The sequence below is a fragment of the Mesoplodon mirus genome (genome assembly GCF_964341445.2).
Source record: "Mesoplodon mirus genome assembly, chromosome: 3".
Classification (NCBI taxonomy): Eukaryota; Metazoa; Chordata; class Mammalia; order Artiodactyla; family Ziphiidae; genus Mesoplodon; species Mesoplodon mirus.
In genome coordinates this window covers 24,018,189-24,138,586 of record NC_138978.1, presented here as the reverse complement: position 1 = coordinate 24,138,586, position 120,398 = coordinate 24,018,189, and the positions used below count along the sequence as shown (strand labels likewise).

At 46.1% G+C, this 120,398-nt stretch overlaps 2 protein-coding genes across 12 annotated transcripts; both read right to left on the bottom strand.

Moving 5' to 3' along the window:
* Positions 1-7,844: 7,844 nt before the first annotated feature.
* Positions 7,845-21,701, bottom strand: PIGV (phosphatidylinositol glycan anchor biosynthesis class V). Of its 10 annotated transcripts, none has more exons than XM_082615653.1 (5): positions 21,678-21,701; positions 19,906-19,990; positions 17,642-17,776; positions 13,316-14,455; positions 10,998-11,822 (listed from the first exon to the last, which is right to left on the bottom strand). In XM_082615653.1, the coding sequence occupies exons 3-5, from the start codon at positions 17,717-17,719 to the stop codon at positions 11,541-11,543; spliced, it is 1,500 nt and encodes a 499-aa protein (XP_082471779.1). In that variant the 5' UTR covers positions 17,720-17,776; positions 19,906-19,990; positions 21,678-21,701; the 3' UTR covers positions 10,998-11,540. The 10 variants fall into 10 exon arrangements, with proteins under 10 accessions (XP_082471772.1, XP_082471779.1, XP_082471771.1 ...); XM_082615645.1 differs by lacking the exon at positions 21,678-21,701 and adding an exon at positions 20,999-21,050 and having other exon boundaries at positions 19,906-19,995; XM_082615648.1 differs by lacking the exon at positions 21,678-21,701 and adding an exon at positions 20,513-20,943 and having other exon boundaries at positions 19,906-19,995.
* A 5,983-nt stretch (positions 21,702-27,684) lies between these two features.
* On the bottom strand, positions 27,685-99,513 carry ARID1A (AT-rich interaction domain 1A). Of its 2 annotated transcripts, none has more exons than XM_082613304.1 (20): positions 97,643-99,513; positions 72,276-72,488; positions 70,525-70,977; positions 69,174-69,290; positions 45,637-45,877; positions 45,282-45,371; positions 44,568-44,735; positions 43,538-43,850; positions 41,722-41,867; positions 41,525-41,634; positions 40,131-40,340; positions 37,291-37,498; positions 35,676-35,808; positions 35,326-35,501; positions 34,860-35,010; positions 34,626-34,772; positions 34,445-34,541; positions 33,083-33,968; positions 32,585-32,715; positions 27,685-30,835 (listed from the first exon to the last, which is right to left on the bottom strand). In XM_082613304.1, exons 1-20 carry the CDS (start codon positions 98,777-98,779, stop codon positions 29,105-29,107), a joined length of 6,858 nt encoding a protein of 2,285 aa, XP_082469430.1. In that variant the 5' UTR covers positions 98,780-99,513; the 3' UTR covers positions 27,685-29,104. The 2 variants fall into 2 exon arrangements, with proteins under 2 accessions (XP_082469430.1, XP_082469429.1); XM_082613303.1 differs by having other exon boundaries at positions 35,326-35,498; positions 97,643-99,453.
* Positions 99,514-120,398: the final 20,885 nt, after the last annotated feature.

Here is a 120,398-nt window from a genome sequence, read left to right as displayed (position 1 = left end):
CACAGGGCCCCAGTGTTCTTGTTTGTTTGTTTGTTTTTTAATTTATTTTATTGATTTCTTTTTGGCTGTGTTGGGTCTTCTTTGCTGCGCGTGGGCTTTTTCTGGTTGCAGCGAGCGGGGGCTACTCTTTGTTGCGGTGCGCGGGCTTCTCATTGCGGTGGCTTCTCTTGTTGCGGAGCCTGGGCTGTAGGCGCTCTGGCTCAGTAGTTGTGGCACACGGGCTTAGTTGCTCCACAGCATGTGGGATCTTCCCAGACCAGGGATCGAACCTGTCTCCTGCATTGGCAGGCGGATTCTTAACCACTGAGCCACCAGGGAAGCCCCAGCCCCAGTGTTTTTCAGGAATTCTGGGTGTATTATTTTTCTATTGCTGTGTAACAAATCACCACAAATTAAGTGACTTAAAACAACACACGTTATATCTCACAGGTTCCAGGTCAGGAGCACTGGGACTGCTTAGCTGAGCCCTTTGCTTAGTCTCAGAAGGCTGCATGCTCATGTGGGGACTCAACTGGGGAAGAAAATATCTGCAAACCCACTCAGGCTTTGTGGGCAGAACTTATTTCCTTGTGACTGTCTGACTGAGGGCCTGGCTGTCACCCAGAGGCCTCCCTGAGGTTTCAGAGGCCATCTGCAGTTCCTTGAGGTTACCACAGTTCCTTGCCACGTGGGCTTCTACAACATGGCCTCTTACTTCATCAAGCCCACAAGGAGAATCTCTAGCCCCAGTCTGCTAACACAGGGTTTTACATAATGTAACATATATGTAATGGGAGTGGCAGCCCAACACCTTCACCATATTTTATAGGTTAGAAGCAAATCACAGGTCCCACTTGAATTCAAGAGGATCACACAAAAGTGTGAATACCAGCAGGCAGGAATCACTGAGGTTCACCTTAGGGTCTGTCCACCGCACTGGGGTTACTGGAAAACCTAAGGAAAAGTATAGGAAAAGAGAGAGCTGGAGACTAGGATAGGAGAGAGTAAGAAGTCAGAATACACGATGCAGAGGGGTAGAAAGACAGCAACAATGACCTCAAGGTTCTGTAAATTTTACACATGACAAAGGCCACAGAACCATGCCCTTGGTGCCAAAGATTCTGGATTTGATGAGCCCCACCTTGGAATGAACCATATTGTGGACTTCCTCCCCTCTTGCTCTTTGGCTGTGCAACAAATCCACAAAACTGGACATACTGGTTCAAATACAGATTCCTGTCCCACCTCAACTGGATCTTCTTGCAACCCTAATTCTTGCTCCTTGTCACTTTATAGAAACCAAAACTATCCTGCTTGACTGTTAGCTACCCTCCTCTCGACCTCATAATTTCTCTCTATTTGTATCAATCCTTTCCTCTCATCTTAAAGATTTTGTCCATGGCCAACCCTCCACTCATGTCCTATCTCTCTTCCTGTTCTCTGAGACTACAAATGCATCTCAATTCTCCTCTATCAATTAAAATGCAAAACTAAACTAAAAAACCAACAACAGAAACTGCTTTCCGTGTTTGGCTACCTCCTCACTCTAGCTTCAGGTTTATCTTTTTCTCTCTCATTAGCCACTCATATTAAAAAGTAGCTACCACTTCCCTGTCACTTAATCATTTCTTAACTTTTTACAACTTGGCCTCTGTCTACGTCACTCCCCTAAGAATTCTATCTTAAATGTTACTAGTGACCCATTTAGTGTGGCATACACTACCCATTCTCACCAAAATCCACAGTTCCCAGCCTCTCTTACAGAGAGGTACTGAATCCTGGCTAATGGAATGTGAGTGGAAGTGACAGACTGTCCCATAAAACTCTCAAGTGCTGATCTCCGCTCTCCTTTCCATCTGCTGGCGGAATGGAGGAGACTCTGAGAACCTAGAAGAGAGTCAAACCACATGTCTCCATTCCAAGTTTTAGGGTCCCACTTCTTCTCAATCACAGGAAAGGCTTAGTCAGACTGAATTCAACTGATGAAATTCTACAACATGCACCATATTTTTGTTTTATTTTTAGCAAATAAGGCTGGTGGCTACAAGAAGTAAGAGATTCTTTTATGACTATCATAGAAGCTCTGTGACTCTCTGACCATGTCTTGAGCCGAGAGTTTAAAGACCCAAGCTTGGGACTTCCGTGGCAGCCCAGTGGTTAAGACTTCGCCTTCCAATGCAAGGGGTGTGGGTTTGATCCCTGGTCAGGGAGCTAAGATCCCACATGCCTCGCAGCCAAAAAAACCCGAAACATAAAACAGAAGCAATATTGTAACAAATTCAATAAAGACTTTAAAAAAATTGTCCACATCAAAAAAATCTAAAGGCCCAAGCTTGTCATTTTCTTTCTGCAAGGACTCTGATGCACTCAGAAGAATTCTTCCCATACAAAGTCCCTGTAGTCATCATCACTGCCATAACAGTCAAGTGCAACAACCACTTGGGCCCCCAAGGCACTTGCTTTAGTTGGCACTTCATCACAAATAACCACAGGTGATAATTTAATTAATCATGTTGCCACGGCATGCTGTGGATTAGCAGCATCACGTTTCTCATTGACAAGCAGCTTTAGCACATTCAAACCCAGTGACACAACCGGACAAGTTCCCTAATCCCATCTTTTGAGGTCTGTTTCCTAGGACCCCTCCTAGCACCAATTTCTGTCTCAGTCAGTGTCCCGCCAATGAGACAGAAACCACACCAGTCATTGGAGAAAATTTAACATAAAGAATGATTAGAATGGTTAACTAGGTATAAAGTTGTTAACTAGACAACTGAAAGGATGAAAAGAAAACTGAGATACCATGGAGGCAGCAACAGCAGGAAGCATCTATAACTCCTAGGGCTAGGAGAACAAAGGAAGGAGTTTGGAATTACTAAAACTTAGAAACTTAGAAGACGGGCCCGGGACTTCCCTGGCAGTCCAGTGGTTAAGACTCTGCTTCCACTGCAGGGATTGCAGGTTTGATTCCTGGTTGGGGAACTAAGATCCCGCATGCTGTGTGGCGCGGCCAAAAAAAAAAAAAAAAAAAAAGAAGAGGGGCCCTACAGAGCTGAAACTCAGACCTCTAAGTCTAGTGCTGGCGTCTGGTGTCTCTGAACTTAGAGGAGGGACCAACACTTCTGAGAAAGAGGTGCTATCCAGATGGTGCTGCTGTCTCTGACTGGGACACCATGAAGCTGGGTTTGTAGCTTTTGGAAAAAACTGCAAAGTGGATTCAGCTGTTGTTATAGGAAGGCACTGCAGCTGCTGGGGTGAAGGAGCATTGCTAGGGTGACCTCACACGAACAGGAAGCAGAAGAAAGGAGTCCTGTCTTCCTCCTGTGACCTCACTATCTCCCTCTAGTGGCCCTTATTGGCAGAGCCAAAAGTAGAGTCAGCTGACAGCGGAAAAGTGATTTGCAGAGTCCCAGCTCCACTATCCCATAGTAGAAAGTAGAAGGGTGGATTTGGAGCTGAGACAGTAACTTAATAACTAGCACAAATGTCTTTATAAAGTATTAGAAGAAAGAGGTGAAATTAGGTGAAAATTAGCTGATTTTCAAGCAGAGGTGAAAGGGAAATGGAGAAAGTCCAAAAATGATGGGCCTTTCAGGGTCAGAAAAGATGACTGCTTCTGACTACAAATTGTATAAGATCGAAAAAGGTCTTGAACAACATGAGGTGAAAGATGTGATCACCTCTAAGGCAAATATCAGGTGAAGAGTGTGGCCTTTCCACTTACTTCATATGACTTCAATATAGCCACCATTACGCTGAGAGTGAGGCAAGGGGGTGATGAGGATATAAATATATCAGCTTGAGAATTCTATCTAGGAAAGAACTTGAGTGTGATTAGTGTCACATGGATCTGACTAGAAGCAAATAGAGCAGAAATCTGTTGTGTTAATTTTGTGTGTCAACTTAGCTAGGCCATAGTACACAGATATTTGGTCAAATAATCTAGATGTTTCTGTGAAGGTTTTTCTTCAGATGAGAGTAACATATAAAACAGTAGACTTGAGTAAAAGCAGATTATCCTCCATAAATTGAGTGGGTCTCATGCAATCAGTTGAAGGTCTTAATAGAAAAAAGACTGACTTTCCCTGAGAAAGAGGTAATTCTGCAAGTAGACCTCCTTCAGACTCAAATTATAACATCAGCTCTTCCATTGGGTCTCCAGCTGCTGGCCTACCCAGCAGATTGTGGACTTGCCAGCCTCCACAATCATATGAGCCAATTCATTAAAAATCTCTCTCCCTTTGTATGTATATAGATACATATACATATAGATACAGATACACACACACATACATCCTATTGGTTATGTTTCTCTGGAGAATTCTGACTTATATACCAAAAATATATATATATTTTTAAAGCTTGTGTCTCATTACTTCTTTTTTTAAAAAATGTAATGTTTATTTTTTATAAATTTATTTATTTATTTTTGGCTGCATTGGGTCTCTGTTGCTGCACATGGGCTTTCTCTAGTTGCGGCGAGCAGGGGCTACTCTTTGTTGCAGTGTGTGGGCTTCTCATTGTGGCGGCTTCTCTTGTTGCGGAGCTCGGACTCTAGGTGCGTGGGCTTCAGTAGATGTGGCACTCAGGCTCAGTAGTTGTGGCTCACGGGCTCTAGAGCACAGGCTCAGTAGTTGTGGCGCATGGGCTTAGTTGCTCCGTGGCATGTGGGATCTTCCTGGTTCAGGGCTTGAATCCGTATCCCCTGCACTGGCAGGCGGATTCTTAACCACTGCACCACCAGGGAAGTCCCTAATGTTTATTTTTTATTGGAGTAAAGTTCATTTACAATGTTGTCTCTTTTTAAAAAATATTTTTATTATTTATTTATTTATTTGGTTGTGCCGGGTCTTAGTTGCAGCAGGGGAGCTCCTTAGTTGTGGCTCAAGGGTTCCTTAGTTGCAGCTTGACAGCTCCCTAGTTGCGGCATGTGGGCTCCTTAGTTGCAGCACGTGGGCTCCTTAGTTGTGGCATGCGAACTCTTAGTTGTGGCACGCCTGTGGGATCTAGTGCCCTGACCAGGGATCGAACCCGAGCCCTCTGCATTGGGAGTGCAGAGTCTGAACCACTGCGCCACCAGGCAAGTTCCTCTAAAAATATTTTTTGTTGTTTTTTGTTTGTTTGTTTGTTTGTTTGTGGTACGCGGGCCTCTCACTGTTGTGGCCTCTCCTGTTGTGGAGCACAGGCTCCGAATGCGCAGGCTCAGCGGCCATGGCTCATGGGCCCAGCCGCTCCGCGGCATGTGGGATCTTCCCGGACCGGGGCACGAACCCGTGTCCCCTGCATCGGCAGGCGGACTCTCAACCACTGCGCCACCAGGGAAGCCCCCAAAATATTTTGAGGCAATTGTATGGCCAAAGAAATTATGAGCCCAAGATAAAAAAGAAAAAAGCTTTGACTACCTAAATTTAATATGAAATCTCAAGGGACCCTGAATAGCCAAAACAGTTTTGTACAAGAAGAATCAAATTGGAGGTCTCATACCTCCTGTTTTCAAAACTTACTACAAATCTACAGTAATCAAAACAGTGTGGTACTGGCATAAAGAAAGACATATAGATCAATGGAATAGAATAGAGAGCCTAGAAATAAACCCTTGCATATACAGTCAAAAGATTCTGACAAGACCTCCAAGACCTTTCAATGGGAAAGGACAGTCTTTTCAATAAATGGTGCTGGGAAAACTGGATATTCACATGTGTAAGAATGTTAGACCTGGGCTTCCCTGGTGGCACAGTGGTTAAGAATCCACCTGCCAATGCGGGGGACATGGGTTCGAGCCCTGGTCCAGGAAGATCCCACATGCTGCAGAGCAACTAAGCCTGTGTGCCACAACTACTGAGCCTGTGTTCTAGGGCCCGCGAGCCACAACTGCTGAGCCCGTGTGCCACAACTACTGAAGCCCGGGCACCTAGAGCCATGCTCCGCAACAAGAGAAGCCACCGCAATGAGAAGCCCGTGCACAGCAACAAAGACCCAGTGCAGCCAAAAATAGATAAATAAAATAAATAAATTTTTTAAAATAAAAAAATAAATAATAATAAAGAATGTTAGACCTTTACCTTACACCACATAGAAAATTTACCCCAAATGGATAAAAGACATGAACATAAGAGCTAAAACTATAAAACTCTTGGAAGAAAACATAAGGCAAAATCTTCATGATTGGATTTGGTGATGATTTCTTGCATATGACACCAAAAGTATAGGCAACAAGAGAAAAATAGATAAATTGGACTTCAAAATTAAAAACTTTTGTGCGTTGAAGGGCACTATCAACAGAGTGAAAAGGCAACACATGAAATGGGAGAAAATACCTGTAAAATATCTGATTAATATCCAAAATACATAAAGAACTCCAACAATTCAACAACAAACAAACAACCCAATTTAAAAATGGGCAGGAAGTTTCCCTGGTGGTGCAGTGGTTGAGAGTCTGCCTGCCGATGCAGGGGACACGGGTTCGTGCCCCAGTCCGGGAAGATCCCACATGCCGCGGAGTGGCTGGGCCCGTGAGCCATGGCCGCTGAGCCTGTGCATCTGGAGCCTGTGCCCCGCAACAGGAGAGGCCACAACAGTGAGAGGCCCGCGTACCGCAAAAAAGTAAATAAATAAATAAATAAAATAAAAATGGGCAGGGACTTCCCTGGTGGCACAGTGGTTAAGAATCCACCTGCCAGTGCAGGGGACACGGGTTCGAGCCCTGGTCTGGGAAGATCACACATGCCACAGAGCAACTAAGCCCGTGCACCACAACTACTGAGCCTGCGCCCTAGAGCCCTCGAGCCCCAACTACTGAGCCCATGAGCCACAACTACTGAGCCCGCATGCCACAATTACTGAAGCCCAAGTGCCTAGAGCCCACACTCCGCAACAGGAGAAGCCCGCGCACCGCAGTGAAGAGTAGCCCCTGCATACCACAACTAGAGAAAGCCTGCGTGCAGCAATGAAGACCCAAAGCAGCCAAAAAAACCAAAAAGGGCAAAGGGGGACTTCCCTGGCAATCCAGTGGTTAAGATTCTGCGCTTCCACTGCAGGGAGCGCAGGTTCATCCCCGGCCAGGGAACTAAGATCCTGCATGCCACGTGGTGCAGCCAAAATAAATAAATAAATAAAGGGCAAAGGATCTGAATAGACATTTCTCCAAAGGTATACAAATGGCCAATAAGCACATAAAAAGATGCTCAACAGGGCTTCCCTGGTGGCGCAGTGGTTGAGAGTCCGCCTGCCGATGCGGGGGACACGGGTTCGTGCCCCGGTCCGGGAAGATCCCACATGCCGCAGAGCGGCTGGGCCCGTGAGCCACAGCTGCTGAGCCTGCGCGTCTGGAGCCTGTGCTCCACAGCGGGAGAGGCCACAACAGTGAGAGGCCCGTGCAATAAAAAAAAAAAAAAAAAAAAGATGCTCAACATCACTAATCATTAGGGAAATGCAAATCAAAACCACAGTGAGATACAACTTCACACCCACTAGTATTTAAAAAAAAGAGAAGGAAAAAAAAAGGAAAATAAGTGTTGGTGAGGATGTAGAGAAATTTGGATCCTTGTGCATTGCTACTGGGAATACAAAATGATGCAAATGCTGTGGAAAACAATATAGCAGTTCCTAAAAAACAACAACAACATAGAATTAACATATGATCCAACAATATATACTTCTGGGTATATACCCCAAAGAATTGAAAACAGGGACTTGAACGGGTATTTGTACACCAATGTTCATAGCAGCATTATTCGCAATAGCCAAAAGGTGGAGCTATCCAAGTATATCCCTCAACAGATGAAGGGATAAACAAAATGTGGTATATACCTACAGTGGAATATTATTCAGCCTTAGAAAGAAAGGCAATTAAACAAAAATTTTTTTAATTGAAGTATAGTTGATTTACAATGTTGTGTACAGCAGATAATATTTGTTTCTGGTTTTTTAATGACAACGACGATAACAATGATGACGATGATGATGATAAAAAATAGCTACCATTCACTAAGTTCTTACTATGTGCTACGTGCTATGCTAGTGCTTTATCTCATTTAATCTTCGTAACTACTCTGTGTGGTAAGTGATGTCACCCCCATTTCAGAGATGAGAAAACAGGTTTAGAGAAGTTGAGTCACTTGCCCAAGGTTTTACAGGCCCTCCTTCTCTCTCTACATTTTTTTCTTTTTGACAATCTCATCCAGTATCATGGCTGCTATAATTATCATGTCTGTGTGGATGGCTCCCTGACCCCTCTCCTTGTCTCCTCGTCCACATTTCCTGGCATATGAATGTGCCGATGGCATTGTAAACTCAACATGTCCAAAATGCAGCTATTCTTTTGTTAGTACTGTTCTAAACATTTTTCATTTAACTCACATAACTGAGATAGATAATATTATTATTCATATCTATAAGGTAGGTAGTATTATCCATGTTTTACAGATGAGTAAACAGAGGTCTAGAGATTCAGCGTCTGGCTCACCTTCACACAGCTAGGACACAGTGGAGCTGGGCTTGGGGCTGACTTCAATGCTTAGACCACAATAATGACAATACCTCAGTTCCACTCAAACTGAGCTCTCCCTGTCCTGTTCTGTTTCCTGCTTCCTATATTCATTCTCTGCCCTTAACTTCAAATCCTACTGTCCTTCAAAGTCCAACTCAAAGGCCATTCCCTACAAAGTCTTTTCAAGTATTCCAAGCTGGGAGGGATCTCCATCTTGTGTGAATTTACACAGAACTTACTCTGTACCACACTTACCTTTTCCCAAGCATACAAGAAAAATTTTAACTCATCCTCACCATAAAAAGTTCAAGTAGAGAATATTGAGCAAGAAGTTTAAGTATCTCTTCATTCCCCAGAATTTATTAGGTTTTTCCTTGATTAATGTTCCTGTGTTTCTGCTAGAAACTCTATCAGGCAGCTATTTGAGGACAGGAGGCAGGGCGAGTCTTCTTTACTCCCCTAAAACAGGCAATAATAAACATTGCTGAAAGAATCAATCAGTTGCAAATCCCATGAGCCTGCACACAATACATTTTTTGGATGAGGGTGAGAGGGTCTGTTCAAGAAAAGTGATGTTTTTTTTCAGGGGGACTGGTAAAGCCATGTCAAACGCTCCCTCTCCTCCCACCTTCATTAAAGAACAAAAAAAGCATCTACTTCTAGGTACATAAAGCGTCTGGTTTCTGTTTTAGCTGGGTCTCAGAAGGAAATGACTTTTCTCTGAAATTGTAGACGCCCAACCCAGCTGCAGCATTGTTAGACCTCAGGGTAAACAGGAAGCTTCCTGCCTTGGGCCCTTCATATCCCTCTCGCAGGCTATTAAAGACTGTTAATAGGATAGTAAAAGGACAGCTGCTGGCCATAAAATCAGCCCATTCCTTAGATCCTTAGAGAACTAGATCCCTCCAAGGTCAGAGAGAAAACCGTGTCCATCTCCAGGTCACACCAGGTACGTCCACCTAGCTGGGGTCCTCACTTAACTCCTCTATGATCGGCTGTAACCAGAATGGTCTTTGCAAAATACCACAGTGATTTAGTTCCTTGGTATTAGTTGAGAAATGAGAGGTTCGCATTTATAGGGTTTCTGGTCCTTGAAATCACTTGTTTCTGGGGGTGACGAGGTCTAGTGTGAACGTTAAGCTGAGACTGCCAAAGCAGTGAAATCACCCCCTACCCTGCGGAGTTTGAGTCACCTCTTCCAGTAGGGAAACAATCATTTCTGATTATCCCCCCAAAAGAGGCAAAGAGGTCAATCCATGCGAGCAAACAATCTAGTACTCCTACCTCTACAATAAAGAGCTGAATCAGGCCCTCAACTCTTCCTGCACACAGGGTGGAAGTCCCCAGATTTGCAGCTGTGGGTGAGGAGGGAGGGAACAGTTTCTGCCAGCTGGAGGGACACTAGGGCAGGGGTGATCATCTTTTGCCAAGAAGGGCACTCGGGTGTCTTGGCAGAAGGCAGAGGGCTGTCCCGATCTGTGTGTACATTTTCAGAAGCATTTGACTCTGGACCAAATTCTCTCAGCTGTGCTAAAGCTGGGGCGATGGATGGGAAATGCTTATTGGCCAGGCTGACTAGGAGCTCCAACAGAGGGACGCTGGGGCTCAGCCAGGAGCTTCCCTTCAGCTGGCAAGTTTAGCTTTCAGTCATGGTCAGAGGGAGCGTGTCAATCCATCTATTTCGAAGTTTCTGCTTGTTGGAATTTTTGGCTCAAACAGGGAAAGAGTGGTGATGATGCAGAGCCTCTGCAGGGGTCAAGATTTTACTACAATTATAGAATCAAGCCCATTACCAAATGGGGGCCAGGAAGATACCATTTCATTCAACCCTGGACTTACCTACAATTTATCAATTCCTGCTGCTGTGTTGGCTCATCTGACCCTTACCTACCAGTCAGGAAAGCACAGGCACTCGGGCAGGGCAGGAAAACCAGTCGCTGCTCACACATTGAACATTTAGTTGCCCCTGGGCAGGCTTACTTACACAGGACAGGGAGCCTTATTTGCCAAGTGTCACTGCTCTCCCTCCTTCAAAGGAAACATCACTGAAATTACTCCTCAGAGTGCTGAAAAGAGGAGAACTGGATATTTTTTCCAGTAGGATAATGTAATTTTCCCCTAGTTTCAGAAGAGGTAACTAAGGCTCTGAAAACTCTCCCAAAGTCACACAGTTGGTAAGTGGGGCTTTACTGAGAGGACCAGAATCCAGGGCTCCTGCCTCCTCATGCAATGTTCTTCTTACCATGACTTTTTTCCCCCAAGTAACTTGTATTAATTTTTTTTGCATCAACTGACCTTTAATATCCAAATGAAGTGTGGATGCAGAGTACGTGGCAGGGTCTCAGCCCTTAATTTGTATTATTTTTTTAAAAAGGTAATTTATGGGAATTCACTGGTGGTCCAGCTCGGTGCTTTCACTGCTGTGGACTGGGTTTAATCCCTGGTCAGGGAACTAAGCTCCCGCAAGCCGTGCAGCCAATAAAATAAAATAAAATAATTAAAAAAATAAAAAGGTAATTAATTGCAGATATAATCAAAAGTTGTTTAATTTGCGTATCTTTGTATGGTTTTTCATATAAATAAGTGAACAAATCATGAAAAAAATCATCAGAAACAATGTCCCATTTAGAAAAGATGGTCCCATTTTACTTAGGCTACACTGTCCAGGCCTCCACCATCACTGTGTGGACTATGACCAGCTTGTCAGCTAGAGCCTTTGATGAAATTCACATTTAAATAATTTACATTTAAATTTACGTGTGGGTAGGTGGTAAGTTTAAGACTGTCTCTGCTATGGTTGATTGACAAGACAGATCCAGGTATGCTTCAGACCTGGAATAAGATTTCTTCATTTACAGAGAAAATAGTTACCACCCTAAAATCTGCCACAGCCAGGACCAGAGGTGCTCTCTGGAGGCTCACACTTCTCCCATTCCTAACCAACCTTCAAGGAGAGAGAGGTTCTAACGGAGAGAGTAAGGGTTCCAGGGCAGCACAGGCAGCCCCAGCATGTATTTGTACTTTCAGACCTTGGTTAAGTCTGCTTCAAGCCTGTCCCCTAAAAGTCTCCAGGTCATGTCCAAGGTAGAAAGTTGCAATGCAGGAGTAGTCCCAGGAGCCAGTAAGTCAGGAAGTAGCCTAGAATGCATCGTGTGACCAGAGAACAAGTTTTCCAGTTGTACAAGAGTCCCATGATAGAGTTTCTGGGGACCTTTTGTCCTGGTGGGGAGTCCCCTGAAAGAGGCTTCCAAGGCACAGTCTCTAGGGACCTCAGCAGCGGTTCTTGATCCTGAAGCAAGTGAGCTGAGAACCAGTACACAATAGGAGTGGAGGAGCATAACAGCCTGGTGAGAACCTGGAAATCATAAGAGGGGGGAAACCCACACATTTACCGGAGTGCCACTGCCTCCAACTGGATGAGCCTGGGACCTCCCTGCTGCTGGGTGAGCTATAGCTCTAGGACTAGAAATGTATTACACTGGAAAAGGTATTCATTCAGCAGAGCTTAGGATCTGCCTCATAAAGCTGTGCGTGACACCAGCCAGGTGACTGCAATGTCACAAATAAACATGGCTACACACTAATTACCACAATAATGGGCCAACTGATACTAAAAATTCTATGGGGGGGTTGGTCAGGGGACTTCCCTGGCAGTCCAGTGGTTAAGATTCCGCGCTTCCAACGCAGGGGGCGTGGATTCGATCCCTGGTTGGGGAACTAAGATCCCACGTGCCACGTGGCATGGCCAAAAAAAAAAAAAAAAAGTCTGTGGGGTCCACTTTTAGCCCAGGGCCAGGACTCTGATCCCCTGCCCCCTGAAACGGTTCCCTCATCCCACGGGGATGGCAAAGCAGAGAGAAAGGGGGCAGGGGATCCTGTGGTTCAACACTGTCCCTCTAGGGAAGTTCAGAGCCAGGTCTCCAAATGGCCTCCCTCATCTATCCTTGAAACTCTAAGCTTCGCTGGCATTCACTCTAGTAACTCATCCAGCTACAAACACAGAGTGCTCCTTTCTATTTCCCCTGTGCCTCTTAGTCTCATAGCTCAGAGAACTTTACAAACAGCCAATGTGCGCCTCCAAGAGGCAGAAACTGCTGAGGAGTGGCCAGCATGGAGACAAAAAGACATCCTCAGGGTTTATGGTGGACCTGGAGCCACAACCAGGAACCAAAAAAAATCGAATGTATGATCAAACCCTTCCCATCCCTCTCTATCCTCCCCACCAACCGAACAGTGCACAAGATAGCTTCTCTGAAAACAGAGCGCCTGCCAGAGCTCAGAGTGCCTCAGGAAGTTGACACTCAAGCAGATATTCTGGGTACAGTTGTATGTTAGGGGAAGGTCCCAGAGATACCCTCTGTGCTATTCCTATAACTCAGTCAGATCAGGTCCTTTCACAACTCTCGTTGTCTTCGCACATGCCCTTCCATTTGTCCAAAATGTTCTTCCTCTGCTTCTTAAATGGAATTTCTTCTTACTCTTCAGGACCCAGCCTAAATATGATGCCCTCCTCACCTCCTTCAGCCAGTTAGCTACTTTTTCCTCTGTGCTTCCACAATACTTTACCTCAAAAATATCTCCAATTCCATCCCACTATACTATGAGTTGTTAAATGTCTGTCTCTCCATTTTGACCACAAGACCTACTAGGGCAGCAATCTTAACTTATTTATGTTCTAACCTCAGTGATCTGACCCAGGGACTCACACTAAAAACACCCCCACATAGTTGTTGAATGAATAAATTAGGTACAGGTCACTCAAATGGGAGAAGTTAAAAGTCCTCCCTGTCCCTGACTAAGGGGTTTGGCCTGTGTCCCCACCTTTTCCCAGCCAGGAGTCCAGCTCACCTGAACATGCATGCACAGACTGCCGGACAGCAGCAGCACTGCAGCATGGACGAGGTACACAAACACCCGAGGACTGAGGAATCCAGGATCAGGCTTCTCTGGGGTCTCTTTGTTCTTGCTCCTTTGCATCCCAAGTGTAAGGCAGAGCCAAGGATGGGTGGTCACATATGTCCAAGTTGCCCAGGCAACCAGTATAGTCACTGGTGCAGCCAGTAGAAAATTGGGCACCTGCTTGAGTTCATAGTATCTCAAAAAGCCAACATTCCAATAGATATCCTGGATGTAGCTGTATATTAGGGGAAGTTCCCAGGAGCACCAAGGTGGCTCATTTCCCTCTACGATTCGGTAGCCCTTGTCCACAGCTAACTGCAGCAAGGGCTTAGGAATGGGGTAGGCTGAGCCTGGCAGACAGAACTGGGTATAGGCGTAATATTGAAAGAGGGCAAAGGGAAGGCTAAGTGTGAGCAGTGACAGGAACACAGAGCCCATCAGCTTCAAAAGCCGTCTCAGAGGATTCCGCACCATGAGAGAAGAGAAAAAGCCTCGGCACTGAGAATGCACGAGGAAGCCAACGTTGACCAGCCCGTTGGAGCGCACACCAGTGGCAAGGGCAAAGAGGAGTCCACTAGTCCAGCTTCGGCCCCTTTCCAGCTGCCCCAGGGCGCTGAATGTCAGGAGGGCAAACAAAGCTTCTGAGTAGCCAGCCGCCAGGAAGACATTGGCGGGGCTGAGGCAGAAGAGCAGCGCTCCATAAAAAGCCTGGCGGGGACAGTGCAAAACCAGACAGCCCAGGTCATGAAGCGCAAGTGCGGCCAGCACGGAGAACAAGGAATTGAGCAATGCCACTGAGATTAGCAGGCAACTCCGTAGGCTCAGTAACCCCCACAGGGGTCTCAGCAATTCAGTCCCCACCAACAGGACCAGGGGGAAACCGGGGAAGAAGGCGAAGTTGTGCTCATACAGGTAGCCATGCTCAGCAATGAACAGGAAGTGTTCAGCATCCCAGTGAGATAGGCCGCCCAGGAGACTTTCCACAAGTCGGTCCACAGAGCCGGAGGGGGCGAGGCGAGGAGGAGAGAAGGCTTCTGCGTGATGGTCTGGGATGATGGCATTGAAGAGAGCCTGTGGGATGAAGGAGAACTAGGATTTTGGTTGAGCCAGTGGAAGAATTACCATTTAATAAAATGAGGAGGAACAGACATGTTGGGGAAGAATCACAAGTTAAGTGTGAGATGGACATTCCAGTGCAGAGGTCAACGAGACAGTGAGATATATGAGTCTGAGGGTCAGGAGAGCAATCAGGGCTAGAGATATAAATTTGGGAGTCATAAGTGTATGGATGATATTAAAAGGTGTGAGACTGAATGAGATCACCCTGGGAAGAAGTGCAGATAGAGAAAAGAAGAGATCTGAGGACTGGGCCTCAGACATGTCAACATTTAGAGGCTCGAAAGAGAGTGAGGATCTAGCAATAAAGGTAAAGAAGGAAGGTCAGTGAGGTAGGGAGGAAACCAGGAGAGCATGGTGTCATAGAACCAAGTAAAGCAAAGGAGTGATCGGCTCTTAAATGCTGCTGATAGGTCAAGTAAGATGGGGACTGAAAACTGACCACTGGCTTTAGCAATGGGAATGTCACTGGTGACTTTGACAAGAGCTACTTCAGTGGAGTGGAGGAGAGAGAAGACTGCTTGGACTGGGTTCAGCAGATAAAGGGGAGAAGTCAGACAGCAGATACAGACAACTGTTTGGAGGAGTTTCCCTGTAAAGGGAAGCAGAGAAATGGGGTAGTAGGTGAATGACATTGTAGGGTCAAGAGAAATCTTGTTGTTTTTTTTCCAAACGTGGGAGGTAAGTATTTGTTTGCCAATGGGAATATCCAGTGGAAAGGAAACCACTGAGTATGCAGGCGAGAGAGGGAAGAATTGCTGGAGCAGGCAAAAGGGGATGGAATCTGCTATGGAGGTGGAACTGGCCTTAGAGAGGAGACAGACAGTTCATCCACCCTTCAGTAGTGAAGGCACAGAGGTGCAGATGTAGGTATGCTGATGGCTGTGGTGGAAGTATTCAGAAGGTTACTTCTTATTGCTTCTACTTTTCTGAATTTTCACTCAGGAAAACAAGCTGGGGAAAAGGTGCTAGAGACTTGAGAAAAGAGGAAAATGTGTAAAATAAGTCACCTATGACCCTAGTTCTCAAAATAGGCTGTGCACTGGAATCGCCCAAGGAGTTTCAAAAATACTGATGCCTGGGTTTCCCTCCTGCCACTACATTGATGACTTAACCAATATGGGGTACAGCCTGGGTGTTTAGATTGTTTTTAGCTCTCCCAGCTGATTCTGATGTGCAGAAAAATTTGAGAGAATGGGTGAGCGACTGGACCAGGGAAATACACTAAGATTGCCAGGTAGCACTAAGGACTCACTTGGGTTAATGATATTGCATACAAAGAGACTAGTTAACACAGTTGTATGCTTTTCTCTGGGCAGATGCATGCGTGGAGTAGGCACAGAATTGAATTTAACCAAGGCTGGGCTTTTGTCTTGTGATTAAGACATAGGGAGAAGGGAGCGAGTGAGTTGTACGTGTATGCATGGTGGACCATGGAATCTAAGCTGGGTAAGAAGTGGAGCTGAAGCCATGAGGTAGATGAGGGACAGTGAAACCGTGGTAGAATCAATGGATAAGTCCTGAGGGAGTGGAAGAATCGTTAGAACTGGGGTAGTGGAGGGAGTGAACTGGAAAGATAGGAGATAGTGGTTAGATGTATCAGCTTTATTAATGTTGAAATCACCAAGAAATATACAGTAGTGCTGGAAAGAGCAACAGTGAATCAGGAGCTAAAACCTTCAAGGAATGAGGAGGAATGAGTTGTCGCTAACAGAGATGACAGCAACAACAAAGGGTAACTGGGGTATAACTTGATGGTGTGAGCTTTAAAGCTGGAAGGGGCGGAGGGGAGGATAATGAAATAGCATTATTATTAAATGTCTTTTTGCCCCGTTAGATTTGGTCAGCTACTTAAGGGAAAAGAGATTGTGACTTTTTATACTCCCACCTAGCATAGTTCTTTGACCAGGGCAGGAACTTAATAAAATTTGGTGGTTGAGCGAACAGTATAGAGGAAACATACTTGTTTCCAAATCACCATCTGAATTAGAACCCAGCTGTCCTGGTACCCTATCCCAGATGCCGAGTCGCAGTATTGCTCCCTTAGTTCTGTCAATCATTCAGCTGATGCTGGTTCAAAGCCATCATCAAGTCAGTTTTCCAGCCTAGCAACAGGAGTATAACCTCATTTTTAAGGCTCTTTCCTTTTTCGGTCAGTTTCTTTATCAGGCCACTTCAAACAGTGAAAACAAGTGGGACAGGAGTGACAGTCACAGGTAACAGCCCTAGTCTCCAAGTTGAAGACACGTCTAACTAAACCTGGGACCCAGCAGAGGCTGTTATGCCTCATATAGTGGGGGAGGAGAGAAAAAAGGAGTTTTCCACAAAGGAACCACCGATGAGCCTCAGAGAGAATGTGCTTGTGATGAAAGGCACATATAACATGCTAATAGAACATCCCTAGGGTGTTGACATACATTCAACAATAACAGATACTGAAGACCTACTAAGCACTGGGCACTGTGCTAGGCACCATACATAGTTCATATATACCTGAAATTTGATTAAAATATGTATCAAGAGCAGCCTTGGAGGGGAAAGGGAATTGCAAAATGCATTCTGGGGGTTGTGTGTGGGTGAGACAGCAAGGGGACACAGCTGGGGGAAGAGTAGGAGACACTGCTGACTAAACAAATATACACAGAGGGTCTCAGGACAGTGCCACCTCTCTCCCACTCAACTGACTGATGCAACGCTCAGTCTCCTGGTCAGGGGACCCAGGGCAACGCTTTGAGCTGTCACACCCTAAACCAGAACACACCTGCTCTGGTTACAGAACATCATGGTCTGCTGGAAAGACCACTAGCCCAAGAGTAAGGAAACCTGGGGTCTGATTCTGGTCCTTCTCTAACTTGCCTTGTGACTTTAAGGAAGCCATTTATCCTTTCTGGGCCTCAGCTACTTCATGTGTAAAATAAGAAATTAATAGATCAAAATAAATAAATAAATAAATAAATAAATAAATAAATATAAAATAAGAGATTAATAGGTCATATCTAAGAGTCCTGCCCACTTTTCAGCTATGTGGTCTAGGTCTCTACAGTTCTAACCACATGGTCGGGGGGGCGCATCTGGGAAAGGGAAAGATGAGGCCTATTCTTAACGTCTAGCCCAGTCATGTGGCAATGGCATGTTCAGGACAAAAGATCAGAGACTGACCTGCAGCACCAGAGTCAGGACACGGCAGCTGACTGCAAACCCCAGGACCTCTTTCCGGGATGTGTCCAGGGGCCACATCCTCTCACCACCAGGAATTCAGGGGGGCTGCTGCCAGGGCTGAACTCCCTCAGGCTTCTAAACTCCAAAACCCAAGGAGGAAATGTCACACATGGGCAGAAAGTAAATTCTTGAAAGCATTCTTCATGAAAACATCACCCCTGCTTCATTCAGGACTACTATGGCAAACTTAACCACCTTACTTTCCAGATGAGGGAAAAGCATCTTAAAGGCAGATGGAACCTCTTGGTGTACTCTGAAGCACTGTATTCTTGTAGGGGAAGTTCCACACCGGTAGGCATGAGGCTGGAAAGCTAAGCTCACAGAAAACCTTTAAAAGCCTGTTGAGTGCCCCCTATCCAGGAACTAAAGACCTGGGTTCAAGTCCTGACTTTGTCATTCATAAGTTCTCATTTTGTTCTTCTAAGCCTCAGTTCTCTGTGTATAAAATGAGATCGGGGGACTTTCCTGGTGCCACAGTGGTTAAGAATCCGCCTGCCAAGGACACGGGTTCGAGCCCTGGTCCAGGAAGATCCCACATGCCGCAGAGCAACTAAGCCCACGCGCCCTAACTACTGAGCCTGCGCTCTAGAGCCCGTGAGCCACAGCTACTGAGCCCACGTGCCACAACTACTGAAGCCTGCGTGCCACAACTACTGAAGCCCATGAGCCTAGAGCCCGTGCTCTGCAACATGAGAAGCCACCGCAATGAGAAGCCAGCGCACCGCAAAGAAGAGTAGCCCCTGCTCACAGCAACTAAAGCCCGCGCACAGCAACTAAAGCCCGCGCGCAGCAACAAAGACCAGTGCAGCCAAAGATAAAGAAATTTATAATAAATAAATAAATAAATTGTAAAAAAATGAGATCGGACTATTTTGCCTGTCTCATGAAATTGTCACGATGGTGAAATGGACTGAAGTGTGAAGAAGCAGTACCAAATCTATACTGTGGTCGCTGTTATTTAGTGTGTGCCCTTTCTCTGTTGCCCAGAATAATAAACTAGGTCCCAAACCAGAGTCCCAAAAGTGGGGCATAGAACTGAACTGGAAGACCATAATGACTACACACTCTAGTTAAGCTCTCTGATGTGTGTTCAGCTGGTCTGTTAAATTAAGTGGAGAAGGAAAAGAAAACCACCACTCAGCAGGACTTCAGCCAGCCTACATTGCTAAAACAAACTTAGGGGGACGACAGAGTCGACTACTAGGGATGGGGAAAACTGTTATTTCCCATCTCTTTGTTGGAATGGCAGCAATGTATAAACAACTGCAAAGCCATTCTGAGGGAAGGAATGCACTTTAAGGCTTTTTTTTTTTTTTTTTTTTCTTTAACAATTCCTTGTGCTAAAAGAAGTAGCAATGGCTCCTATGGAACCAGTCGGAAATCAGAAGGAAGGGCAAGAGCATCAGCGGCAGCTCATCAACTTGGGGTGAAGAACTAACCCTAAAGGAAAAAATACTAGAACTGAGAAATTAACAGGGAGGCCTGGAAGACTTTTCTTTCTTCTCCAATCTGGCTAACACCTATCAAACCTTTAGGTTATCACTTGTTTCTGGAATTCTCTGACTCTCACTAGACTATGTGATATGCTCTCATTACACTCTGCCTTGTCGTCTTTATTGCTATTGCTTATTTAGGTTGTTTATGAGGGCAGGGGCTTTGTCTATCTTGCTCCCAACTATATCCCCAGGGCCTAGCACTACAAACAGGCCTTTTAAGCCTGTGTTCTAATTGAGTGTAAGTAGTAAGCACTGGATATGGCTTCACCAGTTCATTGGCTCTGGATATAAAATCCCTGCTCCAAGTACTCCTCCCACCATATCTCATGTTGAGAGCAAAACGACCAAGTCACAGAAGCCACAGGAAAATACAATTTCTCCAGAAAACTGGCCATAAGCAACAGTTCTCTTTCCTCTCAGCACAAGGGGGCGCCTGTTGCTTACTCCATCACCAGGAGGCCTGGAGGAAGGGAGGGGCCACAAACGCCACACCGGTTTGCTCATCAAAATTCAGTTCAAAGGCAAGCTTTTGAAATCCCCCCAACACTGCCAACATCTGACTCGCCGAGTCGAGTGGAATCGTAGAAACAAGCACAGCCAACCTTACACGGCCGCTGGTTCTCCATCCTAGGGTGAATTCACTTTTCCCCTTCCTTCATTTCCCACCCACATGCAGAAGAGTTGGGAAAAGAAAAGCACGGAACCCACCTCTGCCTCTTCACCAGGCTTCCATTCTTCCTTTCCTTTCTCCAGAGTCAAGCTCTAGACCCAGCGATCACAGATGACTTGTAGCCTACACTTAGTTCACAGGTAAACCATGTGAAAACAAAAATAAAGCCAGTGAGCTCTCCCTCTCAGCTAATTGCGGGCTTCACTTCCCAACAACCCGTTTACGAAATCACAGACCCTCTGAACTGGCAGGACACTTACAGAGCAACTTGTTTTACTCTGTTTTCCCGTGAGATGAATATGCCCCAGAGAGGTGAGTACTAAAACTCTCCAGAGTTTTTACATCAGAGATCTCATTAGACCCTGTGTAATTACCATCGCCATTTTATGGATGTGGAAACTGAGGCTCACTGGGGTCAAGTGGCACTCCCAAGGCTATATTTAAGGAGAATGTCGGGGTTTTTTTTGTCTGAAACATCAATCTTTCCACCAGACGTCACTCCTGCCAAAGGGGATGCGCTCTTTCAGAGCCAGAATTACAACCAGGGTCTCCCAACTCCCAGCCCAGGACTTGTCCAGTAACAGCGCATGCTCTTGCTGGCTATGCTTAGGGCAGGGAGGGCCCTATCTGAGCAGATAGGAAAACCTGTTGAATCGGAGCCCAGGACTCATATCCTGGGCTGTAAGACTAACATCCTCGGGGGCGGCGGGGGATGGGTGGTGGTGTTCGGACCCAGGGTCCTCAGGACCAGAGGCCTTGCTGGCCGCCGCGAGGCAGGGGCCGCCTTCTGCCAGCCTAGCCGGGTCCGAAGCCCGTTCTAGCCCTTGCCTTTCGGACACAGTCCCAAGCGGGGATTGGGCATCTCCTCTCCCCAAAGGGGCCACGGCTCAGAGGTTACTCCCGAGGGGGCCGGCGAGGCCCGGCCCGGCCTGGGGCCGGAAGGCAGGGGAGGGCGGGAGGCTGTAACGGAAGAGGCGGCCCTGGGAGGCCGCTATGGCGGAGGGGCGGGGCTCCTCGCTTCTCGGCGGCCTCCGCCTCATTTCCCTCGGCCTCCGTTTGACAACTTCCCTCCCCCCAGAACTCCTAGGCTCCCAAGCTGGCGCCGCATCCCCAGCGCCCGCCGGTCTCTACCTCCCAGGCGGGGCCCGAACCATAGCTCCTCCATCCGGGGCCCCGAGCGGCCGCGCCTGCGTACTGGCTCCGCTGATGGCGGCCCCGCCCCGCTCCTGCCGGGACTCGGAGCTGCCCCGCCCCCGGCCGCGGCGGCCATGTTGAGTCCCGGCGAGCCGGGTATGGATGGCGTAACCCGGAGCCTCCGCGCCCCTCCGCCTTGGCACTTTCCCGCTTTGGTGACACCAGGGGTTCCTCAGCCCCTTCCCCCCGCCTTCACTTAGTCCGCCGTGGCTGCTGTCTCCGAGTCGGTGCTCTTGCCCCAGTTGCACCCCACAAACATCCACTGAGTTCCCGTGTGGGCCAAGGCCCTCGGAGTTGGGGGCTGCCCCGCGGCCTCTAAACGGAAGGCAGAGCCGCACTTTCCCTGCTGTCAGGCAACAACAGCTCAATACAGGGCCTGGAACACAATAGCTGTTCTCTGAAGGGAAAGAAAAGCCTGCTTGGGGTTTCTGTGGCCAGGAGCGGACCCCTGCGTCCTGGGCGTGAAGAAAGTGGGGGTTCCCCCCGACTTTCCCCTCCTCCGGCTGCTCGGGACCTTCGCTCCCGTTGCACCCCGCAGCCCCACCTCCCGTGACTGACGAGGGCGGTGAAGGGAACTTCAGAGAACGCCCCCCAGGACTCCTTTCTCCTTCCTTACTCAAGCAGTTTCTCTCGTAGAAAGTGGGCCCAAAAAAGCAGAAGAAAGAAAGAAGCTAACTCAACAGAACTGTCTGTTCGGGAGGAGCGGCCGGTTGGGAACCCTGTAACGGAAACTGTTAGAACAACTTTGCACCCTCCTTAAAGGAAATAGATAATAAATCCTTCTCCGTTGGTGGATTTCTCGTTTCTCAGGATTCCAAAGCCGCCTGTGGTTTCAGTTATCTGCCCTCCAAACGAAGCTAGGGTCTGGGTTAGCCTCTGGCCACAGCCCTGGCGGAGGGAGGGCTTTATCTTCCGCAACAGCTACTACTGTGGGTGGGAACAAAAGAGGTGGTTGCTCTCGCTCCAGGCGAAGACAGCGAGCCCACAGCAGTTCTCTGGGGGCCAGGGTGTGTGCCTTTTGATTCTTTATAGCTCCTTTCAGGCCCTGGGACCTGAACTGCCCTCAGGTATTTGTTGTGTGTAAGGTGGATAAATCACGTTTTAGTTGTGGTGTGTTGAAGGAGAAGGGGAAAAATGGAGTTTAGAACCCCAGGGTTTTCGGTGACACACCCTTGTTCTCAGCTCCGGAGGGATGTGAGTGAATCGGCAGAGCCGTGGGGCACACTCGTGCCTGGGGCCTAAGGTTGTGGCTTGAATCTCTAGAAGTCTGTGAGGCTCCAAGCAGTACTGCGTTTGCAGAGACAAAACTGAGAAATGAACTATCCTTCCTTTGTGAATTCACAAGGGAAAAAGACATGCATTCTTTAGGTTCCCTCTGTTCACACCAAATTCCCTCAAAAATCTGTTCGTAAAAACGACAGGGGTCTCTTTTGACACATCAGAATGTTTTTTTAAAAGCTCGACTGTCACCCTTTAGAGGTAGAACTTTGTCCATCTCTTCAGCTCTACTTTCTTGCAATCTCTCCTTCCTTTCCTTCTCTACTACCCACCCCCCTTCTCTTCCGCTCTGTTTCCTGTTTCATTTTCTGGCTGCTGCTCCAACTGGAAAACAAGGAAGCTGAATCTTGTGCTCTCAAAGCTCTGGCTTGTCAGAATGGAAGAGGACTAGGTGGGGTGGGAGGGGTTCTGGGCCTTCAAGGCTGTGAGTAAGTAGTGGAGGAGGCAGCTCTCTCCACTCTGCTTTTAGAGTCTGCAGCTAAAATGGAGCCTGCATCTACACAGGGAGCCAGCTGAGCGGCCAGCCCTGTGGGAGAGCTGGAGAGACAGGGACGTATCCCAGGGCTCCCAAAAGATTCTACACCGCCCAGCCACTTCCATAAAGAAGCAAATATGCCACACCACCAAGAAACGGTTTCATAATACAAATCCCGGACTAAATTAAACAATGTAAGCGGTGCATCGCTGTTTCTAGACTCCTAGAATGTAAGAGACAGCATTTCTGTTTCTGAACTTGCCTGGCTCTGCTCTTGCTGTTTCCCCTGTTTGAAATGCTTCACTGCCGACGCCTCTTTGGCCAACGCACTATACTCAGGTCTCAGCTGAAATGTCACTTCCTTGGAGACGCTTTCTCTGTCTACCCAGCCACAACTGCCACTCTGTACTATCCCACCACCCTGTTCTGCTTTCATCATAGCACTTATTATCACCTGGTTGTCCTGTCCATGAATTTTACTCATTTCATTGTCTGTTTTCCTCTTAGGGAATGTAAGCTCTATGAGAGCAGGGGCCTTGTTCACCAAAGTGTTACCAGCACTTAGAACAATGCTTTGCACATTGTATGTACTCAGTAAGGAACTAGTGAATAAATCCGTTTGTTTAACCTGATACCTGCATTTTATGGATGAGGGAACTAAGGCTCGGAAAGAAGTGGCTGGCCTGAAGTTACACAGCTAGGGGCAGAGGTGGGATTTGAATTCAGGTCTTCAGCCTCCCTGGCTGTTTTGTTGTGTTTTGTTTTTTACCACCCCACAGTATTTGAATCTTTCTCAGGTTTACCTCTTTCCCTCTCTTCCTTTTTTTTCCACACAACTAAGAGTCTTTACGGGCTATGCCGAGAAAAGTCTTAACAGCTCCTACCTACTCTTTCCTTCATTAAATTACAGTTTTATCTTTTTGATTTCTTCAGTGAAATAGGAGTGCCTACTATGTGACGGGGATGAGGCTGTAACACTAAGCAAGACAGACACAGTCCTTGTCCTCATGGAGATGATAATATCATCTACCCTATGGATTTTATAGTGCTTGGCACAAAGCTTGATAAACATGAGCTGTTAGGGACTTCCCTGGTGGTCCAGTGGTTAAGAATCCGCCTTCCAATGCAGGGGACACGGGTTGAATCCGTGATTGGGGAACTAAGATCCCACATGCCGTGGGGTAACTAAGCCCGCGCACCGCAACTAGAGAGCCTGAGTGCCGCAACTACAGAGCCCACATGCTCTGGAGCACGCACGCCACAACTAGAGAGAAGCCCGTGCGCCGCAATGAAACATCCGGCGTGCCACAACGAAGACCTGATGCAGCCAAAAATAAATAAATAAATATTTTATTTTTAAAAAAGATGGGCTGCTCCAACTCCCTGAACAAAAAGGGGAGCAAGTGATTTTCCCACTGAAGATGTGAAGGACGTTTGGGAGTTCTCACGGAGCACTCACTTCCCTGGAGCAACCTGACGACTCATTTTTCTCTGTAGCTGCCTTGCTTTGCTGCCACATCTGGAGATGGCCTTGGCTATCTCTCAGTAACTCAGTTTCCAGACACCAAACTTTCCGTGGTCCTAATCTTAGGGGAATGACAGAGTAGCTGATCCTGACCTTGGCTTTGAGGCCAGGCCATTATGGGACAAAAGTGAGCACACTGGCCTCTGATTCTGTCACTGCCAGCTGTTAGCAGGCAGGGCTAATGCCTGTGATGACAGGCAGCTGTACCTTACCCAAACTTTATGCTACTTCTTTCTTCTCGTGGGCATTCGTTGGCAGTTTCCAAGGATGCTGGATGACACTTAAATCCATGCTGAAACTAGGGGTGGCACCAATCAGGTCTTGGACATTTACCAGAAGCATCCTTTTTGGCTCTGGCCATACATATCACTTGAGGATGCCCATCCACCCTGGGACAAGGACCCCACCCTTCCTCCCAATTTCAGGAGCCAAATGCTGATCATTTAAAGGCCACGGATACTAGGTGTTTTTCACCCTTTCTTCGGTGTTTGCCTTTCAGTAGTTAGAAAACCTTGACCCCACCGAGAGGCCCAGTGGGAAGGGCCTTAGCCACTTGGGGGTGGTAGTGGCCGCAAGGCAAAAGAGCCAATGAGGTTGAGAGTATTGTTTAGGCTGGACTTGGCTGCTCTCCAGCCTTGAAAGAAGGTTACGGTCACTTGCGGGGCTGGGGAGGGAGGAGCCTGGGAAAAGAACTACTTACTGGCCACACCCCTGGGTTCTCTACTGGCGAGGTTCTATTTACTTCTCAAAAGCAAATTACTCACAGCTCAGTGGCTAGCAGCTCTTTCGGCCTGCGGTAACTCCAGTCAGAAACTGGACACCAGGCTAGGCTCCTCCTGCATTGCAGGAGAGCAGATGAAAAGAACCCAGGAAACCAAACTCCTAGGCAATGCTCCACACACAGCCCAGAAATGCAGTTTCTTGACTAGAAATTGGAGTTTCAGAAGCCCAGAGCAAAAATAGCCAATAGCAGTATTACTCACCAAAATATAGATATGAAAAGCTTGCCATTTAGTTTTTTCCAGAAGGGTCCTAGGAAAGCATCTTAGTTGACAAAGGTTAGCCAATTGTCTCTATTTCCCCCTCTCTCAATGGAGAAGTATGAATTATTCATTCCTGTCCCTGACCCAAATATTAACAACCACACTTAGTTTGATGAACACTTGACTGAAATTCCTGGGACAATTTTACCTCATGCTAAACACAACAAAAAACGAATCTTGCCTGCTGTGCTCCGCAGCTGGGTCCAGTTACTCCTGGTTGTCCTCCAACCCAGGAAGGAGGTGGAGTGTGGTGTATTAGGAAGAACACGGGCCTTGGAGTCAGGGGGACCTTTGTGTGAGAGCTCAAACAAGCTGCTTTCCTCAGCTGTAAAATGGGAGCCAGAATACTGACCTCACAGGCATGGGACTGTTGTGGAATTATTTGATGTACTATGTCTGGTACACAAGTAGGTACTCAATAGAAACCTTTTGTTTTGTTTTGCTTCTAAGTGTCCACAATAATAGCATTTTCTCTGTTACTGCTTCTGGTTTCTCCATTGTCTCCCTAAGGAAGGAGATGAATAGAGAAGCTACATATTGCAACATTAGCCTTATAAATGTAACTGCATCTGGCCAGCATCTACCATTTCATTCAGCAGCTACTTAGTAAGTGGCTACTATGTGCCAGGCTGTTCTGTAGGACAGGGATATAGCAATGAACCAAATAAACCCCCTGCCCTCAGAGAACTTACATTAATTACAGTGGAAGACAGTAGGTAAGTACAATATACAGTAAGCCAGATGGTAAAAAGTGCTATAAAGAAAAATCAAGCAGAGAAGGGAAATGAGGCAGGGGAACAGATTGCTATTTTATTTTATTTTTTTTGGCTGCACCACGCGGCATGCAGAGCTTCCCCAACCAGGGATCGGACCTGTGCCCCCTGCAGTGGAAGCGGAGTCTCAACCACTGGACCACCAGGGAAGTCCCAGATTGCTATTTTAAATAAGGTGGCCAGGGAAAGATTCACTGAGCTGATATTTGAGCAAAGACCTGAAGGAGATGAGGACTTGAGCCATGCCGTTGTCTGGTGAAAGACTATTCTGGACAGAGGGAACAATAAGTGCAAAGGTCTCAAGGTGGAAACAGCTCTGTATGGTGGAACAAGCAATGGGGAAGAGAGAAGACCAAAGAGGTAACAGTAAGATAGATAACTGAGGGACATGTAGGTCATTACAAAGATCTGGACTTTTACTCAGAGTAAGGCTGAAGCACTGAAGGATTCTGATCTTAGGTTTTAAAGGGAGCATTCTGGTTGCTATGTTGAAAATAGGTTCAAACACCAGGAAAAGCAGAAGCAGGGAGGCCAGTTTGGAGGATATTTTGAGTTCAAGAAAGATATGATGGTGTCTTGAACTACAGTGGTAGTAGCTGGACTGAGGATTATTTTTTGAAGAGAGCTAACAGACTGGATGTGGAAATGAAAGGAGTCAAGGATGTTTTTGGCCAAGCGATGGAGTTGCCATTTCCTGAGAAAACTATGGGAGAAGCAGGTTTCTAGGGGAAGACAGGGCATCTTAGGCATATTCAAATTAAACTTTCAAGCAAAGATGTCAAGAAGGCATCTGAGGGCTACCCTGGTGGCACAGTGGTTAGGAATCCGCCTGCCAATGCAGGGGACACGAATTCGAGGCCTAGTCCGGGAAGATCCCACGTGCCATGGAGCAACTCGGCCCACACGCCACAACTACTGGGCCTGTGCTCTAGAGCCCATGAGCCATAACTACTGAAGCCCGTGCACCTACAGCCCATGCTTTGCAACAAGAGAAGTCACCGCAATGAGAAGCCCGCGCACCACAATGAATAGTGGCCCCTGCTCGCCGCAACTAGGGAAAGCCCACGCGCAGCAACAGACCCAACGCAGCCATAAATAAACAGATAGATAGATTAAAGATTTTTTTTTAAAAGGCAGCTGAATGCTCTGATCTGGAATCAGGGAAGAGAGCTGGTCTGGCGAAATAAATGGTTAAGTTGGAGGCTGACTCCAGATAATGGTCTTTTTAAATATCTCTAAGAAAAACGGAGATCCTCCCTTTGCCAACTATTTCCAAAAGTTTTTTCCTAGAGTATCATCAATTTCTTTGGCTACTTAAACCCACTTTACTTCAAGAGGCTAACAAGCTTTTTATGCCTAGAACTTCTTCTGCAGGTAAAATCATCTCTAGAGCTTCCTTAAAGTCAGACTTAGACTGTGGAAGGTCAAGTGAATATGGTGCAGAAATGACAGGGTCCAGGATGCCACCGTTTAGGGAGAGAGTATACCAAGGGGGACTCGCAAGAACAGGACTAGCTCCCCAACACTCCCAAAAGGGTCAAGATTTTAAACAGTTTAAAAATAAAAAGCTTCACAAACGTCTTACCAAGATTTAATGTACATTTATTCTTAACACGTGGAACATATAGTATAAAGATTTCATACTGAATAAATGATATTCATTAAGCCAAAAAAGGAAAAAAGGAGGAATTTACATCAAGTTTTAGCTACATTGTTTGAAATACAAATATGCAGATTTTATCACTGAAAAAATCTCAATTGTGTTTCTTCATCAGGAACTTCAACTGAACCTAGAACTTTTTCACACCTCGATTAGAAAGAAAACAAAACAAAACAAAAACCCAGAAAAAAATAAACTATAAGTTGATTGGCTGCTGAGACAGCAAGGACTTTTTACAGAGACCTGTACAGCATCGCACCAAGAGGTGCGATGTCTGGCAAGAGATTAAATAGCTGTGTCTCGCTTTGTGCAGGTCACCAACTTGTTAACTCGTCATACTATAAAGGGGTAGCTGGGAGGGGGACCAAACTGTGGGGATCCAAGGGTATGTGCAATGTACAACGTCATATATATACACACGTGGCAGCGCAGCCGCTGCAGCTAAAGGTTAAAACCAGTTCTAAGAGGTGATCTCAGGGTTATTCATACAATCAAGGAGGAGAGAAAGAGGTCAGGGTGTTGTAGGTTCACACATGATACTTTGGGGGAAAAGCCTTTTTTTTTTTTTTCTCCTCAACGTTTAACTAAAAACATTTTTAAAAACTACAGCTTGCTGCTGACCCAGCGTTTTCTCTTGTTTCCATGTGAGACATTATTATTACAGTATGTTTACAGTATCAGGTGTACAGTACAGTACATGAAAGGGTCTACACTCTACTGCACAGGCCTCTCCAGTGAACAGGGTTTGTCCACAACTGCGAACTTCTCGGTTCCTGCAAGATTGTGAATGTACAACAATAAACCATACACAGTTCAGCAGTCACCATTTTTGTCCTTCAGGGTTTTTTTTGTTTTTTTTTTTCCTTTTTTTTTTTGTTTTTTTTTGTTTTTTTAACCATTAAAAACATTATGAAATGTGGCATCCCCTTGATGCAAGGACTGGGAAAGCCATTTTTATTTTTATTTTTTTTTCCCCAAACTCACTGTAAACGACAGTAACTTTGGTTAAAATAAAAAAAGTCTTCTATGTAGGCAGAGCTTTGTCTTTTCAAATAGGGCAGGGTCCTGAGGGGAGTAAAGTGAGGACAGGGAATAGAAAGATCGGGAGGAAGAAGGGGCGAGAAGGAAGAGGAAAGAGAAATAGGAGAGACTTTTTTTCCAAGGGAGAAGCTGGACAGCACAGGGTAAACTGGATTCTGAGGTGGTTTTGCATAAATAAAGGGCAACAGTCAGTTTCTAAGTTCTCCACACACGCACACGCACACAGGGAGGGAGGTGTCCCACGGCTGTCATGACTGGCCAATCAAAAACAGTACATCGCAAATGACTTGTGAAACCAATGAGTTCATCAACGGTGATACCGAGATGTCCAACAGCCGTGACTCATACAGCGTGAACTCCGAGTGGTTCTCGTCCACCTTGGCCAGGGCCAGCAGCGCACGGGCCGCCCGTCGCATCATGTCCACACTAGTTGGCTCAAAGGGCGGGTTCTGCATGTGGAGCAGGCTGGCCTGGCTCTGCTGGAACTGTGTGGCCGCAAGGCTATCCTCCAGGAAGCCCAGGAGGTTGCCGATGCTGCCTTTCTGCACTGCAATGGCACGGGCTGCCAGGCTGTCCCCCTGTGCCAGGTTGGCTAGCAGTACTACAGCCATCTCCCGGCACACCGGGTTCTTTCGGTCACTGAGGAAGCGCACCATGGTGCTGTACAACTTCTCCAGGCGGCTGAAGGGGGGTGTGGCCAGGATCAGGTCCACATTGTTGTCCTGGATGCTGAGTTTGCTGAGGGTTTCCAAGACCAGTCTCTGCGGGGAGAGGACGGCGTTGGGGCCCAGGGTGGAGAAGGGGTCCTGGGCTTCAGCTGAAGGGCAGACTGCCCAGTGTAGGAGTCCATCCAGGACAGGCAGGCAAATGCTTTCGGGGTATGGGGAGAGGTCCAACTGCCCCGAAATGTTGGCGAGTGTGACCAAGGTGTTTTCCCGAAGCATCTCCAAGCAGTCCCACCACCACTCCACTTTGTTGCAGCTCACCCCTTGGTCCTGCTCCTCCTCCTTCTCGTAAGTCAGTGGCGCCTGCTTCCGTTCCGGGTGCTTGTGGTGCAGAAGGATCAGCTTGCCCAGGATCAGCAGCAGCCCCGGGTGCTTGGACATCTCAAAGTCGTTGCCTGGCACAAATGACAGACTTCGGATGGTATTGGAGACACAGACGCAGCGTTTGGCAAGGGAATCCTGCCAGTCCAGAAGGGTACACAGTGGGGTCTCATCTTTACTGTGGGGTTCATCCTCTAGGATCTTGATGTTCCGATGGCTCTGTGCTGGGCTGATGCCAAATGGAAACTTGCTGCTTTCCTTGGTGGCCTCTACACTCTTAGCTCCCTCCTCGGTCAGTGTGCTAGACCGGGTGGACAACATGTCATCCATAGTGGCTGTGATCCGTTTTTCTGGAGGGCCATCAGTCGGGGGGCCCTCCTGCTCTGTTGTCCCTGGTGTACCCTCTACTGCTGTGACATACTTCCGAGTGACTGGTGGGCAGGGTACATGAGGCCGGGAAGGCAGCAGCTCTGTTTTGCTCTCAAAGTGGGTCTGGATATGTTCAGTGGTGTCCCCCCCACCAATCCGCCAGTGCAGCAAGCCACTGTCAAACTCCTGCACGCGCCCAAGCTTATCTGAGCAGTCCACCACAAACGGGTCATTCTTTTGCACGATCTTTACTGGAAGCCTGTCAAACTTACTAATCAGTTTCTCCTCACTATTCTCTGAGGCGGCTTTGTCCTTGCCCGCAAAGGCCATCTCCTCATCATTTTCAATTACTTCCTCCTCTTCTTCCTCCTCTAGTTTAGGACCTAGAAGATCTTCCTCCTCCTCCCCCTCCACAGGAGCTGGACTAGACGCTTTGCTGAATCTCCCAGGGTCCAGTAGTGTTCTCTGTCCTGGGTCACCCACCTCATACTCCTTTAAAATGCCAAAGATCTCAATCAGGCAACGTCGGAAATATTCCACAAGGAGCTCTAGCAACCCTGGGAGCTAGAAGAGAAAGAAAAGGAAATAAATTAAGGGAGAAAGGTGGGCTAAGAAGAGAATCCTTGACTTGAGAGGCCTGCCAAGGTCTTCTATCTAATCTCCCCTCTTCCCTTCTAGGTCAGGTGTCTTTATCACTGGGAGAGTCAGAGTTCTCCTTTCCCAAAGGCTCTCCACAAAGCAAGTCATTTGAACTCTCCTCTGCTTAGCACAAAATTCTCCCTTCTGCCCAAACAATCTTCACACAAGCCTGCCTCAGCAGATGAATCACTGACGAGCAACTCTGCACCTCACCTACCAGTGCCACCCACCTCTCACCCTCACCTTTCTCAACCAATTTCTGCTTCTCTTCACCAGGCCCAGTTTCCTACCCGTTGGTCACTGCCATTGTCCCTCTTAGGACACTCTCTACATTCCACTGCCAAGTGGAGCCCAAGGCTAGGCATGGTGGGATAACACCTTCCAACGCAACGCAGGGTGGACAGATGTTCATTCGCTCTCTTCCCCAAGCTCCCCAACTTTTCCAGGAGGCTGGACCTCTGTGCATCATGTAACATAATGAGTGGGATGACGCTTATATTCTCTAAACACTGTTCCAAGCTGGTGCTAGACAGACCCAAATGTCAGCTTAGATCCTGTACAGGCCATTTACTACTCCTAGCAGAAAACATTAATCTCCAATCAGATTAATCTCTGGCTAAAGAGTATAGCAGAAAGGAAAAAAATAGGGCTTTAGACTTAAAAAAAGATCCAGGTTTGCATTCTGGCTTTTCCAGGAACTATCTGTATGATTTAAACTCTCTGAGCTGTAGCTTTCCTATCTTTCCACTGAAAATGATGCACATTCCTGAACTTTACAGGGTTGTTCTAACGTCTAAATGGAATATGTCAAGTGCCTGGCTTATGGAAATTGCTCAATCAATATTTGTTCCTTTTCCTTCTCATGGGAAGCAGGCTTTGGATTCAGAAAGACTGCTAACAGCTGTGTGAACCTGGGCAAAGATAAGACTCTGAGCCTATTTACTCATCTCTAAGAGGCCACATCTGCCTCAGAAGGCTGCAGTGAGGATGACACAAAAGAAAATATGAAGTACCTAGCACAAAGTGAGGGCACAGTAAATGGGAACTATTAATAACAATGCCCCCCTAGTCAACTCCTTAACAGATGGGCTCGTAGGTGCTGAGGATGATCAAAAGAAAGAGTAGGACAGTGCAGCAGAAACTCTTCCCAGCTGAGAAAACTCCAGGTGCATGTCTATGGAGAAAAGGTCTGGAAAACCACCTCTGCATTAACTGCGCCCCCAGCCCCCGCCCAGCAGCGTGCACTTCTTTACACTTTCCATTCTACACCTTAGGAAAAATGGGATCAAGAAAGACCTCTTCTATTCGGAGTGGATGAAGAAAGAAAGGGAAAATAAAGAAACTGCTCTACTCACTGACAGAGGCCACAGGTTCTTCTTGGTAGTCTAAAAAATATGGTGTCCTCACTGACATCAACAGAATCTGCACTTCTTACCAACACCAACAAGTTTCCCCCTTTGAAGTCAATCCTGATTGACTAAATTACACAATTATTGTTCTCAGTATTCTAGGCCCATGGCTGGTGGCAAAGTACTGGCATAGAAGGTATCAGACAGCAAGTGAGAGAAAGGAGACCATGTTGGCCAGGGATGGCTTAATTCCCTGGTCACTTAGCATCATCTACTTCAAGAAGATCCCAGGCCCTCCCAATCTTCCCCAGGCACCTGTACTCACCTGACTGAGGTTGAAAGTCATGATGCTGTTGTCATCATACAGCAGGATGTTAATGGTGTCTAATGCCCACGTGCTCTCTGCCAGCAGCCCAGACTTGAGGGACATCATTACCCGCCATGCCTCCGGTGTTCCTGAAATAAACCTCCACGTCGTCCATCCACCAAGCCCAGGTTGGCAGGAGGCGCCCCCCACCCCAGAGCTGGCTCATCAGTCAGGCTACTCTGAAGAGAACACATGGTGAGAGGCAGTTCCAATCTAGGAGATGACACACATCTGCCCCTCACGGCTTCTAGGCTCTCTTAGGACATCACTGTGTGGCAATTCCTTTAGTAAAGCCTGACATCAGCTGATTTCTTCCTTACCCAAAGTTCTTTGGTTCTACTTTATAGTCAACACTGGACCAGATTTTAATTCATCCAGAGCATCAGGATGGAGAGAGAACAATGAGCAAGATGTAAAGAGGCAGATTAAGCAACCCAATCAAGGAGGTCTCCTTACCGATGTCTTTCATCGTGAGCCGCCTCCTCTGCTTCAACACAGGCTGTGTGGCTTCAACAGAGCCAGGTGGGAAGGTGATGTCCCGCCGGATCATAGGGGGCTGCACAGGGGCAGGTGCTATGTGTGAGGCAGGTACTGGGGGACCTGCCTTCTGCATCTTCATCCCGGAGTGCAGGAATGGAGACTTGCTAGGAGAGGTGCGGTTCTCCATTGGCCGGGGCAGGGGAGCAGGGCTGGATACCTGAGGAATGTGATTCTGCATGCTTGGTGGGGGCTGGTAGTTGGATGGAGGGGGCCTTGTCATGGGGGGCACGGGGGCAGAAGGACCATATGGGGGCTGGCGTGTGCCATGGGAAGGCCATGGGCCTTCATGGTTGGCTCTCTGATCCGTGTGCAGCATTTCATCTGTTCGGTTCACGCCATGATAGGCAGCGCCTTGCGGGGCAGAGCCCGTGCTCTGCCTGTTGGCGTAACTGTAGGTCATATCATTACGCCCCTGCCACATGGTGCCTTGCTGAGCAACCTCAGCCGATGCCTGTATGGGGCCGCCCATCATCTGCGGTGGCATGTTCTGCTGGGCACTGGAGCCAGGGGGTGCTGAGACACGGTCTCGGCCAAACTGGAATGGAAACTGGTTCTGGGGGCCGCCTGCTGGTCGGCGCTCAGTAGCAGCAGAGGCAGGATAGGCATTGCCATACTGGTTGTACACATCTTGCTGAGGGGAAGGCTGAGCAGCTTGTTGCTGGCTGGCAGGCTGGGGTTGGGCTGGGGGCAGCTGCTGCTGCTGGGGCTGCCCCTGCCCCGTGCTGTAGGGCACACTGTACATCTCCCCTTCGTGCCGCTTGGCAGGAGGGCCGTATGTGCCATCCATCGGCCGCTTGTAATTCTAAGACGGGGACAAGCAGAGGAAAGGTTAATACTCTGCACTCAGGGACACAAGCCCCACAGCTGCCCAGATGCTACACCAGACACCTGCTGGGCTTACTTCTGCCCCTCTGGAAGGGAGGACACAGACTCCAAGGGAACAAAGGAATCACCTTTATGAGTTATCTTTTGAAGTTGTTTCTGAAAGCAAGAATCATTCTCTATTCCCTCTGGCTCTCCCTTACTCTAAGTAGAAAAATGTGGAAAAGTTCAAAAATCAAAATAAGGCCTGTTTCTAACCCTTTTGGAGAACTAGAGACGGGACTAGACTCCAAACAGGGAAGAGACTGAGGGCCTGGCTCTTCAGACAGAATGCGGCCATCGGGGTGGGAGAGGAACACCAAAGAATCTAAAGTGGGCTTCACAGACTGCACGACTTAGCCTTCTAACTGGCTCTCGGGGGAACCTGTGTGTCAGCTCACCCGCTACCCTCCTCACCTGCTGCTGCTGCTGATACATCGTGGTCTGCTGGCTGGGGAAGGGGCTGCTGGAAGGGGTGCCTTGAGCGGAGAACTGATTGCCATAGGAATCATGTCTGCAGGAAGGAGAGAAACAGAGGATCAGGGTGGGAAGCGGGGAAGCCTGAGCCACCGTGGCACTGAGACCAGGCTTTACTTACCGTTGCTGCTGCGGCTGCGGCTGCGGCTGCGGCTGCGCGGGGTAACGGCTAGGAGAATACATCCCCGAGTCTGGGTTGGAAGGCATGAGATTCGGCTGTGGGGCTGCAGTGCCCATGTTTCCCTCGGGTCCTATTCCGGGCTCCGTCCTAAACAATATTGGAGAAGCAGGTTGAGTCCGTGACAGCTGTGGGGTGCTGGTGTGGGACGGCGGGTGGGAGGTGGGGCGTGCTTACCTCACTCTGTCATAAGGACCTCCATAGGGATAGTGCTGTCGCGGTCCCATTGCCACATTTCCCAGCCCAGGGCCGGCAGCTCGACTGTAGGGGTCCCCCATCCCGCCGTTAGGGCCCTGACCTGAGGACATGAAGGGATCACTCCCCGGAGCTAAGAGCAAAAGGGAAGACGGTGATCAAACTGGTTGGTCAGGAGGCCTAGCAGCCTACACCTTGCCTGCCCCAAAGACCCAGGCCCTCTTCAGAGCTCAGGTTTGTTCCAACTAACAGGTCTTTAACAGAGATCTAAAATGGCCCCAACCAGCAAAGAAGACATACTTATAAAGGGATGACAAGGTGAGGCCAGGGAGAGGGAGACAAGAAGGGAGGATGGCTTGACAAGAAACCTTCAATCACTCTCAAGACTATCCCCCGCCCCTGCAATTCCCCTGTCTTCAAGGACGTAAGGCCAACAGCAGTTGGTCACCTTTCCTCATGCTGCCATAAGGATCCTTATTTGGCTCGTAGGACATGCGCCCCATCATGTCAGAGGTATTCATACTGGGCTGGTACCCAGGGTTTGGAGTCATGGAATTCCGCTTTTGGAATGTGGGGTCACTTCCATCAGGAAAGGCATCCTGGATCCCGACCGAATTGCTCCTGCTCCAGAGTGAGGAAAGCCAATTAGACCCCAAATAAAGAAATTCCTCCGATAATGCAAGGCACATGGGAGTCACTGGTTGGACAGGCAGAGCAGGGACCGCCCTGGGCTGCATAGGAGCTCATGCACTTCTGTCCAGGATCCCCCAAACCACCTGTCCCTGCTCCAGGCCTTACCTCATGCCTGGCAAGGGGGGGATCTGGCTGTGTGGTGTGGATGCTGGAGTTGGTGGCTTCAGGTCTCCCCCTTCTGCCATGGAACTGCTGGTTGACTGAGGTGTCTGTGGCCCCTGCATTGACCCTGATCCCGCTGTGGACAGAGATGCAGGGTGAGCAGGAAAGTGTTTAACTCTCACAGCAACACACAAATGCCCTAGGATCTCTTTGAAGCAGATCGTTATAAGGCTAGAACTAGGATTCTTTAAGACCTAAATAACCCTTCTCAAGAGAGGATCTGCAAGGCCAGTAATAAAGAAGGAAATCTGAGAGCGCTATCGCTTTTTGCTGCTGTTCACATTTGGAGACCAGGAGTGGTGTGGCAATGCCATCAACATGCTGGTGATTCCTTGAGTCTGTCCGCTTCCCTGACTACTTTTCTTTACTTCCCCCAAGGACCCTACCTAACCTATTACACCTTGTAACGCTGGTACAGAAGCTCCCAGTAAGAGGCCCTGGAATGCTGGGTGGGGAGGTTCCATCTTGCCCCAAACCTGGAGAACACTGCAGGAGCCTAGGAACTCCTATTCTCAAGCATCTAACCAGTGTCACTGTGCAGTTTCAAATGTTCCCTTAAGCTGATGAGCACAGAACTTCCCATAATTAATGTTTCCATTAGCTACCATTCCCAGCAGCAGATATCCCACGGATTAGGCCTCCCCAGCTGATGAGTCATCTCAGGCACTCACTATACCCTCAGAGGTCAACACCAGGGCGCATGTGTTTACACCCACCTTCTGGGAGCCCTGGCCTTCTTCCCTCCCCATGCTTGTCCAGGCCCGGTCCTCCTCTCAGAAAGGAGGGTGGGCAGAGGCACTCCCAGCAGAGAGCTCCATTCATGTTCCCTCCCCACCCCCTCCTTCCCATTCATTACCATCTCAGCTCCCCGGGGAATTCAGGGCTCTAGTCTGAGCTGCATTCTAAGGCGCTGACATCAGTGAGCCAAAGCTCCCAGATGGCCCTGCCTCACTGCTAGTTGTCAGATTTCCCGACTCCTCTGGTGTCCCTCCCACTCACTAGTTTACAAACACTTGGCAAGATGCCAGGTGCACAATGAAAATTAAAACTTAAGGGCTGCTGCAAACTATCTCCCAAGGGAGTCGCCACTGCCCGCTCTTTAGTCTGCCAACCTGTTAAGCTCTGTGGTAGGACAGGGCAAAGCACATCCTTGGTGGCAGGCACTGGTGAATAAGGAACCTGGACCCTTGAATGCTACCCTTTCATTTTTTCCGTTTTTTTTTTAAACATCTTTATTGGAGTATAATTGCTTTACCATGTTGTGTTAGTTGCTGCTGTATAACAAAGTGAATCAGCTATACATATACATATATGCCCATATCTCTTCCCTCCCACCCTCCCTCTCCCACCCCTCTAGGGAGACACAAAGCCCCGAGCTGATCTCCCTGAGCCATGCGGCTGCTTCCCACCAGCCATCTATCTTACACTTGGTGGTGTATATATGTCCGTGCCTCTCTCTCACTTCGTCCCAGCTTACCCTTCCCCCTCCCCGTGTCAAGTCCATTGAATGCTACCCCTGAAGGGTGAGCCTTGGTGAGGCTGCTCACCCAATCCTTACCAGGAGAGGGAGGCTGGATCTTGGGCTGGGACTTCTTGGAATCAGCAGCTGCAAAGATGTCTGGGGGCGGGTCTTCCCCCCGTTCGATCTTGCACTCAAAGGCATAGAGACACTGGATGTACTGCTTTTTCAAGGAGCTGGCGGCACTGCTGGAGGTGCCGACGTTGAGGTTGGTCGCAAGCTCCCGCCACTTTTTGTTCTTGTTGACCTGCACAACCAACCACAAGAGTTGGGGGTACATCTTCCATCTGGTCTTCCTGCCCACATACCCCAAACCCCATCAGGCTACCAGGTACTCATCTTGTGATATCACAGTTCTCAGTTAACCACAAAAGTTAACCTTGCTTGGTGGAGAGTCCACAGTAAACATTAAATCCATGGCTTCCCTCTGCCCTCAGCAGGTTTTATCCACACATCACTGCAACTGTCAGACAGTGCTTATTCAAAATAGGGCAAACTTTACACCACTATTAGAGAGAATGGAATTCAGAAGGTATGGGCTTTGCTTTACACAGCTGTACTGCTGAGAAATGATGTGCCAATCACCATCAGATCCAAATCATATTTTAAATGCACCGATAAAAACTAACATTTTATAAAATGAAGACGTGTGGCAATATCAACGACCACCCTGCTTGACTTTTACTTTGTCAAACTGGGGGTTTTCATATCTGATTTTTTTTTCTCAGTGTGGGGCTCCTTCCAAACTTGATATTCTGCGTCACTGCTCCCTGCATCTCAATGACATATAACTACAAGCCCCTTTCCCTCAGCAGTTACTGTCTTGATTGTCCAGGAGATGCTTCAGACCCTATGACTTCTTTGCCCCTTCCCAGCAGCCGGCCTACAGTTCTGCCTCCTCTCCTCAGCCTCAGCACACACTGATCAAGACCAGTCCCCCAGTCCCTACACTTGGTCTGTCTGCTTTAGCCAGGCAGGTCTCCTTCTTCACGTATTCCTTGTTTTGGCTGCGCTGCGTGGCACGCGGGATCTTAGTTCCCCAACCAGGGATGGATCCCATGACCCCTGCAGTGGAAGCGCAGAGTCTTAACCACTGGACCGCCAGGGAAGTCCCCTTCTTGTATTCTTATGTTTATTCATCCACCATGTGATAAGCCTGACTCTCAAGGCTAGAAACACTGGCTTTCCAGTCCCAATCCACAAGGAGTTCAATATGTTTTGATACCTGCTGGTCTGGTACCTGTGACACCAGAGAAGAGTGATAAGGAAGCAAAGAAAGGAACAACCTCGATGAACACTTCCTAGAGCAGGGGGTATCTGAGCAGATTCTTGAAGGCTGGAGGTGGCACTGGTAAGGTATACTCCAGACTCTTTCCCATCGGCATGCCATCTGGGCCAGTCAACTGGAATGCCCCCCCCCACCGCCCTCTACCCTAAACCCTACTAATCCTTCAGAAAAGCTCAGGACTCATCTTTTTCCTTCTTGGAGCCTTCACAAACTAACTTGTAACAGCACTCTTTCTCCTCTGAACTCTGTCTTTAGAGTTCAATCACATCACTGCATCTAAAAGGTTGGCAACCTTTTGCAAACTAGAAGACAGACCCAGGCTTTGGGATTCCCTCTATACCTCATCTTAGGTCCAGTGAGTCCCAATCAACAGTTTGCCAAACCTAACCCAATGCCCCCTTTCCCTACAGGTACAAGAGCCCTGACTACGAGAGCTCAATACCAGGGAGAATGGCAGGAATGAACCCAGGGTCACCTCAGAAGCCTGCTGTGGCTCGGCTTCCCACGCTCGTTATGTGGTGGTGTGCACGTGTCTTGTTTTATTTTGTTTTCCTTTTGTGGGGGAGGGGAACAAAGCCTGAGGGAGAAGGAATTCATAACTGACTGTTGGTTGGCTTCATTCCAATCATTTTCTTTTCTGCTGGTGACAGCTGTTTTCTCTTCTGATTTAGAAGGTTTGGAATACACCCCTCCCCACGACGCCTCCCCCTGGGCTCAGCCACACACTCAGATCCAATAGCAGGTTCCTGGTATGATGACTACATCATAGGAGGGAAGTTTGCAAGGCACAGTGGGCTGTCTGCCAGCGTTGCCTCACCTGTTTGACTCCTGGGCTGAGTGTAAAACAAAGATATAACTTATTAGGGCAGGCGCAAGGCTCAGGGTGGTGCTCAGTTCAGAGGTTTCCAGTGGAGATTAACCCAATCACTTAAGTCTCCCATACAGAGTGACTAAACACAATTTCCCACCTACTTCTTCCTTCATAAACTATTTCTATTTAATAGCTCCTGAAATCTCATCTCCATTGGGAAGCTTCCTAGAATGAAAGGATCAACAACTACTCTGGCTTCCTTTGTACCACCTTGTAGACCAATTTATGTGGCAGAAATCTTGCTGAAAGCTTTGTTTATCCCCAGCTTTCGATAGTCTTAACAGGATACACACTGTCCCTACATTACAAATGAGCAAAACGAGGGCTCAGAGTAGTTATACACCTTGATTAAGGTCACATATATCGTAAGTGGCTAAGAAAGAATTCAAAACCAGACCCATCTCTGAACCTTGCCCTTGTCTACTACTCCAATGCCATGGAATCAGAATGCCCACAGACTTGCCCGATTTTTGCAACCCAGGGGGACTCTGGACACATGGTAAGTTAATGCTAATACTTTACACTACCCACGGAGGTCTCAGCCTCCTCCCTTTGCCTTATCTTCTGGAAGGCCCGAGCTCCCTGGTCTGTCAGTATGTGACTCAGAGAGCAGCAGGAGAGGGTGATGTGCCTGTGGGATGCATGGCACCAGTGATGCCACTGAGTACCTAGAGAGAGGCTTGTTGAAACCACAGGGGAAGCCAAGTGCCAGGCACTCACCTGAGTCAATCCACCAATTTCCTTCACAGACACATAGAGGCGGTACAGGTCCAGAGGTTTCCTACCCACAGCAGGCAGATTTGTCATGCCCATGGCCTTCTCCTCCGTGAAGGCCAGATAACGGTCTACCCACATCTTCCTCTCAGGCTCACCACCCAGCTCATACAACTTGGTGATCTTCTCATTGGTTGTAGTAGAAGAACTGGATTTCTGAAAGGGGCAGGTCAAGATTCTTAGGAACTGGTCAGATTCAAAGCCTATGCTAGGGGTCTTAGAAACCCCTTTGATTAGGGCAGTGGTAAAGCTTCTCATTCTGGGGTGGTCACTAACATCTGCACTGCCTTCACAAAACACAAAAGGGAGCTAGACGTTCCTGTAAAGAAAGAAAGCTAACACTGCCTATGTGTTATGTATTGAGTGCTGTGCTAGAGGCCTTTGCACATTAAGTATCATAAATTATCCTTCTCTTAAAAGATAAGGTAGCAGGCACAAGGAGGCCATGCCTAAGATCTCACAGCTTTTAAGCAGCAGGACTGAGAGTCAAACCCTGTCCACCTGACATCAATGTCACTACTCCCATACTACTGCCCAGGAGCCTGGACACACTTTTACAGACTGTTTCAGAGAACTCAAGAAACACAAAACATGACCTTGAGACAACTGACTAAAATGAAAACCAACTCTTCCTCCTCTCAAGAAAGGAAGGGTCCTGCCTGAATGGCTTTGGATATCCTATCCAAGACATGAGGATGACTAAAAGGGTCTGGAAGCCAGAGGTGAACGTCCACAAGAGGTGGCAGCTATGATTTTTATTTCCCCTACTTTATAAGATAGGGAAAATGAGGTATGACAAAGGGCCGAAGTATTTTAAATGACTTGAATACTGAGCAGGTCCCCAGAATGCCACACAGCCCAACCAATAGCACACTCAGGACCAAGCTAAGAGAGGCCAAGGACCCAAAACCCCACCTGCCTCGTCTCCCACTTTATAGAACGTAGGGCACCAACCATTCCTGCTGTTCTGAGTAAGGTCCAGGAAGAGAAGAACTAGTCCCCCATGGCATACACCATCTATCAATGCATAAGGACAGGGGTCCCAGTTTCAGAGAGAGCAGTGCAGAGAATTCTACTCTGCAGGTCTGGCATTTCCTCCATATTAGACAGCTGTGAGAACACGTTACTTACGTTAGGACCCCTTAGGCTAACTCAAACCCAATTCAGTGATGAACTATTATCCTGGGACCCTTCATGGTAAGAAGAGGCGACAGCACCCTTTTCCAAGATTATCTAGTTGGTGTCATTAAAGGCTGGAATCTAATCACCCTCTCTTCTTTTTCTTCCTATCACTGAAAGGATGGGACAGAAAGTTGAGGGGTCAAGATATAAATCATTACCTTGGATTTAGATTCCGTCTTGGGTGTCCCATCTGCCTTGTTGTTCATTTTGGTGGCTGGAGTTAACTTGACATCCCCAAGACCCATCATCTCTGGGCTGGCTGCCATCCCTATAAAAGAGAAAAAAGTCCAATAGGTTTGCGACATGAAGATCACTTTGGAAGAAATCCCTGGGCTGAACAATGACTAGGACTTACCTGCTGAATTGTTAGCCATGGTTCCACCCATGGGATATGGGGGTCCCTGAGGGTTGATCATGCCAGCCATACTATTAATCCCTTGCCCATAGGGAGGTCCAGTTCCCATTATGCCCCCTTGATTCATATTGGGGTAGCCTGGTGGCCTGAGGAAGAAGGTGCAAAGTGTGAGAGAGAGACAAGAGTTAGAGACACTAAGCTTTCAGATTGGGACTTGAGCTAAATAGGGCTGTGTGAGCCAAGATCATCTAGTTAGGCTTACAAGGAAAAAGTTTATGGCTCCTGCAAACCACAACCATGCACAGAGATATTCTTATCTTCTACCACCCACAAACGGTTCTAAGAGGGTGCAAGCTCCCAAAAGGAAATCATAGCTCAACTTTAAAGGATACACTCCTTGAAGAATGGAGTCTTACGGTGTCTCTTAAATACTGCCTCCTTTTAAGGCATCTCCAAAGTCAAGCTGTGTTTCCATTTAAGGGCCCTCACTATGGCAAAAGGCCTAGATTAAATGCTCAATTTTATTACTCTAGCATGGCACCTGGAGGGGCTTTGCATTCTTTTTATTTTATTTTATTTTTAAAATTATACCCCCAAAAACACTTATTTATTTATTTTTTGGCTGCATTGCACGGCTCGCAGGATCTCAGTTCCCTGACCAGGGACTGAACCACGGCCATGGCGGTGAAAGCCCAGAATCCTAAACACTAGGCCACCAGGGAACTCCCCTTTGCATTCTTTCTTGATGGGTCTACTGCAAACTTTGTGCTTCCCTCATTCTGAAGTACTACCAAATCCACCTCTTTATAGTCATCAATCACCCTATTCTACCGTGGTTCATCAACATCCCAGTAAGAGTCACTTTAAGAACTGTAGGCACCAACAATGGGGTACACAGACAGTCTTCAAAAACAGTAGAATCACAGTCACTGAAGTCAGTGGCCAAGGAAGAAGAGATGAATCTTGAAGTCATTAAACCAAATCACATGAGCCTTCTGCACTTTTGCACCAGAGTCAAATACACAGGACCACACAGTAGAGTAGGAGAAATGGCAAACCATAACCTCACCACCCTCCATTTCTTACATCATAGATCCAAATCATGTGAATCATTAAAAATCCTTTTGGAGGGCTTCCCTGGTGGCGCAGTGGTTAAGAATCCGCCTGCCAGTGCAAGGGGCACGGGTTCGAGCCCTGGTCTGGGAAGATCCCACGTGCTGCGGAGCAACTAAGCCCGTGTACCACAACTACTGAGCCTGAACTCTAGAGCCCGCAAGCCACAACTACTGAGCCCACGTGCCACAACTACTGAAGCCCGTGTGCCTAGAGCCCATGCTCTGCAACAAGAGAAGTCACTACAGTGAGAAGCCCGGGCACTGCAACGAAGAGTAGCCCCCATTTGTCACAATTAGAGAAAGCCCACGGGCAGCAACAAAGACCCAATGCAGCCAAAAATAAATAAACAAATAAATAAAATTGCATTAAAAAAAATCCTTTTGGAAACCAAGAAGCTAGACTGGCAGAAGAAATAAACTCTGAAGACTTATTTTACTAATCAAAATAATGTATACTTTATAAGTTCTTTACATATGATATCTGGTCATGTGAAATTTGATACCAATCTCAGATGCTTACAAACCAGCATTTCTGCCGTATTTTTCACTGTAAAGAAACCTGGTTTTCTAAAGAGCTCTCAATAAAATGCATATTTACCAAGATAACATGATTTAGGTCCAGAAGTATCTCAACGGCCGAAATGACTCTACAACGAGTTTCCTAGCACTGATACCCTCCCTCTCCACTTCCCAGGCCTTACCTGTTCTGGATAGAGTTGGCAGCAACGTGCATGGCGACAGCAGTTTCTTGAGTTTTCCGGTTCATGCCCCCTGGTGGGGGACACATCCCTGACCCAACCTGAGGCGGCATATTGGCCATGTTAGGGCCATAAGGCCGGTTGCCCATGGAGGCATGACTCATTCTCCCTGGAGGGAGTGTGCCATAAGGTGGGATGCCAGGCTGCCCATGCATCTGACCTCCAGCACCCATAGGGTTCATGCTTCCAGCCATGCCTGCACTGGGGTAGTTAGCATTGGGCAAGGCATTATAGTTTGGCTGCCTGGGGTAGCCTCCTGGGAGGGGAAGGAGAGAAGATGCAGAGACTTGGTTAGTGACTCACTAGCAACTCACTAATAACACTCAACTCTAGAACTCCAAAGACAACAAACAATGGGAATCGTTCAATATTTGGTCTGGAAAGAGACCAATTTCATGGCCTCTTTAAACAACAACAACAAAACTTCATGATCCATTTAAAAACAAAAAAGTGGGGGGGTGGGGGGTGGGGCCAGGAGTATTTAAAGGCAGGCCTCAGTCGTCCCCTCATCTTAAGGAGAGCACAGCACAGAGCAAGGCTGTCTGGCAGGCAAGGCTGGCTATGCTGCCATCCAGGCCCTTAAACTCCCAGAATTCTTTCCTTTCTACATACTCATCTTCCATGCTCTGTTTAAGAAATTCAGCTTTAGATCCATCTAGGGCTGATTTTGAGCAAAGATCTACTCTAGTAGGACTAATTTACTCAAAAAAGTTTAATAACCAATAATTACCATTTACTAAGTGTCTGTGCTCAGTCTTGGGCTAAATACCTTATCCCCATTTTAGAGATGAAACAGAGGCTCAGAGATATTCAAGGACTTTCCCATGATGGCAGTTCTGCCCTACTTTAGGGCCTGGCCTTGGTGGACTTAAGGCAAAGGACAGTTCTACTCTAATAACCCAGAGAGCAGCATATCAAACAAGGAACTCTTATCTCGTCTCACCTCCATGTACTCCTACGGTAGTATACTCACCCTGTGGGCCGTACTGACTTCCCTGGGGACCATAGCTCCCCATGGAGTTCTGCTGGTAGGAGCCCATGCCTGTATGCATCTGTCCTCCAGAAGGCTGACGTGGAGATAAGGCCGACCCGGGCTGGGGGGAACTGTACTGGGGCATCTGGGGGTTCCTCTGCATGTAACCTATTTGTGGGTAGTGTCCACACAGTTAGTACCTCAATACAATGGGAACAAATGCTCTCCCTTACCCTAGGACTTCACTATCTACGTTTTCTTTAGCAAATACTTGCACGGGGGCTCTTATTTGCTGTGTAATTATGTGCTCTTTTAGGCACACTCAAAAGTGACACAGCCATTAACCAGGGCATGCCAACTGTTTCTACTAAATGGAGGTTTGAAAAAACAAACAGCAATGACCCCCCTCTCCCGCCAAAAAGAGGTAGGATTTAAAGGGCAAAGATTCAATGCTGAGTTTTTAGTATTTGCTGACCAAATTAGGCACAATGTAGGGGGGAAATCCATCAAAACACATGACCAACAAAGAATGACTGTGGGGGAACATAATTCTGGAGACACCAAGGTGGCCAAGCCCATCCTAACTTCACAACCTGCTGCTGAGATTGTCCTAAGCTTCATGGTCATATAGCTCTCCAAAAGCTGTTGCACAGATAATCAATCAAAGGTCTGCCTCGGCCCTGCTCCCCTCTCCCTTGAAGCCCAGCCTCTCACCTCGATCTTGGGCAATGCTTGATTGGTTCATAGAAGGATGCATGATGCTGTCCGACTGGCCACTGGGTGGCCGAGGTGGCATCTGGTTGCCTGCTCCAGACAGAGAAAGAAGTAAGCCAACTATGGCTAAGCCTGGAAATTCTAGCCAGAAGGTCAAGTTAGAACTGGAAATGACTTCTGAGAAGGCCAAGAACCTCCCAGTATCCCATTCACAAAAGGATCCAGCAAAGGGGCTCCCATCTCCCTTCTTCAAATGCTGAAGGGAAACTCTCTGCCAGTGGAAGGCTGGGGCTCCCTAATATTGCTGGGGGCCAGTCCTCTTTCCCTTTCCCCAAAGGTCAGCACTCGAGGGTACCTGGCACTGCAGCAGGCGAGAGTGGTCCTGAGCGAGACTGAGCAACACTGGCAGGAGAGCCAACTGGGGACGGGGAGGGGCCTCGGATGCCAGGCAGGTGAGGGGAGGTATGGGGAGAAAAAGGAGACTGAGCTGGATTACTCTGCTCCCCTTGGCTGCTTGAAATCCCTGATGTGCTCACTCCAGGGCTCAGAGCTCCTTCTGTCCCCATGGGGAGATCGTCTATTGAACCAGACAGATCCTGGAACATACACACAAGGACACGCATTAGCAGTATTAGGCAGAAAGATTCTTTTTTCAACAGTCCTACTATATGATCAACATTCTTCTTAAACAACCCAAAGTAAATATACTGCACACATTTATGCAGTCGTGATACTATAGCTTACATACAGCAAACTCTCTATTAAGGGCCAGAGAGAAAATACTTTAGCCTCTAAAGGCCACACAGTCTTTGTCACAACTATTCAACTCTGCCACCAGAGTGCAGAAGCAGTCACAAACAACACATAAACAAATGGATGTGACTGTGTTCTAACAAAATGTTATTTATAAAAACAAGTAACTAGGGACTTCCCTGGTGGCGCAGTGGTTAAGAATCCGCCCACCAATGCAGGGGACACGGGTTCGAGCCCTGGTCTGGGAAGATCCCACATGCCGCGGAGCAACTGAGCCCGTGCGCCACAACTACTGAGCCTGCGCTCTAGAGCCCGCTCGCCACAACTGCTGAGCCCGTGAGTCACAACTACTGAAGCCTGCGCGCCTAGAGCCCGTGCTCCGCAACAAGAGAAGCCACCGCAGTGAGAAGCCCGCACACCGCAACGCGAGTAGACCCCGCTCGCCACAACTAGAGAAAGCCCACGCGCAGCAACAAAGACCCAACGCAGCCATTAATTAATTGATTTTTAAAAATAACTAGCCCACAAGCTATAGTTTGCTGACCCCTGGTCTATCTACCAGAAGCACATCTAGTATTTTCCTCTTCTTTCCCAGCCCCAACTTCTACAGTCGTAAGAGAGCAGCTCTTTCAGTGAGCCTTTAGTTCTTTTCCAACGGGGAAACTTAACAAAACACTGCCAGGACAGCATCAGGAGCTATAAGAAAATGTTAACAAGTTTGGGCAACGTTCACAGATCCCCTCTCCATCAAATTATTATAACCTACATTTACCAAGAACTCACTCCAAGTTACCATACTTTAAAACATAAGGGGTAGGAGGTAAGAAAGGGATATATTGCACAGACAATTCTTTAACTGCCAAGAGGGTCTGGGACTACATTCCTAACACCTGGCCAACAACAGGGATGAACAAACGTTTGCCAACTGAACAAACCCAGTTTTTTTCCCTAGTTTTAAGTTTTTCAATAAGAATTTGCTATTTATTTGGAGGTTGTGCTTATCTTGAATTAATCGGTAAAGAGTTCACTCTAGGTCAGTAAACCCCAAGATTAGCAATCAGGAGCTCAATACGAAAAATATTTAAGAAAAGAAAAAGGGACTTCCCTGACAGTCCAGTGGTTAAGATTCCGCAGCACTTCCACTGCAGGGGGCGTGGGTTCGATCCCTGGTAGGGAACTAAGATCCCCCATGCCACGTGGCACGGCAAAAAAATAAAAAGAAAAATATTCACCCCAGGAAATGCACCCCCAACCCAACCCACCCCCAGCCCCAAGTTCACTCTCTAGCAATACCATGGGCTCAACATCACACATTAACTTCAGGCTGGGAACTAACTGTACCTTGAAGAAAGAATGAAAGCTTTGGGTACGGGCTCAGGTCTGTGAAAACCCTAATACTCAAATAGTTAAGAAAAGAGTTCTCTTAAAGAGACACAGCTGAAGAGGAAGGAAATCCAAAATGGCCTGATTTGAGTCTATTCCTATTCCCACAACAAGCTCACCTTGGAGAGATCAGTTCGAGGTGATTCTGACCCTGGAGTTGGACAGTAACATTGGAGGTCAAAGAGCACATCTTAGGCTTTCCCCTAAGTATCCAGGTTGGTTGGACCTTTGCAAACCAGTTGGTTACTTCACTAGGCTGGGAGTATTTCTGCTGAGTTCTGTGGGAACAAAGCTTGCCTTGAAGGCAAGGCAGGTAGGTAGGTGTGCATTTGTGTCTGTCTTCAGCTCTCAGTGTTAGCTGAGAAGTCAGAAAATGCTAGCTTTCCTACAAGAAGCAGACCCAGTACACCATAGCATGCTTTCAAACTGCAACTAGAATTAGTCCCAGCATGGAAGAGAACTCAAGAAGCCCTCCTCTAGGTAACACCAAAGGGCCTCTTTCCTCTCAAAGGACTAAAGTACCTGGAGCTATGAAGAGCCCTAGGTTCATCCCAAGAGAGGAGGATTCCTTCCCCACGTTGAGGGCTAAGCTGTACCAGGAACACCTAGCTTCTGAACCAAGGAGAGTAAACTCAAAGAGGCAGCAAGATGACAAGAGGAGCCAACTGTGTAGGCCAGAAAAGGCCTTGAAAGCCACTTGTTAAAAGCCCTGGTTTATAACAGAAACCACAGCCCAGTGCTCTGTTTTAGGGACCAGTAGCTTTCCTCAGCATTCCCTCCTATTGTCTCCATTCCTCACCAAACCAGCAGCTTCTAGTAATAAGAGCTACTTGCTTAGAGGAAAAATAAATCAGCATATTTCGGAACAGAACAGGAATTGAAGGTCTATCCTTAAGACAAGAGCTCTTCAAATGGCCTTGAAAAATTAAGTGTTTTAAACATTTCTGTCTTTGATTAAACAAGTAAAACATGAACATTCTCATGGTAAAAACAGTTGAGATAGTATAGGTAAACTTAAAGTCCCCTTTGCTCTCTTTCTGCTGCCTTCAATAGAGGAACCCCTATTCCATCTGGTGTATATCCTTGGAGACCTTCTGAGGAACTGAGGAGGAAAAAAGAGGATGTTCAACATCACTAACCATCAGGACAATGCAATTCAAAACCACAATAAGCCTCACGTCTGTTAGGATGGCTATTAACAAAAAGACGAAAAGAGACAAGTATTGGCAAGGATGTGGAAAAAAGGGAACCCTTACGCACTGCTGGTGGGAATATGAACTGGTGCGGCCACTATGGAAAACAGTATGGAGGTCCCTCAAAAAAAAAAAAAAAAAAAGGAACTACCACATGATCCAGCAATTCCACATCTGGGTATTTATCCAAAGAAAACCAAAACACTAACTCGAAAAGATACATGCACCCCCATGTTCACTGCAGCATTATTTATGATAGCCTAGGCATGAAAGCAACCTAAATGTCCACCGGCAGATGAATGGATAAACAAAATGTGGTGTACACACACACACACACACACACACACACACACACACACACACACACACAGGAATAGTATTATTCAGTCATAAAAAAGAATGAAATCTTATCATTTGTGACAGCATGGATGAACCGTGAGTGCACTATGCTAAGTGAAGTAAGTCAAACAGAGAAAGATAAGTACTGTGTGATCTCACTTACATGTGGAACCTAAAACAAAACAGAACAAAAACCAAGCTCACAGAGAAGATTGGTGGTGGCCAGAGGTGGTGGGGGAGAAATCAGAGAAGGGGGTTAAAAGGTACAAACTTCCTGTTATAAAATAAATAAGCCATGGGGGTGTAATGTACAGTATGGTGACTAAAGTTAGTAAAACGGTATAACTGAAATCTTTAAAAAGTTCTCATCACAAGAAACAAATATTCTGTAACTATACAGGTGACGATGTTAACTAGACTCATTGTGTTACTCATTTCGCAACATATACAAATACTGAATTGTTATACTGTACACCTGAAACTAATATAATATTGTATATCAAATATATATCAATAAAAAAATAAAAAGGAAAAAACCCCACTAACCCACCAACCACTGCTATGGGGTCAGAGCGGGGCCTACAGATGCTCTTTCAGTTACACGTCTGTTAAAAACCAGGCTCTCCACAGATACACAAGCAAAGGTCCTAGCCCACCTGAGGGATCCCAGGAGCCTCAAAAAAACCACTGGCAGCCCCTGGGGTTGGGCTCTCAGGACCCTGGAGGCACCGGTGGTGGCAATGTGGTGGCTTCCTTCATTCACAGAGGCATTCTGAGGAGAGCTGTCAGTTTTGGTAAAGTGCCCTGAGCTTCGTAGAGAAAAAGTACTAAGTAAACCACTGTCAACAGCAGTCCACGTGGGCTGGGATGCCTGGGCACAGAGTAACCACAGGGGAAGAATCAGCATTAATCTTCTTATCTCTCTCATTTGGTTGGTTTGAAGCCAGTCTCTCAAACTGTCATTTTCATCAGATGGCAACTGGTCAGCATGGGGGGAGTTGATTTAAAAAAATATTAAGAACCAGAATGTTAGCATAGGAAGGAACAGATCATTTATATTAATACTAACAATAACTATCATTTGAGCATCTACAATGTGTCAGGCATTTTATGGAGTTACTTAATTTTCTACAATTCTTAGAAGTAGGTACTACCACCACTAACATGTTGAAAAGGAGCAAGCGGATGCTCAGAGACGGGGTTACATGCCCAAGCCATGTGGCAGAAATTAGACTTTGAACCCAGATCTGCTGAACCCCAAAGCCTATGTTCTTTCTCTTTCCACTATGCTGTGATACTATATAGACTGAGGAAAAAGCATCATAACCTTGAGTTAGGAGACCAAAGGCCAGCTCTTGGTACTTATCAGTTGTGACCTTGGGCAAGCTAGCAACAAGCTGGGCTTCAGTTTTCTCACTTATACGACGAAAGGACTGGACAAATCTGAGTCTGGGGCATCTGCAAGAAACTCTACCGGCACCATACAGTCAGGGCCATGTGGAAAATGCAATACCAGCAGCAATACCCTGAATGAGATACAACTACACACAGCAGTGTGAGATGTAAGACATACCCATCAATCTGCGCGGCTAATCACAGTAAATGTTTTTATTGGGAAACGAGAGGGAGTGGTAAAGGCAGAAGACTCCAGAAGAAGTCTCCCTCCTCCATCTACAGGAACAGATATTGCTCTGATCTCCACGTCCTTTTATTGCACAGGACACACCTCTGCTTTCTACCCTACAGAAAGCCAGTTTTTCAGGTCTTTTGTTCCACAAAAAGCCGGATGTCTGGTTGTTGAGTCAGACTTCAATGTGCCTAACAAGTTCGGCTTTCTACAGCACACATATCACACAGACAAAGTTCAATCAATCCAAGCCCCTATTCTCTCTCCCTGGTGGGGTGACCTTCAGCATTTCAGGACTCAGGTTCTCAGTTCTCCCAAAAGAGCCCACCCTAACAGGTGTCTTCTAGGAGGACTGCTGAAAGAATTGTAGCAATGCTCTGTAAGTGGAAAGATCTCTTTTCCCGGGCTTGCATTCCTCCAAGCATAATCCTGCTGAGAGATAGGAGGTGAGGATCAGCCCACTCAGTGCCCTGCCAGTTCCAAGGAAGCAGCAGGGCCAGGGAGAATTTCCTCACGTGTTTCCAACGTGTTTCATGCATTTTATTGCTCATCTACCATGCAGATCAAAAGCGCTGGAGCAGGTCCAACTATTTCACACAGAATCTCACACTCCAGGCTGGCTACAGCCCCGAAAGCCTTCGTTTCTTCACTTGAAATACTGCCCAATGTTATTTTGGGATGTGACCTGATAGAGGAAGCCCATAGGGATTCCATGACGATAACTGTTCCAGCTGTGATTGGTTGCCCAGCCCCAGCGAGTGCCAGCATGGGTCTGTCAGGCTCTGCTGACAAACAGAACTCAGCAGCTAACACCTCTTCACACCACAACAAAACCATGCCCGAAATCACACAGTCCATACCTCACTGGGGGGGGGGGGGGCGGGGGGCGGGGCGCGGTGTTTGCAGTGCTCTCACAGGAAGAGCTACAAATTCTAACATGAACTGGCTGCCTGATTAAGTACATTTTCAAGCAGGAAGATACCAGATCAGGGTTACGGGGTGGGGGTGGGGGGCTTAAACAATCTTCCGACACAGAGTCACAAGGATGACATCAGCTCATTTTGCTGAACAGATTAAGCAACATCAATAAGGAAGTCTAAAGAACAAGCTCATGGCAATGCTCAGATTCAGGGTTTTCTCATAAATTTGGCTGAATCCTCGAGAAACAGAGCTTTTGTTAACCCCCAGATGGAGTCCTCATATTCTTTCAGTTGTGAAGAGCTTCTGCCAAGTTGTGCTGACTACTGGCAGGGAAACCATCCGCCCCAGGTAAATTCTACACACATACTTGCCTAGCCTAACAGACCCACGGTCCCTGTGGGAGGCTGCTCCCAGGCTGGAGAATGGGAGGGAATCCTGAAGAACACAGAAGAGGTTGGGAAACTTAACCTGTGATGAAAGGCAGATGGTAGGAAAGGAGGCAACAGTTTTAACAAACTTCAAGGAAAAAGACAAACTTAGTTACTTCAGAACTACTTAAGGCAAATACATTTTGGGGAGAGCTGATTTTTCATAAAGCCTTCTTTAAGCAACATATTTGTCAAGGGTCAGGAGAGGAAGAGCTACCTCTATCAAACACTCACAAAAAATATTCAGTACAATAATTCTCTCTTTTTTCTCCTCAGTCTTTGCTAAATGGAGAGATGGGCGATCTGACCCACCCAGGGTAGAAGGGACTCCAGAGTTACAGGACTGCTGCTCTGCTGTTCTAATAAGTGGTCTTAGTCCAAGAGACTAAATGCCATCTCTCCCTCGAGAGCAGGCTAGCGGTAGCGGTGCTGGCGGAAATGCCAAGAACGAATCAACACACAGAAGAGGCTGCCTCTTAATTCCAAGTCAGGATTTAAGCAGGTGGTAAGGAAGGGGAAAGAAAAGACACAGAGGCTGGCAACTATCCTTGCAGCTTAGGACCAAGCACCATCTCCTGCCTGGACTGTACTCACTGTGTGGAACAGAAGAAACTGCTCTGGGAAAGGCTCAGAGAACTCTTATTTCTTAACCCCCCACCCCAAGTTCCCAAAAACCCCTCACCAAACTCCCACTTCTTTTTTTCTACAAGCTTTTATTTTGGCGATAATGAATCATTTCTTCTTGGTACCTTCTGGCTGCCTGGTGGGAAATGCACAGTAGAGAAAGGTCAGACTCTTCTTGTCTCCAGAATGCTTTTCAGGGGCCCACTTCCAAGACGAAATCCCCTACATATACTCAACAAATTTCATAAAGAAAGCTCTGGGAGACCAAATCTCCAAATTCAAAGGATGTTGGAAAGAGGAATAAAGCAAGTCCCTTCGTGTCTCCCTCTTTGAGGGACTCAGAACTGACACGAATATGTGACTATCGTGTGTTCAACCCTAAGGTACGTGGCTGTCTCACGTTTCATTCTCACAATCTTCTGAGGTAGGTATCATCCCCATTTTAACAAAGCAGCAAGAGGCTCAGAAGTTAAATGACTTACCCAAGGAGAGAAAGCTATTGAACAGAAGAACTGGGTCTAAACCCATATTTTTGATTCCAAAGCCTGCCCTCTTTCCACCATGAGGTGGAAGTTTGCCACTATCAAAGGCTAGGCTCCATGCTCCAGACAAGGGGAGGCAACAGTCTGTCGCCAGACACACCGGGTGATTAGCTACATGACTCTTAAGAGGCTAACCTCACTAGGCATCACCTAGTTCTTCTGCAGAAGGAAAGAATAAAACTAGATAATCCAACTCGACCAGTCTTCAATGCTATGCGTTCCTCTCTTTCCTAGCCACTCTTCCTTATAAATCACTCTTCCTTTCTGAACTTTCTTTCATGGTTATTTCAAGTCAGCCCTGTCACCTATAACTCACTTAGTTTAAACCTACTTTTTCTATACTAAAGGGTATAGTACTTTTCCTCTCCTCTGGGTCCTTAGAAGGATACTTAATGTACAGGGGTGAGGACGGAGGAGAGAGTGACTTAGAATCTAGGGAGATAAGCAGGAAGTTAAGTCCCACGAAAGTAGGTGTCTGATCTCTCTCTGCTGGTACTCCTGTGCCCTAATCCTATTACCAAGCATAAGGGTGTGGCCCACAGAGAGAAGTCAAAACACTCCTAGCCTCTAGGCGGCCTCATCTCGGATAATTTCACACGTTCTTCCTCACCCAGCCCTGCAGCCACCGTTGCAAACTGCAGGACGATTGGGTCTTGTTTAGGAGCCCCAACTCCCAAACTACTCCTTTCCGGGGGCATGAGCCAAGCAAGCTTCAACCCCCTGCCCGCAGCCATGCTCCAACAATGGGGCAACAGAGCTCTCCTCTAAGGCAGCAGGGTAGCCCTCCCCCGCCATCGGAGAGAACTGGTGGGGAGAGCAGCTGCTTGAAGTTGCACCATAGGTGTAGCAACTATAGACTGAAATTGCTTTCTGCCTTGGGGTCTTCAAAGATGAGAGCAGCTTTGTGGGGGCAAAGCCGCCACAGTCACAGTATAACTACCCTGACCCCGCACCCTCGCTCCGCTGGCAGAGCCCAGAGTCCCTTCAAGATCCTCTAGACCCAATGTTCAGGACTGACGGTACTGTGCTGAATCTGCCTTTTTCCTCATTAGCCTTAGGAGCTATATTCTCCTATGTTATTAGTGACCAGAAAAATGCCAGGCACACAAAAGACTATAAATGCTTGATAAATGTTACTCAAAGGCATCCTCTTTAGACCCAATCTCTGTTAGTCTCTTTCCTTTAATGGTCATTCCCCCACCCTAACCCTGCACACCTCCACTCTAGACCTCCACAATGAAGGAGGGACTCTTGGGTGTTGTCATCAAGCGAACTGACTCTCCTGCCTAAAACTGAGAAGTGCAATCCTGAAAGGGCCTCAGCCACTTGATAAGAGCTCTTGATAGAACTGCAGTGCAGGGAAGGAACGTCCAGCAAGGAGGCTGTCGGGAGGCGGGGCTCTGTGTCACTGGAGAAATTTCAATCTAATTACAAAAAACAAGAACCTGCTGTTCTAATCCACCTCAGCAAAATCTCTTGAGGTAGGTCTGACCCTTTGGGTGGAGGCTGAGAGCGCCGCTGAGGTAAAAAGAGGGGAGAAGAAAGAGTGTTGGGCTACCGGCATTCCTGCAGTGGGCGCCCCTTCAAACAGCAGCTCGGCCACTGCAGCAGTCATTGATTTTCCAGGGGTCATATATTCTGCTCCTACAGATCTGCTCGGCTAGAGGTTTAATCACATTGAGTGCTTCTGCTCAACATCTCCCCTGCACGTCCCCCTCCCCAAGCCAATAAAACAAACACCAAAAACACAATAAGAGTTGGCAACAGATAGATGGTGTTTCCCACAGCTGGCCCCTAAACCCAGAAAAATTGTAAGCACCAGCTCAAGGGAACCAAAGCTACATGGGCAATCCACAAGGAGCTGCAGGGGCAGACCCACAGGCCCCGGAGAACCTTTTAATCCACTGCCCAAGCATCCCCATGAGACCTTTCTAATAATTCAGATGTTTTACATAAAAAAATCCAGGTTCCCAACTTGTGAAAAGAATAGATCCGAGAACTCCCAGAGGCGCTGATCGATTGAAACCTTGCTTTCTAGTTTGTCACAGACCCCACCACGTCTGTATAATACCCATGTTACCTACCTGACCAGCCTTCTGACACATACCCCTCCCCTGCCAAGGTTTCTCACTTAGGCATTTCTCATTAGAGAACATCTCATCTAGTCAGAAACCACCTCTTGGCCAAAAGTGTACAGCGTGTTGTAAGGGTCACTAGCTGCTAAGACTCAAATCTGAAAAAAAATGAAACTAGGTCAGAGCTGGGCCTGAGTTAGAGCAGTCAAGATCAGTGCATATTTATGGAATAGGGCTATTCTAATCCCAGCAGGAAATGAGCACTGTAAAGCTAGAGAAGACAAAGAAGTTGAGAACCCCCTACTTTCTCCAAGCTTGCACTCCCTGTCAGGAAGGCCAACCACACAGACCATGTTCCATCATGATCATCAGCTTGGATCCTAGAACTTGAGTAAGGAGAATAGGAAAACGGGCAGGGGAAAGGAACACAGAAAAGACAGCAGAATTCTAGATCTGAGAAGTGTAAGGGGGAGGGGTACTGCCTTAGGCCTCACCTCATTTGGCTGCTCCTCAGAAATACAGCAACCAGAAAGCGAGGACGTAATGTGCACAAGTAGGGAAGGTAAAGTTGGCACTGTGCTGAACACAGCGTAGACCAAGGTCTAGGGGGCTGGATGGCCTCCTTGGTTTGATATTTAAAGCCCTAAATTTATATTTGCCAGTGGTCTTCCCTACCATGACCTACGGGTCTAGATAAAATCCAAAGATTTGGGGGGAGGGGGTGGAACAAACAAATCTGAGAGTGGGGAATGGATAGAATCCTAAACCAGAAAAGACAGCCCTGAAGGCCTTTAAAACCAAAACACAACAACAAAAAACAACTCTGTACATAGGAAAAGACATAGTCAAGTCCTAAAAGCAAAAGACAAGGAGGGGAAAAAACGAATATTCTTGATGACAGTTCCTCTGTCATCAGTGAATTTATCTGGAACTTGGTTTCTCTCCTACCCTCCCTCAAATATCAGGAAATTACCTTCACTCACCTCAGTAAACAACAGTCAGTATTCCTCCCACAACAAAGCCGGCCTTAAGGGACAGATTTGCTCTCAGTCTGAACCTTCAACCTCTAGTTCCCACCTTCAACAAGGCATGGCTTCTTGGCTCCCTTGGGAAAAGCCAAGGGGAAGCAAGCTAACAGCTTGGAGATGAGCTCCGCCTCAGAGCAATGAAATTATGTCACAATACCAGCCAATTCCATGCTGACACCAGGTGGGGAGGAGAACTAGGTTCTGGCCACAGAAGTAGATGGAGCAAGAGATCAAGCACTGGCCCCCAAAGGGACAGCACTAGATCACATACCAGTTTCATCACAACTTTCAGGTAGAACACCAAATATCTTAGAAATATGAGAAAAAGACAACAGAGCTGATTCCATGCTTGATTTATCAGGTATGTTAACGTAGTTCACACCTATGGGCCCTCCTCTCTGGACCAAGATTCTCACTCTGGTGCAGGGGGGCCCTAGTGGTTTCTGTAAATATAGCATTTCTAGGAGGACTTCGTTCAAAAAGCCCAAGCTACCCCTCACCCACCTTCCCCGGACAGACAAGAAACAGTTTCGCAATCCCAGATCTAGGGGCTAGCTTTTGGATTTTGTTTGGTCTTCTTGGAGAAGGACAATGGCAGAACCAGGGCACTTCACCAAGGTAGTCTCCCAGACAGCTCTGCAGGTTATAAAAGCCCCAACGAGAGAGGAGGAGACGGGGACATGGACAGAGGAAAGCTACTGTCACCTAGGCAGCTGAGTTCACCCATACGTTGACTCAGGAATTTCAAGAAACTCTAGTTGTATTTTATTTATTTTTTTTTTTTTGCGGTACGCGGGCCTCTCACTGTTGTGGCCTCTCCCGTTGCGGAGCACAGGCTCCGGACGCGCAGGCCCAGCGGCCATTGGCTCACGGGCCCAGCCACACCGTGGCATGTGGGATCTTCCCGGACCGGGGCACGAACCCACGTCCCCTGCATCGGCAGGCGGATTCTCAACCACTGCACCACCAGGGAAGCCCGAAATTCTAGTTTTTGAGGTTTCTTCCTTCCAGAGTAAATGCTTCCTACATCTTCCTATGGAGGAGACCCAAATCCAGAAGCTACGGTATCACTACCTTTGCCTAGAAGTCTCAACCCCACATCTCTCCATACCTCCTCCTTCCCTTTCCCCAAAGAGAAGAGAATATGGAAGACAAAGTCTGTTTTCTCTTTTTTTCTTTAATTCTTTATTTATTTATTTATTTATTTATTTTGGCTGCGTTGGGTCTTCATTGCTGTGCGCGGGCTTTCTCTAGTTGCGGCGAGCGGGGGCTACTCTTTGTTGCGGTGTGCAGGCTTCTCATTGCAGTGGCTTCTCTTTGTTGCGGAGCACAGGCTCTAGGTACGTGGGCTGCAGTAGCTGTGGCACGCGGGCTCAGTAGTTGTGGCTCACGGGCTCTAGAGCACAGGGTCAGTAGTTGTGGCGCACGGGCTTAGTTGCTCCGCGGCATGTGGGGTCTTCCCGGACCAGGGCTCGCACCCGTGCCCCTGCATTGGCAGGCAGATTCTTAACCACTGTGCCACGAGGGAAGTCCCCAAAGTCTGTTTTCTGAATATGGCACTCTTCCTTTCCTTAAAGGAGCTTTTTACTCACCCTTTATAGGAGTTTGTCCTAATTGTAAAAGCAATGGGCTTTCACTATTAGGGAAGCCCACGTTCTCATTTACAGAATGACCTTGGGCCAGTCCTTTAACCTTTTTGGGTCTTGGATTCCTCATATATGTAAAGAGTGGGGTGAGAGGGGATGGTGGTGTTTGTGTTAAGTGTGGTGAATATTCTGTGGAGTAGCTCATGCTAACTTCATTCTACTCTTTTCCTAATTGCAGAGGTTAAAAAGCTAAAAACTACATTTCCCAGAATCCCTGCAGATAGGTTTTGGCTATAATTCAGGTTCTGCTAATTAGAATCAGACTCAAGATTAGATCAAAGTATGGCAGTGATCATACTTCTGTCTCCTTCACTTGTTTCTACAGGAGCATTTTGGTTTCATCTTCCAGTTAACTGGGTGTTGGTTCTGGTAGCAGCAGCTGCTGCTTCTTGATTCCAGCTTACTGATCCCTAGATAGCAGATTTAGAGCACTCAATCTGATAGTGACTCAAAAGCAGGAGTTCCCTTGGTGGGTCAAATCTAGGTCTAGATCCCGATTCCTGGAGGACGAGCCTAGAGCATGCTCCCTCAATCCTCCTAACAATTTTTAAGTCCAATTCCCTATATTAAATCCTTCTCTATTAAACATACCTAGGGTTTAGCATGGCCTAGGTTCAGTGTAGAAACCACTCTATCTGACACAGTACTGTCAGACGATCCCAAGAGAGTAGTTGTGAAGGAGAAAGAAGAGAATTATTCACAAAGCATATTCCCTGAGTCAGAGTCTTCTGGGGAAAAATGGGCAAGATGGGGAGGCCTAGAACTTTAAAATACATTTGCCCAAGACAACCTCCTTCACTTCTTCCCTTTTTACAACCTTCCTGTACTTTCTCCCTCCCACTCTAAGCTCTGAGGGGTGTTGAACTGCTCACATAAGTTGGAAGGTTGAGTCAGCACATGCTTTCCTTTCCATCCCTATATTCTCTGTAAGCTTTTACTCTGCGGAGGATAGCATTACCTGCCCAAGCCCAAAGAAGTATTCTCTGGGCTTGGGCTAGAAAGGGTACCAACTGTCTTCCTCAGCAGCAGGAAATATGTTTTACATACTCCAGGTGGTAAAGAACCAGGGCACAACAGTCCTGACAGCCCTGCACTGCTAATGACTGAAGATACATCTGGCCTACAAGATCCCAGTTTATCTTCTTATACCAATTTCTGGTTGAAGTAACGAACCACCAGCTTCCTGTAGCAGGATTGGGGACAAACTGAAAAACACGGTCAAATCCAAGTGATATGCTTGGTGGGGATGGGCACTTCCCACCAGTCCTCAGTAACGCTGAGCCCAGGAGCCACCACACTAGACGTAAGGCTCAGTTAGTTTTCAGAATGAAGTTGTTCCGAAGAAAACAAAAGGTTCCAGCAAGAGGAATCTGTGTGAGACACACAGGCAGGAAGCAGAGCTGAGCCACCAGCAACTAGAATAGAAACAGGAAACGGGCCCAGGAACAAGCATACAGTAATCTGCTGCAAGCAGCACAGGCTCCAGCAGGCGCCAGGCAGTATCAGGGCCAAAGCAGCGTGACTAAGATGGAGAAGCAGATTGGCTAGTCCTGCCAGAGAACCGGTGTTCTAGAGAAGGGATAGCTACTCGCACAGGGTACATGCTGCTCTGAGCAGTCTGGGCAGATATGTGAGAGGGGGTGGGGATTTACTTTCTGAGACTTTCTAAGAGCACCTGCATTACAATTCAAGGGGAGCAAGCATAGATACACAGTCAGATATAAAGAAAACAGGTCACCAACCTCAGAATGGCCCAGCTTCTCTGGGTACCAAAATTGCTAGTGACATTTCTGTTATCCCTTTAAAAATAAGCCATCAAAAACCTAGGCAAAAACCGTTGGTCCTGCCTCCTTTTACCACGAAATGTGATGAAAGGAAACACTAACAGTGTGAAATTAAAATCCTTCAAACATTCCAGTTTTTTAAGCCTTTAGAGAATTTCTGTCACCCCCCCCCCCGCCCCTCACCAATAAACCTAGACAACAAAAAGCTGGTCCCCAAGATCAGGTAGGTAGCAAGAACCTAGGGGCTAGTCAACAAAGGTTTACTAAGTATTTGCCTAACACAGGTATTACACACAGGCCTGAGTACTCAAGCAGAAGTACCAGCATAATGCTACGTCAACATGAAGAAAATGGGAAGAAGTCCCAGAGAAGGTATTTCACAGCTAGGTTCTGAAGCCAAAGTAGAAGTTTGCTGGGCATTTAAAAAAAAAAAAAAAAAGGTGGGGGTGGGTGGGGGGTGGGAAGCAGAGATCACACACACACCTTAAGCAAAAGGACAATGGCAGGAAGGACCACGGCTTGTGAGGAGCTTAAGGCACACGCGAGTGGCCAGAGATGAGGTTGCAGAGGTATGCTGGGAGCTGTAGATGGCCCCATAATGGCATCTGGACTGTAGGCACAGGGAGTCAGGGCCCCCAGAGCACCCACAAAACAACTGGTTTACTAGACACGGTAAAATTTATTGTATTCCAAAGTCTCTGGCATGATATTTTATTTGAAAATATTACTCTCAGCTTTCAGGGTCTAACTCCTCCTTGCTTCAGAACCATAAGACACATGAATCACCTGGAGATCTTGTTAACAGTGTTGGATTCAATAAAGTTAGTGTGGGGCCCAAGAATCTGCATTTCTTGCAAGCTCCCAGGTGATAACTGTGCTGCTAGATAATGGACCACATTTTCCCCAGTACCAAGGACCTAACTGATTAAAGTTTTAGCATTTTTAGCATTAATCAGGACACTGCTTTAAAAAAAAGGCACAAGGACTTCCCTGGTGGCGCAGTGGTTAAAAATCTACCTGCCAATGCAGGGGACACAGGTTCTATCCCTATTCCGGGAAGATCCCACATGCCGTGGAGCAACTAAGCCCACGAACCACAACTACTGAGCCTGCGCTCTAGAGCCCGTGAACCACAACTACTGAGCCTGTGTGCCTCAACTACTTGAAGCCCACGTGCCTAGAGCCCGTGCTCCGCAACAAGAGAAGCCACCGCAATGAGAAGCCCACGCACCACAACGAAGAGTAGCCCCCGCTGGCCGCAGCTAGAGAAAGCCCGTGCATAGCAACGAAGACCCAACGCAGGCAAAAAAATAAATAAATAATATTTTTAAAAATAGATTTAAAAAAAATTTTAAAGGCACAGAACAGGCTCCCACACAACACAAGGAAACCAAAGAACCACTTTTGTCAACTTTTCACTGTTTGCGGTGATTCCCTAGTTGGTCAGTTCCTCCAGCAGGCCTGACCTATAGATTTGGCCATCTTCCCTCTCCCACTCCTCCCTGTGCCTTCAGTTCCCAACTCATCTATGCCTCCATCACAGGCAGGTCTGGGCAAAAAAGGGAAATGGAAATACATTTATACTCTTCTTTTAGGACAAATCTAGTAAATGTTAAATGACAAAGGGTTCAGGCTTTTGGCTAAACATTAAGAGAAAATCAGATTGTCCATGAATTTCCTCTGCTGGGTGGGATGCTAAAGGAAATATTTCATCTAAAATATCAGAGAAAACTGGATTCAAATCCCAATTCCGAGCCTTAGTTTCTTCTTATGTAAAATAGAAGTGATTACTCAACTTAATACATTTCAATTCCTGCCTTTCCAGGAAGATTCGTTTTGGCTGTAGATCCTTTCCTGGCTTCACTCCTGCCCTCTAAGATTCAGATTCTACAAGAGTTCCCTCCCATTTCCTCTTTCCAGATCACTATAACCCAAGCTCTCAAGATTTGAGTAGTAAAGCATGAGTGCTAATAGCTACTTTGTTATTAAGTAGAAATCTAAAGAAGGGCTTGGAAACCCAAGCGATACAATGTCTTTAGATAATTTAACAGACATTAAAAAGCCTACTGCTGGGCTTCCCTGGTGGTGCAGTCGTTGAGAGTCCGCCTGCCGATGCAGGGGACACGGGTTTGTGCTCGATGCAGGGGACACGGGTTTGTGCTCCGGTCCGGGAAGATCCCACATGCGGCTAGGCCCGTGAGCCATGGCCACTGAGCCTGCGCGTCCGGAGCCTGTGCTCTGCAACGGGAGAGGCCACAACAGTGAGAGGCCCGCGTATTGGGGTGGGGGGAAAAAATCCTACTCCTGTTCACCTCACTCCTGGCATCAACAACTTCCACTCCTATCTAACCAGAGCAAACAAATATGGTTGAGATCTCGAATGGCAGTCTCCGAGACATTTTCAGTCAAGGATATATAGTGTCCCTTTTAAGCTAACCCAGTGTCCCTGATTCCCTTCTCTCACAACTCCTGAAAGATGTGCCTGTTTATACCTTCCTAATGTTCTGCCAGCAACTTCACCATTCTGTATCTCTCTGCTTTGTACACATGTGGGTCTTGAGATGAAGCTAGGGAATTCAGGCCGATTCAGCTGCCTCCTCCCCTTCCATGCCTTCAAGAGGGCTCGTTACCCTTACACCTTTCCCTTGCTCATTTCCTTCCCTCCAGCCCTCAGAAATTAGGTCTTCTCCCTACCTCCGAAGGATCCCAATAACCTGCTTCATGACAAATCTAACTTTATATTCCCTGAAAATACTTTAGATGCACACCATCTTTGTCCCTTCCTTGGCTTCCAGAAACATGGAAATATGACACAATCCTGGTCCCCCTCCAATCTCTCCAGCTACGTGTTGGGTGCTTCTACTCAGTGACCGCAGGCATTGTCCAGGGCTCCATCTGGCTCCTCTCTCCATGCTGCATGGTCTGGGAGGTTTAACTATTCCATGGTTTAACTTCATTCCATGGTTTAACTATTAATCACTATGCAGACAACTCTCAAGTTCTATCCAGACTCAGCTCTTACCCAAGTTTCAGTCTCCTATCTCCAACTAGTAACTAAGCATTTGTTTTTCAATATCTCACTATATGGAACTTAACTTCTCCTCAAAAATGAGTTTTCCTATTAACCTTTCTATTTCCGTCAATGAGATCCCCCCACCCCTGCCCCAACCCAGTATACAACATTGTTAAATTTTCCAGCCAGTAGAATGCACTTATTCTCAGTTCTATAGATCCTTTCCTGTGCATCTCACAACTAAGACTAGGTGGTTACGTAAATGAGACAGAGGGGTAGAATTCCACTGAACACCAGAACTATTTCAACGGTTTAACTTATCCCCTTGCTTGCAGACTATCCCCTTTTCAAACTATACTACACACCAATGGATCATTTTTGTAAAACATTAATTTCATCATGTTATTGCCCTAATTACATATCTGCAGGCCTATGAGATCAGATCCAAATGGCTCACTTATCCCACCAGAGCTCCAGCCCCTGTGATCTAGCTTTCCATCCTGTTTGTTGCTCCCCACCCCGGCAAGCCTGATCCTGACCAGCCCTCCGAAGTGTCATCCACACTGCATCCCACCCCCACCTAGCCTCTGCTCAGGCTGTACTTTCCTTTCCAACCACCCCAATACATCCATACCTACTGCATTCTAACTAAACTTCTGCCATGATGTCTTCCCTCTACTATTTAGACGTAAATGGATCACTGAGTTCACCAAGCCCTGATAGCATTCACTGTAACATTCAGGCACACATTCTTCCATCTATTTTACTAATCAAACAGAGGAGGATCCTTGAGGGTTGCAACCATGTCATATTCAGAATCACCAACTTAAGAGTTTAGGTTACCTCAGAAGTCATCAAAGTTCAACTCTTGTCTAATGAGTATTCTGCCTCCTATATGACCACCACAGCAAACAGGGTGCCAGGTTTTACAGGTAAGACAGGGAACTTACCTACTTTTCTTTTCCTTTTTAAAATATCCTCAATCCTCCAGATCACAAAGGAACTTGTATGTCACACTTAGGCTTAAACCTACAGGCAGCAAGTACCCAGAGGTTTTAGAACAATAGTGTAACTTGCCAAGTTTGATTTTTTAAGATGATCACTCTGGTGATTATGTTGAGGACAGACTTGGAAGGAAAAGAAACAGGTCAGGACTCTGTAGCAAAACACCTGGTGAGAGATAATGGGGGCCTGAAAGAAAGGCAATGAGGAAGGACAAGGGATTTAAAAGCCATTTCTGAGGTAGACTAGGATTTGGTGAACAACTTATACAAGGGATCTAGCAATCAGTGCCACAGAGCTGAGAGCTCCCAGACTGTGCTGGCAACGCAAGGGCTGCCCTAACCTCGGAATAAACTGCAGGGGGCACAGCTGCAGGCAGTCTGTCTCTCCCAAGGTCTCCCCTCCTTCATTTTCAACCCCCAGTCTTCCCTCCAGATCATCAAGAGTCAAACGACAGTGTAAGTCACCACTATTATTCAAGTTGCCGCTGTGGCTTCCTAGTCTAGTCATTTTTTTCTTCCCTTTTCAAAGGACTACCAAAGCTCATTGTTATTCAAGTATGGTCTTTAGATCTACAGCACCACCTGAGAGCTTCTTAGAAATGCAAATTCTTGGGTCCTACCCCACAACTACTGAATCAGAATCTCTCTGGGTAGAGGTCAGTAATCTTGTTCTAATTGATCTCCAGATGATTCCTAATGCATGCTGAAGTTTGAGAAGCAGTGATATAGCTAACCTCTACCAGATCAAGGCTTTTAATCCTATATCCATTTTGCACCACTGAATGGAAACTCTATCCCAGGTACACTTTCAAGACTAACATGTAAATTTACAAATGCGCTGCAGTAAGAAAAATTTGGGAAGCAGTCATTACTCCAAGGAAACCACATACACTTGAATGAATCACTTAAATAGAAGCTTTTCAAGATGCAACTCCAAGTCATTCTCAAAAATGACTATAATCAAAAGTCAGAAACCAATTTACAGATGACTCCCTTACAGATTTTGACCCAAAATAAAGAAAACTGAAGACTTAATGAAACACCTAGAGATTTGCTCACCCACCCCTTACAAGAACCTTCTTTCTTTCTTTCTTTCTTTCTTTTTTTTGGCTGCACCGTGTGGCATGCAGGATCTTGTTTCCCCTGACCAGGGATTGAACCGTGCCCCCTGCAATGGAAGCACAGAGTCTTGACCACTGGACCGCCAGCAGGGAAGTCCCAAGAACCTTCTTAACATAAGGTGAAGTGGTAGCTATAAGATAATGACAAACCCCAACCCCACTGCTTCCTAAGGCCACTGTCAGGAAGCACAAATAAATTAATCTACCCTCTAAAGGGAAATCTGGGCATTCCCGTAACAGTCTGTGATAACCGCCTTGCACTAGCAGTGAAGACAACAGTCTGGTAGGTCACGCTGTCCCCTGTCAGCCATACACCTTTTGGATGATCAGTGAATCTGCTCAGGTTTATTTGTTCAATGAGTTGGAACCTACTACATGCCAGGCACTACGATGGCACTGAGCAAGACAAAGCAGGTCCACCCTCACTAAGCTTGGAATAAGTAATTGCAATTACCCTTGCGATAAGCACTGACAAGAAGCATGGGCACCAAGATGGTCTGTTACAGCAAAGGAGCCTGACGTAGTGTGGACTAGCGGATCTCTACAGGGGCTGTAAATCAGAATCACCCAGGACAGCTTCTAAGCATACCAAAGCCCAAGCCTCACCCCATAGCAAACAAATCAGAACTCTGTGAACCCTGGCCATTGGGTTTAAAAATCATTTGCTTCCCAGGTAATTCTAACAGGCAGCCAAGGTAGAGAACCACTGGGTTTGGGTATAACGCAATACGTGTTATAGGCACAGAGGTCAATAATACAATGCCTACCCTCCAGGAGCTTTCTGTCTAGTGGAAAAGACCCAACAATGTAGAAGTATCAGCAAAATACTCTCGCAAGATGGAGCAAAAAACCCTCAGATACAGGATAGTGCTTCTCTGGGCACAAGGCTAGGGAAGTGATCCCATTGGGCTATATAAGGTGCTTTTACCTGTGTCAGCAAGGTTTGGTTTCTAAAGATGGGTACTCAGGCAACTAATTATTTTTTATACCTTTTTGTATACCTTAAATATTGCAGGCTTTTAAAAAAAATAATAAAAACTACCTTTAGGGACTTCACTGGTGGCACAGTGGTTAAGACTCTGTGGTCCCAATGCAGGGGGTCCAGATTCGATCCCTGGTCAGGGAACTAGATCTCACACGCATGCTGCAACTAAGAGTTCACATGCCACAACGAAGGAGCCTGCCTGCCGCAACTAAGACCCAGCACAACCTAATTAATTAATTAATTAATTGATTTAAAAAACTGTCTTTAGTCAGTGAAGGCATCATAGAAGTTATTTAAGCGGAGTTTCGAAGCTTGATTAGGAAGGAGTTTTCTGAGGAAATGATCTTGAAGATGTAGTCTGAAATATGAATGGGAAAAGTTAGGAGGAAAAGTGTATTAGGCAAAGGGAAGACTGTGTGCAAGGGGCTGGAAGCAGAAAAGGCATGGGGCCTTACAGAAACCGAGAGAGGGCAGAGAGTAAAAAAGGATGAAGCAGAGGTTCTCAAAGTGCAATCCTTGGTCTAGCAGCATCAAGAATTTGTTAGAAATGCAAATTATGAGACCTCACTCCAGACCTACTAAATCAGAAAGGGAGGGCGGGGAGGGGGGCGGAGAATAGCCTTCGTAATAATAAGGATTTTGGATTTTATTCTAAGATTAATGAAAAATAATTGAGAGGTTTTAATAGAGGGATAACATAATCAGGATAATAGTAGCTAAATGGTTTGGCATTAATAGCTGAGCAAAAACTCCTCAGAATCTAATTTTTATAATAATCAGGATCAGAAACCATACTGAGCCTTTAAGTCAAGGGTCACAATTGTAATGCCTTTAGGGCTAAGCCGGAAAGGCGAATGATTGAAAAGAGGGATGTGGAACACTGATGGGGCTGCCCTCCAGTCAGCACAGCATCTGCTCTGGAGCCAAACAAACACGTGCTGAGTGGAGGGATTCACAGGCGAACTTCAGGTTCCCTTAACACTCCTGCTTAAGAAAGGAGTGGGCCCCTTGCAGGGAATCCAGCCTTTTCCCTTCTTCAGATGTGACTATTTCCCCAGCCTGGCTAGGCAAATCTGGCATCAAACCAAAATTTCGAAGAGTAAACCACCTTTTGTTTCTTTGTCCAAGTAGCAGAGGGATAAAAAGCAATTCAACAAACAAGATGCCAATAACCCAGCCTGCTCACCTCTCACATGGAGCTTCTACTACAAAGCAAATGACCCATTTGTATGAATCTACAGTAGAAGCCTGAACTTGGGAATGCTCCTTGTGATAGGCTAACCCAGGAACAACCCTCTCCTGGGCCCAAGAGGCTACCAGTGTCTTCACTTCAGAAGGTCAAATCAAGCTCTTGGATTCAGCAGTATAAGGCTCTCAACCCTTAAAAGACACACTACAGGGCTTCCCTGGTGGCGCAGTGGTTGAGAGTCCGCCTGCCGATGCAGGGGACGCGGGTTCGTGCCCCGGTCCGGGAGGATCCCACATGCCGCGGAGCGGCTGGGCCCGTGAGCCATCTGAGCCTGCGCGTCCGGAGCCTGTGCTCCGCAACGGGAGAGGCCACAACAGTGAGAGGCCCGCGTACCGCAAAAAAAAAAAAAAAAAAAAAAAAAAAAGACACACTACATGTTTGTATGCTAGGTTTCTCAGGACTAAAAACTATCAAATACAGTCCAATCAAAAGGTCACTAGAAACAAGCAGAAACTTTTTGATGAGGAGCAACTTACAGCACTGGTAGAAATCCACCAATTTGGATTCTTGCCACAATAGTACCTCACCCAGATTTAGCCACAGACCATAGATGATGAGGGAGTGGTTACACAGTTCTGACTGAATCAGGTTAAAAAGCACATTCCAGTGAAGTTCAGGATGCAGAAAAGGATTGCAACAGACATTAATGAGAAGGGAACAAAGAGTGATTGCCTTATTCAGACATTTCCTCCCCCAGTTCCTCAGCTGAGAAAGCCAACAGTCTCAGAAGTCCCATCTGACAATAGCTATTCATCCTGGCCTGGGAAGCCTGAATTACAGGTGCTGAGGGACTCCACAGACCTTGCCCTGCTAAGGTTATGGCTCAGAGATCTTCAGGGGAAGCCATGGAGGCTTCATGATGAAGTGAGCTCCTGCCTCCCACCTATTCCTTAAAGATCCCAAAACCATTTTCTCCAAAGTCAGAATAAATGAAGAGACAAGCTTCAAATCCAAGTAGAATCAAAATTTCAAAAGAATCTTATTTGCACCTGTGGCTGAATTTCCATTTCCTAAACTGAAGCCAGATTTGTAATGAAGGGTTTGCTACCTGCAGTCTTACTAGATTTCAGAACACCCCATTTTACTCCTGTGCCCAGCCTAAGTGACTTGCCTATGTGTAGTGGCAGAGCTAAGACCAAAGGCAAATGTTCCCAGAACCAGCCTACTATTTAATAGTTGGTGTTAACTGCCTCTGAGTATCAAGTATAGTCCCTCTAAGATGATGATGATAACAGCTGACATTTATGGAGCACCTACAAGCACCAGGACTCTCTTTATATTAACTTATTTAATATTAACCTCTCCATGAAGTGGGTACTTAAGAGTTTCATTTTACAGATGCAAAAACTAAGGCATGGAGAGGTTAAGTGACTTGCTCAAGGATCCAGAGTTAGCGGCAGAGTCAAAATGCAGACCCAGGGCCTCCCTGGTGGCGCAGTGGTTGAGAGTCCGCCTGCCGATGCGGGGGATACGGGTTCGTGCCCCGGTCTGGGAGGATCCCATATGCCGCGGAGCGGCTGGGCCCGTGAGCCATGGCCGCTGGGCCTGCGCGTCCGGAGCCTGTGCTCCGCAACGGGAGAGGCCACAACAGTGAGAGGCCCGCATACCGCAAAAAAAGAAAAAAAAAAAAAAAAAAAAATGCAGACCCAGGAACTCTGAGTGTAGAGCCCATGCTCTTAATCAGCAGACCACACTGTCTTTCTCAGGATACTGTCAGTCCATTCTATAAACACTAATCGAGCATCTGGGCACCAAAAACTCTACTAGACAAAAGCACCCATTCACACAAAACAACAACTAGAAAATCTGCTTTTACTCCGCCATGCTCAATGTGGCAACCCATGCTGAATGCACCCCAGATCCTACCTCCTAGCTTACCGCTCAGACAAACACCTAAAAGTTAAGCCCTCAAAAGTAAGATGAACAAACAAAAAAACTTTAAAAGTGTTTAGATCTCTAAACAGAGATCACACACATATTCCTCCCTGGGCAGGCAACCAAAACAGACATTCTATAAGGTCAGTCCATAAATTCCTATTCAGAATTTTGAGTCTGAATTCAAGGAATAGCTCATCATTCATTTAGCTCAATACCACCAAAACATCCAATCAGAAACTGGTTTTCTTTGTTTTTCTCTCTGCCCCCATCATCTTTTAGAGGATGGCAGAAATACTCACAGGCAAGCTTGAAGGTCTTGACTGAAGACTCAGGTTCATATCTTCTTGCCCTCCCTTACTGGAGGTCATTGAGGGGGCTGAGGATGCCTGAGACCCAAATGAATCTTGAGATAACTCCTAAAACAAGAAAAACAAAAGCTGTGAGAGCTTGGTATTGATAAACCAGGCAAGCTTGCTTCATGATGAAAGGCCTATGAGACTCTCTTCAACAGGGGAAGCTAGGTGTGAGAGACTGCCCATCACACACAATATTATCCAAAGGCAGAAAAAAACAAGTTGTGGCTCTTAAGAATGTCAACAGTGGGGCTTCCCTGGTGGCGCAGTGGTTCAGAGTCCGCCTGCCCATGCAGAGGACACGGGTTCGTACCCCGGTCTAGGAGGATCCCACATACCGTGGGGCAGCTGGGCCCGTGAGCCATGGCCACTGAGCCTGCGCGTCCGGAGCCTGTGCTCCGCAACGGGAGAGGCCACAACAGTGAGAGGCCCGCGTACAGAAGAAAAAAAAAAAAAAAAAAAAGAATGTCAACAGTGGACCTAAGACTCTCTGATGGCACTCTTGACCATTTATCACCACCCACAGAAAGCTGTTACTTGGGGATAAATGCTAAAGTCTAGCTAACTACAAGTTATATCTATCAAGGAGTGAGACCACCTGATTCAAAAACACCAACAAAAAACTCATGCTAGGACCTCTGCATTAAAATGAGTACTGCTTCCTTTAAAGATATTTATTCCAACAATGCCACCAATGCACAAAATCTTTAATGGACCTGTCATCACTCAGTCATTCTCCTCTTTTTGCTCCTTAAAGAATAAAGCCCAAATTGTTATTTTTAGACTTTATCACCTACCTTGTTCATAGACATGGCTACAGATGAATTTTAGCTATTTCCCAAAATCAAATCCACTCTCAAAAAAATAAGAGATTTACTAACACTGAGACTATTCTAAAGAATGTGATGTCAGCTCTGACAGCAACTTCAAATGAAGGGCTCCAAAATATTTTGAGCAATAGCAGAATGGAATGGCAGTTGGATGAATGTACAGTACAGCCTCCCAAAGCGACTGTTTTAAAAAAGACCAAACTAACTTGGATGCTCAAGTTCTGAATTCTGAGCTAAAAAAAAAAAAAAAAAAAAAAAAAATCAGTCCCATTATCTTTATTTCTTTTCTGCCTATGCAACTTTCCATTGCCCTATTTCATGAGTATGGAGAGCTACAGGTTTTTATGCAGTTATATCTTTATTAGTTTCAATTAGAGAACCAATTTTGTATGGCAAAGTTCTCATGACACCAGCCCCCAAAGTCTGCGGTCACACGTAGGGAAGGGCATGAGGAAGGGGCCTCTTACCTGTGGTGGAGGGAAGCGCTGCTGAGAATAGGCAGTTTGCTGTGACTGCTGAGACTGGGGCTGAGGGTACGCAGCCTGCTGGGAAAGCGTCGAGGATGCTGGCTGCTGAGGTGGCGGCTGCTGGTAAGGAGACTGTGCCTGCGGCTGTGAGTAGGGGGGCTGGCTCTGGGGGTGCTGCTGGGTGGTGGACTGCTGGGTGGGGTACGGGGTTGGGGACTGCTGATGGGGAGGCTGGGATGGCTGCTGGGAATACGGAGGCTGAGAGGACTGGAGCTGCGGTGGCTGAGACTGAGGCTGCTGCTGATATGAAGGCTGGGCGTGAGGGGTCTGGGATGGCGGCTGCTGGGAGTAGGGCTGCTGCTGCTGCTGGGGGTGAGGGCTTTGCTGGTTGTAATATGGAGCCTGGCCCTGCTGACCATACCCGCTGGGGCCTGGCTGTCCATAAGGCGGAATCTGTAAAAGGAAAGGATACTTTTAGCACTGACCCTTCTGGATGAAGAAAGGTGATTATGTCAGAAGCCATGCCCTGAAGATGGGTATACAAAGCCGGCAAGCCAAGCCTCACATTTAGAAGGCCCAGGGTTTTCCTACCAACCCTGTTAAACTGAGCCAGGAAGGACAGCCAGGCTGGGTTCCTAGTTGGTTTGTTTTTAAGTGGACTACATTCATTCGCAGAAAATTTACACTATTTAATAAAAATCTGGTCAACTTACAAGAGTTCAAGAACAGCTGTTTTCACCAATGAGTCTACTCTTTTTATCATGGCCTAGACTGTTTTTATAAGTACTAGGAATCTGTATCCTAGCCACAACCAAGAGTCAAGAGCAGCCTGGCTCAGCCGACTGAAAACCTAGGGTTTAGTAATCCAGATGGTATGCCAATCACTAAACTACGCTGGTTCTCTTTTTCATTTAGTCTTCATTCAAAAAGTATCTGACAGCCTACTTGCTTACTTGTACCAGGCACTACTCTAGGCACCAGGGACACATCTGGCAAAAAGGAGGGGAAAAAAAAGACCAATAATATCCTTCCCAACTCTCCTCCATCTTCTCATTGAAAAAAGAAAGTGATTTTATATAAGGGCATACTTTGCTTTCAAGTCTTAGAAGTAAAGTTACGTCTTATATTCTAACCCTCACCATTTTCAGTATGAGTATCACTCACATATAAATGGTAGAAAATGCTGTCAAAACAAACAATGGCAATAAAAAGATGATGGTGCGGATGGTCAGATAAAAGGAGACGAGCGAACTCTTCACGTGGGCAGTAGCACTGTTAGCATCTTTACTGTTCAATCTTCCCTTTTCCTGCTACCCCCAGTCCCTCCTAAACATTCACTTGAAACCAGACAGCTGTATGCTGAAGGCCTTGAGAACATGAAGGGCCTCTTCTCTCCCCAGGGCACATGGTATGAGTGGCTTTTCTTGGTAGCAGTGGATTGGTGCTCAGCCACTGCCGTTTTCTTTCTTCCCACTTCCTTCAGAGATCGCCATTCAGTGGGTACAAGCAGGCCAGCCAGGTCAAAGAAGACAGATACGTATAGCAGGTGGCCAGGGGGCAGTTTTCCTTCAAGCATACATGCGATGGTGACCACAACCTTGGCCTTGTACGTAGCACAGTGAAACTAACTGAGTCAGTTGGCCTATGTTCCTTTCAAGAGGTTTGGAAGCCAAAGACACATTCTGATTCTATAGCTGAAGACCAGATCTTGGACAGCAACAAGGATTAAGGTAATCGGAGTCAACATCTACCTGCTGTGCATAAGAGAGGCCGCCCATGGTACTCTGCGCTCGGCCCTGCATGGTCATCGGGTACCGCTGCGGGGTCTGGGACCCATATGGCTGCCCTGGGTACCCATGTCCTTGCTGCGGTCCTGATGGAGGTCCCTGTTGTTGCGAGTATGGGTTAGTCCCGCCATATGGCTGAGGTCTCATCTTGCCCATCTGATCCATTGGACTGGATGGCTACAAAATAAAGAGCATTTCATTAACCTGAAGCTTTGATGTCCTCTAGCCAAAATGAACACAAAACTTGGCAAACAGGTCTGTATACCACAGAGGAAAACAGTTACTATGAAATAAAGTAATGGTATAGACCCGGTAACTCTTGAGCAAGTCATTTAACCTTCCTCAGAACCCTGATTTTGTCATATGTAAAATGGAAACACCACCAGTTTGTGAAAGCATCTTCTAAGCTATATACTACTTTATAAGTGTGGTACTACTTGAGATCCAAGGAACGGGCCAGGTGTGGAGCAATGAATACACGTACTCTATGGTACAGAAAAATGAGAACAAAGGCCCTTCAGCTGGGAGGGGATGGTGCTGCTATACTCTGCCGTGATCCTGTTCAATAACACCAAAACTGATGCTTTAATACTGTGGTAGGGAATTCAAATACACAAGCATCTAGATGTTTTTATTCTTTAAATAGTGGAAACTTATTTCCTTGCACATCCAGAGCCCATTTGTGCTATGGCACGAGGACTTAAATTTATGCTTTCTTCCAACTGGGTATCATAGCTAAGTTACAATTGTTGAGGGAATTGTGACCCTGAATTTACTTAGAGCCTTGTACAACTCAACTGAAAAGTTCACCTCCTTTAATATTCAAGAGCTTGAGGGTGTAAAGCAGGTAGAGATTATGTGTCTCTAAAAAACAAGATGCAGAGGTACCAATAATGGAACCTCAAAGCTCATAGGTATTTGGCTACAAACATAACTTCCAGCTCTTTGTGGTGCAGCAGGATCAGTCAACTCATTCACTTTCTGACATAATTTTATCTTATTGGAGCTACGCAGAACAGAGGCCCAGCACACTTTCCCCTCCCAGAGATGCCTACCTATATCTATTGGTGGTGAGAAGGGAAGGAGGGAGTACCTCTAAGCACTTAAATAGACACACCCAAGTTGCCGAGTAGGCCTGCACCTGACGTAAAACTTGAAAACTGAATCTTAAATTGGGGATGGGGAATAGATATTAAGGAATTCAGTGGTTCTCAAACTTCAGAATGCATCAGAATCACCCGGAGGGCTTGTTAAAACGCACACTGCTGGGACCCATCCCCAGAGTATGATTCTGTAGGCTGAGGGGTGGGCCTAAGATATGCATTTATAGCAGTTCCCAGGTGATATTGATGCTGCTGGTCCAGGGACCACCATACTTTAAGAACCACTGGCCTAGATTACACCTGGGGTCCCTTCTGGTTCTATTATTCTATAATTAATAAATTATTCTAACCTTAAAAAAACAACAACACAAACTCCTCCAAAATAAGGGGAGGGGAACACTCAAACAATTGGTTCTCTGTATATATATATATATATATATATATATATATATATATATATATACACACACACACACACACACACACACTTTTTTTTTTTTTTTGCAGCACACTACCTAAGTGTTTTATAATAATGAGGAAGTCGAGCTGCCATGAGGAAAATGGATAAGATAAAAAGCCACAGAGACTATTCTTCTAAATACTAACCGAAAAAAAGCAGAAACAAAGAAACAAAGTTCTCTCTTAGGCTGCAGCTGAAATCTCACCTTAAAAGGTTAACAATGAAACCTCCCAAGTTTCTAAACTACGAGAATCATAGTAAAACCGTGTCCCAAATCACTACTACATGTCAATATTATTAAAGTGCTATTTCCAACAATCATAACAAAACAATTTTTGCCCAGACCTGCCTCTGTATCAGAAGCTCCAATAACGTTCCCGATTATAACTTAGGAGCCACGTGGATTCTTTTGGGCCTGTTTAGGAAGTTCAAATTCAACAACCGAACTAGTGAGTAAGAAATAGCATGTGGTCTTCCCCAGATACACCTGGCAATGGAGCCAAAACATCACCATTCTCTCCTACAAAGAGCTCAGGGGCTTACACAGCCACGTCATGCCGCAAATAACAAGGAGATCCTCATCTTATCCTAGACTGCAGCTGCTGTCCATGTGGCCCCCAGGTGAAGAGACTACATTTGATGAACAGAGACCAGCCCACTCTGGGCATCTCTGTCAGTCTAGATCTCCTCAACACACAAGGGGCAGTCATTACCATGGTTACTATGGAGCTTCTAGAGCAGCAGCTATTAACTACAGATCAGATGTGAGAAGCTTCACGAATGCCTGGGCCTCTCCCTAGAGATTCCAATTTAGTGGGTCTAGAAAGGCTTGGGCTCCCTCCCCCTAAATCCCTTAAGATCCTTGGATGATTGGCGGGGGGGGGGGCAATGCATAGCTTGCGGGATCTTAGTTCTTAGTTCCCCAACCAGGGATTGAACCCAGGCCACGGCAGTGAAAGCGCCGAGTCCCAACCACTGGACTGCCAGGAAATTCCCTAGTTCTAATGTATATTACTAGCTGAGAACCAGTGATCTAGAGAAACACTGCCCAATAAAATTTTCTGTGTTGTGTGACTATTAGGTACTTGAAATATGCCTAGTGTGACTGAGGAACTGAATTCTTTTTATTTACTTTTAATTAAATTCAAATAACCACATGTAGCTGGTGGTTATATTGGATTGCACAGTTCTAGAGCAACACTCACAAATCATTTTCACCTCTCCCTGCTCAACAACAGCCCCAAACTTCCTACCTACTACATCATGTACAGTATCAAACAGAAAGAGCAAAGAAAGTAATAAATCGACAGACTTAGGTTCAAATCCTAACTCTTATCACTGTCTGACCTTGAGCACATCAATTCTTTAACTAAAATGCACATAACTGGGGCTTCTCAGGGGACGCAGTGGTTAAGAATCCACCTGCCAATGCAGGGGACACGGGTTCAAGCCCTGGTCCAGGAAGATCCCACATGCTGCGGAGCAACTAAGCCCGTGCGTCACAACTACTGAGCCTGTGCTCTAGAGCCCATGTGCCACAACTACTGAAGCCCGTGCGCCTAGAGCCCGTGCTCCGCAACAAGAGAAGCCCGCGCACCGCGACGAAGAGTAGCCCCCGCTCACTGCAACTAGAGAAAGCCCACGAGCACCATCAAAGACCCAACACAGCCAAAAAACAACAACAACAAAAAAAACATAAAATGCACATAACACACTTCACACAGTGCCTGGTACTTAAACGCCCAATGAATAGTAGCTATTATCAATAACGATAAATAGTGCTTCTGCCTGGCTCTAAAGTGTGCCACAGTGCTCCGGTTCTACGCATTTTTCAGCCTCATGCCAGACTTCCCATATGTCCAGCTCTACGCAATAGTACCCTGCCCTGCCCTCCTGTCCACAATGGCTTCCACCAGCAGAAACCCAACCCTTCAACATGAAGCCACTTCCCACTTCTTTAGCACATTCTGTTCTTTCACACTTCTAAATGTCCTATTGTAAAAGCAGTCAGAATCATAGGTTTAGCACTTAGTTGTCCAGCTAACTGACTGCATCTCTCGAGACTAAGTTCTCGGAAATCGGAGATCAGGTATTTTATCTTCAAAGTCCCCCCAAAGACCCCAAGTGCAGAACTAGGGCTCAGGAACTTCACTGTGCCCGGCTGCCCTACTTTAAGAAGTGGGTAGGGGATACTATGGGAAGAAAGCCTAGATTAAATCACCTATCCAAAGGGCCAGGGACACCCCTAAACCCTAAACCAGGTTATGACTTTGAGGGCAGAAAAAAATGGGGACTGAACTGAAAAAGCAAAGGGGAGGGTAGAACAAACAGTCACAGAAGAATGAGCACACCTCTGAGGAGACTCTTAAGTGCCATCCTCAAGTGCCTCTCTCCTATAACCAGAGAGGTCTTCAAACCACACAGGCATCCACAAACACACTGCTTAAAAACAAAAGGCTAAAGGCAAGTTATTGCCCCCTACCCGCCACCCCCGCCCCATCTCTCACATCAGGGTGCCTGCACTCCCAATTGAGGACAGCTACTAAAGGGTTCAAGTTAACTTTAGAAATTCCTTGCAGACTAAAAATAAATGCAAGTTAAAAAAATTCTTATTCTAAAAAATGAAATTAAGACATTTCCCTTTCCTGGACATCAGATTTCTGACCCCTTCCCTTCACTAAAGGGTTATAATAAACGGAATACACAGCTTAGCAAGTAAAATACATTCAGTTCAACCAGATTACTCTGGTCTCATGTCAAAGTTAAACATCTGCTCATATCAGAAGGGGAGGTAGGCAGGGACTGAATTCACACTTCTGACATTTAAAACCATTGTGAAAGATTTGTAATTTGCAGTTATAGATGAAATGTCATCTTCCAATCTTTCATAACAGAGAAGGGGCCTTAAATCTTCACTAATCAGTTTTTTGGGAAAGTAGCAATTTCAGACCAGAAAAAGCCCTACTACATACAAGATAGAAAAGCCAGTATCAGCAGTCTGCAGGCACCAAGGAAAAGGCAGAGGATGGGAAACACCAAAGAGCCAGAGATTCCACTCTGGGAAAGACAGAGAGGAAATCCCTTCAATGGGAAACCACAGGAGTAGATTACTGTGATTACACTTCAAAAGCAAAGGCTCTGCCACAAAGACACATAATTGAGAGGAAAATGCTGCCCCCTTGATCAGGGAAGTCAGGCCCCCTGCTATATACTCTCCTGCATTCATAAAAAATAAAAATAAAAAAGAGGAAAAGAGCCATAAGAAAACCCCCATCTCTATTCACCACTTATCTCTTTCCAGATCACTGGACGTGTTACAAACTGCCTGCCAAATGAAATGCATCAAAAGTTGCAGTTTCCCTAGGCATCAAAGGCAAGGATGCCTAGCAGGCTGGTCCCTTTGAATATATTCAGAACAAACAGCTTACAGACTAACCACTTGCACAGAGTTTCCCTGCTCTAAGCAAATGGAATTAAAAGCCCCTCCAGATCAGAGGGCTAATGGAATCCCTTACAACTTCTTATTGCACCAAGGAAAGCCATAACGACCTAAGGGGTTGCTGAGATATAACACACTGGACTTCAAATTCTCCAACTTCTGATCACAACTGACCGAGAAGAGAGCAGAGAAGGCGGGGCCAGGGACTCCAACTTCAAAGTGAGAGATACTGTTCACCGAAATGCACCACACCACATGCAGTGGCACCAGGAAAGAGAAACTTCTTAATTTTCTTGAAATAAAAGTCCAACTGAGGAAAGTTCCAGGCTTCAGTCCCAATCCAAAGATGCAGAAAGGAAGTGACCGTGTGGCAAACCAAAGGAGCAAGATTTGGTACCCAAGGACCAGCAAGAACATGACTGGAGAGAGATGGACTGGGCTGCCAAAAATGTGTCCATCAGAAAGCAGAAGTATTGACTACCACTTGTCCTGTCACCCTAAATGCCAACTAGTTGAGGCCAGTAGAAACCTAGAATATTATTTCTTACTCATTGCGCTTTCAATTTATTCCTGGCCAGATTTGTTGTATGACTTTTAATAATAACAATAAAAAAAAGCATCCCTGGCTCTTTAACCAAAAGAACCACCTAATTGATTCCCACAGTAATTAACCTGCATTTTACCTCAGAGAGCGGTAGTTAAGGAAGTCGGCACTGCTATTTATAACTCATCTCAAATTGAGGGCAGACTGCCTAAAATCTAACACATCCCAGCTGTACTCCTGTTTGAACTGGGGCCAAGGGAATTTTTTAAAGCAATCTTGGCACCGAATGAATGACACCAACAGTATGAGAGCTCGAGCGGTTGTGTTGTGGTGACGTAGCACTGGAGGTGGAATGGGAGGGGGCCAGTGTACTGTGATCCCTCTCGTGCACGCCTGCTGCTTGCCGAGTCCCAGTACAGTAAGCTGGGAACCGCCCACTGAGAGCCAAACACAGGAAAAGGCTTTTCCTGTGGAACGCCTTGAAGTGAGAAACACATGGCTAATCTGCATAAACGCGAAGCCACACCACCCCTGCCAGGAAGGTTAGTGCTCGTAATCTCTGGCCATGAAGCTGGCTGCCTGGGAGGACTTGGACTGGCGCCTGATAACCCAGAAAGAGCCGAAAGAACAGATGGGTAAGGACCCCGGCAGAAAACAGCCCCAGGTCACGTGACTCGCCACATGGCCCCGCCAGCACAAACTATTGTCTGGCTGTGGAGCTCCCATACAAAGGCACCCAGCCTTGGCTTCCTGTGATTACAGGGACAGGCGGCAGCTGTTGATCCAGTTCCCCTATGGGACGCTCCCCTACTGAGGAGCATTCCAGGGAGGGATAAATACAAAAGTTAAGGCCTCTCCCAACCAGCGTGCTCTCAGCTTTCCACAAGCTCCACGTGGCCCCACACTCAGATCTGAGGAAGGACAGAGTAGATTCCATAGAGAGAACCACCCTTTGCACCCCGATACACGTGAGCTGACCAGCATAAATCATTCTCATAGTGCCCCCCTCCCCAGCCACACAGACATCTGTATCCTCGTCCTGTTTCTTCTCACTCCTCCAGTACACTGCATGGCTTTGAAGACTGGTCCAGGGGCACAACCCCAATCAAGGAAAAACCGCCCAGAAACCTGTGTTTAGTTCTATCCCCAGACCCTGCCTCCTAAAATAAGGAGATTCCTGGGCTTCCCTGGTGGCGCAGTGGTTGAGAGTCCGCCTGCCGATGCAGGGGACACGGGTTCACGCCCAGGTCCCGGAAGATCCCACATGCCGCGGAGCGGCTGGGCCCGTGAGCCATGGCCGCTGAGCCTGCGCGTCCGGAGCCTGTGCTCCGCAATGGGAGAGGCCGCAACGGTGAGAGGCCCGCGTACCGGCCCCCCACCAAAAAAGGAGATTCCTTCCCTTCATTTTGTTTTGCATTTAAACAGTCATGTGCCCACTGTTTATGTGACCCAGGATAATAAGAGATTCTTCACTTCCTATTTGGCCTCATCAGAGAAATCACTAACGATTTCCTGAAGCTATACTGATGATAAGAAAATAAAAATCTCTCATCAGATATACCAACACCTGACCCAGGAGATCAACTCACTCAGCCTATGTTTCTTATCATTCATAACCTGAGAATCACACCCCATTTTTCTACTTCACAAGAGACTGAAAACAATTCTTTCATTTTAGTTCTAGTTCATTCCAGTTCTCAACAACCTGGTCATATGCCTATGGTGAGAGAAGAATTACCAACAACTAGTTTACAACTACCACCCGAAAGAGACAGTTTTTAAAAAAATTCTTTCAAAGTTCCGTAAGTGTCCAAGTTGAATATAAATAAAAAACCCAAAGTCAATTACAAGTTCTATCTACCCCATTCTGTTTACAGAAATGATTCTTGAAGATCAGGGCACATTCCCCTTTGCAGCCTTAAGTAAGAGCCCATTTCAAAGACATGACCTGAAGCACCAAGCTGACCGAACTCCTAGGAGGGGCTGCAACCTAACAGACTCAGGACCTTCCAACCCACACTGTCTCTAAAGTGATAGAGAACAAGACAAGATGCCTGGCTCTCTCCCTAGCTCAGAGATACTTAGGCTACTGTGCTCCACCCTTCCAGACCAGAAAATCAGAAAAAAACTCACTAAGGGTACAAAAAAGAGACCAAAGGGGGAAAAGTCACTGAATCTTCCACAAAACTCAAATTATGAGAGCCAACTGTAATAACCACCTCGCAGCTGTCCACCCAGAAGAGGCGTGACAGAAAAACCACAACCAGGTGGCTGGCATTTCTTTATTTCTTCGTTGGGTCCTGAAAGAGCTCTTCAAATAAAGCAAGTAGAGCATTAAAGTAATAAATTCCCCAACAAATGATAAAGTTCCTCTCATCCAGAGCATTTTCATTAGCCACCTTTCAAAGAGAAAGTGCTCTTCCAAAAATGATCACTTTTTCGGAAGACCAAACTTAGCTAACCAATTTCTCCCAATTTCCAATGAATTACAAAAGCCTCTAAGAAAGACACATACCTTCCTGAGAAAGAATTCTTCAGGTACTACTTAAAACCAAGGTATATAATATATAAAACAGTAAGGCCCCAAGACAATGATTAAACAAGAATGAAATGCCATTTGATAAAATTAAACATCCCCTTGTTTACAACTTTTTAATCTCAAGAGTAAGGCAGCATTACAACACGGTGAAAAGAGTACACTAGACTGAGAGAATGCCTGAGTTTCAATCCCAGTTCTCTGACCAACTGGGGAGAGTGGGGCAGGCACTAATCAGGCTGTACCTAACCTCCTCAGCTACACACTTGAATCCCGCCCTCTAGATTCTGAATCAGCAGCTCTGGGATGGGGCCAGGAATCTCCTCAGGCAATTCTCGTGTCCAGTCTGGGAGCATTTGGGCTGCATGGCCTCCCTCCAAATCTCCTCCCATCTCCAGCACAGAATGACTCTAGAACTCAGATGCACGTTCAGCTTCCTTAGCCAACCTATGGTCTGAAGAGGGCAGTGCCTGGCCAATAGAGAAAACCCAGGAATGGACCTCAGATTCCCAAATAAGCAGCATTCTCAAAGCCAAGATTTCCCAAATTCTTATCCTTAATCCCCGACTGTCTTGTTCACCTGACCACCTATTACTAACAATACTATATGCTTTACTTATTTACCTTGTTCACTGTCTGTATCCTAGACTAGAACATAAACTCCGGGAAGGTAGACATCCCAAACTTTCCTACTTTAAAAGAGGAAAAGAAAGGGGACTGTGAAAGAGAAAGTGGAATTCTAGAGGTCTTGGCAATTCCTCACCTCTTTCCTGCTGAGAGGAAATGCTTTGGTTCAACACAGTAAGTCCTAAGAGCTCTGCCTCCACAATGCCTTCAACTTCTCTGTCCCTCAGTTTCTACATCAACAGAATAGAGAGGGCAGTAGTAGCACCCTCAGGGTTGAATGAAATAAATTAATACATTAAAACGAAACATTGGGGCTTCCCTGGTGGCGCAGTGGTTGAGAATCCGCCTGCCAATGCAGGACACACGGGTTCGAGACCTGGTCTGGGAAGATCCCACATGCCAGGGAGCAGCTGGCCCCGTGAGCCACAATTACTGAGCCTGCGCGTCTGGAGCCTGTGCTCCGCAACAAGAGAGGCCGTGACAGTGAGAGGCCCGCGCACCGCGATGAGGAGTGGCCCCCACTTGCCACAACTAGAGAAAGCCCTCGCACAGAAACTGAAGACCCAACACAGCCATAAATAAATAAATAAATAAATAAATAAATAAATAAAGAGCATGGTTCCCTTTAAAAAAAAAAAAAAAACAAACAAAAAAAACGAAACATTGTTTTTCAAACCAGCTGGACATGCTCCAGCCTCAGAGTCATTGTATTCACTGATCTCTCCACCTGGAATACTCTTTCTTCTCTCAGGTGTTAGTATAGCTCTCTCACATCAAATATCACTTCATTTTGGCCTCCCCTGGTGTACCCATTTAAGATTTCAATCCTGCACACTTCTTATAGTTGATCCCTGATTAACTTTGCTCCTGAGCACATATCACTAAGCATACTATATGCTAAACTTTACTTATTTATCTTGTTTAAAGTCTATATCCTACACTAGAATATATAAGCTACAAGGCTAGAATACAAGGTATGTGTCTGTTTGATTGCTATATCCTCCAGCACCCAAAATGTTAGCTATTATCATCCTACACAAGTCCCAAATTTCTAAGCAATAACGCTTAGAAACCAGACCCAGGTCTGGTCCCACACACTCAAGACCAGAAACCCAAAATGGTCAACTAGAAGTTAACTAACAATCAAATAAATTACTTCCCTCTCTCCATACTCAATAGGAGAAAAAGCAGAATGGAGCTGAACGCAGTTTCAAAATACTCACTTAAAAAACAAGAATACTACAGGACTTCCCTGGTGGCGCAGTGGTTAAGAATCCGCCTGCCGGGCTTCCCTGGTGGCGCAGTGGTTGAGAGTCCGCCTGCCGATGCAGGGGACACGGGTTCATGCCCGGGAAGATCCCACATGCCATGGAGCGGCTGGGCCCGTGAGCCATGGCCGCTGAGCCTGCACGTCCGGAGCCTGTGCTCCGCAACGGGAGAGGCCACAACAGTGAGAGGCCCGCGTACCGCAGAAAGAAAAAAAAAAAAAGAATCTGCCTGCCAATGCAGGGGACGTGGGTTCAAGCCCTTATCCAGGAAGATCCCACATGCCGTGGAGCAACTAAGCCTGTGTGCCACAACTACAGAGCCCATGTACCTATAGCCTGTGCTCTGCAACAAAGAGAAGCCACCGCAATGAGAAGACCGTGCACTGCAACGAAGAGTAGCCCCCATGTACAGCAATGAAGACCCAACACAGCCAAAAATAAATAAATATTTTTTAAAAATAAGACTTAAACACACACACACACACACACACACACACACACACACGTTAGACACCAAAAGGGTTGACCAGTCCAGTTCTCAAGCTCTACCTACTTTCAGTCTATTCTCCCAAAGGAATTTGTTCAATAGCTCCTTCCAAGAATCCTGACAGTAAAGCCCAACGGTTTTCAACCTGGGCAATACTAGCCCCTGAGAAGTGTTTGGAAACAAATGTACGAAAGTGCCTTTTTGGTTATCACAGCGATTCTGTGGTATTACTGGCATTTATTACCTGGGGAGCAGGATGTCAAATGTCCTGCAATGCATCTCCACACAAAGAAGGGCCTCACTGAGAAACAATGGACTCTAGCCCATTACAAGTCCAATATGAGATGGAGAATTTCCTGTAACACTTGACCCTGGAGCAGTGATGGGAAAGGGAATCAGAAGTGACTGGTACCTATCCCAAGAGCCCAACAGTACAAAGTCACCCACTAGCCAAGGTAATCATAAATAAAAATTCACTTTATGAAATAGTTGGAAAATAATTTACTGAAGGCGGTACTTCCCCAGTGCATTAATTACAATTATATAGTTATTTGTAAATATTTATTTATATCTTTCCCTACTAGAAAGTACTCCATGGCATTATGAATCCTGTTGCCTGATACATTGTAGAAGCTCATTAAGTAGCTGTTACATTACTGTAAGCAACTGCCAAGTGGTAGGTAGGTACTCACAGGTTTTTCAAAAAAAGTTTTGCCACAAGACTTCTTACACTGGCAAGTCCCAACTATTGTATGCTTTAAATTCGACAATATTTCAGTAACAGGGCTGGACAATTACGTGAGCTAAAAAAAAGTTCTTATCCTGAAAATTCTTGAGAAATGGGGCAAATGATCAAAGTCCAAGAAAACCTGATGGTATACAAGGAAAATAGGTTGGTATACTGCCTTCCAGTATATGCTTAATAATTAAAAACTTAACAATATACAGGCCTGACTACCCACACGAGGTGTTATGGGTTGACATCAGAAAAAAGTATTTCCTCCCACAAACCATCCTTTGGTGCTTCTACTAGGGAAAGGACCTTATTGTGGATGGACCACAGCCCAACTGAGTAGATTAAGAATGAAGCACTAAGTAGGTTTAGACATTTTCTTCCCTACCTATTTGTCATTTATCAGAAATTGATATGGTACACTTAAGGGATACATGGAGAGGCAAGGGTCACATAGCCTTTCAAACAGAGCTTTACCCAGGAGAGTATATATCAACTTTTCAGTAAAGACAACACTTCTAAATCACACCTAGTTCTTTTGACCTAGTTTCTAAAATACTACTCCCTCTTCCATATGTTAAATTGCTTTACAGATAACTGCTCAAAAATAGACAAAAAAGGCAAAGGCAAAAACTGCTTCTAGCCAAAAAACTTTAAGGCCTCCGTGCCTTCTCCTTTAAAAAGCTCTCTTTTCCCCCATTCCTTTATCTATAACTACAAACTTGGTCCGGCATGGGTCATATAAAAAGGTTCTAAATTTCTCTAAGTGCACAGTTTTACATTCTGCCAGTTTTTCCTTCTATACTGAAAAAGGTATCTGTGACATCACTTAGCTGAAGGAACTTGATTTACATGCAGTAGGGGAATCTGTTTGCCATCATGCTTTGATTGTAATCAATCCAATCAAGTACTATATTTTGATAGACACTGAGAAGCAGCAGCCATGGCACTTTCATTAATTCCTAGGGCTGCCCTGGACCACTTCCCAAAAATGCCAGCCTTTCCCTTGGTCCCCCTATGTCCACTATAACAGGCACAATAAAATAAGTTAAAGAATGGCCAAGGGCACAGCCAACCTTATTAAGATTATAGATGCTTCCAAATCCTCAGGTTTTTTTTAAGGTCAGCAGTTCCCTGAATGAAAAGCCATAGAGTACTACAGATTCTCCTATCCTTTTCAGAGCTCCAAAAGTACATTGGTACCAACCTCCTCTACACCACTGTCCACACAAATGCGTACAGAAGAGCCTGGCTTCATCATTTATACCAGAAATGCATGAGACTAGACCAAAGTTACCAGCTGTCTTTCCTGCTATCTCTGGCCAGTATAATCAAATTGGGATGAATACTTGGCACGCTAAGCTACGGAAATCTAGCTAATATTTATCCGTACCCCCCCCCCAAGTCTGTTTTGGCTCATACACTCTTTTGAGATTGCTGTGTTCACTCACCCAGACACATTTACCAAAGGGAAATTCTGTGTGCCTTGAATAAGGCAATCTCAATCTCATTTTATTTTAACCCAAAATACCATAATGAGACCACATATTGGTCACTTGAGGTTTTATGTAGGGGTTTTAAAGAAGCCAATTCAAAGCTGCACTGGGAAAGGAGAAAATTCAAATCACAGACTAGAAAGAAAAACAAGAATGTTACAAATCTTAGACCAACAGAACCCCCAAAACAGATTAAGGAGGGCTAAGAAAGTCTCCAGACCAAAGGCAATAAGGTGAGAAAAGAGAAGAGGGAGAGATCATCTAGGAAACTTGTTTCTTAGTTTATTAGACAAAGACACATCCTGCCTCTAGTTAGCCAGGCCATTCCAACAGAGGTAAGCAGATACCAGGAATCTTCACTGAAATGATGTTGATCTGAAAGTGGTATAAATTGCCTCTCCGGTTCTCTTAAGACATTTTATCAGCTCTGGTGTGTTAAAGTTACTGAAGTCTCCATGTGCTTTGCATTCTACTAACAGAGTGAGAAACCAAAGGAAAGACTGAAAAAGGAAAAAAACAAGAACAGAGAGAAAATAAAGCTGAATGGCAGAGGGATGATAAAGTGAGCCTAGAACACAAAAACACACACACGGAACATATGACTACCAGAGTATTGTCTGTACATACAAATATCAAATCACAGATCAAACTGTCAGCATACTGCCTCCTGGAAGCCTCTGCCTTCATCGCAGCCAGGTCACAGTGATCACAGCTTCCCTTCTCAGGCAGGAGGGAAAAGAGGTCTGGTACAGGAAACATGTTTTTAATGGGAAGGATTCAGAAACCACATCAGGTTTTCAGAAAGCCCCCATGAACTACAACACTGGGTCTCCACTTGGTCTTTGCATTATTAATGTTTATTACCTGACCATTTCTGTAACTTCCATTTCTGTGCCAAGCACAATCCTTATTAAGTCATACAACTAGGGACAGGTTTTGGCTCAAATGTCCATTCCTCAAAGAGACCTCATCCACTTCAGAGATGGGGTAACTTGTCAGAAGTCTTCTTAGAGGGTTTATTTACTAGGACTTCACAACAAGGGACACAAGGAAAGGAATCACAGCAAAACTCAAGGTGACCACTGGGGCACTGAGGGGTGGGGGATGAGAGATAGAGGGAAGTCATTAAGAATGGTCTACTCGGAGACCACCAGATTCTCAGATCAGCTGGCCATCAACGAACAGAAAGGATATCATGGCATTTAATTAAGGTTTCAAATACTAGCCTCTGAGGAGCATTTTCAAGAACGACTTTTTGGGCAGTTTTCTCAACTGGTCATACTTGGAGGCCACCATGGGCCACCACCCTAAAATGAGCTTTTCCACCTTCATCAAACCAGAACCATCCTCATGCTACGCCACCAAAGAGCTAAAAGAGAAATGGAGGGCAGGGAGTCCCCAGGTCCTATAAACAAACAGAGTTTGTCATTACTGTATAGAAGATCCATCTCAAAAGTATTTTCTTTCTTCTCCCCCAACCCCTAGCACTTTTAACCTTTTCTCCAACCAATAACACACTTTCAACATCATGGGAAGGGCAGATACATCTGAAAATTAGCCTTTGGTATAATTTGGAAGAAGCCCCTCAGGTATTTCAGATATATTCTGTAGCCTAGTTGAGCATAAATCCAGTAGTTGTCAAACTTGAGTGTGCATTATAGTGGCCCGGAAGTCTTGTCAAAACATACTGCCAGAGTTTGGGATTCAGTAGGTCTGGATGAGTATTTGCATTTCTAAACAGGGCCCAGGTAAAAATGCTATGGGTCCAGGTAAAAACTATGGGATAGCTTTTAATTCAGCACAGACTAATGCTGTCTGTCTTTAACCACTCAATTCTATCCCCGTCTCAAGCAGGGGCCTCTACCAACTAGGAGCTGTGTTCAAATTTTATTGGATAACAAGTAATACTTACATATATGTTATTTAACGTTTACTACAGCTGCAAGTAGATATTTTTCCTTATCATAAAGTTGAGGATACAGATTCAGAGAAGTGACTTGCCTGAAGTCACACAGCCTAAGGGGACTTTAAACCTCGCTTTCAGAGCTGACTCTGACATGAAACTGTGTGAGGCACTTAACCTTTACGTGTTCACTTCCCTGAAGTGGAAAATTAAGACAATAATCCTCATCTCTCCAGTGAGGGCTCCAAGTTCTAGAAAGTAAAATCACTCTGCAAATATTTTCATAATGCAAGTTACTCTCATTTAGGTCAAAGTGAAGGGCTCTATCTTTGAGCCTGAATCCTACCTCTATCCCCACTCTCAAAGAGAAAAGGGCCTAAGGACCAAATCCTGCCAATTCTTACCATCGGGATCATACAGACATTCATCAAAAACCTAAATAAAATTCTAAATGGAAGAGATGGATGGGACAGAAATCTAGGCATAATGTCAAACCGTTAACTAAAGGCTTTTCAGTCTTTCACCCCATTTAAGAGTTCTAGGGACTTCCTTCGTGGTCCAGTGGCTAAGAATCTGAGCTCCCAGTGCAGGGGGCCCGGGTTCCATCCCTGGTCGGGGAACTAGATCCCACATGCACGCTGCAACTAAAGATCTCGCATGCCGCAATGAAGACCTGGCACAGCCTAAATAAATAAATAGTTAAAAAAAAAAAAAGAGTTCTAGATTATTGCAAAAAATAATGTCCCAACGAGGTCTAGTGCTTGAATAATTTATTCTGGAGAAGCAAACTTAGTATTTTATAATGTTACACAGCTCTGGAGAATCAGACAAACCTTGATTCAAATCTGAACTCTACCTTTTACTAGTTTTTTGTCCTAGGGCGAATTTCTCATTCTTACTCTACTTCCCCATCTGTAAAGTGGGAGGAATAACTCTAGAACCCACCTCTCATGATTGTGAAGATTAAATAAAGAAATTCATGGACAGACCCAAGCATAGTGCTTGGCATATAGCAAGTACTCAACTACATGGTAATTATCATTAATATTCACCCCCAACACACCATCACTTGAAAACAGGGAACTCAGTGAGGTCCTTGGCCTACCCCTGGCCCAGGACAAAGTTGTGGACAAACTACCTATAGAATTGATCCCCAAATCCTTATTAATATCTTTGGCAGCCCAGATTCCTAAACGGGTAAAAAGTTAGAAGTCTGGAAACGAAAGGCAGGTTATCCAAATCTGAATCAAGAGTTTCACACTCCTAAACTAATGCCGTGAAACTCCATCACCTTCCAACCAGAACAGAATCTTGTCCAAAAGGCAAGAGAAAAAGCCATCTGTATTCACCAGAAAAGATGTAGTAACAAAGAGCAACCAATTCCCAGCATTCTGCTCAGGTGATTTGTTCTCTAACAACAACAGAAAGCTGTAATAAGGTCTACCCGAGAGAGAGGGGAAATCACTGGGCAAGAAGAGCCCAAAGACATATCTGTTTCCTCTAAAAGGAAGCACCCAGCACGATGTAGCCTTTAATCCTCTACCACGTGGCTGAACTCACACTCTTCTTAAAGTTAAAGTACACCAGGCACCAGTCAGTTGAGAATAAACAGCTGGACCCAGATGCACTCATGCAAGTTGTGACCTCAAGGAAAACAGGAGGCAAAATAAAAACACTAAGCACACAGCAAATGGGTTTTCAAATATCACACCAATCCCTAAACTCCCCTGCTGCCGTCATGCTGGTGCTAGATCTTGAGGGGGGAGTTCCTTTTAACAGAGACGTCTATAAACAAGCAAGCTGAAAGCTAACAAGTTTAAGAGGGAAAAGCATACAAAAATCTTGGCTGCTGGTGATGAGCCACAAAAAAATCATGAACGTGCCAGTGCCAAGGGAGGAGGAAGTCTAATACCTAACATTGCAGACTTAGGAACCCAGAAGCAATGAAGCCATAAGGAAGCCCAAATGCAAAAGAGAAAAAAAAAAAAGCACATGGCACATTTCCTCTTCGTATTCAAGCAGCACTCTGGGCCTGCAGAGCACATAGCCCAGTGCCCAAAGCCCCTTAGTATTTCATACCAACATTAACTTCCTGGAGGACGACAAAAATCTGTCCTGGATTACTGAGTGATTTCTAATATGTACCATAACCAACACTAAGTCAACATTTTAGGGATCAAATTTCCTACTCTGCAGCATGTTGGAATGCATTCTTGGCATTAGACTTCTTCCCACTGCAGTCCACCCTTAGAAAATGCAGAAGCCACTGGGAAATACAGACTCAACCTGTCCCAAGACCATCTTCTAGTATGCACAAATGACTAACAAAAATAAAAGTTCACTCAGATGTCCCTTTAAATTCAATAAATACTAATGCCATCCATTTAAATAGGGGGAAGAGCAAGTTCAGGGAAGAATACTCAAGGCAGTTAAGTCAACATTCACCCCAACTTGGATCCTTAAAACCTGGACTGACTAAGGAGTTCATCTCAAGCCCCTACACACCTGCTGGTGAACCACTGTGCCCAATTCTGAGTTACTGGAAACTCACTTTCGCAAAATGCCAGAATGGCAAGGTAAAGATGGCAGAAGAGGTATTTCCAAACTATCTGTATTCAAGACTCCATATCTTTATACTGGAACAGTGTAACCCACCCTCCTCTTCCAGGTGGAAGCACTGTAGTAGCCTGGTACTGGACACTCCATGCATCTTCAGCTGTTAAGCATCCACTTACCATTTGAAAAGTGCCAGAAATCACATGTGATCCAGTCACACATGGACTAGCAGGTAAAGAGAAACCAAAATCACTACATTTCAGAGGCTCCCATAAGGAATAAGCATGTGTTTGCAGCATTTATGAGCTTCTTGGCCACAGCCAACCTAATCAAAAACAATATTAAAGGCCATTTCTGTGAACAGATGGGCAAACTGCATATGTGCAGGCTTACCCACCCAACAACCCTCAATATAAGGTCTGATCCAAGCAACTCAGCTTGAGCACAGCTCCCAAACCTTCAGAAACAGCAGCAGCCTGAGTCCAGACAGGTACTTCATGGCTCCTGTTTTAAGAAAGGTCATTAACTTTGCCGAAAAAGAAAAAACTCAGGCTCTCTCACCAAAGTTGAACGACTGTCACTGTAGAGCTGTCCAGGGCACACAACTCTGAAGGTGACACAAACTTCCAAACCCAAAATTACTACAAAAGAGCCTCTGAACTAGCCAAGAACTTGGCAGCTTGTACTAAAGGCCCCACATAACCACAGGAACCACTAAGACCCTGAAACCACTCTCTTTCATGGAACTGGTTACAGTCCAAATTCTCAAAGTCACCAGAATGAAACAACTACAGGTCTGGGGATGGATGTGTAATTTGAATTCTGTAAAACCCATGAAACTCAGAGTAGCATTATGAAAAAGCAAATTAATATTTTAACTTTCCCCTTCTTGGACATTTAACTTCACAAATCACTGCCTCTGGAAAGCTGTCCCAGGTTTACTCTGCCCAAATGTGATTGCTCCTTATTCTCAGATTCCTTCAGCCCATACACTTAGTTTGGTCTGTATCCATTTGTAAAACCCTGCTTTGCAAGTTTTCCAAATGTGTACACATAAGCATGCTTCCCAAGAAAACTAAATTCCTCTGAAGCAGATATTGCCTCTATCTTTTAAGTGCCTCCCTAGTATCTAGTAGGTATCTTCACAAAGAGCTACATCCCAGCCCCATTTGAATCTCCAGATCCCCAAGCTAGAAAACATGCTCTCAGCAACAAGCCTGAAGTTCTAACACCCTCCCTACCACCATACTGGGGAAAGGCCTGGGCAATCAATGTCAGTGTCAACCCAAGTTTTTGTATCTTGTTTTAAAACAAGCTGATAGCCTTTGGTAAGTTAGCTGAACCTAACTAAAAATTATGGTCAGGGCCATAATTACATTCATACTCCCTACTACTATGCTGAGTCAAAAAGGCACTTCCAGGACTCTGGTCTAAAAAACACTTCTTGTGAAGAACACTGGTGTCAGAGTCAGTGGATTACGTTTAAAAAGAGACTTTGAGAAAGTAAATCCGGTCATCTCACAAGGCTACCAAGGGAGAATACGATAGGCAGACAGATAAAACACTTCTAAAATACCTCCTCCTCCATAAAAAGAATGTTTCACCAGAAGAACCAGAAACGTTTTTAATCCTAAAATGGCAATTTTAAAAACAAAGATTGAATCTACCCACATAACCCTTCAGGCAGGACTTAGCGAGTCCGCAAACACTGTACTGACCCAGGAACCTGGGGCATTAATTTTAATATAAAAATAAGTGATGCATAGGAGTCCAGTAAAAGCTATATAAATTAAACCCAGCCCGGGCTTCCCTGGTGGCACAGTGGTTAAAAATCGCCTGCCAATGCAGGAGGGGACACGGGTTCGAGCCCTGGTCCAGGAAGATCCCACTAAGCCCGAAGCAGCTAAGCCCGTGAGCCACAACTACTGAGCCCACGTGCCACAACTACTGAAGCCCGTGCGCCTAGAGCCCGTGCTCCCTAACAAGAGAAGTCACCACAATGAGAAGCCTGCGCACCACAATGAAGAGTAGCCCCCTCTCACCACAACTAGAGAAAGCCCGCATGCAGCAACGGAGACCCAATGCAGCCAAAAATAAATTAATTAATTAATTAAAAAAAAATTAAACCTGGCCCTTGGAGGAGTGGGCTTATAATCCTGAGAGCCAAAGCAGAACAGAGGCTGAGGACAGCACTGAAGTTGTAGTATTTTTTTTTTCCTTTTTGGTATTCCAAAAATGCAAACCCAACCCTAAAAACATCTCACCAAACTACAGAAACGTTCTGAAAGAACAATGCTTTAAATTTAAAACTCACAGTCTCATAAACCAAGCTTTAGGAGCACACTTACTTCACTAACTGAAACTTAGGACCTTCTCTCCAAACTTCTGTTTATTTTCACTCTGAAACTGCAACCGATTTTAAACAGGACTCCACGTGCCCTGAACTCAGCATGAGCCAGAACCAGGGAGGTTTCTCTTCCAGGGCATCATCTTTTCACTTCAAACCTCTTTTAGATAATCTCTTCTCATCTCCATGCTCTCCACCCCCACCTCCACCCCCCAGCATTACCCTCTCTTCCCTACCCCCAAGTCTTTTTCTCCAATGCTATTTTATTCCACCACGTGAGAAGAAACGAGCATTATCTTTGCTTGAAAACTGTTTATTAATTTGCCTGTCAAACATTCTATAGAGCCATTTACATCTTACTATAGAAACCTCCTGGGTACATATTGACAGCTCAGCAAGTATTTACACAAAGCTCTGAAACACTTGGTTCCTTCAGAGAGAAGCTGCTGCTGTGTCAAGCAAAGAATTATCAAACACCTTTCCCTCTACCTTTTTCCCTCTTTCATGAAGGGAAGCTTCCTTCTAGCACACCTCTAAGATGCCTAAATTACACTTTTTAACTACTAAACCAGGAGGAGAAAAATTGGAAATTCTGGTATACTGGAGAACAGCCGAAAGAACAGTATTTCCAGGACCAACTGCAAACCACACAACATAATTTTAAAAAAACAACAGGGGTCTGAGAAATGGCAATACACCTATGAAGTTGACCCTGAGACGCTTTGCTTTTCCTGTTCCTGTTCCAGTCTCAGGAACTTTTGCTCCTCTCTCAGCAAAACTTACAGGGCAAGTTCAGGCACTCAGATTACAACCAACTGCCCAAACCAGACCTAGACCTGCCCAAACACCAGAAGAGTCTGAAGAGCTTAATACTACCTCTCCCCACCTTCCTATCCACCCCCCACCAAAGAAACAGTGTTAATGTTGAATTTATGAATATCCACTCCTCACCCCATCCCTAATCTACCCAAAATCCCCTCATGGAGATTCTGAAGGAACTATTTTTCAAGTCTTGCTCTAATGAAGTCTAATTTTTCAATTACTGTTTAGTGTATTAATACCACCAGCCAGGTGGAATAACTAATGACAAACAGATTAACAGTCCCAAAGCAAAACAATCTGGTAGGGCTTTTTCTGTGAAGGGCCACAGACCACAGTGGCACCCAACTATTTAGAGCTTGTTCCTGTAAATCCTCAAGAGAAAACAGCCTTGAGTTCCTTGAGCCCAGGGAAAGAAAGATGGTCTCAGGATCCCTATCAAAAAAGGTACAGGAAAAAGCTGCCCTCCTACCTAACAAGCCAGATATGGAAGCACAGACAGATGTATAGCATCAGAGGTGGTTATGCAGTTCACCAGCTTCACTTTACCAGAGAAGAGAAAATGAAACAGAGAAGGCAAATGCCCTGCCCAAAGTCACACAGCTTAATCCAGAGCTGCACGTGGAACCAAAGCTCCTCTTCCTTCTGAGTCCTGTGCTCTTTACTGCTCACACACAACTCGGTGCACATCAGTAATGACAATGACCAATCTAAACAGGGAAAAACCCAGAAATGAAAGCCAAGGGAATCAGGACTCCATTTCAGAGACCAAGGTTATCATCCCATCTCACTGGCAGGAAAGAACTATTCAGTGCCAATTTATTTTGAATACCATATTTTAGCCATATTTGCATGCTTCAGTTGCTTCTAGAATTTTGGGATTTGAAGCCAATCAATACAAACTTTTGGGGGATGGGAATGGGAAAAGACCCTGACCATTACTTTGTTAGCTTATTTCCGCATCTTAAAAAAGGTTCACTGGGACTTCCCTGGGGCGCAGTGGTTAAGAATCCGCCTGCCGATGCAGGAGACATGGCTTCAATCCCTGGTCCAGGAAGATCCCACATGCCATGGGGCAACTATGCCTGTGAGCCAGAACTACTGAGCCTGCGCTCTAGAGCCCGCGTGATGCAACTACTGAAGCCCGAGCACCTAGAGCGTGTGCTCCACAGCAAGAGAAGCCACCGAAATGAGAAGCCCACGCACCGCAAGGAAGTGTAGTCCCTGCTCGCCGCAACTAGAGAAAGCCCGCACGCAGATCAACGCAGCCATAAATACATACGTACATACATACAATAAGGTTCGCTAACTTTGCAAAAGGGTGACTGTAGACTTCACACCCTACAGGAGTCAATCTAACATATGAATATTTAATGCAATCCAAATCATCGTTACAGCAGGTGCCACTTGTCATGGTTACTCTCACACACAAGGGAAGGAACCTTAAAACGTCCCCACAGGGCCCAATACAAAGAAGCCAGCCTTGGTCCTGACTGCTTTCTCTCTTCTCTCACCATCATCCCAACCTTCATCAGCCCAGTTCTCTCATGGAAAGCAGAGAAACATGAAGCCCTCACAACTAGTGCCGTCTCAGTGTGGTTTTCCTGATCCCTCCTACTTGAGAGAGCTCCAAGAGTCCTGTGTTTCAGCCAGCCCAGAATTTCTGCCAGTAGGCATTCCCATAAGCCCAGGATTCCTGTATTTGTTTCCCAGGAGTCGGAAATATCATTTGATATTTCCATAGCAGGAACTAACAGCCAAGCTTCTACAATCAAATCCACCTTGATCCTGGACTACATATTCTATCGGATTTTTTACTTTGATGAGCGTAGTCTACCAGCTCAAGGTACTACAGCTAAAAAAAAATGCTTTACACGAGGTTCAAGAACATAGGTGACTGAAAAGTATTTCATCAGTAGCAGGATTCAACACCTTGAGATACAATACTACTTATGGAAAGGCATAAAGGAAAAGTTTGTTTGATGGGATCCAACCAGCTCCTGTGAAAAAGACAGAGCCACAATACACACACATACCTAATCTTTATTCCATAAAGATTCAGAGTCAAATGAACATTACCACCTTAGCTGTGTTAATCAAGTCCCTGCAAAAAACTTTTTTTTTAACATCTTTATTAGAGTATAATTGCTTTACAATGTTGTGTTAGTTTCTGCTTTGTAACAAAGTGAATCACTTGCAAAAAACTCTTAATTCAAGACTGGGTTAGGGAAAGAAGAGAACAAACCAAGATCTTATTATTTAAGAATGCTTAAGAATAGGGCATCATGGTCTGACAAGTAGTTTATCCTTAAGTAGCAAAAAGGAATTCAGAACGAAATCCACCCACCTACAACCTTCATCTAGATGACACGCCTGAAGCAACCCACAAAACTGGAAGTTGCACTGTCTCTTCTACAAGTGAATGCTCACCAGCCCATGCTCTGGGTCTCAGGAGAACAGGCAACTGAACTGAAATCCGACAGGAATCTATGTTGTGTGAAGTGCTAGGCCTGTTAATGTTAAAAGGGAATAAGAAAATTCGCACAAAGGTAGCACAGACAAGCTTCCAAACAGGGACTGTATCTACTTTCCTACCATTTATCCAGCACAGAACATAGTGCCTAGTACATAGAAAGTGCTCAAATATTTGTTTAATGACTGAAAAACAGAAATTACTATACAGCAAAAATTGGTTTTACCAAAAAAAAAATTTGCTTGAATATCCCCAAGCTGAAAGAATTCAAATTAATTTTTGTTTTTAAATGAGCCTTGACTTACCCCAAATTATTTCATCTAATGGTTTAAGAAAAGTAAATTTCTTAGCCTCCTTTCCCCCTCACCCCCAAAAGGGAAAAAATGAGGGGAAAGAGGTAAACTATAGAATGACCCAGAGAGAAGAAGATGTTCTAAGACAAAATTTGTCCTCCAGACACTAGGAATCTAATTTAAAATTCCCCTATTTCTTGCCCAGATGTAGAACATCATGGAAGACATGGAGTCAAGGCACAGACCTCTAAACCTGCTACCTGACATAAATATTTTCAAAATTCCCAGCTCAACGTAAGAGTAGAAAAGCAGTTCTAAGATGGGGAGGGAATACATCTAATTAGGCCGCCGAAGTGAACAAAATGTGAACAAAATCTCATAGGACAAAGGTACAACTGGGTACTGCTGGGAGAGGGGCAGACATGAAGGAAGACTTTTTCCTGCTTTGAAAAGACAGATTACTCCAAAGAATACCCAATATTCTTGACCAAAGCACTGACGACAGAACATGATGAAGAGGAAGAGCAAAATAAAACAGAATGCATAAAAACACACCTAAAAGTTGTAATTTCTAAGCAAGTCTTAAGTATCATTGTAGGTCATATCTTTGTTATCTTGGAAGATAGAAATAAATGGAACTTAAAATGCAAAGAAAAAAACTGGTTGACCTCTATTTCAAAGCTGTAAAATGAATGATGACAAAATAGAAAACTAGGCTTTTTGATATTTCCAGGAACAAATGATAAATTTCACCAAGCCAAGCCTTTAAGAAACAGCCCCTCTCAAGATCAAAAAACATGTCCTTCCCTTTAAATTGAGCTGCTCTCCCGAAGTTCAATTAACAAAAGAAAGTGTTAACATGTAAACAAAGAATGAAGCCAGCCTTCCTTAAAACAGAACACCTAAATATGAAATTCTCTTTCAGAAAGCTTCCAGTTCTCAGAAAGTTTTTTCCTACCCCCTCTGATAAAGATCCCACATTTGCCACTCAATAGAATGGTCAGTAAAATAATTTCAATTCTGCAAAGCGAACAGGGTCAAAATTACTCAAGACAAACGCATCTTCAGAGCCATCAAAGAAGTCATTTATACCATCAGGAAAGTCACAAAACCAAAACAAACAGCAAACCCATTGTAGAGAAAAACTCAGCTACTGTTCTGACAACACAGAATCTATTTCAGTCTGCATAAAACATAACAAGCAAAATAAATCCAAGGTACAAGCAAAATGCCACTGCCTCCTCTTTTGTTTCGGGCACAATGTAACAAGGGCAGCCTGTCTGGGACTCTGCTCCTGCTGATACAGTATTGCTGCTTAAACCTCCCTCCTCAAGGTCACAGCCAATTTCAGCTCTGGAATAAAAGGCAGATAGTGGCAGCGATGGTTTGGGTTATCACTGGCAGAAAAGCAGAGTGTAAAAGTTTATGAGCTCATCAGGATTGTTGTACCATTACATCAGAGGCAATTATAAATGGCCAAGAGCAGGAGATGGGGAGCCAATCAGATCACAGATAGGATGTCAACCTAAGACCAACTGTCTCCTGGCTTTGACAGAAGGATTTTACCTCCATAATTCAAATCCCAAACCAAAGCAATCTGCACTTACTACTCCAATCACTCAGCTGTTTACCAGCACTTCCAGGGAGAAGCCCAGGCCACTGGGCCGACGGAGACTAAGACAGGAGACGGCCCGGGCTGCCCTGGGTGGACCGCAGCCGGCCTCTAGCTGTTCCCAAGCAGGCCCCTGCCCTCCCTCGAGGTCCCCCCGAGCCCGAGGGGCCCCTCCTTGAAAACACAGATGGGGACCGGCCTAGAAGAAGGTGGGCGGTGGGGGGTGGAGCAGAGAGGAGCTGCAGGTGAGCAAAGAACTGTTCACTCAACTCCAGACCTCCTAGCACTGCCTATACCCCTAACCTGACCCCCCAGCACCCCGTCACCCCGGGCCGGGCCCTTTCCCGCACACTCTGCTCCGCACCCCCTGGAAGACTCCCAGAGCTGGAAGGGACCAGGGTAGAGGGAGAAGGGGAGCAGACACCTCAGGGAAAGCCCCACACAAAGGCTGAAGGAGGGAAAGAGAGGAAGGCAGACAGGCAGCCATTTTAAGAGGGAAGAGCGAGACAATGGCAGCTCCCCAGCAGTGGGGGCCCCGGACTGGGGGTAGCCCACGGCTGTGGCCTGCTCCCCGCCGCCGCCCCCCACTCCCAGGACCCCGCTCGCCCCAGCCCCCTCCCCACTCAGCCGTGTACCTGCGGGGTCCGGGCGAGCGGCTGACCCCCGCCGCCGCTGCTCCCGGGGCTCATGGGCGCGTGGTGGCTCCTTTGTTGGGCTCCTCCCGAGGCGGCCGCCGCCGCCGCAGCAGCAGCAGCAGCAGCCCCCCAGCACTGCGAGGCCATGTCCGCCGGGCCCTTGCTGGCGCCCCCGTCCTGGGGCCCGCCGCCGTAGTCGCCCCCGGGGTAGCCCTGGTAGCCCCGGGCCGAGCTGGGCGACGTGAGCAGTTGGTTGAGGGTAGGGGTGGCGGTGGGCTGGGGGGTTCCCCCTCCGGCCGCTGTGGGGCCGCCTCCCCCCATGGCCCCGAAGCGCTGCTGAGCGAAGGACGAAGACGACGAGGAGGCGGAGGCGCTGGAGGAGGGAGGCGGCTTGGAGCCGGCGGCCGCCGCCGCGCCGGACCCCGGAGTGCCACCTCTCGGGGAGCTCAGCGCGTAGGCCTGGGGGGGCGGGGGGTAGGCGCTGCGGTTGGGGTAGTAGGAGTTGTACTGGTGGTTGGGGAAGCCGTGGTCGTGCGAGTTCTGCTGGGGCCCCGCGTAGGGCTCCAGGCCCCCGCCGCCGCCGCCGCTCTGCAGCGCTGCCAGGCCAGGGCTTTGTTGTCCGCCATGTTGTTGGTGGAAGACGGCGGCCGCCGCGGCGGCGACGGCAGACGGGCTCCGGCCGTAGGGTTGCCCGAAGCCGTAGGCTGGGGGCGGCAAGGCGGCCGCGGCTGAGTGAGGAGGCGCCCCCACCCCGTCGCTGCTGCCGCCACCACCGCCGCCGGGCGGCTCCGTGAGGTTATTGTTCAGGGCGGGCCTAGGGCCCGCGTTCCCGTTCGAGTTCTTCAGGTCCGGCTCCGCGCCGGGCCCGCCACCGCCGCCGGCTCCGCCGCCGCCGCCACCCCCATTGCTCTCAGCCCCGTCCTGCAGCTCCTTTCCCAGTGGCTGCGGCGGCCCCACGGCGGGGCCCTCGCTTTCCTGCCCGGCGGCTGCCTTCATTTCCCCGCGCTCGGCCGCTACCGCCGCCGCCTCGCCCCCCGCCTCCTCCCGCTGCTGCTGCTCCGCTTTCTTCAGCTCCGAGGGCGGCGGCGGCGGGTTGCCCAGGCTGCTGGCGGCGGCGGGGGCGACCTGCGCGGCCATGATCCCCGCTGTCTCGTCCGCGGAGAGACCCGGCCCTGTCTTCGTCTTCTTTCCCCCTCCCACCCCGCCCCGGGGCCGAATCCCCCGGGCTGCCCTCCCCACTCGCCCGGGCGGGCCTCGCGGGGCTCCGCTGCTGCGCTGCGCTCGCTCGCTCCTCTCCCCCCCGCCCCGCCGGCTCAGGCTCCGGGCTGGCGGCGGCGGAGGAGGAGGAGGCGGCGGCGGCCGAGGCGCCGGCGGCTCAGCTGCTCCCGGCTCTGTAGGCTCGGGACCCGGCTCTCCCGGCTCATTCCCCCCAAGCCCTTGCCTGGGAATGAGGGGGGCGGTGGAGGCTCCGCTCCCCAGGGCCTGGCCCCGCTGTGACTCTCCGCTTTCTGCTGCCGGAGAAAGGAGGAGGGAGGGAGGGAGGGAGGCAGGCGAGGGGGAGGGGGCGGGGAGGGAGGGAGGGAGGGAGGGAGCGGGGGGAGGGGGACCCGGGACGGGCGGGCTGGAGGGCGCGCGGCAGCAGCCCAGGCGCCGGGAGGTAGAGTCGGAGCGTAGGCCGGGCCGGGCGCCCTGCCTCCCCTCCCCGGCCGCGGCGCGGGCTGAGGTTGCTGCGCGGCAGCGGGCGGGCGAGCGGGCGGGCGGCCGGACTGAGCGGCTAGAGCGCCCCACTCTCCTCCGAGTCCCCCTCACTCCGACACGAGGCTCAGCACTGCCATTTTACCCAGCGCCGTCGCGGCCGCCTGGCAAACCCGGAGCGGAACGCGGAGCGGGCGCAGGCCGTGGAACGGACTCGCTCCCGTCCCTTCACAAAGGAGGAGGGGAGAGAACCAGCCGCGGCGGCGGCAGGCCCTCTGCCGCTTTCGCTCGGCAGCGCCGCCGCCGAAGGCTTCGGGGAAAACCCGGCCCGGAGCTCGCGCCTCTCCGGAGCCTGCGCCGCCTCCCTCCTGGCGTTCCTATCCAGGTCGGTCCCCTCCAGGCCGCGCGTAGGGGAGCGGGCAACCGTGAAGTTTACTCGGGGCTGCAAAATTGGCCTGAGCCCGAGACCGCGGCCGCCTCGGCCCAGGCCTGACCCCCTGGCAGCGGGCCTGGTCTCTTGGCTGCTACTTAGCACCTCTACAGCACTTTTCTTCTTCAAAACCTTTTACAAACCCGCTCCAAAGAACCAGCTGAGCCTTACAGTTTATCCCCTTTGCAAGCTGCATGGAATGACAGATCATTGTTTTAGACTTTCCGTTTTCCCACTCATTAGCCAGTCCTCACAAGACCCTGGGGGCATGAGGTCTATTATCTCCATTTTACAGAATCAAGACAGAGTGTAGGGGACTGCCCTGTCACTTAAAGTCAGAGCAGAGGAGGGTGGCTTTAAAAAGCAGCAAAGTCCCCACAGCTGCCCCTAACTACTTAGCATTAAAAACAAACAAAAAACAGTGGTCAAGGGCTTCCCTGGTGGCACAGTGGTTAAGAATCGGCCTGCCAATGCAGGGAACACAGGTTTGAGCCCTGGCCCGGGAAGATCCTACATGCCGCGGAGCAACTACGCCCGTGAGCCACAACTACTGAAGCCGGCGTGCCTAGAACCCGTGCTCCACAACAGGAGAAGCCACAGCAATGAGAAGCCCGCGCACCGCAACAAAGAGTAGCCCCCACTCACGGCAACTAGAGAAAGCCCGCGCACAGCAACGAAGACCCAATGCAGACAAAAAAATTTTAATTAATTAATTAATTTTTAAAAAAAAACAGTCGTCAAGTTGTGCCATATTCAACAATGTGATCAGAACATCAGAATGGGTTTGAGATCAAAGCTGGTCATCTCAACACTGACTTAAAATAGTCACCACTGAAGCTACTTTGAGGGCATATGACAGCCTTCTAGCAGGAGAACACAAGCCCCACCTTTGCCCACGATGACCAAGAGCCCCCGTCTCCAAAGACAGTACCTGTAAGACTGTAAACAGATCACAGAAGAGGCTTCAGGGACTGGAGGAACCTAAGTGTTCAAAGAAACCACTGCAGAAGAGGGATGACCAAATGGAGGAAACTATTTTCTCCTTAAAGAGAGAAAAGGTGCAGTCTAACAGGTCACTTAGAAAACAGATACAACCCAAATTTGTTTTCTGTCCTACACTGTAAAGAATCATCAAAGTTTACCATTACATTCTAAGAGATGCTGATTGAGCTGGAGGCATACATAGAAAATTCTAGATCCACAGGCCCCACCAAATCCCAGAAGCAGCCTTTTCCTCCTCTGGCTGACTTGGAATGCTCTGACATGACAGGCTACAAAAGCCAGAGGGGATTCCAGCTCCTCACCAAGCCCAAGGCTGCCTTGGGAGAGGCCAAGCCAGCTAGTCACTAGACACCAGGGCCTTTTTCCCACTTAGATTCTGTAAATGGAGACTTCATGGCCACAGAGCCATTACCTTAGAACTTGCAGAATCTGCAGGCCCCTGGAGTTTTGGCCATGCCACTGGTCACTGTGAATAATTCCAAAAACCTGAACTCATTCTTACCCCCAAGGAAACCTAAGAGCATCTTACACTAAAAAAGCAAAAACTTCCTACTGGTGTTTTCTTTCCCCCCAAGCCAAGAACCAAACCGGCCTACCAGGATCTGACTGACTGGAATGGACCAGTGCCCTCCTTTCACTCACAGTCCTCAGGGGCAACAACTCGCCTGGTGCATTAGGTCCTAGAAACCAGATTATAGGCTGCCTCTTAAATGGAGCTTGGCTATTTAATCAACTGCCTCTGAGCTGGCAAACAGTCCTGAGTCCTGCACACAAATGAGGAATTTTTTACATGCAATTACCCTGCCATTTCCCTCAGAGGTGGAGTATAATGAGAAACCTGGAGCCCAGTGAAAATCTGAAAGCCAGAATGAATTTGTCTCCAGAGGAAGCCCTCATCCCCTTTCTTCAATGGCTGTGAAATTTGGAAAGTGCCAAAATCCCTGTCCGACACGTGGGCAGGCTGTTTTGAAAACAGCCACCATTTTTGTCTAGCAATAAAGTGCGCAAAAAAATCTCTCCACCTGGATTGGAGGAGGTAGTAATGTCGGATTTCTCCTTTCCCACTTTTTTTTTTTTTTTAATCTCAAATCCTTTAGGGTCCTCTTCCACCCCTACCCTTAGAGCCCCACATCACTATCCCGAGTTGACGGGAACTTTCTTAGAAACTGGCCCATCAGCTTTCCCTAGGGGTAATGGCTGCGGGAAAGGGGGGAGGGGAGGAACTGGGCACGTGGCTGGCCCGAGCTCCGAGACCCGGGTTTGGGGCTGTGGGTCCTCCCGTTGGAGTTTTCTCCCCCACGGCCCCTGCCTTTTAACCCCACACCTAGGCAGCTCAGGAATCCCGGCGCCGATTGGAGAACTAGGACTAGGACAGCGCTACCCGCACGAAAAGCTCCTTTGCCACCAACAGCCTGATGGCAAATATGGACTGAATCGTTGACATGGAAACCGGACTAAAGTCTCGCTCGCTCCGTCACAAGAGAGTTCTTATCTCCGTCCCCGACCGCACGGCACTTGGCAAACGTGGACTGGATCTCCAGCCCGGAGGATCAGGCCGAGTTTTCTGCGCGCAGCATTAACTCCCGCAGCTGCCGCAGCCAAGGAAGGGGGCAGGGCTGCCAGGACAAACCGACTGAAAATGGCAGAAAATGGGCTCTCATTTTATCTGGCTACACAGTGTGCATGGATTGGGCCCGAGAGTAAGGGAACAGCCTATTAAAATCCACGCAGTCAACTGCAAAATGTGGAACCGAGGCCTGGAGGGTTTGCTAAGAGAGGGAAACGTTTGCAGGGAGGACAGCCCTTCCTCTCCGGCAATTTGCTTCCCAAGTGTCCGAAATACAAAATTCAACAAACAAACAAAAGATCGGGCCCGGCTCCTTCCTTTCCCCACTCTTTTTGAAGGAAGACGTTTAAGCCCAGGGACCCAAGTGAAGGTTTGCCTCGGTTCTGAACTAAGGCGCGGCGAGATAGGTGGAGCGCCGGCTTGTAGCCTCACACGCGTCCCCGCCGCGCCGAAGCAAGCAGATACCCATCGGAGCTCTCCCGAGTGCGAACTGGAGCTGCGAGTTTGAGCAAAAGGGCAACTATGTCAGTTGACGGAAGCCAGAAGCAGAGCTCAAAGCCTGGCGTGGATTTCCGTCTGGAGCTGTCTGTTTCTTAAAGTTTGTAACTCCGTGTTCTGAAACAGCCCCAGCGGAGGCTTTGGGAGCAGTGTGAAAGTCTAGCAGTACCATCTGACAGCGAGCTGCAAAACTTTGGACTGCATATTAAGCGAGGAAAGTGGATTGAAGCAAGAGTCAAGGCAATTCATTACATTACCGGCTTCCAGGCGGGAGCTGTAAGATACGAACTGGATCGCCACGGAGAAAAATGGAATGGAGTCCGAATGGCGCTCAACAGCCCTGGTAAAATTGCGCTTGCCCAGCACCTAGAATTCCAAAGGAGCAGCCCCAGAGGTATCAAGCATGGTGGGCGCTCAACAACTCCTTGTCTAGATCCTTCTTCCATTCATCTCAGAGTTTTAAAATAAACAATTTGAAGGAATTTACATTTCAGAATAATAAGGAACACATTTTGAGAAATGTTAATTTCTGAATGAGGCTTTTTCTTTTTTTTTCTTCACCAGAAGAGTAGCTCTGCAAAAAAACCCTTAGGTATAAGTCAACTTGCTTTTTTTGTACCAATATAAGAATTACCCTCACCATCACCTACCCCAAAACAGAAATCTAAAATAAAAATAAATAAATAAAGGTCCAGGCTAGTTTGGTTTGTGGTGGCTTTCAAACAAAGCAAGCACCCAGAGTCAATCTAACATGAGGGAAAAGGCACAAACTCTCTCACACTCTAATATATACATTTTCCTTAACCACTTATCTCATTGGTGAGCTTGTTGATGATTCTTTTGTAAAAGATAGAGTAAAACTATTAATAATATTTTAAAGACAAACAAACCAACCCAGACTGGAGTTTTATAAAACCACTGGGCAGATCAGGAATTTGGGCATTTCTGCTGAGCCTCACTGAAGGTTTGTGTTCACCAACTGACACAAAGATAGTGCAGATATGAAAAACCTACTTACAAAGAAGCTTGAAAGCCACTTTACAGTCCATCAGAAGAGACACGACAATTTTGTGTTTGGTACTTATTACACAAAGCTGTTTTTAGATTTGGAGAGCTAAACACTAACAACACTACCAAGGAAAGATAAGGTCAGCAATCTTAATACTGAAGGTATTGCTCACAGGAACAGTAAGAGTCTGTTTTCTTTGACTTCCCATATTAAACCAATATAGGCTGCTTTTGTTCTGCTTTATTCTTTAAAACCAATCTAGAAAATTTCACACATGTAAAATGATTGTAGGGGAAATTTTTGAAAGTTGAGAGTAGAGAAGAAAATCAGAAGGAAAATCAAATATTCTAGGTGGGTATTTCTTTCAGCCCTGATTGCATAGAGCTTTCTTACACTGCCATTTTACTAAGATAGGAAAAAAAGTCAGAGAGTGGGGAAGTTTCTCATAGTAACTCTGGAATGGATCTGGAATGGAGTCTTTTGCTCCAACACAAGTCTGTAGAAGAGAGGTGGAAAGAGAAGGAAAAACCCAGTGAGCACTGACAAAATGGAGGGAGGTAGGCATGCAGTCCTGTGAAACAGGATAGGAGCCTAAAACAGCAAGTGTGCGACACAGCCACCTCAAGAGAATACTCCAGCATGATCATCCCAGGCTTTTTATGTAAGCATCAAGGAAAATCCAAAGGAACTTATTAAGCATAAGGCAGGAAGTGAATGACCCTTAAGGGAAAGCATTCTGACTAGCTTTAGTAGAGTGTAAATCCGTCTACCCCTACTGAACAACGGCTCCTTCCAAAGATGAAAGTGGACCCAATGAAAGAGTCTGCTGCGGGGTGCTGTAGTAGTAGTGGTGCAATACTCCAGTGAAATGCAGAACTTACCAATGACACCAAGGGAAAGCTGCCAGGAAAAATTACAGTGGGTTTTGGCACTTCTCCAAATTATCACTTTCTGCCCTGAAATTTAACAACACTGAAACTGGATTCAGAAGCTACCAGAGTGGCTGGGGGTGGGGACCAGCAGGTTGGTTCTAATTGGCCTACCCTTCCAAAGAGACTACTGGAGGCCTGGGTATAAGTGTGTTGTTCTTCCAGTCTTACTGCGGAGGGAGAGAACAGGAGACAAAGGCGAAAGAACCTAACACATTTCATCAAGCCTACCCAACAGGCCATTTACAAACAGCACTGAAACACACACACACACACACACACATTCCTCTCCACCACAGTGTGTTTTCATTAATAGAGTCCATCTACGAACTATGTTCAAACAAAAGAATACACAATATCACACAACATCAGGTACTATTTTTGCCCCAAACACCAAGATCAGGATATAGAATACACATTTTTTAATGCGGTCCCTTTTGACCTCAGAACAAAGTCCAAGAGCCCATTTAAGTATTTTTTTTCCCATAGTCAGTCACGTTTACTTAAAAATATGGCACTCTGTCCAGAAAAACCTGGAGTTCATGGCTGATGTTGTTCCACTTTAGCCCAGCTAAAGTTGGAAGTCCAAAGTATCTAGAAAAGAAGGATTCTAGTTGACTCCGCACGTACTCTCTGTTTTTTTATGAACTAGCAGCCAGTGTTTCCAAGATGCAATCATAGGAGAATTGAGATACTACATAGCCTTCATAAGATATTCTCTAGGAAGATGCTTAGAGGTAAGGAGGTCGCAACCTGATTGGCTACTGAGGATTTTTAGTAATCCATTATTAGCACAATTGATAACTATTACAGAGAGTTTAGGCAGAAACTGTTTTATAAACTTAACCAAGGGTGCACAGTCTCCACGTTGAATATTCACCTTTCATGATGAAGCAACTTTATGCACCTGCCCTTCTTCAGCAATCCTTGAGCTGCATGTGCTGTTCTAACCCAAATTCCACCAAAATGAGTCTTCTACTTAGGCTCAGTACTCCTGTGAGCATGTTATTCTTTCAATTAGAAATTAATAGTATGACTATTGCCAATAAGATCAATCCAAAGCCATATTTATAAACTTCATTAAGAAACTTGTTCCTTGCTCTAACTGTCAACTGGAATACTTATTAATGCTATCCTTGGCAGTAGACATTTCTAAAGCCCCACAATAAAATTCATAGGAGAGCCCTGCAGTAGAATAGTGCTAGGGGTAAATACAGGAGCAAACAGAAGCAGTCATGCTGAGCCATAACCATTCACTGACATCACCTCTTGACTGCCAGTGAGTGATTCATATCCTCAGTGTTCTGCTAATTGAAGATTAATTAAATTTAGTAAATTCTTCACCACTGCACACATTGTACTATCTAACTGTCTTTCCCTCACCTCTATCTGGTCCCCCCACACACACACACCTCTGACATCATGTTTTGGTGTGTGATGCCAAAATATGAGAAATGCTTAACAGGAACAATACAAGAAACATTTTCTTTTTTGTATTTTTAATTTATTTATCTATTTTTGGCTGCATTGGGTCTTCGTTGCCGTGCGCGGGCTTTCTCTGGTTGCTGCGAGTGGGGACTACTCTTCGTTGCAGTGTGCGGGCTTCACATTGCAGTGGCTTCTCTTGTTGTGGAGCACGGGCTCTAGGTGTGTGGGCTTCAGTAGTTATGGCTCACGGGCTCTAGAATGCAGACTCAGTAGTTGTGGTGCATGGGCTTAGTTGCTCCACAGCATGTGGGATCTTCCCGGACCAGGGATCGAACCCATGTCCCCTGAATTGTCAGGCCATTCTTAACCACTGCACCACGAGGGAAGCCCTCTATTTTATTTAAAGTTTTTACTTCTAGGGAATTCCCTGGTGGTCCAGTGGTTAGGACTCTGTGCTTCCACTGCAGGGGGCAAAGGTTTGGTCCCTGGTCGGGGAGCTAAGATCCTTCATGCTGCACGGTGTGGCCTAAATAAATAAATAAATAAAGTTTGTAGTTCTATACTTTCAACCACAGAACACACACACTCGTGTATATATATATATATATATATATATATATATATATATATATATATATATATATATTTTTAAGGGATGAAAAATGCTGGCCAGGACTAGGGTTATACCAAACATATTCTACACTGTCATTTTCCAAACTACATGAAACAACAAAAACATGGAGAAGAAGGAATTTACAGGAATGAAGTACTACAAAGACACTGAAAACTCTGTTAGAGATGTTCTTCTTGGGAGTGATTGGGGGTGGAGGACGAAGAAACGGAAGACAAGAGTTAAAGGAGGATAACCTACCTAATATTCAAGGCAAAGAGCCTACAATTGGATAGTATCTCAACATCTGAGACAAAGGTCCAGGCTTTCATTCTAAGTCAGACTTCCAAAAGGCTATATCCATTTATAGACTGTAATGATCAAGATTTCAGACCTACAAAATCTAATCATATGGACTATGTATGCTCTGAAGCATCAGAGCAGAGGTTCTCCATGAGTCAAATGACTGTCCTTTCACTGTGATGCTTTGAAACCAGTCTAGAAGTTTCCACTTTTTGATTTTGGATGTCAATCCTCTCATTCAGTTTACTGTAAATGGAAGGTTCTCTGACAATTACCCTGCTGTGATGTACAACATTGTAATATACACTACTTTTGTACCTCCTATAAAGTACAGTGTAGGATGATGTCTAACTAACAGGAAAGATAGGCCTTTTTCCTTCAAAATTGATAAGTTCCTAACTCTCAGGGCAAGATCCCTCATTTTCCAAGAAAGTTGATGAATAAAGAGGAAAGAGGAACAGGGGAAAACTTAAGACATGGCAATTCCCATTCTATGGGACCTTAAAGAGATTTTGGTGAGTACAAAGAAAATAATGATGTTAAAAATACTTGAGGGCTTCCCTGGTGCTGGTGCCATGGTTGGGAATCCGCCTGCCAGTGCAGGGGACACGGGTTCAAGTCCTGGTCCGGGAAGATCCCACGTGCTGCGGAACAACTGAGCCCGTGCGCCACAACTACTGAGCCTGCGCTCTGGAGCCCACGAGCCACAACCACTGAGCCTGTGTGCTGCAGCTACTGAAGCCCGCAAGCCTGGAGCCTGTGCTCCACAATAAGAGAAGCCACTGCAGTGAGAAGCCCACAGTGAGAAGCCCGTGCACCACAACAAAGAGTGGCCCCCACTCGCCGCAACCAGAGAGAGCCCGCACGCAGCAACGAAGACCCAATGCAGCCAAAAATAAATTAATTAATTAATTTTTTTAAAAAAGTACTTTGAGATCACTGGCCTAATTATCAAAGATATTATTATTAATATTACTAATGCTCTTACACTCAGGTTATATTTTAGTCATTTTCCCCCTTGGGGAGAATAGAATTAAGATAAGTTCTCTCCTCCTGTTCACCTTCTCCTACTCTCTTTCTGTTTGTGTCACATAGGCTCTCACGATGGGTAATTGTACTTGGACTAAATGGCACAAAAATGTCCACAGGGCACAATCTATGCCACACTGGCTGCTCTCTAAGCTCAGGCTTCTGTATATAACAGTGCTCATGCCAGGGATTCCTGCATAGACTAGAACCCAGTCCTCCTAAGGCAGCTATGTGGAATTATGAGATATTTGTTTTACCTATTTGGCTGACTCTGGGTTTAGAATGGTCTTTGGTCTTTATAACAAGAGAAACAACTGTCCACCAAAATGAATGGCTAAGATGCACCAAATGAAATAATGTCCTTAATTGGTCGGATAAGAAAGGAAAGAACAAGCCGACTTAGAGTCCACTTCATTGCAACTCTTCACCAGAATCCTGGTGCTAGATGAGGAAACAGGATACAGCCTTCCAACATTTTGATCCTTGCTGTTGAAGAGAAGAATTTGATCTTTAAGATCAGTGTTTAGGGGGTTTTTCAAAATTAGTGACCTGGGAAGTCCCCAGCCAGCAGCTAGCACTTCCTCACTCCATGAACACGTGACTGTCCCTTTCAGGGGGCTGGTGTTTCCAGTCCAGCCTTTCTGAGGCCCTCATGCAGTAGTGACACAAAACAGAACAGTTAACAGAAGAAATCCTAAATATTCAAAGCTGCACTGAAGACATAGAACCTCTTGTTTCCTTCTTCAAATTTCAAAATATGTCTTCAACACAATTCTCCATAAAACAAAATTTTTGATTTGTTTTTGCATCTTCAAAACCAGTTTTCTACTACAGTGTTTACAAAAGTTAGAGTGATGTTTACCTTAAATTCTAAACATTTACCAGCTGACAGCATTAGAGTCTTCTATAATTTAAAAAAACGAATAGAGAAGAAAACAAGTTCTTAAGTCTCCATACTGCTTAGGCCTTCATATAGCTAATGCTGAGTACACAGTGATAGAAAGGTGTTGGCAAGGGGTTAAATTTACAAAAGTGTTTTAAAAAAAATTTTAAAAACACAATAATGATTTAACAAGAAGGAAGAAATGAATTTCACTAATGCTGTATGCCAGGAACTTGCCAGTGACAATTAGTATTTGCTACATATTCTTCCAGAAACTAGGAAAATCAAAGAGATAAAGTCAGCCTAAAAGTCAAAAGAATATAAAAACAAAAGGAAGCAAATACGTTGGGCAGCCCCTTGCAAGTCTACGACATTCAGACTGTAGCCCAAGTATAACATGGAGGAACAAGCACCTGGGTGCTTGCCTAATACTGTAGTCCGTGGACCTCCCAGGTCAGAGCACCACAAGAAGGAAGAAGCAGCAGTCCTCACTCTAGTCCAAGCTGTGTGCCTCTGATGTCTTGTCATTTGTGGCAGGAATCCCTCTTCCATGGGGAGCTACTGAGGAGCAGCTCTGTTCCAAAACAGGGTTTTCCGAATTGCCTCTCTCTGTAGGCTTCCCTGAGGGCCAGGCATTAGAAGAACTTGCCTGCTGTACCCATAAAGGAAAAGGAAAATAGCAGAGGCCCTAAAGTGAAATTGAGTAACTCAGTTTGAAAATATTTTTAAACAAAAATAAGTCATTGATGTTGAATTATTCCAGCTTAACACTAGAGAATCAGGGAGACCAAAATTCCTTATTAAACATCCTGAACTTTTTCTTCGAATCTCTTAATAATAGAACAAACCCTCCCACAAAAAGAAAGCACACATCTACGTATTAAAAATTATATTCCGTATGGATTTTACTAGAGCTCCAAACAACGCCTTCTTTAGGCAGATAAAGAAAAATAATCTTAGAGAAGCATCTCCCACACAACCAAAATTTCAAGATTTAGGAGGTTTTAAAGAAAATATGGAGTGATGCAGATGCGAGAAGGAAAGTGTGGTAGCTCTCCCACCTCACACAAATATGATGACAATAATAGCGGTTATCTCAAGAGTGAGTATAACGTGTGTGCCATGGTCTCCAGCACTCACAAAAATCCTCTGAGATAGGTATTAGTATCTCCATTCTATACACAAAGAAACTGAAACTCAGATAGTCCAAGGCCATGACACTGGTTAATGGTAGAGCCAGGATTCAAACCCAGTTCTCTTACAATTCCAAATCCTGAACTTTTCAATAAAAATGGATAATAAATCCCATAATGTTAGTAATGTACTTTTTCAAGATACCTGTATTAACTGTTGTTAGAAGCATCATATATATGTTATGCCACTAGCAAGTCAAAATAAAAATATTTACTTGGCATTTTAACTTCAGTACAGAGCTGACATAATACTAATCCCAATCAAAGAACAAATATAATTTCAATGAGTCCCTTAGAATCTCTCTGTTCAAAGTGTAATTCTAGGACCAGCAGCTTCAAGATCACCTAGGAGCTTCTTAGAAATGCACAGTCTTAGGCTCCACTTCAGACCTTCTGAAACAGATTCTGCATTTTGACAAGATCCACAGGTGATCTGCATGCAAATTAAAGTTTAAGAGGCACTGGCTTAGAGATGGGTGATTCCAGGAAAAGGCATGCCTCTCATCCCTATTGGAACCATAGGTATTCAAAGGACCAGGGAGGGAGAGAAGGGTTAAGAATGCACTCACGTTATAACCTTTCCTCTCTGGTTTTAACTAAATATTCATTTTTTTTTAAGTAACAACTTTATTGAGGTTTCATTACAATTCCTCCATTAAAGTGCAAAATTCAATGGTTTTTAGCTTATTCAGAGTTGTGCAACCATCACCACAATCAATTTTAGAACATTTCATCAACCTAAAGAGAAACCCCATACCTTTTAGCAGTCACCCCCTCTTTGTCCCCAGTCTCAGGCCCTACGCAATCACTCACCTACGTTCTGTCTCTATAGATTTGCCTGTGCTGGACATTTCACATAAGCAGAATTGTACAGTACACATCTTTTGTGATTGGCTTCTTTCACTTACCATGTTTTCAAGATTCATCCATGTTGTTCATCAGTCCATCTTAATCCTTCCTCATAAGTGGCAGTTATTCTTTTAACAGACGATTGGGTGCCAGGCAATGTGACCTCATCACCCATTCCTCCCAGTGGAGCACCTGGTGCCACTGCCCCCAGGAGAAGCCTTTTTCCTTCCATCACTAACTACCCTAATAAGGAAGTTTTTAGCAGAGTTCCCCTTTTCCATCTTTTCCCTGGGACTTAGCAGCTCAAGTACAGCTGGCCCTTGGCCAAGTCTCTCTCCACAACACCTGCAGGCACTACCAGCGCTGCCACCTTATGCCCATTTCTTGAAGCAGTGGACACTGGGTCAGGCACTGTCTTCCTCCCCGAGAGCCCAGCTCTTCGCTGTTCCCACAGCACTCAAGGTTGTGACTCATGACAGAGTGTGACCAGGAGAGGTCGAGGGTGTGCCATGTGGCAACGCATGCCTGGCACCTCCAAACAACCAAAAGGCAGAGAAACAGGCAAATGCAAATGCACTTGGGGCTAAAGGGGGCATGTTTTGCAATCTCTCTTCCTGATTCTTGGCTGTTTCTTCAGCTCCCATTTCTCTTCCTCTCCTCAGTTCACTTTCATTTCCCTACGTTACTCTTCACAGAACAGGGAACCTAAACATCTTTTCCTGTTCATTTCTACCTGGATTGTTTTCTCTTGCCACTTCCAACAGCATAACAGTTGTGTACTTAGACATTTGGGTATGCTAAGTTACTTTTGTAAAAAAGAGAGTCGGTCTAAACATTCTGCCCTACTGAACAGCAAAACAAGGAAAACGGTTTTCTGTTCTCCAAAATCATGATGTTCTTCTTTAATAAATGAAGCTGCCCAAAGCCAAATTTCTGTTATGAAACATAAATGATCAGTCCCAAAGAAAAACTAGCATGGTAACAAAAACATTTTCCCTAGATGCCTGTGCCTGGATTTGGGACCTTGTCTGAGTTCATTTGGGGGCATATAGTTCCATTACAGATTGCTGTACACTGCGCTGTACTCCTTGAGTAGCTTATATATCCCCAGGTCATGCCCTTATGCCTGAGAAATGCTTTCCAAATTCAGGCTCCAGTTACCTCAAGTTCTCATTGCCACTCTATCATGTTCATTTAGGAAATGGTTGAATACTACTACATGGCAGCCCTGTGCTGTACGCTGTACGTAAGACAGACAAGGTTCAGCTCTCATGGGGTTTTGCCCTGGAGGGGATGGGAGGGAAGATATATAATGGTAGACTGCAGCCCTAACCAACCTGTCACATGCTTGGCTGATTCTCTCAGTGTGTCTTGAAGACTCCTGCTCTTCCTGAGTGAATCAGACAAGAAAGACCCTGCTGTCTTGGACAGTAAGGAAGAAAAGCAGATAGATTCATGTGTTCCTGGCTGGTAGTCCTGCAGAACCTTCTGCTTTCAACTTACTTAGACCCTTGAATAACAGATAACCCCCTAAGAGCCACAGAGGTATCTCAAAAGGTGAGAACAATAGCATTAATGGACTTCAAGATATTACTGGAAGATATTACTTATCTTTAATGGACTTCAAGATATTGCTTAATTCTTTTTTTTTTTTTTTTTTTTTTTTTTTTTTTTTTGCGGTACGTGGGCCTCTCACTGTTGTGGCCTCTCCCGTTGCGGAGCACAGACTCCGGATGCGCAGGCTCAGCGGCCATGGCTCACGGGCCTAGATGCTCCACGGCCTGTGGGGTCTTCCCGGACCGGGGAACGAACCCGTGTCCCCTGCATTGGCAGGCGGACTCTCAACCACTGCGCCACCAGGGAAGCCCTATTATTGAATTCTTTTTTTTTTTTTTTTTTTTTTTTAGTTTAATTTTATTTTTTTGCTTTATAACAAATTTAATCAGTTATACATATACATATGTTTCCATATCCCCTCCCTTTTGCGTCTCCCTCCCACCCTCCCTATCCCACCCCTCCAGGCGGTCACAAAGTACCGAGCTGATCTCCCTGTGCTATGCGGCTGCTTCCCACTAGCTATCTACCTCACGTTTGGTAGTGTATATATGTCCATGCCGCTCTTTCACTTTGTCACAGCTTACCCTTCCCCCTCCCCATATCCTCAAGTCCATTCTCTAGTAGGTCTGTGTCTTTATTCCAGTCTTACCCCTATGTTCTTCATGACATTTTTTTTTCTTAAATTCCATATATATGTGTTAGCATACAGTATTTGTCTTTCTCTTTCTGACTTACTTCACTCTGTATGACAGACTCTAGGTCTATCCACCTCATTACAAATAGCTCAATTTCATTTCTTTTTATGGCTGAGTAATATTCCATTGTATATATGTGCCACATCTTCTTTATCCATTCATCCGATGATGGACACTTAGGTTGTTTCCATCTCCGGGCTATTGTAAATAGGGCTGCTATGAACATTTTGGTACATGTCTCTTTTTGAATTATGGTTTTCTCAGGGTATATGCCCAGTAGTGGGATTGCTGGGTCATATGGTAGTTCTATTTGTAGTTTTTTAAGGAACCTCCATACCGTTCTCCATAGCGGCTGTACCAATTCACATTCCCACCAGCAGTGCAAGAGTGTTCCCTTTTTTCCACACCCTCTCCAGCATTTATTGTTTCTAGATTTTTTGATGATGGCCATTCTGACTGGTGTGAGATGATATCTCATTGTAGTTTTGATTTGCATTTCTCTAATGAGTAAAGATGTTGAGCATCCTTTCATGTGTTTGTTGGCAGTCTGTATATCCTCTGTGGAGAAATGTCTATTTAGGTCTTCTGCCCATTTTTGGATTGGGTTGTTTGTTTTTTTGTTATTGAGCTGCATGAGCTGCTTATAAATTTTGGAGATTAATCCTTTGTCAGTTGCTTCATTTGCAAATATTTTCTCCCATTCTGAGGGTTGTCTTTTGGTCTTGTTTATGGTTTCCTTTGCTGTGCAAAAGCTTTTAAGTTTCATTAGGTCCCATGTGTTTATTTTTGTCTTTATTTCCATTTCTCTAGGAGGTGGGTCAAAAAGGATCTTGCTGTGATTTATGTCATAGAGTGTTCTGCCTATGTTTTCCTCTAAGAGTTTGATAGTGTCTGGCCTTACATTTAGGTCTTTAATCCATTTTGAGCTTATTTTTGTGTATGGTGTTAGGGAGTGATCTAATCTCATACTTTTACATGTTCCTATCCAGTTTTCCCAGCACCACTTATTGAAGAGACTGTCCTTTCTCCACTGTACATTCCTGCCTCCTTTATCAAAGATAAGGTGACCATATGTCCGTGGGTTTAACTCTGGGCTGAATTCTTAAACAATAGCTTATATGTATTAGGAATTGCTTAGAAATTGTTCTTATATATAATCTTTGTTAATTTATATAGTTTCATATTATTCAACAGTATAAATAATTTACATTGTGGGTTTGTTCATATGATCATCCTTTAATCCTTGGGAAGTCAGAACAAGGTGTTACATACCTTTCTTATTTTCTACTCTTTTTCTCTTCCACAGGTCTGGGCATACCAATGGGAACTTGTTACACTTTTACGGTTAGTCAGCTTGTAGAGGAATGCATTATTTATTCTCTCTTGCTTGGGGGTCAAAGCAACCAACCAGATCTAAAGACACATTGAGAAGACTTGTCAACATAAACAGGTGTGTATTTATTCTGACTTTGCTATTATAATTTAGAAAATCTTCATTTATCTAACACCTTTGAAGAACATAAAAATTCTGAATTAATTTTCTAATTAATTTAAACTAATCCCCTTAAGTATAAGATGTTTAAAAATCTGCCTTTAATGAAATATTATTTTAGGGACTTCCCTAGTGGTCCGATGGTTAAGACTCCACGCTTCCAGTGCAGGGAACATGGGTTTGATCCCTGGTCAGGGAAATAGGATTCCACGTGCCACGCAGCATGGTCCCCCGCCAAAAAAAATTATTTTAAATAAAATTGATCCCTGCCTTCTTGAAACATATAGCAAATATACTTTAAGCTCTTCTTATTTTCTTGGTCATTGTTAGCATTAAGAAATAGAGTGCGGGCTTCCCTGGTGGCGCAGTGGTTGAGAGTCCGCCTGCCGATGCAGGGGACACCGGTTCGTGCCCCGGTCCGGGAAGATCCCACATGCCGCGGAGCGGCTGGGCCCGTGAGCCATGGCCGCTGAACCTGCGCGTCCGGAGCCTGTGCTCCGCAACGGGAGAGGCCATAGCAGTGAGAAGCCCGCGTACCGCAAAAAAAAAAAAAAAAAGAAAAAAAGAAATAGAGTGCAAAGTAATGCATTTTGGGAAATATTAAAATATACTAGGGACTTGCCTGGTGGAGCAGTGGTTAAGAATCAGCCTGCCAATGCAGGGGACATGAGTTCGAGCCCTGGTCCAGGAAGATCCCACATGCCGGGGAGCAACTAAGCCCGTGTGCCACAACTACTGAGCCTGCGCTTTAGAGGCCGCGAGCCACAACTACTGAAGCCTGCATGCCTAGAGCCCATGCTCCATGATGAGAAGCCACCGCAATGAGAAGCCCGCGCACCACAATGAAGAGTAGTCCCTGCTCAATGCAACTAGAGAAAGCCCGTGTGAAGCAACAAAGACCCAATGCAGCCAAAAATAAATTAAAAAATTAAGTTTTAAAGTAAAAAAAAAAAAAATAAATAAAAATAGAGTGTCCACTATACTCCAGGTGTACATATTTTCTTTCCTATACCTTGAACAGTGCTGTGAAATATATAACAACCTTTTACTTTACACCTATGGAAAACTGAAGCTAATAGATATTAAAGGAACTTAACTGGGTCACAGGAGTGTTAAGTTTAAGAGCTGATATTCGAATCCAACCCTTAATCAAGAGTCTGTATTCTGACTAATAAGAGCCTCCTGTATAAAAATAAAATAAAATTCAAAAAAAAAAAGGAATCTGTACTCTTTTTTTCTTTTTAAAAATGAGAAAACAGAAGTTTATTTCTCAAATAACAGTCTGGAAGATGCTGAGCAGCAGGTAGCTCTGCTGCACCTGGTCAATCAGAGACTTCGGTTCCTTTCATATTGTTGCTTTGCCCTCTCTTAGGATTTCACCTCAACTGCATGGTCAAAACTCAGTCACATGCACATCTGGTCCAGCTTGCTCTGGAATGGCGGAGGTCAGACTGGAGTGGGTAAGGGACCCTTCAAGTCCTGTGTATTGAGGGAAAGGAGAGATAGGGAATCTGGGTGCTCCTGGGTAAATAAGGAGGGTTAAAGACTAGGGGTGCCCATCTCTCCACCTCCACTCACCTCCCTCTCTCTGGTTCCCAGACCTAGAAAGCTACTCTCAGACTCTGCATCCTTTCTATTAAGTCAGGTTGTCTTCCTTATACTGTTGCTAAGAGGTAATAATAGAGTATTCAGCATGTATTCAGCAGGGTAATTGAGGCCAACTTGACCGTGGACCTACTGGTAATAAATGTAACCAACCAGCTGTGTTTGTAATCTTCAGTTATCATTAGAAGATAAAGTGGAAGTGGTCCTTCCCAGTTGCTAGAATCTCCCTCTGAGGGAGGGGTCAGGAGACTTAGACTAGCCTAGCTGGGACCAAAGGCCAACTTGTTTAAAGGCCAGGGTTGGGTTCCATAGAGCAGATCTAAAGCCACCTGATGGGGGACTTCCCTGGTGGTCCACTGGGTAAGACTCTGGGCTCCCAATGCAGGGGGGCCGGGTTTGAACCCTAGTCGGGGAACTAGATCCTGCATGCATGCCATGCAACTAAGAGTCGGAGAGCCGCAACTAAGATCCCTGGTGCTGCAACTATGACCTGGTGCCCCAGCCTAAATAAATAAATAAATTTTTAAAAGCCACCTGATAAAAACCAAATGGCCAAATATTAGGCAGTTAGGGATATGAACACCCCATCCAGAGTGCAAAGGCAAATGTTGAACTGATATAGTACAGCGTTGAGACTTTGGTGAGAACAAGTACAAGCGTAGTTCAATAAGAGGAAATCTTAGGCAATTTCCTAAAACAACTGTTATTGAAAGATAGGTAGAGGGGTCGACCTTGCTTAAAGGGGACAAGATCTTCTGTGATGATACTAAGAGATGATTTGAATCGTAGGAGCCATTTACAAGCTTTGTTAGTCAGTGAGTGGCATAGTCCATAATGAATGAATGACAATGAGAAATGTGCTTTTCTGAGTTCTTATTTAATATTTACAGCAACTTTTAAAGTCTTTAATTCTTTAATTTTTCTTCCTTTTTTCCTTTTAATTGTGACAAACACCAATTCTAGTGTGCCTCAATTAATTCATGGTCTTTCTTCCATTTTCTGTTTCTGCTTTAGGTTAGTTTTTTTTTGTTTTTTTTTTGTTTTGTTTTTTTTTTTTTGCGGTATGCGGGCCTCTCACTGTTGTGGCCTCCCCCGTTGCGGAGCACAGGCTCCGGATGCGCAGGCCCAGCGGCCATGGCTCACGGGCCCAGCCGCTCCGCGGCATATGGGATCCTCCCAGACCGGGGCACGAACCCGTATCCCCTGCATCGGCAGGCGGACTCTCAACCACTGCGCCACCAGGGAGGCCCTTTAGGTTAGTTTTATGCTATAATTAGTTATCTATCAATATATATCTATATCTACTGTATTAGAGTTTCTGCCCAAACTGCTTCTACCCAGTTGGCTATGCCATTCCCTGATTCTCTGGCCAACTCCATCCTTGGGTGGGTTTTTTTACTACATTGGGGTCTTCTGAAAAGTCTGATTTCAGCAAGCTTGCATTTGAAGATTCATACATGTGGTAGTCAGCCTCCAAGATGGCCTTCAATGGTCCTTACCTCCTGGTATTCGTGCTCCCTCTCATGCTGATAGGGATGACCTCTGGAACCAGTAGGGTAGTGTGGAAATAAAGATATACGATTTCTTTTTTTTAAATATTAATTAATTAATTAATTAACTTATTTGGCTGCACAGGGTCTTAGTTGTGGCGTGGGGGATCTTTGTTGCCACGCGTGGGATCTTCGTTGCGCATGAGGAATCTTTAGTTGCAGCTTGCAAACTCTTAGTTGCAGCATGTGGGATCTAGTTCCCTAACCAGGTATCAAACCCTGGCCCCCTGCATTGGGAGTGCAGAGTCTTAACCACTGGACCACCAGGGAAGTCCCAGGTATACGATTTCTGAGGCAATTCATAAAAGACTTGTGGCTTCTGCGCTACTCTCTCAGATCACTCTCTCTAGAGGAAACTAGTGGCTATGCCTTGAAGACAAGCAACCCTATAAAGTAGTCAATGAGGCAAAGAACTGAGGCCTCCTGCCAACAGCCAGGTGAATAAGCCATCTTGGAATTGGCTCTTTCTGCCTCAGTTAAGTCTCAGATGACTGCAGTCCCAACCGACACTTTGACTACAAAACTCATGAAAGTCTCAGAACCACAACACTTAGACATTCCTGAACTCCTGACCCGTAGAACCTATATGGAATAATAAATGTTTATTGTTGTCTGAAGCTTCTAATTTTGGAAATTATTTGTTATATAGCAATAGATAACATACAATATGCTTGGTGGCTTTCCTTCTTTTTTAAAAAAATATTTATTTATTTATTTGTTTGTTTGTTTGTTTGGCTGCGCCAGGTCTTAGTTGCAGCATGCAGGATCTTTAGTTTTGGCATGTGGGATCTAGTTCCCTAACCACGTACCAAACCTGGGCCCACTGCATTGCAAGGATGAAGTCTTAGCCACTGGACCACCAGGGAAGTCCCGTTAGTGGCTTTCCTTCTATCTAAATTCCTTGTAGTTTTGCAGGACACCTTGAACTTCGCTTCTTAGCTTTGAAAATATCGAATTCTACATTTTAAAATGTCTGTCTATCTCCTTCATTGGGGCAGAGACCACATGTAATTTTTCATCAAGCACAACTCCCAGCATACAGAAGGCATTAAAATATGTTTTAGTAAATATCTAATAACAAACAAAATAAGGAATCCTAAACCCAAGAATGATTTGTTCCCAATATTTTGCATCCCTAAAATATATTATAGTGGTCTTTCCCAAAATCATTTTTCCCATAATATTAAAACATTTATGTGCCTCTACTGTAGCATTATCACACATAGTAATAGTTGGCAGTCTGTGAGCTCCATGAGGGCAAGGATTTTAGCTTATTGCCTTTGTATTTCCAGCATTTGCAAGTGCCCGCCACAAGGGTGTTCAATAAATGCTATTGAGTGATAAATTAAGAGAAGTGATTGGGGACTTCCCTGGTGGCGCAGTGGTTAAGAATCCGCCTGCCATTGCAGGGGACACGGGTTCAAGCCCTGGTCCGGGAAGATCCCACATGCCGCGGAGCAACTAAGCCCGTGCACCACAACTATTGAGCCCATGCGCTACAACTACTGAAGCCCACGCACCTAGAGCCCGTGCTTCGCAATGAGAGAAGCCACCGCAATGAGAAGCCTGTTCATCACAACGAAGAGTAGCCCCTGCTCACCGCAACTAGAGAAAGCCCGTGCGCAGCAACGAAAAACCAACACTGCCAAAAATAAATAAAAATAAAATAACTAAATTTTTTAAAAATTAAAAAAAAAAAGAGGTGATCAAACTGTGGAATGACTAAAGATGGACTTCCCATGATACTATTCAAGATTTGAAGGTATGCCATCTCACTCAATATTGCAGTTTTGGGGATTCATTGCTTTGTTGTGGAATCATCAATTATACTGAATTTTTTCAAAAGCCTTATTAAAAAAAAAAGCCTTCTAATAATGCCCCTTGACCAAACCAAATTTAAGTAAGAGGTTCTATTCAGAGAGACAGTAAATCAGAGGAAGGATAATAACATCTTCTGGTCCAAACACTGCTCCAATTTGGCAGATGGCGAACACAGGAAATACACATTCCATAAGACATGTGGATCCATAGACTAATCAATTCGTGTTCATGCTGAACCAGCAAATCCAAGGATACTAGGCACAGATTCTGCAATTAGAAGGGCTCCCATGAGAGAGATTGCCATTCAAAATACTAGAAAGTCCAAGCGATAACCAAGGAGTTGGATGATTCATGATACATGGAATAGTAAAGCCCAGAGCAAAATGCCTTGAAACTGTATAGTATTTACAATAATACTCATAAACAGCTGTGGGTGCAAATACCATTATTATGGTGTCGACAAGTCAGCAGACACTTTTTAAACTAATTTTTATTTTATGTTACTGTGGAAATTTACAGTAGAACTGTTAAAGTCATTCTCAGTGGAAAAAGTACATCTAGGGCTTCCCTGGTGGCGCAGTGGCTAAGAATCCGCCTGCCATCGCAGGGGA

Excerpts from the sequence above, each read along its gene's own strand:
- PIGV (XM_082615653.1), bottom strand. The coding sequence starts at position 17,719 with ATGTGGCCCCTGGACACATCCCGGAAAGAGGTCCTGGGGTTTGCAGTC. Across the intron at positions 14,456-17,641 it reads TCCTGACTCTGGTGCTGCAG|TTCTCCTTCATCCCACAGGC; the intron begins GTCAGTCTCTGA and ends CCAAAATCCTAG. Across the intron at positions 11,823-13,315 it reads GTCTGTGCATGCATGTTCAG|GTTCTCACCAGGCTGTTATG; the intron begins GTGAGCTGGACT and ends TATGATTTCCAG.
- ARID1A (XM_082613304.1), bottom strand. The coding sequence starts at position 98,779 with ATGGCCGCGCAGGTCGCCCCCGCCGCCGCCAGCAGCCTGGGCAACCCG. Across the intron at positions 72,489-97,642 it reads CGCTCGCCCGGACCCCGCAG|CCATCCAGTCCAATGGATCA; the intron begins GTACACGGCTGA and ends TTTATTTTGTAG. Across the intron at positions 41,868-43,537 it reads GCCAACTCTATCCAGAACAG|GCCACCAGGCTACCCCAATA; the intron begins GTAAGGCCTGGG and ends CTTCTTCCTCAG.